At 42.0% G+C, this 144,179-nt stretch overlaps 4 protein-coding genes across 5 annotated transcripts in view; 1 reads left to right on the top strand and 3 right to left on the bottom strand.

Annotated features, from left to right (window-relative positions):
• Positions 1–12,831: 12,831 nt before the first annotated feature.
• On the bottom strand, positions 12,832–22,335 carry pwwp2b (PWWP domain containing 2B). Of its 2 annotated transcripts, none has more exons than XM_080482292.1 (3): positions 21,870–22,335; positions 17,072–18,803; positions 12,832–14,337 (listed from the first exon to the last, which is right to left on the bottom strand). In XM_080482292.1, the coding sequence occupies exons 1-2, from the start codon at positions 22,007–22,009 to the stop codon at positions 17,072–17,074; spliced, it is 1,872 nt and encodes a 623-aa protein (XP_080338418.1). In that variant the 5' UTR covers positions 22,010–22,335; the 3' UTR covers positions 12,832–14,337. The 2 variants fall into 2 exon arrangements, with proteins under 2 accessions (XP_080338418.1, XP_080338417.1); XM_080482291.1 differs by having other exon boundaries at positions 12,847–14,337; positions 17,076–18,803; positions 21,870–22,141.
• Positions 22,336–23,655: 1,320 nt separating this feature from the next.
• On the bottom strand, positions 23,656–34,195 carry LOC308120469 (leucine-rich repeat-containing protein 27-like; the record flags this gene model as incomplete). The annotated part of the gene is made up of 10 exons (XM_080481084.1): positions 23,656–23,796; positions 23,883–24,003; positions 24,543–24,604; positions 25,097–25,202; positions 26,706–26,846; positions 28,617–28,818; positions 29,706–29,858; positions 31,885–31,943; positions 33,136–33,266; positions 34,016–34,195. The coding sequence occupies 10 exons, from the start codon at positions 34,193–34,195 to the stop codon at positions 23,656–23,658; spliced, it is 1,296 nt and encodes a 431-aa protein (XP_080337210.1).
• Positions 34,196–38,589: 4,394 nt separating this feature from the next.
• stk32c (serine/threonine kinase 32C) lies at positions 38,590–139,592 on the top strand. Its single transcript, XM_080481058.1, has 12 exons — positions 38,590–38,734; positions 68,611–68,666; positions 99,212–99,363; positions 114,050–114,223; positions 121,229–121,266; positions 121,721–121,810; positions 122,991–123,094; positions 123,210–123,326; positions 127,780–127,905; positions 129,478–129,606; positions 134,422–134,489; positions 139,119–139,592. Exons 1-12 carry the CDS (start codon positions 38,653–38,655, stop codon positions 139,324–139,326), a joined length of 1,344 nt encoding a protein of 447 aa, XP_080337184.1. The 5' UTR covers positions 38,590–38,652; the 3' UTR covers positions 139,327–139,592.
• A 4,495-nt stretch (positions 139,593–144,087) lies between these two features.
• The window catches only part of LOC308121199 (placenta-specific protein 9-like), a 9,936-nt gene continuing 9,844 nt past the window's right edge, over positions 144,088–144,179 (bottom strand). The window contains exon 3 of the mRNA XM_080482312.1: positions 144,088–144,179. This exon is cut by the window's right edge and continues 721 nt beyond it. The gene's annotated coding sequence lies outside the window, so the exon portion shown is untranslated.

Genomic DNA, 144,179 nt, shown 5'->3' with positions numbered 1-144,179 from the left:
GCTGCCTGGATTAACCACAACCTGAACACAGATCTGGTTTCTCTTCCAACTGAGCTCAGATCATTTTTCACAGAGCTCGGAGCATTGGAGGTAAACGCATGGGCGCTTGTACCACATCCTATTATGTGATGTTTATCTCCATGAACTATTCATATCTTCTCCAAGACTGCAGTTCTAACACGAGCCCTGAGGGAACGCTGTTTATATCAATACTGATAGGAACTAACAGATGTAGTGGAGGATGGTGAACATGCAATAATAATGGCTTGACTGCACGCCTTTATCAAAAGCAGAACCTCAGACAGAAATCAGCTCATTTTATAAGAAGTCATGCCCATACAGAGCATAAAAGTAGGTGTTCAGGAAGGACAGAAACCTCCCGTAGAGCAGAAGGACAAAAGCTCTGTTGAATAGACTGTGAAAAGTGGGGCTTCACAATCCTTCTGACTTTGTAGGTTTCAAGCAGGAGGCGTCAGAAAAGTTACCACGGGGACAACTGGTTTGTGCTGGCCCTACCGACGTTGCTTTTTGATCCTTCGATGTGGGCTCTTCTTGTCACGCTGAAGCAGAATTCACCAAGCGTTGGATTATTCACCAAATATTAGAGAGTGTGAGCTGGTCCGACATTACTGTGACAAAGGCCATACTGATGATGTGTTGTTGCAGTAGTAATCCTGATGAGTATGAGAGGAACCACAGGTTTAGACATTTGGTTTATGTGCTTGGCTGAGAAGCGAATGGTGCAAATTTTGAACATCTCGATGTCACATTCCTGCCAATTAGAGCAATACTGTAACACAGCAGACGGATGGTCGCAAGTAAACGGGCCCCAATTGTGATGATGCTGCGGCACGGCCAGAAGATGATGGTCTCTCTCTCTCCTACGACGTTTCCTAGTTGTGGATGAACAATCGAATGCGCTGTAAAGTTTTATTCACACAGATAGGGACAGTTTAGGAATTGAAAAAAATGACGGCGAACCCTTGTCCTCCACAAACCAATCATCCATCTGGATGACACCTCCTGCTTCAAATCCCAACATTCTGAAGCACCTTGAGGCTCCCCTTTCACGGTCTGTATTCAGACTGAAAATCCAATTCAAGCCAGCATTTGCCTTTCTGCTCTACGGGAGGTTTCTGTCCTTCCTAGTACACCTGGCTTAATGTCTGACAGGTGTACCGGCCAAGTGAAACTCCCCATCTGCCACTGTCCTTGGAGCGGGTAAAGCCCAGTGCGAAGCCAGGCACTTGACACCAGAAGTGTCTTTACACCTCACTGAGTAAGTCAAACAACTACAAGAATGCTAATATATATTTGTTCTGTCTCTCAAGGAGCTCTTGAGTTGGTGCACGTTTTCCCAATAGGTTTATTTTTCATATAACGTCCAACAGCAGCCTGGGAAGTTGCATATACCTCTTTTATTCTCAACCGGTATTAGACCTAAATGATCAAAGAAGTGCGAGATACTGATAGACGCTAGATAATCCTAGACGTTCCATATGAAGGCAGAATTACAGATACGGACCAATAGAGCAGTACCACAGGTAACCATTGGGGGGGGGGGGGGGGGTCACTGACTGTGACACAAAGAAGAAACAAAATCGTCTTTGAGGTCAATTCTTATTGCCTGGCACACTTGAAGAACCCCAGTTTGAAACTTGCTGCCAAAGCTTTCTGACTTATTCCTGTAGCACAGAAGCTTCAGGGTGACAGCAAAGACCTTCATTGTCACTCACAGAGAACTGCGTGACTTGTCAGGCCTGATGTGGGGCAAAACTCAGCCAAGCAAGCCATCCAATGCCCTGGTGAACATTTTTTCTTCCCTTTTTCCATTAGACTGACTCCTCAGTATGCTTTATGTCGCACATGAAATAAACCAACATCCATCCTTCATTTCTTTTTAATGTGGTGCATTGCTATATTGTGTACAACTGACAATCAGTAATGAAAGTGACAGCTCAATTTCAATGAGTAATATAGGAAAAACCCAATTGTCGTCAATTTCTCCCATTGGTAATACCAAAGAAAAAAATTCTCCATCCTCCAAATGACCTCACTGACCACTGTCAGAGATGTTTCCATTTTATTCTCTTTCTCAAAAGGTGGAACGTCCCTGCCAAATGATGTATTGACGTAAAAGGGCAGCAATGAAAAACACTTGGAGCACAAATGAGCCTTAAGGTAGCATATTAGCAAAAATCCAGTAATCAGGTGGATCTCGTTAACCTTACTCTCATATACACACACACACACACACACCACGCCCATGTTAATTAGATTGCAGTATGTTCGGAGGAGAGAGTTTTGAGAGAAGCCATCGGGAGCTGCAGTAAGCGCTTGTTGTGGTGCTACAACGTTAATAGTCCTGGATTAGTGAGACAATGGAGGTGGTGCTGGGATCAAGCTGCGAGTAGACAGGGTTCACAGATGGGATCAGCATAGCTGCAGGGTTGGGCTGCGCACACACACACATACACACAGGACACAGAAAGTCAACTCAACTATGTGAAAAAAATCTGCATGAATAGTGTGTGTGATGAAGTACACGCACTGCGTAGATTTTTCACACATTCGCTCCACCGTTAAGGTTCACATTAACACGTTGCAGAAGTACAGATTCCTGCCTCACACACATACACACGTGTACGTGTTACCTAATCCATTTTTCACAGACTGCAGCTCCACTGTCAGGCGTCCTTATCACGTTGCACAATTGCAGACAGAAACACTTCCGATTAAGAATCCTTAAACCTGTCTGCAATCCTTAATCTGTATGCTTTGGTGTTCGAGATCTGTGTGTGTGCGTGTGTGTGTGTGTGTGTATGTGTGTTTCTGCCCTCTGGCTGCTCCAGTCCTTCTTTATCTGTCGATTATTTTCAACTTCAGCATGTTGCCAACATGAAAAGCATCTGACTCAATGGAAAAGGACATTCCAAGATCATCGACTCACATGCCACGAGTCAAAACACACACACACACACACACACACACACACACACACACACACACACACACACACACACACGCACACACACGCACACACACACACACTCGGATGTGATGATAACTCTTACCAGCCCAACCCAAAGACACGCTGGCACGTTATAAGCAAATATCAACCCATGTAAGAAGTGTATGCTTACATACAGAGAGAACAGGAGGAAAAAAAAAACAGATGACAGATAAGTTGCATGTGAACATATTCACACATCCTCATTGCAGTGTGTGCCAAGAAAGCCTCACCACCCCACCCCCGCCCACAAAGTACATCACATCTACCCCCACAGTTCGGGCTAAAACGTGTCAAACCTGTAACGATGTTGATATAGCTCTCCGGAGGATAAATTGATTGGCACGTAAGCTTTAAAACGCAGAATATGAGGCAAAATGAAATGTCATCCTGCTAATACAGCCAGAGACTACATAATCAAATGCAGACAGAGGTTAAAATGCATTTACAAATGAGCCTTGGGGGTTTTATTGGCTTGTGTTTCCAGCTGGGTGAGTTTTGGGTCAAAAAGCACAAATAAAGGAGCGTGGATCATTCAGAAAGAGAGATTTACCTTTTTTTTTTTTTTGTGGCAGCTTATGTGATATTCAAAGAAATGAGTCACAATGACTAATACAGACAAAGGCAGCAATAAGATAGATGGTAAATACACAAATACAAGAAGATTAATGCATTTTTGTTGACCTGCGTTGAGTTTAATATATAGTCTACAGTATTTGGGGGATTTTAGCATAAAATGGGTCTGAAGCCTGATTACCTAACATCCTGCACTAAATTGCTCCCTCATTCAATAGATTGTAGCTTTCAGTTTGTATTTTGTGAATGATTTACCAAGAATAACAACACGAGTGACGTCATGTTCAAACTGGAGCTCGTTCAAACCAGAACAATGGTCTGGAAATTGCATCGCTGTGGTGTTTGTTTGCTTGAGGTCACCCTAGAGTGATTTTATGGAGCTCTGAGAACTTACAAGCTCAAACGGTGATGTGATAACATGGAGTTGGACGTGTTGGTGGAGGAAGTTATTAAGTATATCAGAGTTTTTACAGGAAATCAATCTGGTTTCGGCAAAAAAAGGGGAGGAAAAACCCCAAAGTTAATTGAATGGTAAACCGCTCTTAATAATTACTGAGGTCTGGTTTTCAGTGAACACATTAAACTCTTGTTGCATGATGGTTATTTGTTGACATGACAAGCATTGCAAATATCCAAAAACACCACATTTGGAAGACTGATTCCAGAAAACAGCATTTTCAAAATGACCCTGTCTTCATCTGAACATAGAAAACACTGAGTACTTCCACTACAGTTGCAGTCAACAGCTCATTATTGTGAATTTAATGCTACTTTTCAAACAATGTATATATATACTAACATTTACTGCATCATCGTCTGCATATGAACTACAGCTCAGTGTTTTATTGTTTGTGGCAATTGCTGCCTTTCTAAAATATCATTTTCTTATAGACAGCAAATGAGAAATAAACAAGCAAAATTGTGAGAAGACTTCAAGAGCTGGACGGAAGACAGAGTGGGTACGACAGCAGCTCAATATTCAAAAAGTGACATGAGTAAAATTTTACATAGCACACTTTTGAACACAGAAAGTTTCAATAACATCAGTAGTTTTCTAGTTGCAGCTCGTCATCAATTAGCAAAGAATAACTCTGATTTAAGCAGTTTCCCTTTTCAGTGTTGCATCTCCTTGGTAAATGAGCGATGAGCTGCAATCGTTAGCCAACCTCGTTTAATTTGCACGGGCGACTTGCTGCTCGCCGTTCGGTTTGAAACCCCGGAGGATGCTCCGGCTCGCAGCTCTTTCAGCGGATAGCAGCAGTACAGTGTGAGTACAATGGAGGAGGTGGTGAAGAGGAGAAAGAAGAGAAAGTCTCTGCCAGATGGAAAGACACGACAGTGGGCGATCCACGTGGGAAACGCCTAATAAAATCAACACGACAGGTGTGATTCGGGATCGTTCTTTAAAGTCGGCCTCTTTAAAAGTGATGCTGTGGAGAGGTGCTCATGATTTCTCCATCTTTTTTATCTGTCTGTATGAGCGCCCATCCCCCCCTCCCAGTCCCTGCAGAGAGCAAGCGATGCAGGCTGGTGAAGTTGGGGGCAGGGTGGCTCTCTCTCTCTCTCTCTCTCTCTCTCTCTCTCTCTCTCTCTCTCTCTCTCTCTCTCTCTCTCTCTCTCTCTGCCTTCTCTGTGAGTCTCTGGAGCCCGCTGACAGCTGCTCGGGGAGGCCTGAGGGTTTGCTGCTTATGGCTGAGCAGAGCCGCATCCTGCAAAGACTCCACGGAGAAGTCATGCATGCTCGCGGCCGCAGACCGCAGCGAGCTGAAACAAAAGGATCCCCGGTGTTTACCCAGTCTTCCTACTTGTGTTAATATTTGAGCAAAAGCCCGCGTGTATGGCGAGGGTGAGAGACGAGATGCGGCACTGCGCCGCGTAACGCGCTCACTGTTTAAAAGAGGTTCAAAGTCCATCACGAGTGACGGCAGCTTCCTGCCACGGTCACCACTGTGATTACACAGGTCACAGGCCCGCGGTGTAAACAATCAACCGCACCCAGATCTTTAAGCACATAACTCATCTGTTCCTGGAATCGCATGAGGCAAGCTTGGGAAAGGCTGCGTATTTTTGGCAGAACGCAGAAATCCTGAAATTGCATAACGCTGCTATTGTTAAGAAACATCCAGTGAGAATCGCTCTCGCCGCCACACAAGTTTAACAGAGACGCCTGAGTGAGTTGCACAAACAGCTTCCTTTCTAAAGAGAAGCCGCTACTGAATGTAAATGAGGCACTGCAGCGATCAAAGCCCCAATGATTAGCTCAGATCAATGGAGACCACTCCTTTCAAAAAGCCTGGCCAGCAAACTTCATCTGTCAATACGGATGATGGCGCAGAGAAATGACTCCGAGGCATCAAGGACAAAGGAGTCGTCGGCTCCGCGCACACTGTTCAAGAGTTGACGCCGCCATGCAGGGTTCGCCAAGAACTCCACAGACGGGTGGAACGTAACAAGAGACTCCACGCATGATTTGAAAAAGAGGTGAAAATATACTAAAACTCCCATGTGAGGTATTCTTTGGATAACAGAGTCCAAGTGAGGACAGACTCCTTTCAGGGTCTGAAACCCATTCAGCCCGCCTTTACTGGCTCCACGTTGCTTTCACAGAAATGATGTCCCTCTGATTTGAGGTGACAAATGTCACTATTAAATAAAAGAATGGTTCAGCAGTTTTTTCACTAAAATATGAATTGCATCTAAAGATGCCACAAAACAATGAAAGGTAATTGTGAAAGTACTGAATGGGTAAAATGGCTATAGCAAGAAGCGCTATAATGAGTTAAACATGGAATGTTTGGCTAAACTGTTGAAAACAACAGATAAAAACAGATGAGATTACAAAAAGTGCTAAAATGGGTTAAAGAGCTAAAACACCGAAGATGACTAACAATGGCTGAAATAGTTCAACTGTTTTTAATAACCAAAACAGCTAAATAGGTCAAACTAGAGACCTGGCAGAGAAACTACAGTATAATTATGTTTCTTGTTGTCACATTTGTACACTGGTCGTTATTTTCGATTTGGTCTCACAAAGACTTGGTGGTGAAGTTTCATCACAGCGTCTCTGATTTGATCTCATTTTTAAACATGTGAATATTAATAAACTAGCGGTTTTTTTTGTTTTTTTTGGGTGGCTCGTGTTGGCCCCCATCTACAAGTCCGTGCTAACTTGCTGACCTCTGCCTCTTCACTTTAGGTGAAGACGTTTCTATTAACATGGGGATCATGTTACCGGTGATGAGGACCACCCAGAGCGCATAATGTGGGGGTCTGCAGACACCATGTCTGCTCTGCTTTCGGAGCCTTGGCTCTGCGTGCTGGCGCACCCCTCGCGCAAGCCGAGCTTCCTCCAAACTTAATTACGGCCGCAGCTTGCAGGGAGGCATGTCATTAGCAGTGATTGCACTCAGCGTCCCCGCGCCATGTGCCCAACGCCCCCACCGAAGGACGTGTTCACATCTGTGGCTTCGGGGTGGGAGATCGGGCTTCGGGTGCCGGTGGATGTAAAGATGGTGCGGCCCCAGGAAATACGCGGATTACCCAGAGGCAGTGGGTGTTTGTTGTGTCAGCACGCGCTTATGTAAAGGTGTGTGTGTGTTTTCATGTCAACACCGAACTGTTGTTGGTGGGGGAACTGGTTGGAACATGCCGACTTTCAGATTCAGACCCGATCAGATCGGTTCAGAGGAGCAGCTGGTCACGGCTCACTTTGACAGGTCTGCCTCAGAACGCCGCCACGCTCCACCTGTACGTTTGCGGCCTTACGTAATATCTGATTCAGTAGAACCATAAAACAGCATCAGGATATCTGCACATGAATAACCTGCATATTTAATGACTTTCAGGACCTTTGAAATGCCTAGAAAAGCCAAAATACTGCTGCTGCACAAGAAAATGAGAAACTGCACCACAGCTCGTACCATCTGGAATGTGGATGTTAGAGAAAACCAAAACATGGATCACATCCTAACATGTTGACAAGCGGTGATAATGAAAAGTGCTGAAATGGCCATAATAGCTGAAAGCTGAAGCTTCTTAAATGGGTAAGAGTGCTTTAATGACTGAAACCGCTAAAAGCTAAACTGGGTATAATAGCCAAAACAGGTAAAACAGCTGAAGAGACCTTTAAGAGCTAAAATTGCTGTAACAGACAAAAAAGCAAAAAACTTAAAACTGCTAAAATGTATCAAACAGCTAATCCATCGTTACCACATCGATCGTTATCACAACATTGATGTGTGTGTGTTTCTTTTACAAAAGCAAAAAAATTATACATTTCCAGCACATTGTTTTCATATAAAATCACCTTTGTTTTGATAGTTTAAACTTACTTCATTATGTTAGTTTTTTTTTTTTTTTATATATATATATACATCTTTTATCACTGTTTTGGGCAAGTTTCCAAAAGCTTTTGAGAGTTGTGGACTTAGTTCACATAAGCAATCTCAGATCAGATTTCTGTGTAATTTTTGCACTTTCTGAAAAAGGGTTTTGAAAAAATTCTTTTATTAGACGGGGTTCAGGTCGGTTTAACCTCAGCTGATAAAGTGCCTTCCCACTTCCCTTCTAACTCGTGTTTGAGCGACTCTCATTTTACCAGGCTTGAAGATGTTCTTCAGAGTGTTGGACGTTGTTCAGCTTGACTTCTGGCTGGTTTCCCGTCAATGTTTGGACCGGTCTGATAGTTTCAGAGATTTTGAGCTTTCTTTGAGCTATGTTTCCACTGGCTTGAGTCAACTGACGGATCTGTCTGCTAAATGAAGAAAACATGTCTCCCATAAATTGTGTCCACATGCACAACAGAAACGTGAAAACTGAAGACTACCTCCGAAAGTCGTAGATCTAACATTGTAGCAAAGCTGCTGTATCGAGACAAAGGTTTCTTTGTTGTTGCTGCTGTTGTTGTTGTTGGGAAGCAGCATAAGCAAGACCCTTTCCAAATCTGTGAAGTACAGCGGGAAACGTTGTTGTTATTGTCCCTCTACTAGAACGTGCAGAACTATTTTCGTGTTCGACAAGTTCCACCTTAGTCATTTTCAAAGAGTTGCGTCCTCAGGGGCTCCAAGCGCCGTTGTCGTGTCAACGGACGCCCATAATACAACAAGAGTTCCTTGTTTTCACGTTGAAAACGTTGTTGTGTAAATGTTGTGTACCGAGTCACTTTATTTACACATAATGTTGTCAACGCTGCAGGGAGCCACTTCTAAGCTGCTGAAGAGCCACATGCAGTCTTTTGAGCTTTTGAGCGTTGTGAAGAACATCGGGCTCCGAGTCAGATCGGAGCCACAAGATCATTTTCACGGTAATTGCTTGCATGCATGCACATCCACAATCTTCAGAATAAAAGACCGGAATCATATCTCGGAAGGATCTCCGATTTTATGAGAAAACGTATGCCAAAATGCCAGTCACGGGAGCAGACGTTTCCCCCGTCGCCGCCAAGAGACGGACAGCGGAAGGCGATTCTGGCTCCACATCAATAAAATCTGCCTCCGCCGTGACTAATCTCTCCACAGTGGTCACTCTGCGGCGCTCCGCCTGCAGGTCTCCCGCCAAACACTCCGGCTTTGTTCCGCACACCTCACCGTCCACAATACTTGTTTATTCGCCACAGTTCGCTTGCAGAAAATGCAGCGTCGGTCAACCCTCGGCCTCACCTGCACGCCTCCGATGGCGAGGAGCCGCCTCAAGGGAAGACGCGACACAAAGCGGGAAAGTCAACGCTGATGGCCGCAGTGGCTTCCTGTTACCTTCATCAAATACTGAACAAATAAACTTTTCATCTTCATTTGATTTGCTCTAAATAGAAACTCTGATCTCACTTCTTCAAGGTGACAAATGTTGAATCAAAATGGACGGATGGTTCAATAGTCAAATAAATGTCGCTTCTGCCTTTCAGTTCGCCTGGTAAATGTAACGTCTCCAAAGTCACCTCTTAGTCAATCTTAGTACACGAACCATGATTAAATCTAAATAGTAATAATACATTTTATTTGTATAGCGCTTTTAAAAACACTCTAAGACGCTTTATATCATCATAAAATCAGCAAGCATAAAATGGAGAAACATCTTAAAAAAACAGTCATAAAAACACATAATAAAAGAAACAGATTTATATTAAGCAATAAAAGCAGTTCTGAAGAGGTCAGGTTTGATGAGAGATTTGAAGACATTCCGTTCAGCATATAAGAGTCTCAGAGGGAAATAGTTTGATGAGACTAATTTGTTTTCGATGCTGGTTTACCTGTAGGTTTGATATCTCAGGAGAAACAATTAAAAAGGATAAACCCACGATTAAATCAGATAGATAAATATGCTAAAACAGCTACAACAGCTCAGTTTGATAGAGGACGGCCAAACAGCTGAAACTGCTAAAAAAAAAAACACTGATTAAAACCATGAAACAGCTGATATTGATTAGAATATTGTGGAAAGAAATGTAAAACAGCTCACACCAGATAAATCGAATAAATGTGTAAAAACAGAAAAATTGCTCAAACTGATCAAATTGCAAAAAATAGACAGTGAAACGGCCTACAATAGATAAAAATGGGAAAAGGAGCTAAATCCATTAAATCTGGCAAACATATAATAAAATGAATGAAATGGATACAAACAGCTTTAAAAAAAAAAAGGAAAAATCCCCCAAAACTGCTAGTAGACTAAACATGGTCAAAAAACTTTAACTGCTGAAAGCACCTAACTTGGTTAAAAATGGCTTAGAACAGAAAAGCACCACTAAGTTTTTTTCATCATACTAGCAGGAATCCTGCCTTTCAACAGTCAGATCAGTTTATGGAAGACGGTTTGTTAAAAGAAACCCTAGAAAGTAAAGCGAAAATTAGAAAACATGACCATAAATAATTGCAAACATGAAGGCTGAGGAGAAGCCTTCAGAGGCAAATGAATCGAACTGTAGGCTGTAAATAGAAGAGATGATTTTGAAATGTTTCACCAGGAGCGTTGTTATGAATCACATGTAAATTGTGACTCATTTTCTTTAAGACTTTGCTTTATTCAGAATTTATGGTTGTTTTTTTTAAACAAATGTTGGCTTTTGCACTGAACTAAAGGGGAATTGGGATCATCAAAAAGTTTCGGCCGATCCGGTCTTGGTGAATCGAAGTGGAAAGTTTTGAAATGTGAAAGCAGACCCATGCGGGTCAAAGGTAACAGAACCAGAGTTGAGTGTGGGAGATTTACTGCTGCGTGTCTATCGTAAATATATCTGATTGGGCGATAACCCACCATGTACTGGTCTTTCTGCTGACCTGCCCGCGCCTGTTACGCGACAGACACCCCCTGTTTGTGGCTAACAGCTCATGCCCATTAGCAGGCTATGCCAGTTAGCATTGTCAGTCATTGTCAACTTTATTAAATGTTGTAAAAACACATTTGTCTATTTCTTTTCAAATATAGTTGAGTAATTGATGTTTTTCAGATTGACTGGACTAGTATATCTTTTCGGTTAAACATCGAGGAGGAGAGCACATTTAACTTCAAACATTTTCAATACTAGCGAAGCTAACTAGCAACCAAGCACCTGTTAAAAAATAACAGTAAATGTCAAATATTAAATTAAAATACCCAATTTTTTATTGTCTGTTCACTTATATATTTTCAATGTTAAATACAGGAAGTTAGAGAAATTACCTGATTTAACTAACTCAGTCCCCGTTTGCTAAAAGCATCAATCCATGTCCTCTATGTTTCAAGCTTTGTTAATAGAGGAAAATAAGAAATATTTGCAAACGCAAACTGACCTTGTTAATAGTAGCACATCCATCCATCTTCTATGCCGCTTTATTCAAGTGGATCCGAGGTGAGTGCCGGTGGCAGCAGGTTACATCCTGATCGTTCACGTTAATATGGCCACTTTTCCCGCTTTTTAAATACATTTGTCCTACAGATGAGGAAAAAGTATGTCATTTGGTATAAAAGTTGTAATTATTTATATTTTGTAAAAAAACCAAAAACAAATATGACAAGCTATTGTATTTCTAACACACAGAACTGGCCAAATCCAAAGCTAGTTAGTATTCGCTCTTTTCCAAGAAGAGATAATGTTGAAATACTGAGATTAAATTCCCACGAGGAAAAGTGGGAATAGAAAGAACAAGCATGTTTTTATAGTGTAACCCTCTATTTGTGTGAATCTCTACAGCTGATGTGACATGCCGAAGCGAGCATGACCCACATACTTTCTGCTTTAATGGAGTACGCACAAGACTGAGATAAAGTGTCTGAAAAAGATCTCAAACTTTCATGTTGAGGCTGCAGAGTTACAGTCTTTACAGAGTTAGAGCATTTCAAGGAACTGTCCAGGACATTAGTTCAAAAGAGGCTTTCAAAGAAATCAGATCCAGATTTCCCAGCATGCATGGCTTGTCAGATAAAACGATTCTGTGATGTAATTTGGGAGAGCAAACAAAAAAAGAGGAAAAGCAGCTGTTTATCTTGAACACGGCAACAGATGCAGGCGAACAATGAGGATGATGAGTGGACCATTAAAGGCCCACATGCTAAATCTGTCCTGTTAACGCCGGGCGCTATAGCGGAGGACATGGAACACATGGAACCTGACAAGATCACCATAGTAACACAAAGGAAATGAAACCGACTCCAAGTCTTTGGTGGTGTTTTCATGAAGAACAAGTGTTTGAAGAACATGCATCCAAGAAGGAAATCCAGACTGGGTTATTTGGCAAGTAGTTTCAAATAGAGCAAATAGTTTTGTTTTTACAAAAAGGGTAGAAATCAACATGAACACTTTTTTAATCATTATATATATATATATATATATACACACACACTCACACACACAAAGAAAAACTGACTTTGACCCATTTAAAAGGTATTCATCGTTTGCCAGTATTGTGTACATTATTTGTGTTGCAGAAATTAAGTTTAATATGAAAGAGAACCAAAGATTAAAATTTTAATTTAAAATTAATTCAAGTTTTACTAACTTTAAATCTTTTCTAAAACATTTCCGCTCCGTAAAATGTATATTTGCCTGGTAGCTTTTTAACTTAGTAAAATTTTATGATGGCAGGTTAACAATGTTTTACATCAATACATAATTAAAATGCTAGTTTAGTCTAATTTTAACATGCCATTAAAAAAAATCTAAATGGCAACATTAGCATTCACATGATATCAAATTACATTATCTACAAAATCATTCACTCTATTGCCATCAATATTGTAAGAGTAAAGTGACGGCACAGACAACAAAAGCCCCTCAGATCATCAAGTATTGCTTGTATATTTTATTTTATGTACAGTACACGTAAAAAAGGAAAACAAAAAAGTAGCCAATAACATTGACCAACTGTCTGCAACAGTAGATAGCCAAGTTGCTCATACACTGAGAGCGAGGGAGGAAAGAGAGAGAAAAAAAAACCTGGCGCACTTGAACACACTTAAACGCATTTTCCACACTTTGTGTGTAAGAAATACAAAATAAAAATAAAACATAAAAGTGGGAGGAGTGCATCGACCTGCTCCTTTGGCTGGCAGAGCGTCATCTTCATTATTAAAAATAAAAAATATCCCCTCCCTCCTTCCACCTCCATCCAACAGCCTTTCACCACAAAGGTCACCAACGGTCGGAGTCGCTCGCGGAAGTGTGGCTGGACCTTTTCTTCCTCCCTCAGCAGTTGAATTCACAGTATTCGTACAGCGTATGTTTCCTGGTAAAGCTTTAACTGAAGATGCATAAGGGGCGCCGACACGTTTCCCGTTCCTCCAGTGGAAATGTTTGACGTGGTATGTGTGTGGATAGAAACGTGGGAGTTCAGCGTTAAACGCAGACGGTTGGTCGTCCGCTGTCCCCACTATCCAAGAAGAAAAATAAATTTAAATAAAGGATCCCCCCCCCCCCCCCTGCTGCCTGTCAGGGCTGCATCTCGCAAATAGTGTTTCAGACAAGTGAGCGTACAGCAGGCCACCAAGGTACAGATAAAGTGCTTCTTTTTTTCCTCCTAAATGATTTAAATAATTAAATGTAAAAGAAAATCCTTGTGGGTTTCGAAGAAAAATGAAAGGTTGGAGGTAGAGGAGGTGGGGGAGTACGTAGACTAGTGAAGACAAAATGAAAGGGAAAGACAAGATTCAGTATAAATACGAACACGAACTACACTCGCAAAGGATGGAACGATTTCAAAAAACAAAAACAAAAAAAAAACTGCGATCGCTTCGTGGAGAGTCTCTGGATGGAGCTGTTCACATTTTCAGAGGAGGATTGTGGGTAAGACTTTTGATAAGAGGAGGAGGAGCCTGTGTTAGCCCCACCCCCTCGACACCATGACGATGGACAGCAGCAGACGAGGGTTTCTTTTTCTTTTTTTTGCCAGCCTGTAGTCAGAAAGGTCGCAGGTAAGGTAATAAACAGATAATAAATACATTCTGGTCCTTGTAGTGTTGTTATGCGGCTCTATTCGAAATATGATTACATTTATAAGTAAAAACAAAAAAAACAGTTCAGTCAACCATGAGATGCCTGGCCTCTTTTTTTTTCTTTTTCCTTTTTGCTCCCTTATTCAGTCTCAGCAACACTCCACCTTGGCGGCCATTTTCCACCAGCCTTGTGAAAAAAAAGAGAGAAAAGAAAAAAAAAAAAAAAAAGCATATAAATAGTAGCTGTGGCAACCGCACGTACTCCCTCCTGGGCCTTGATGACGGAGTGAGAATCCAGGAAAAAAACAAAAACAAACCAAAACCTCGGAGATCTTTTCAATCGTCAGCTTCTGGAAGAGAGAGAGACAGAGCAGAGTGAGGATGGGGGGCAGAGGAGGGGGGCAGGTAGCGAGACCGGGGCAGCGAGCTGCTTTCTCAGCTACTTTCTGGGCCTTCCTTTATGAGGTCTGGAAAAAACACCAAATATAGGCTGGTATTAACCCCTGGCTGTTTACTCTCAGCTGCCACCGGCCTCTTCTTGCCCCGCGGGGCAAACACCGAGCCTGGAAACTGCCTGCTTCTTTCGCTGAAAAGACAATATTTAACATTTGCGTGGAGGGGCGGCGCAATGAGAGGTCAACACTCTCTGGGACAGAGGTCTGCAGAGACGAGGCAACGTAAAGACCGAACCCCCTTCAAAAAACGTTTTTCTTCCTGCAGGTCCATCACACAAGACATTTGGAAAAGCTCATACTTCAATCAATCTTCCTATTTGCTTTTTAGCATTGAGGCTTCACGTTTAGTCGCTACAGCTACAAAATATGGAAAGTTTTACCTCTGAGAGACGCATCGTTATTAGGCCTTTGATGTTTGATTTGTTGACGTAAACAATATCAAGTTCTCCGTCACGTGATCAAGTTTTACACCATGATCCACTTTGACATTCCTAGATTAGTTTTAGGTCAAGTACGATTGTTTGAAATTACGACGTGACGGCAGTGGATACAGTCGCACTCAGTCCAATGTTGCACTACCATGTGATCAACTCATGTCACAACAGGAGGTGCGTCAGTGCTGGCACCGTGATCAACTCGGGCCTCATTTACACGACAACGTTTAAGCGAAGGGGTTTTTGTGCTTTCGTTTCAGAAAAGTTGCAAGTTTTGAAAACGATGTTCATTTTACATGGCAAATTACAGAAAAGCTGAAAATGATTTACTTCGCGTGTCGGGCCACAAGTGGGCCGTTTGTCTTTGTCATGAAACCAAACAAAGTAAATGTTAACAATGGCAAGCACAGGGACATCCGTATGGACAGACGACCAAGCTGGATTGCCATTACAGGGGACTCAAATATTACACTGCGTTTTTCTCCATTTATACCGAGACGGAGTTGGGAGCGTTTCCAAAAAGCAGCATTTCAGTGGCTGAGCGCACAGTTAAAAGTAATGTTACATTCAGTTTGACGTCAGATCTCAGGATGTTCCTGGCGATTTCTCCTGAGATGTACCACTAGGTGCATCTAACATAGTTCCCAAAATATATTTTGTGCATTAAAAGCCATTTATTTACAATCTTCTACAACTGAATCAGCTTTTAAATGCTGCTGAGGTAGGAGGCCCTTTGTGTGGAGTTTAGCATTTAGCATCCAAGCTTGGCGTGAGAACCTTTCACCAAGTCCGTTATCGACTCAAGTCGATAACGGACTTGGTGAAGGTTAATGTACAAATGTGTTATGTGTTTATGCTTCACTCCAGAGTGATTTTCTACATGCTTCATTTCTATTTTTGAGATGATCCTTCGTTCATGTTTTAACTACCGGGAGTTTAGTTTCATGACATAACCTGAAAGCATTCACACAATGAGACATGAGAAGTTTCACATTCCAAAATGTATCTCAATGTAAAATAATCACTCTTCATGTTACGATCCAAATTAATCGTCTTGCCGCACTGCCCTGACCCGAGAGGTTTATCAGGGTTGTACAAACAGTTTGAACTTGTGATGGATGGATACAGACAAAACAGAGACACGGCTTTGTGGATGTGGGCTGTTTAAAGGGTCAAGTGTAATGAATAACCTTCAATATCTGCATGCATGGAGCGACATTAATAAGTAATTGTGTAAGAGACAGGTGGAAGAAAAAAAAAGTGCTTGCTCCTGAAGCCCTTATTTTCCAACAGCTTTTACATTATTGGATTTTCAGGCAGAAATCAGAACTGAACTCTTCTATCACGCCCTTATTCCTGCACACAGCTCAATCAAAGAATGATCACAGACATTAGTTGCAGAATTTGCTTAAAATAATGACTATTTACTCTGAATCTGCTGAACGTCATCTTAAATACGTTTCCTGTTATAAATCAGGGTAAATCAATGAATTAGCCTCTTCTAATTTCCCCAGTCTTCATCCAGCTTAGCTCATGCAGAAAAAGTGAAAAACATCTTGAATGTGTCAAATCTTACTTTCTGAATCACGAGCTAAAAAGACGCGATGAGCTGAAGAAGATAGAAGTGCTCATTTTGATTGGCTGTTACACTCTTCCAAGTGTCTAATCACTGCAGCCCTTAAGGATTCACATGACTGTCCTGGCATTTCTAACTTGTGCTAGCCTTACTCATCAACACTGCAGTTTTTCAACCCCCCCCCCCCCCCCCAATCCACTGACTCACACTGGCCAGTCAAGGTTAATCACACAGCTGAAAATCACAGCTGAGACATTGATGAGTCAACGTTTCGATATTTGAATGAACCCAGAGAAAAAGACAGGACGTGACTGACAAGGACATGCTGGGCTTCAGTTAACAGCAACATTGTAGGTATTTGGAAGTAAAAATGTACTAATGTGTCTGAATCCGATAAATGGATCATCATGCAGATCACACCTGCAGAGGCTTGATTATGACCAATTTATTTAAATCAGGAGTGTTGAAAATGGAAAACATTTTCTCTGTGACCTAGATTGGAAGATACTGTGCCAATTGTGCGGTTTTGAGCAATGCAGAGGATAGAGCTTTACCATAGAATCATCCTGTACTGCAATCAGACATGATACGGCAGCATGTGACTATACTGTGAACTAACCTACGTGTCGCAGTGGGAAAGCAGCGATGTGATCTCCGGGCCCATGTGACCGACAGCCTTGGCTGCCTCTAGGATGGCTCTCCGGTACATCCCTTTCTTCTTGCGGTTGAAACGAGACCTGAAGAACTCCCTGAATGGCGAAAGTTTGGCGACGGACAGCTGGGAGGTGGTGGGCGAGCCGAACCACGCCACCTTGGCTTGCGGCCACTGGGCCTCGCAGCTCGGCGTCTCCTGCTTGCGTGTACCACTAATGCTGAGGACTCGGGCGGGCCACCAAGGGAAGCCGTGGATCTTCCCCCACACGATGTCGCCCACTGCCACGGCGTGGCCCTCCTCAGTCACACACTTGGTCATGCTGCGGGTGTGCAGTCGCACCGTAAGCGGCGGCACCGTTTTGCAGTCGTCTCGCGAGGGCACGGAGGATGAGGTCACGGAGAGGTCCTCGCCGGGCGCTAGGTCACACAGCTCAGGGGAAGTTCCGTCGGAGCTAAAGGATTTGGACTCGTCCAGGCTGTCGCTGCTGCAAACGGACAGGCTGGAAGAATCCGCTTTGCGCTTACGGAAATTGATGAGAAGGGTGAGGTCGCTGTGGCTCCGCTCCGCCTCCTCCCCAGAACTCCCAGACCACAAATCCAGAGAGTTCTTGCCTTCTACTGAGTCCTCCGAGTGGGAGAGACACGGCCCAGATGCCCGGGGGCTTCGTCTCCTGGCATCTCCTACAAGTTCTGCCTCGTACTCCATCACGCTCTCCTCGCCCTCCCGCTGAGGAGGTTTCAAGCGGATCTTTGGAGAAGGCGAGTCCTGAGCCACATTTGCAAAAGGCCTGGTTAGTTTGAGTTTGGGAATGGACACAGTGAGGCCAGATCTTGTGGCGTCAAGTATGTGCCGCTGCTCCTTGGTGGGAGTAGAAGGCGCCTTTCCATTTTCTCCCACGCCGTTCTGCGCCAGCTGTTTGGGACAGAACGGCTTGACCGACCCATGGACACGTGAAGGGATCTTCATGACTTCCCCTTTGCCCTGTGGAGTGCTGTAGGAGATCTTGATAACAGGACTATGGGGGATAACATCTCCTACAGGGTACTTCTCTACATCAGTCTCAGCCCTTTTGTCCTTTCGTAGGCGTTTACTGTCGAGGCTGGTGCCATTTTCTCGTCTCTTAGTGTCCTTGCTTACACCCATGTCCTCTTTCCTCGACAGCTTATTAGAGGGCAGATCCTTGTCGTCGACGTCCTCATCGCTCTGTAGAGTGTTCTCTTTTCTAGAAGTCTTGGTGTTACTCATGCCATCTTTGCTGTCCTCGTCGCTGTTCAGTGTGTTCTTGCATTTTTCACACAGTACCTGCCTCGGCCGTAGACGTATAGTGCTCATGGTCATTCGGCCGGGTTCTCGCGTCCTCCTCTTCTTCCTCTTGATTGGTCGCGGCGGGGGTTGAGGTACCCATTGGCTGTATGTGTTACGCACCCACAAGGGTTGAGGGAAGGGGGCTCCTTCAAAATAAGGAGGATAAGGAGTCTGTCCAGCGGGCATCGGCGTGGGCACGGGGCCAGGCTGCGGGGCAGGGGGTATGCTGCCTTCAGGGAGAGTGTTTTCATCCTTTGGTCTGTGTGAAGCCTGGCTGGGAGATTTGGAAACCGGCTCCTCACTCAGAACTGCTGCGACTTCACAGGCAGGTTTAGGGATCGGACAGTCCCCGAGCTTTGCTGTGAAGTCCGGTAGACAAAAGAGCCCAGTCCTGAAATGCACAAACAAAAAAACACGAACACTAAATTATTAACTGGATTTGGTATACATAACAGTTGTTCAATGTGACAAGCATTTCCTACTTAAGCAATTTCCTCATCAACAATAACACCATGATGCTCCTACTTCTTCATATCAAATAACTTGTGGTCAGTTAGGAGCATGAAATGTGTCCTCAGGGGAATCTCAAAAAGATCAGTATCTCTACACCAACTCATTTCCTGAACTTATTATTTATTTGGGTGATTATATATAGACGCTTCGGGATCTGTGGATGCAGTTAAAAGATCATTTGAACTTGTTCTACAATCCTTTTTTGAATACAGAATTCATTAAGTATTCTAAATTCAACAAAAGTAAGTTAGAACTTTATGTCCTTCTCTGAATAGCCCTTTGTGTTGAATTACTCTAGTTAACAAGTGAGCCTCAACCTGAAGTGACCTATTTGGGATCAGATCACGTTTTCTTTGTTTCTAGTCATAACTGCAGTCTTTGTGCACTGAACTTCTCCAAAATGCAGTGGCCTACAACCCTTAAATGTCCTCTCCTGGTAATGTTACAATAAGTGACACAAAAACTTAATAGATGTAGCTTTTCTTTTACAGGCTGTGAAAAAAAAAACTCTTATTAAAAGGGAAAAACTGTAATTTCATCTACCTTTAGGGTACTTCTGTGACATTCCTTGTTGATTCCATTTCTACTTGCTGATCAAATTCTGCGGTTCTTCATGTTTTCTGCATTGTAGCACCCTGCCAGGCCCTGAACCTCACCTATCCCTGTTATAGAATGCATATTGAGTGACCTTACAATGATCAGATTGTGCTGTCCTGAACTGAAATACATGTGGAAATGCACGCTGGACACCCTGAGCATGTGTTTTGAATGCAAATAATGGAGAAAAAAAAAACCCTGAAGTATGCATTCAGAAAAAGGGCAATTGGAGCTTTTGGAGGTGCTTAAAGCCCTGCACACAACACTAAGCAAACAGAAGCAGATTAAATTGCCAAAGAATCTGCATTTGTTGTGGCTCAAGTCAAACTAATGACGATGTGATGCAAATTGGACGCAGCAAGTTGATGTAAATGTGCTGTGCTATCCTGTCTGGATATTTTAATGGCTGGTGAAAACGGGGTCATTCGGATAGCATAAAATCACATGTTGCCAATTCAGTGTGTGTGTGTGTGTGTGTGGGGTGGGGGGGGGGAAACAGCACACAGAGCTATTTAGTCAAGCAATATAAATGCGGCCAAATCTGGGCTACTTTGTGGACACACTGGAGCCACTCCCGCTGTCACCTGTGTGCTGAAAGTTCATAAAACTGTGAGGATGGGTGGGGGTATCTGCCTGAGGCCACAACAGTACCGCTGACTTTCCTCTGAGCTATTTTATTTGTTCTTTTTCCTGGGATCAGCAAACATGTCCAGTGAAGGCCTAGCTGCCAAGAAGTCTTAAAGAGAGGTGGCTGGCAGGCAACAGTAACATGGCTGTGCTGATTTTAGTCAGGAGACAGCAGACAAAGAGACTACGGGATGCCCAGGATCTCTCTCTCTCTCTTTTTTCTCCCTCTCCCTCCCTCCCTCCCTCCCCAACATCTGACTGAACAAAAACATTTCAATGAATCACTCGGGATTCAGAGGTGTGGGGAAGGAGCCAGGAGATTTCAGTTTGTTTTTGCATCCGTGCCTACTTGGTGCTTATGTGTAGTGAGATTATTAATTAGTGCACATTTGGGGAGCCCAATTTCCGCCCCAGGAGGAGTAGCTGGCAGGCATCTCCGAGTAATAGTCTCATGGCGAGGTTTGCTCCACTCACCTTTCGTGCATGTGCTACCCCCCCTCCGCCTCCCTAAAAACTGCCCAATATTAGCTGTCCCTGTGACTGACAGGGCAAGAGCAGATTAGCCAGTGACCGGGAACAGATAGTGCTAGTTAAGGCACAGTACAAGGACGCAGCCATGATTGACTGCACCGTTGCCATTTCACATTGTGTACAGTGTAACTACGAGGTGGAGATCTGCCTTGAGTGATAGGAGCAAATGATGACATTAAGAGAGGGAGAGAAAAAAAAAAAAGCTGTGGGAGACAAAGACAGGATATGCATTTCCATGTGCTGAAAAGGAAGAAGAAGTCAAATTTTGTCAGTGACAAAGCCTGAAATATAGGCCTATTTTAAGTGATTCCAAGGCCAGCCTTTTCCCATCAGGGTGGGTTATTTTCAGGACAGCTCAGGGTCTCGCATTGAAAAACCATCTAAGCATACTAAGGGGCAAAGCTGGTTCAGATTCTGATTCTGCTCGTCTAAAAATAGTCTTAAAGCCAGTAGCTTTTAAGGTGCACGAGCAACACAAGGCTTATACATGTGACACAAACAGCAAGAGGGCAAAGTTAAGACATGTCACTGATACATGTCAATGATACTATGATGCTATTGAAAAGGCTTGAGATTTCAGCCTAGAAAGAGAGGGTGAAACCCACTCAGCTCAAAGCAAAGCTAGGTTTGCAAATAAACCAATAAACAGTTGTGGATTAGATATATCCATTGGTGTCTTTTTCTATTGTTTCTACAGGTCAAAAGTGAGTGTTATCAGAGGGGCTGCTTCCTAACACACCACCAAGTAGCATCACTGTTTCATGAAATCATGACACTTCAAGACTAAAGCACATTCGTTAGAGTATATAGATATAATAGAATATATATAAATATGAAATATATTGTTCAGTGAAGGCCTGGTTGGATTGAGCTACTTGGATTAGGCTAACAATAAGCTAGAGATGAACTCACTGACAGGAGGTATTGTTTCGTATAACTCTTTAATAATCCCTGTAGACCGGGCTAAAACCTCCACACGCAGCCTTGCGAGACAGTGGAAATGTGTGTTTAGTGTTGTCGCTGTGATATAAAACGATACCGGCGGAGTTAGCATGTAGCCTCCCTGTCCAGCTCGGCCTGCTGTGCTTAGCGGCTAACCGCCAGCTAAGCTTAGCAACCGTTAGCACAATTCGGCAATTGCGTTTTTAAAACTAAATTCAGTCAAAGACGTAAAATAAACGACGCTCACTTTTTGCCGCAGTCGAGCAGGATCCCCGTGTAGCTCCGTTCTCGATAGGTCAGCGTCACCACCAGTGTGTCGTTCACCACTTGATCGATAGTGACAGGTACCCGCGAGCCGGCCCGCAGCTCCGCGGCCGCAGCCTCCATGTTTCCCGGGGTGAGTCGTCCGGCTCGGCGGTGCTCGATCCCGGCCAAGGGAGCCACGGTCGCTTCGGCCAGAGATCCGTCTCGCCCTCGCTATTAGGAGCAGGAGGCTACAGCAGGGCATAAAATGACGCCATCGCCCCCTCCGAGTCAATTACAACAGCCCTGCCACCGCTGACATCACGCTGTCTGTGCTACAGGAGCGAAGCATTCTCCCCGCAGACAAGGCCGACCCTTCCTCTGCCTCCACAGCCCGCGTTCAACACTCAACACCACCGACTTTTGCTCGGAAATGTCTTGTTTTCTCCGAGCTGCTCGCTCATGAAGACGCGAGACGTCTGACACATTCACTCACAAGAAACAAGACATGATGGCTTTCAGCCAGAGCCACACGTTTGTAAAGCAGAACGATAAAAACAGTATCGAAGAAGGAAATTACAATTTGATGAACAAAAATGGTGCCACAACATTACTGCTGAACTGGAAATGTGAGCTCAAACGTTCACATTTTGATGAAACTATTATGGCAAGCTAAAAATAATTGTCTTTATTTTTGATTATTTCAATCTGGTGTGACAAACATAAGGCCCGTGGGGTGAGAGTAACACACAAGAGGCTCAAATCCAGCTAAATAAAACATTAGATAGATAGATAGATAGATAGATAGATAGATAGATAGATAGATAGATAATCTTCATCATTTCAACAAGTACAACAAAATCTAAGTGTCATCCAATCTGTGCAACGTGCATAAAATCCACTAAAGGCACTTAACAAAAACTAGGAAAACACAAGCAGACACCCTTCACTCGGAGCCAAGCATTCAGCCATTGTGTCATTGCACAGATCCCTTATTAAACTTATTGCATATCAAATGTGTTTGACTAGAGACAACATGTACACATCGGAAAAGCACTGAGCCGCAGCAGCACTGTGCGCTGCCATTGTTTGCCCATTTGTCATTTTTTATGAACAAATTTCCTAAGAGTAGCGGACGTAACGCAATACTGAGAGCCGAGCTGAGATATTGGTGATGCGGCTTGGAAAGTTCGCCACCTAATTCCTATCAAACTAGCCGGAGAGCCATGCTGTAAGTTTGTAGAAACATGTATAATGCAACAGTATTTTTGGACATATCACTGTAATTTGCACCAGAAAGTTTCATTAAAATTGGCTTTGAGTTGAGATTGTAGTAAATCTCTGTAGTAGTGATTTGGTTTTGTGAAAATATAGACATTTTTATCATGTATACACAATTTTAAGGTTGTTATGGCACTATTTTACTCAGGTAAAAACCTAATTTTAACCCCTGATTTAAATGCTTGTAAGTAAGTAAATAATTTTATTTATCTTGTGTAACATCCATTAGGTTTTATAGCTGAGAGGAAATCCAAACATCTCTTAGTTAACACTGTAAATATGCAACCGTATCGGGTTTATTTTGTGCATACAGAGCCACTAAAAGTCAGTAAGTCTGGGTAAATGCCAGACATAAGTAGGTTGTGTGACGCGGAAAGGAGAAGCAGATTGAAAAAGGTCGAACCATACATGGGTAAACATTTATTTTTCAGATAAGAACATTGCAGAGGTCTTTCATGTGAAATATGCGTTTTCAGTCGATTCTGGATATGAGTCTAACGCCTTAGAACTCAAACAGCGTGCGTGCTGCTTCCAGTCACTTTATCAGTAACGTCTGGCCAGGTGTCTGCACTGAAGATAGAGAAGGTCTTTTCAAGCTCCTTCCCTAGATTTCGCCTCTTCTTCAGAACCAGCGCTTGTAGCCTCGTCATCTGTCAGTCAGAGGAGGGAAGAGGAGGATCAGTCCGATTCAGAGGGGAGTTGTAATGTGGGCTGAATGGATGGTGTTAATAAGGACCTGTTTGACATCCTCCTCTGCCGCTGCGACCTGCTCGGTGCTGGAGCCTTTAGGGTTCCTGCGGTTCTCCTGCATCTTCTCCATGTGTGCGCGGATCTGTCGCTGCAGCTCTGAGACTGACCTGCAAGGAGGTCGGACCAGCATATTAAAGGAGGGAAGATTCCCCCCATAACGGCCTGTGGCCTTGAGGCCGTTCAGGAAAAAAAAAGCCTGACAACAGATCACAAAACACTTCGCCTCTGACTGATGGGTTCCTCCTCACTTTATCCGTGAAAGCAGAAGGGGAAAACATGTGTAATGCAATCTGATTTGTGTGTTTTTCTAAATACAGAAGGTGACTTCAGAAGAACAAAGGAGATGTTTCTGTGTGGCATGCACAGCCTCTGTTTGTCCACTAGATGTCTTCACTCACGTTTACAAAGTAATTCTTAGTGGATACTTTCAAGTCAGGGAGGATGTATTGTATCATTATCATGACACTGATGAATACATTTTATGAATGATACAAAATTTCATATTCTAAATACTAAAGTATATTCTATCAAATGAGTCAAGCTGGCTGAATTCATTTCCTGTCATGCTTATTCATATATCTCAGGATCTGTGCTGCTTTTTAATGGACTATATTCAAATTTTTTGTCACTCAGACGTCCACCTCACCTGTCCTCTTCCACAGATGGAGCACCGTCATCATCCTCCAAACCAGCTATAAGGGTCTCCTCCTACAACAGAGCCAAGAAGGGAGGGGTGGGGTGGGGTGGGGGGTAGGGGGGGTTGTATCACTAACTCTGAGCTTTCGTCTCAATTTCAGAGTTTGTACACATGTAAAAGATTACACAGCTGCTGTGATGAGTCCTAAAAGCTACAGTCTACACACAGCTGCAGAATTCAAGAGGATGTATATTTGGGTTGTATACAAACACAATGGGCTCCATTTCTGCTGTGTGACTCCCTCCTGTCTGCATGTATGTGTGACCAGTAAGAGATTTGAATTGTTGCTGCCGCTCACTGATGCACCACAGCCACTAGAATGTGTGTTTACTTCAACCTGAAGGCTAAATCCACCTGGAAACCCAATTCACTTGGATCAAAAGTGACTGATCTCATTCAAATGCATCTCTATTGTTTAATTCCTCTTGGCTGTGCCAAAAAGGTAAAGTGATACTCTGCTGCCCCCTGGTGGCATGTGGGCTGAGAGGCGCTAACGCAAGTACCTCCTGCATCCTTTGTCTCTCCAGCTTCTTTTTCCTCAGCTCAGACATCTTCTCCTCCTGGGCCAGTTTGGCGTTTGTGCGCCACTGCAGCAGAGCCTCTTTGCTTCTGTGGGAGAGTCAGAAAGCACTGTTTCAGATCCACCTCAGAAAATCCACGGTTATTGTTTCTCAACGGTCACCAGGGGTCCAGTAAACATCGACTGATCCTTATACTTTTACATTACATTGATTTTTCAATGGCCCCGTTTGGCACGGCCGTTTATGAGTCAACATGCTGTCATAGCGGAGGTATTACAGTCAATCTCATCCAATCCAATGTTTAAAACACAGCGGCACAGACAGTAGAAAACATTATTTGTACCCCATGAAGTTTCAGGATTGACAACAGTGAACAGTTATCTTTAAAAAAGCATTCATCATTTTTTATTTGGACACAGTTTCCAGGGTCAACAATAACTGACCTTTTCACTGAGATATTGCAAAGACAAAGTGCTTTAACTTTAAAGCTAAAAGCTTGTAAAGTCCAGTTCAAACTGAGGGGTTATCTCCAACTTCACACACAGTGTGAAACAAGTTTGTAAAGGTAAGAGCTGTGACGTGAGAAAGTATTGACATGCTTGAAGCAGACTGATATGTGCTAAAGGACAATCTTGAGAACCTTGTGTTTTTTCAGTGAGACATAAAACTTAAACTCTTGGACAGGAGAGGCGCTCATCGGGGGAGACATGGTGGTGGGAGTTAAGCTGTGAGAATTTGCTTTGTCTTCCAACAAGAAAAACCTTCAAATAACCAAAGTCTCTATGAGTTGATATGAAACATCTGTGGAGTGAACTGAAGCGTAAAGTCCAACGTCAGATACTCAAATCTGCCGGAGGTTGAGAGATTCAAAGAAGATTGGTCTTGGTAATCTTGACCCTGGGATACTATTTCTGACATCGTGGGACATTATGAGGTTCTTTAACCCAAACTGCTCAGGTTCTCTCAGAAAGAGCATTCAGATCAAAACGTGTGCCAAACTGAACATGCAGATCACGTGTTTCCAACAGAGGAGAGCAGCCAAAACACACCAGAGTCCTGTTTCTGGGAGGTCCAGCGATGCAGTGGTTAGACCTCAGCTTGATTCCAGGCTTGGGGGGCCTTTCTGTGTGGCGCATGTTTTTCTTATTTCTCCTAATTTACTATAAGTACATAAACATTTCTTGATCTAATTTTGTTTACTTATTGTACATCCTTTTTTTTTTTTTTTTCACCAATCTTGCCCTGTATCTTTTACAGGCTCTTTTATCGTTGGCATTCTCTGTGCACAGCAGGGGAAACGTGTTTTCCGACGTGCGTATGGCAATAAACAGAAACTTAGAACTGTTCTCACAGCCCACAGACGTGCATATTATTCTACCCTGTGACTCAAGGTGGCTTGTAGTTCGCAGGGTGTGTCCTGCGTGCCTAAAGCCAGCTGGGAAAAACCAGATGGATGGATGAATGTAGAAAATAAAAAGAGGACGTCTGGTAATAACCTTCACAATAATACAATTTAAGGCGGGGCGCTGAATCATTATGTGGTAATCCGTATTAAACATACAAAAGTGAGGTGACGCTGAGGTCATCTTACTTTCTTCTTTGCTCCAGGACGGCCTGTTTCTCCTTCTCCGCCTTCACGGCTGCCTGCCTCCTCTGCTGCGGCCTCTTCCTCTGCTGAGCATCAAACAGCGGGAGTCTGGGGATTACACCCGTCTCAGCGGTTGTCTTTTTCCTGACGAATAAATCGAAACAAAATGATTTCTAATTCCCTCCTGAGCTCCGGAGTCTCAGCAAGAGACGGGCCAGGAGATCTTTCCCCCCGCTCTTTTATTTATTTTTTTCTGGTGTCTCGGCTGCCTCTGTGGAGAATGCCATTAAAAAGTGTTTGGCCATCATTTTCCCAGGCACCCTGCCACATATCTGTGCCCTCCGACACAAGTCCAGACCTCAGCAGTAAAGTTAGCTCCTGCAACAAAACACAATCATCTAATCTTCCCTGCTGCAGGAAGGCGAGTAACCTTTTCACTGCGCTGGTTACAGACGAGTGGGGAGATCTAGATGTGCTCTGCTGAGGCGAAGCTTTCTGCTGCTGTGAACTGAGTCCGCTCATCTCTCGGGAGCCAGATGAGCTGCGAATTAATACACAGTTGTTCTGCATCATCACCGATATTCTAAGAAGAAGCATGTCTGTACTGAGATCATTAAATCCACATGGAAATGAAGCGGAGCACAAGCTTTTCAATTATCGCAACAACTACAGGGGGCGTTGGTGTAAGATAGAGGTCTAAAAACACCATTATTAGAATATCAAATGAGTAAAAGTCCCCCTGAAGATTTCCATTGACCCCTTTGAAAAGAGCTCTCGAATCTCGAAGAGTCAACTCAACATCCTTTTTACTGGTTATATCTCATTTTTACTTTTTTACAAACAGGCAATTTCGCACCACTGTGAGCCTTTCCAACCTCAATAGAAGGAGCATGAGAAGACAAAAAAAGAAAATACATGTGACAAACAAAAGAAAGTATCCAGTATGGGAAGGACTCGTGGCCTGATGGGTTAAGATCAAACTGCACAGAGTACAATGAGGAGATTGTACTTGTTACGTCAGGAGCAAACATTGTGAAGTTGTCCTGAACTTTGTTGTCCTCATTGAAGGTAGTTGACTTTTTCTTTATGAACTACTTTCACATTTTTCTATTAGATATGAAGAAAAGTGTAGCTCAGAAGTCTGCAACCTTATCGATAAGCTTACAAAGTTTCATGTATATAGTTTATGAAATTGTTATTACAATTTATGATGGTAAACCTTTCATTCTTTTTTTTTTCTTAGCTGTTTTAACCATTTGGTTTTTTAAAAAAAAAAAAACAGGATTTCATGTTTTTTTCATTTCCTTTTAGACATTTTTTTTTTATCATTTTAGTTTTTTAAAGCTGTTTTAGCAGTTTTTCCACATTTCTTCTGGTTTTCGATATATTTCTTAGTTTAGTTATTGTGACTTTCTTTCCCCCCCCCCCCCCTTTTTAGCCAAGCGTTAGGAATCCTTTGAAAACTGAATTGATGTATGATTTTGAGAAAGCTTCAGGGAGCCGCAACAGAAGGGCTGATGAACCACAGGCTGCAGACCCCGGGTGGGGCACAAACTCTGACCAGGCCACGTGACGCTCAGACGAGAACTTTGCTGTTTCCGTCTCGTCATCAAAGACGACCTGTTCTTATATAGGACATAAAGTGTGACTGTCTCCAGGCAAAGCCCAGCTACAGTAAGACTGCAGGAAGTTACTCTTCCCAGCCAAGAGATAATACAGAATAAATAAGCAAGACAGAATTAATTAGTTAGCTTTAGACATTTCACGATCTCTCCCTCCCTCCTCCCTATTTCCTGTCTTAGTGCACAGTTAATCTGTCTCTTGGCTGCTCACATATGAGATTAATTTCCTCCTGTAACGCCTCAGAAAAGTAAGGCTCAATCGGACTCAATCTGAAGCATTTCAACGTCTCACCTTATGCACGCAGAAAGCATTTGTGACCCTGATTTGCGGTTGGCTTGTGTGGCCGAGCCCAGCTCAGTTCCGTCCAGCAGGATCAGCTTCTCCTTCAGCTCCCTGAACCTCCGCAGGTCGTCCTCGTCCGCCGAGTCCTCCTTCTCGTCCCCGCTGGGCCCCGTCAGCTCGGACAGCTGGAGCTTCTCCAACGCTGGAAACTCTGCAACAGTGATCGGGGCAATACCCACGTCTGTATGCGGCTCACGGAGGCACGGTGATTCCTGGATGACTGGTGGGAATAACTGATAAGAGTGAAGACCTGTTTTGAAAAGCACGGCCCAGATTTATCTCGACTTTGAAGGGAGTTTTAGTGCCAACGTTTTATAAGATTCTTATTTTAATGATTTATTTGGACTGCAGAGAAGAATATGTGATCAGCAAGATTTTATTGAATTAGTAGAATTAATGTCTTGGTAGAACTTTTACCCACTGTGGTATAATTAGACTCGCACAGGCCAAATATTCCATTTTTATCAGGGCTGGAAAAGGTTGATGACAGTGCGTTATGTAAATGAACACCCCATATTCTATTCGACCTACTCGACTTCCACTCCAATTAAATGAAAGGAGATTTCCCCTTCTGAGGACCGGAGCCCCGTCTTTGTTAATAACCTTGTAGGCAGGCAGATAAATGGCTTGATTGAGGGGGTCTGGCTGCACTCGCAGTGCTGCGCCGGCCTCTCTTCTCTTTGGCTCCTCCAGACAGTGCTTAGTGACAGACGGCTCCTGTTTAGAGCTCACAGGTTATCGATCATCTCCATCAACCGGCTAAAAATATTACAGAGCTGGAGATGGGCGGGAGTGAGGAGAGGGGTTTTTAAAAAAAAAAGTCATTTGAGTGGCACGCGGCGCCTCCGAGGGAACAGCAGTCACACCAGTGAAGCGATACCAGGGCAGGGAGCTATTTTTGTGTCCGGCCGTCCTATCTCTGACAAAAAGAGCAGATGGCTGCGATGCACGTGCTTATACTGCACTTGGCTGATGTGTGTGGGGTTTTTTTTTTTTCTTCTTTTCTTTATTTTCAAAGTTAAGGTGCCTTTCAGTCACCTGGAGGGGTTTTTCTGGTGAGAACCGGTTGCTGAGCCAGAGCAGTCCTCAGGTACTGGAGGATGATCTGCAGGCCCTGCTGCAGGATGTGTTGTGGGGGGAAACGGATGGGGCAGTCCCTCAGGTTCAGCCCACTCAGGGAAATCACATTTCCTGAAAAAACAAACAAAAAAAAAACAAAACAAAGGATGGTTGTTCATTACAGCTTAGCCTGTTGTCCTGATTAAATTAAACTGAAAAGAAAAGTCTGGGCTTTTGGGAGCACTGATACCAAACGGTGGGAGTATTTGTTTCATGGTGTTCTCTGTGAAGTTGATGTGGATATATGAAGTCCGGTGGACAAAATGGTAAATGGATTTCTATTATATTGCGTTATTCCACTGCCAAAGCACATTACAATGTTAATCACATTCACATGCCGCCCCAAGATGCTCAATCCATCCATTGGGAATGATTTGGGGTTCAGTGTCTTGATCAATGACACTTCGACATGTGGACAGATAGAGAATCAAACGTGCAACCTTCCGATTGAGAGATGACTTGCTCTACCGACCGAGCCACAGCCGCTAAGTGAAGTGAAGTTGGTTTATTTTAGCTCCCTGACACCTCAAGGCCTGGACTCCACAAGACCTCTGTAGGTGTGAATGAGATCATGCATCAATGAACCTTTTCCATCCATAACACCTTTTTGACACTTTTCCGCCCCTGGTCACTTTACAAGATCCCATATTATGCAGAATTCACTTTATCATGGTTTTTTAACAGTAATATGTGTCCCCATATACTATATGAGGCCCCAGAAGTGAAGACAGTCTCCCTCAACTTTTCAGTGAATGTGTCCTCATACAGCCCAATCAGAGATTTTCCCTTCGTGATGTCATGCAGGGAAATAACTACTCCCTCTGGTAGTGGATGAACTCTGACCTCTAATATTATGAGCGGGTGCCATAAGTTTCGCAAACGCTACCAGAAAACAGACACAGCTCATAAGTATTTAAAGGTACAGATACAGAAGCAGCCAGTTCTCAGTAGACCTCACTAGAGGGACTTTTATGGCGCGTTCACATTCCCCTGTTTGATCTGGACCAGAGTTCTCTTCAGGGAGTTTCTGGGAAGGACCGTTTCATTTGGTCGTCTTCGAACACTCCCCTGAACTCTGAACCGAATCTATGGAGCGAACTCTGGTCCCCTTGAAAACGTCGGCTTTGGATTTGGGGATATGAGCAACGATGACGCTCACAAAGCAGGATGGGCCCAGGTCAGGCCAGAGAGTCGCGTGAACTCATGAGAAACTGTCGTGTGGTTTTAAGTGGAAATTAATTTATGGCTTTGAGTCAAAACAATAGCAAAACAAAATGACAAGAACAGCATCTTTCCTGCTGCCATTGCTAATCCTGCAACTTTTTTGTTTGCACTTTGTGGAGGTTCTGTTGAAATACTCCACAGATTTTATTTGTCTTTTTTGTGTTTAAATAGCACAGAGACTTGTGGAGAAGCTGGATTTTGCCTCCGTGGACATGTGCATGTTTGAAATGAAAAATTGTAAGAAGTCATATCTGGTGTTATGTGGGAATCCTGTCTTAAAAAAAGACTCAAAATTGGAAACACATGGAAATATTGTTGCAAAATCGAGACAACAAAACAAATAGAATACCTTTCTTTAAGATATGAGAAACATTTACAAAAAAAATCTCAGATTTCAAGATATAAATGTAATTTTCCCTTCTTGCAGCTTTACTTTTTCTCATGTATTTCATTTCATCTCATAAGAAATCATTATCAAGTTTTGCTGTATTTTGCGTAATTTTCCAGGCATGAAAACTAGGTACAACAATTAACTTTAAATATCTTCAATAAGAAAATAAGTCATAAAATACAATTCCTATGGCCATTCATTTCTCTTGGAAGAATATAAAATGTGCTTTTTAAAAATGTCGGACACACTTCTTTTCTGTTAAACAAAGTGTTTTCCTCAACTATAGAAGAATTTCAAGACCGATCACCACAGAACAGCAGCATCAGTCCTTAGATCGTGTGTGCAATAATCCCAGTGAATGCAAAGGAATCTCAGAGAGAGGCATCTTCACATGCTCTTTATTATTCAAATCTACACGTATAGAAACTGCCCTGACAGTGATGTATCTGACGGCGTGAGTCTCATTGTCCGTACACAACTCACCCAGCTCTGGGGGAAGTTCTGAGATCGGGTTCCCTTCCAGAAGAAGTGTTTTCAGATATCTGCAGGAATAAAATCACCACTGTGAGATCTGAATTTTTGATAATGGCTGAAAGAGCCTCAAATAAACATTTGTAAGAGGTCCAAAGGTTTCCTGCATAAAACCCCCAAAACGCCTGACATTCAAGGGAATGTAAAAGGAAGCCTCGGGTTCTTTTGACAGGAGTCAACACAGCAAGTATTTGCAACTTGCACTGGAGACGAGTTTTTCTTTCATTATGTCAGATGACCTTCTGGATACAATCGGGATTCAAACCCGGATGACACACAACTGAAGGTCAAGACTGAACCAATGCGCCACCTGAGGGGACATCACAGAGTTTGGAAAACTGGATGTAACCACACATCTGCCAGATGAAAGACATCTGAGCTGCAAAAGAAATGCTTCAATCTAATCTAGTAAGTCAGTTTAAGCCAGGCTGCCACTTCACTGGAACCTCTGATAGAAATTCTTGCTGTACGTCCACCACTTGGCATTATCTGACATTATTTCCAAAAGTTCAAGAGAATATTTAGAAAAACAAATTATATATTTGTTATATATATATATATTTCTTTACTAATGCTTCTTCGTTAAGATGAGCTGGAGCTGTACGTGATCCCTGCAGTGCTTTCATATTAGATCCTGAGCTTCGTATACTTGTGCAACTCCTGGAATAAAGATGGAATGTATTGAAAGTTACTCCCTGAGCCTTCACTAGGAAGCTTAGTTGGGAATAACTACCAAAGGTTCAGACCACAGAGCCTTTTCCTCCCACTAACATGTATAACTTGTCCAACTAAATTAGTGAATCAGTCTTTAGGCTGGCCCTAGACAACATTACGATACAACTAAATGACACAGGTGAGACTAAAGTAATGCTAGAGCTACTTTTTTAGGGAACCAGTTACTTTTTATTCTTAGTAACTAATGTGAGCCAACTATGTATTCAACGCTTCTGAGAAAGAATGTATAAATGTGGCACTCAAACAAGATCACAGTGAAAATACAGGATTCATTTTCCCGCAGACATTTCTTTTTCTTTTTTTTTTTGAGGTTGACTATGTTTTTTATGTTCCATCGAACAATTGAACACCTCATCATATACCTGGGAAGAACATGGTGACTGTTCATGTTGTATATTTATTCTTTTTGCACAAGTCTCAACATGAAACTCCTTGAAAGAGTCTGGAATCGGTGGATCTTTCCTTTACCTGTGTGAGCCGATTTCAGCCGGGAGTGATGTGATCTGGTTGTGTCTCAGGTCCAGCCACAGCAGGTTGGGCAGGCTGCTGAACATGGATGGTGGGATGCTGGATATGTGGTTCCCTTCAAGACACAAATACTGAAGACAAAACAACGAGCTGGTAAGAATTTGATATAATACAGGAGAAGGACTTATGTCTTTAATGACGAGTCCAGAGGTCTGCAACCTGCAACTCTAAAGCAAGCTCAAGATGATTAATCTGACATTTAGATTAAAGAATGTTTAAATTGTACGCAAACCGAATAACGTGTCACTATCCCACTATCCCAAATTAATCTAAGAAAAGTAAAAAGGTTTACCGGTATGTTTGATATGTGGACAGAAACAACTGAATATTACTATGAGAGCCGTGAATCAACTAAAATGGCTAAAATGAATATTCTAAAAGAGTTAAAGAGTTTTTACAGATAGAAATGGTAAATTATGACTGGTTTTGATCCAGTTACTGGTTTTGATTAGTTCCATATCGCCTGTATATCAGAAATCCTTTATGTGTGCATATATTTAAACTATCCTGACAATCTGAGATTAGAATTACAACCAATTACAGAGTATTTTGACGTGTTCACATCTTATTGTAGCAGCTGAACACATTCCTGCATATTGCATGTTCACCTGATACTGTGCAGCAGTATCTCTTCTTTGTTTGTCCTATGATGGCCTGGAGCTCTGTCCAGATGGATGGATGGATTAATGGATGAGTTTCATCCAGTGAAAAGTGACACAAAAAGGGTATTTTTGTTCCTAAACGTTGCAGCCTCCTGCATTTGTTTACTGCATCATGACGATCTGCAGCTGACTGTAGGGAAGTGAATGTTGGAACTGACCGTCAGCGAGGAGTTCCTTAAAACACTGTCCGAGATCCGTTTGAGCTGAGATCTCCTCAGACTCCAGGTCTCCGCTGAGTGAAGCTGTGGCGGTGGGAGGGGGGCCTGCCGGGTGGCAGCACCGGCCCCAAACACGCTGCTGTCCCCGGGGAGCCCCTCGTCTCTGTCCGGGGAGCTCATGGCAGCAAGTGGCAACGGCAACGGCAAACTTTGTTTGTTTGTGACACGAGCAACAGCAACTTTTTAATCACCGTGTCACCGCCTGCTTACCGGCTGTTTTCACCAAACACGCGCATAAAAACCTCTAAAGGTTGAAAACGCGAAAGGCAAAAGATGTCATGCTACGCTACAACGCCGGGCATTGTTACCATGGCGACCTGACCCAAACAGACTACGTCACAGTCCACGTGTCAGCAAGGTATCTTTCTATTTTATTTAGTCTAAGAGGAAAATCTTTTTGGACATTGATTGGCCTAATACTATTCCGTATCACCACACACATTTTGTATTATTAATACAATTAATCAAGTACATATTAATGTTTTGCACAACATATATATAGATTTCTATATTTAGAAATTGAAAATAAATGTACCTTTTGTAACAGCGAAAATTAATCATTAAGTAATTTATTTATTTATTTTTACTGTTCTTATTCAACAACCCTATGGACTAAAATTGAGAATTATATACTGTGTAAAACAAAAAATGACGTTCAAATTGATTTTTAAAGTGTACTTGCATCGAATTTATAGTTAATTTAATAATTCCATTTGGAAAATTTCACATCCACAAGTGCAGATTAGCGAAGGTAAAGAACACATTAAAACACCAAGTAAGATAAACACAAAAAAGCAATAAAACTGTTGAGATGTTTGAAGAACTATTGCAAAAAGAACAATTCAACTTTTCAATTCAACTTTATTTTTATAGCAACAAATACAACACAGTCATTTATAGGTGCTCTTAACAGAAAGGAACCCAACAATCAAAATCCACACGAGCCAGCAGAGCGACTGTGGAAAGGAAAAACTCCCTCTAAGAGGAAGAAACCTTTTGCAGAAACCAGACTCAGAGGTGGCAGCTTTCTGCTAATAATGAGACTCTCTGCTTCCCTGGTCCCTTTTGTATTTTGTATTATACTATACCTGTACTGTTCTTGTTAAAAGGAAATGTCATTCTGATTTGTATTTGTGATATTTACAAACTTCATTAGTACCTACAATAAAGCTTAAGACTATATGAAGTTATTATTTGTGAGCACTGTCTGTTAAAGTGGTGTGTTTTTGTTATGTTTGGTGTTTGGTTGCACTGTTTGGATGTTCCCTATTTGTGCAATAAAGTTCTAAAAAACAACAACCAAAAAACCCCTTTCTCTTTTAATTTCAATTATTAAAAAAATCAAAAACGAGAAATTTCCAGAGGAAATTGTGTGCCTGCTTCTCACTGCCAACTTCTTTTTGACATCCTAAACTGTCAGAGCTCGGCTCTTGTCTGTCAGCTGCAGCGTCTCCATGGCAACATATGCTGATCTCCTTTGAGCCCCTCCATGAGGTACCTCTTACATCGACATTTTTTTGCCATTTATTCGGAAACGGGTATCTGAATTATCAACAAAAGTCATAGCGATCTATTTCCAAACTTTCTGCACATCCGGGTATGCTTTTTGTGTCCGTGCTACCAACTGTGCGACACAAGAATAAAATGAAATGGGATAGTAATCTTTGCGCCTTGCCACTGAGGCAGGCACAAAAATAAAAGTCAATTTTTTCATGGTTGAACTTACTATGGAAGAGGATTAAAACCAACTAAAAAAGTGTCTTAATCTTTTTTTTTTTTTTTTTTAGAATTTTGAGAATGAAGTCAGAGTTATGACATCCAAATCTGAATTCTGACTTCACTGTCAGAATAAAGTCAGAATTCTGACTTTAAAAAACACATTTCTTTTAATGCCATTTTAACTTTAATTTACCTACTTGAACTTTATTGTATATGAACACTTAATCTATTGTTTTTACTGCTTTTCATCCTGGTGTGTATCTGATTCTGTAAATTTAACCAAAACCACCGACTCCAACACCATGAAACCTGCCGCTTGATTCCGTGCAGAGCAGCACAGGAAGCTAAATGTGCATATTGTGGACAAAGTGTTAATCCCTCCCTGATCCGGCTCCACCCAGCCATCATCTGATGAGATTAGGGAATAATTCAAGGTTCATTTGGGCTCAGATGAAGGTGTGTGTGTGTGTGTGTGTGTGTGTGTGTGTGTGTGTGTGTGTGTGTGTGTGTGTGTGTGTGTGTGTGTGTGTGTGTGTGTGTGTGTGTGTGTGTGTGCGTGTGTGTGTGTGCCTGAGTGTGTGTACGTGTGTTTCACTGGAGAGGAACAGTCACACTCCTCTCACACACTCCTGTCCAGCTACTCGTGACACTGCAAGAGAACTTCCTTTCCCTCCTTTCAAAATAAAACTCCTACGTTCAAACAGGAACAAAAAAAAAGACGATATTTTTTTAATGATTATTTTTCCCCAATAAAACATTTCTTTCCACACTTGTCAGGCTATTGTAGGCGAAGCATCTATGGCACATTAAGTGACAACACAATTCAAAGAGTAAATAAGGGTAGAATATATACAAATACAACAAGAAAAGTATAGAAACAAGAAAAACACTGAAAAGTACAATTTAAATATAGAAAGAAAATAGATTTATGTAATTTAACTTCTGTGTGGAGTCTGTATGTTCTCACTGTGTGTGGGTTTTCTCCAGGCACACCGCTTTTCTTTCACAGTCCAAAACCACGAATGTGAGGTGTGATGTTATCTGTCTCTGTGTTTGTCTTAGGGTTAGATGAACTGGTGGGAATCAAGTAGAATTAGTTGGTCAGTGTGTCCTGCCTTCACCCATAAGTTAGCTGGGATTGGCTCCAGTGAAGTGGATAAAGCAATATAGAAGATGGCTGGTGTGATTAGTTAAAAGTGGAAATGTTGTGCTTCAGACCACTTTGGCAAGTCATTACATTGACATTGATAATTTTATAAATTGTTCATATTTAGTGTTTTCCAAAATATATTTTATTAATTAAATATTTATACAATGACAATCTGGCCTGGCTTTTCATTGTGGAGGTTGCACGTTGTCCCTATTCATGGAAGGGTTTTCTATGGGTACTTCAGTATCCTCCCTCAGTCCAAAAGCACCCATGTGACATTAATACGGGTCTCTGAATTGCCTCTAGGTATGAATGTGTGTGTGTTTGTTCTGTGATGGACAGAAGATCTGTTCAGATAAACTGCTATAGAAGATAGATGGATGGTTGAACGGATGGGAAGCAGAGTATCTCAAGAGTGAAACATGGTGGGCCGCTGAAATATGATGAATATGAAGGTTACAACTGATGTCTCCTTTTAATATTTTCCCTATGAAGTCAAAGTAAACTTGTTGAGTTTATGTATATATCATATTGGGAAAAGATTTGTTGGACAGGTGCAGGGTGGCGAGGACAGGATACACCCTGGACAGATCGCCAGTCCATCTCAGGAAAAACACACAGAGACGGACACCTGCGCACACTAACATTCACACCGAAGGGTAATTTCGATTAATCAATTAACCTCACATGCATGTTTTTGGACTGTGAGAGGAAACCAGAGTACCCGGAGGGAATCCGCGCACACATGGGGAGAACATGCAAAGTCCACACAGAAAGGCCTGGACAGTATTTTAACCCATGACCTTCTTGCTGACCACCTAAACAGTTGAAATGGTGTTAGAGATGATCCGTTTTATTGTTATTACACAGTGACAGTGTGAAAAACATTCACAAATATCCTCCAAATACAACCATTCTACATTATTGTCAGTGGAGTTTAATTACAGAGGCAACTTTACAGAATGACTAACATCGCTAAGATCCAATGACAATAGAGGCGTGGCATGACTTGGCCAATCAGATCACATCTGTCACATATTGGCCCCGCCTCTTGATTTTCTGTACTCATAATTTATTTAATTTTTTTAATTGAAGCGCTTTAAAAGTGTTTGTAACATTTACAACCACGCTGATAGAAGCACTTACCAAACAAACTTTGCAGTTAATCTCTCGCTCTGATTCGTTAGATTTTTTTTTCCCCCTGCCAGATAAATCGCCAGCTCCTTCCCGCCGCTCTTATTTCTCTGCGGCCGCCTTCTCTGACGTCCCGTTTGGTTTCATCCGAGCGCGTCCGGCTTGACGCAGCTCTGACTCGCAGCCCCGGACTAAACATAAGTCTGTCGGCGTGGCTGCGGAAGACGACTTGATAAGAGGATCCGCCGCCGCCGACCGACCGGATCGTTAACTTCACCGAGCCGCGTCCCGCGTGCACGGCCAGTCGCCGTGCGTCCGTCCGTCACGCGCACCCGACGCGCTCCTCGTCCGCAACACACTTCCAAGGCGCGCTGCCTGCTTCACGCTGATCGGTCCAGTTTTGAGGAAAAAAAAAAAAATAGGAAAAAAAAATAGGAAAACAAAACACAGAAATAACCGGGCACGTTTTTTTTTTTGGTCGGGAGGAGGGAGAAACGGTCTTTTTGTTGAGGATGGTGCCAAACGCAGAGCTGTAGTTTCTCTTCCAGAGGCGAGGAATGCGAGCTGAGCATCAATGTTTCACTGGGGCAAGTGGAAGAAGAGGATGGGAGCCAATAGTTCTTCAAAGAGACCAGTTTTCGACGAAAAAGAAGATGGTAAGTTGTGAACAAAAATAAATAAATAAAAGAACTCTTATTGACTTTGCGAGTTAGTGCTCGTTCCGGTTTGACAGCTGTCAAAGTTTCTGTGTCAAATGTCATGATCAGCTGAGAAGATGGAAACGTTATTGTGGGAATATTGTCCATCTCAGGAAGCTATACTATCACCCAGAGGCCACAATAAAAGAAGCAGAGCAACCTTGGACCTTTACTTTGCCCACATCCGAATGCGTCGCTTCTAGCACAGAAAGTTTCCACAGAGATGAAGTGAATATCTTTCTCACCAGAGTAAAGCAGTCGGGCACAGTGAAGCGGGGGCAATACTGTATATATGCATATCTGTGCTCATGCTGTGAGAAAACACTCCAATGAACTGCTTCTGAAATGTGGACTGGAGCCTGTTAATTGTATGATTAGGATCAGATTATTTCTAAGTAATAGTAATTCACAGAAACCGTGTCAAGTAGGGGGGGTTGGCGAATTCAACTGTCTTTGCAGAGTTTTCATGAAAAACGCACTGGCCAGGTTACAGGAAAGAATATTTGACTAAATGAGGTCATTTCACTGCAGGGACTCCGTCATATGAGCTGTGCTTATGTGTGTGTGTGTGTGTGTGTGTGTGTGTGTTTAGTACACCTTCCTCCATACAGGGGTAACCCAATTAAGTCTCCTGCTTTTTTGCCTTCAGGGAAAGTGTTCAGCTTGAGTTTTTTTTTAAAAAAAAAAAGAGAGAGATAAGAAGAAATTTGGATCAAAACCATCGTGGTCAGCAGCGTTTACACAATATTACAATGTAATGCACACAGATCTATGCATTTTCGACGAACTAATTTTGTTCTTGTGTGATATGAAAAAAGTTTTTATCATATCAAATTAATTAAATAAAGTGTGTGCAAAGTTAAAATCTAGTCAGATTTTAATGTTCTTGTAGAAAGCCTTTGGTTGCTATAGTGAGCCAAGAAATCTTACCTCCGGTTTTCTAAGAGGTTTTCTTTTATTATACCTGGACAGATTTGATGCTTCTCCACCAGAGAGAACTCACGATACGACGAGTACCTCGATACGGTTCCATGCTGGACAATACTGTATGATGCAACTCGATTCGTAAGAATTTATAGTCCCATAAAAAGCCTCTAAAGTTTAACTTAAAATCAGCAGGTACATCTAATGATATTGGTAGAAGAGTTGATTATACATTTATATTAATTCTGATGTTCCAGTTTCTAGGAAGGAAACTGTAAATGTAATTTGAATGTTCGCGTTCATACGTACGAGGTTAATGTAAAAACCTCAAAACTCAACATCAGAAAGAAATAACATGACGCAGACGAACATGCAAGTTGGTCTGAGTAACACATGACGGTTTGTGTTTTGTCCCTTTCATGACTCCCCATTTTTGTTTTGAAACCAAAATCCGTCTGCTTTCAATGATAAAGGTGCTGATATTATTTTCTCCCAGCATTAAATGCGACCACCCATTCCACATTGATATTGTATATATTGTATAGTTCTTTAAAAATATCGATATCTACCTAAGTATCAATATTGTTCCACAGCCTTATTCTGCATCAATTCTCACAGAGGAGATTGTGCTGACGTCTATCCAGAGAAATTTTCCACCTTTTACCGAAAACATTGACGATGGATGAGTAGACGGATATTTCGGGGCAGAACTCTGCAACACGGGTTCCAGGATGACGTACCTTCCCTTTAACGTTTTCGTACGTCCATGACTCAAGTTGACCAACGACACACGGCAGTCACATCTGGTTGTGATACTGCATGTCGGTTTTTAATCACACGGACTCTGAGCCTTCTTGTTTGCATGTTCTCCCTGTGTACGCATCGGTGCTTCGATTTCCTCCCACAGTCCATAAACATGTCTGTGAGTCTAATCGGTGACACTCGGGGCCCCTTTACACGGCAACAAGACTTTCGTTGGGGTTTTGTGTCTCTGTTTACATGACAGCGGTGCAGTAAATGTTTCTTCTGCTCGTAGCTGGACGATAACAACAATGGCGGAGCTCCAGAGTGTCTCCACTCTCAGTCTGTTGTCTCCTGGGACTGTCGGTCTTTGTTTTAGGTTTCAGGAGCCAGTTTTAGTTGTTGATGTTCATCTCTAATATGTTGTCAATACTTTTCTGAAGGAAATTCGTCATTACACTCATACAAACAGGTATTTGCAGCATTTAAATTTTTGCGGCGCATCCTGCTGTCACGGAACTCTATGTTAAAATTTGCTGTAAATGCACTGTGATTACTCGAGCTTTCCAATGGAATACGGAGACTTTGATGGCCCACCATTGCCTGATTAGTTTCTGCACGAGCATCTTTACAGTTTCATTCACTGCAAATGATCAGTGCCTTGAAATTTGAATCGATGTTTTTGCTCTTCAGAATCCCGTGGAAACAGGGTTATTTGATGGAAAGGAGTGCGTCCACTCCGCGCTTTATGAGCGGTCTGCTTTTCTTCCTTTAATGAAAACCTCGTTACGAGTCTTTGTGCTCCGGGTCTCCAGCGACGTCGTCGTCCAGGCCCGCGCAGATTGCCGTTGCTGTTGCTGCTCTTCGCGATTAAAGGAGCAACCTTGAGGCTCGGGGCTGAACCGCTCAAGGTTGAGGTCTCGCACTTCTCGTTTTGTCCGCGGTCAATGTGGAGAGCGTTGCAGAGAGGGAAGGAGAGGGAGAGTTCACCGTTTTCATTATAAGAAAGAATCCCGCTGCCTGTATCTTCTGATCACTGCTGGCCCTGCGCCACTTACACGTGACCCACAAAACTCTCACAACATCTGCTTTAATTTCAATTTCCGCCCGCTGCGGCAGGAGTCGGTGCGGTTGCATCATCAGCATCATCGCCGCCCTGATCGCCACCTTTGTCATAACTGTCATTGCGTGCATGGGTGCATAGATTGAGGTTGTTCTCTGGGGCAATAGAGGAGAGGAAAAAAAAAGAAAAAAGCTGCATTTGATGTGATTAAACAGGGGTGTTGCTGCATTGAAAGCTCCTCTGCTTAACACACTTTGAACAGTTTGCTTGGAGCAATGTGGGCACAGTAAAAGACAACCGTTAATGCAAAGACTGATCACCTTGAACACTTGTGAAGCACTTGATTTGTGTTTTTTAACTTCTCTTGAATCCCACTTCCTCTCTTCTTGCCGTGTTCATGGTGTCAAAATCCTCCGATAACGGTGGGATTGGAGGCACGCCGTGTTGTGGACGCTGACTCGGGCTCTGTACGCCCTCCTCCCCGCTGGCTGTCATGTCTCCTAGAAACTGTATCCCCCTGGCTTCTTGGAAAACAGCATATGGCCTACATTAGGCAGTAATATTAGAGCAGCGTTTGGCTGGAGAGGCGGCAAGCATAATCAGGCGGTCAGGTTGATGTCCAAGTGTGGATGCCAGGCCAGAGGAGGTTTTTCTTTTTTTTTTTTTTTTGGGGGGGGCGGATAGTTTGATTAGCAGAGGAAGGTTATGGAATTGATCGAGGTGCACATCCTGCTGTTTCACCGACTCTTTGACTACAGCATTCAAGGTGGGGAAGGAGTAAAGTCAATGGTTAGAGAGATCGTGATTATACATGTCTGGTCCATCAGTCGCTTAATAAAGTGTTGTATCACTGTGGGAGCGATGTCTCTTTCCCAGTCATCACTGGAGTTAACTTGTTACATTTCAAAAGCTGCCACATCCTGTATCGCTGATCCACAGCCTGCCTGTGAAGTTTGTGGATTTCTAATCGCACGGCCTGTGAAACCCAAACTCTTTGTTTTCTCTTTCGATCTGTACGGATGATGTGTTGTTGAGGCTTTTGTCAAGACAAAAAGTGTTCAATCTTGCATCGGATGAATCAATCTAAATGTTGTCTAAATGATTCAATGTTGAAGCATTTATATTTTTTAATAATGGTAGTTAATCTCCTGCTGAAGTTAGTTTGTGTTGGTTTTTATTTTAGTTACGCACCAAAAAACTTTTTTTTAAAGGACTTTTAACTCTTGGTTAGAACGGGCTTTAAAAATAGAGAACTAAAATCGCTAAAACGGAAAAACATTGCTAAAACCACAAGAAATGGGGAGATAAGACAGCTGAAAGAGCTTTAAAAAAAAACAAACCTGGAAGAAAAAGCTTAAAATGGTCAATGCAAAAATAAATAAATAAATAAATAAATAAGGTTGAACCCTATGAAATCAGGAACCAAATAGAAGCCCCAGAACAACATTTTAACGGGTACATACTTTTGCCCTGTGGTCTCAATTACAGTTGCAATGATTATATCAATGTGGGAAGGTGTGTTTTGGTAAATTATGGAACCGTTTTTAACTCCTCTTGTTTCTTTTTTCAGGATAATTCCCTCTTAAACCATTGATCCATGTTGGCCTGTAGAAAGATCCTTTCCTTAAAAGTGATTTTTTTCTTTTAAATATGACGTTAACTGAACATTAAAAGCAGATCAAACAAAAACCATTTGGTAGCAAATGATGCTGGAAAGTGGAAAACAGAGAGGGGCGTTAAGGCATGGTGCAATAGACCCTTCTGAGTGAATTAAAGCAGTTGATATTAATTTCTTGTTCCAGAGACTCGCAGTAAGAATTCAGTTCAATTAAAAACAAATGAAACTAGGTTTTGAACAATTCGCCTCACGGATATAAAAACGTTCAAAGCTGGATGAATAGGTGACGAGTGGAGTACAGTCTGAGGTCTGTCCTTTCATAATAAGCAATATTTTTCTTCGTCCTTCTTTTATGAAATGCTGGAAACCTTGCATCCCAGCTCTTTCCGAAAAGAACGCACATACCACAGTCTTGCCAAGCGAGACGAGTGACCCCGCCGACAGCCTTGAAGGACATTGCTTATCGATTTCAGCAAATCTTCAAATCTGAATAGAGGTGCGATGGATGGCATGTGATGTTTTTAGGTGGAAGTCTTGTAATTGTGGCTACGTACACAGACATTCATCTGGACCAGGGGTCTGCAACCTGTGACTTTGGAGCCACATGTGGCTCTTCAGCCCTTCTGTAGCGGCTCCTCGAAGCATTCACGAAATGATACATCAAAAAACATTTGATCATATTTGATTTTATTTACACAGCTCTTGCTTGTGCCTCTTTTAAGAGCCATTTTTATCCAAGATGTAATAGAAAAATGGCTCTTAAAAAAGGCACAATGACTACAAAAATGGCTGAAACCACAAGAAATTCGTAAGAAACTGCTAAAACACCTTAAGAAAATCTATTGGAATTTCTTAAAGAAAAATAATGAGAACATGGAATGGGAAAAAAAACAACAACATGCAAAACTGCTTAAAAAGTAGTAGCAGAACCCCCCCCCCCCCGCAGATTTGATCCACATTTTGGCAATTTCTAGTCTGTCATGGCAGCAAAAAAAAAAGAAAAGAAAAAAAAGATTGTGTCTCATCTTAAATCCTGGCAGTGGAAATAGAACCGTCCTCTTGGCCCTGAACCCAGCTGGTAAAATCTGCCCTACTGAAGCTCTCGAACGCTGAAGTGTAAAAGTGACAATTTGTGGTTTAGACTCCAGCATGTAACCCCTCGTGTCATTTATTATTATTATTTTTTTACACTCTTGTTTTTGTTGGGATGAAACAAACATGATAAAATGTGCCAATTAGTCAGAATCCAACTGCTACGATTGTGATTAGTCACAGAGCAGACGTCTTCAATGGAAGACTGTCTGTTCACAATCACTGAGCACGAGACAATATCACAATTTACACTAACCCCTTATTTTCCATACATTTTATGAGCCATATCATTACGAATGTCACTGGCAGAAAGAATGAATGAACGACTGAAAACATAGACTAATTGCCTCAATGGGTTGTTGACACAGTCGGAACAGACGACTGTGCAGAGCTGAACTGTTCGCTGTGCTTCAGACAAAGAGAGCACTTTGCTCTCTCCCAGTCCTCGCGTGAACTTGGATCAGCACGAGTGTGTGGGTTTCTTTTTTTTTTTTTTTTTTTAGTTATTTTTTAATTTGTTGGGAACGTTGTGACAAATGCCTCCTTCATCAAAGCATGGGCACAGATTTTAATGAACACATTCGCTTGTCTCATCCGAAAGTCCTGCAAAAGTATATATATATATATATATATATATAAAAAAGAGCAAGCGATCATGAAGATGGTGTTAATTACGTTGCCTGTTTACAACGTTAGTTTATTCGCTCTCTTTGATCATCCTTGTCCAGCCAAAGGCGGATTTCTACTTCTGTGGACAATCCACTTCTGTTCCCCCTGTGTGTGTGTGTGTGTGTGTGTGTGTGTGTGTGTGTGTGTGTGTGTGTGTGTGTGTGTGTGTGTGTGTGTGTGTGTGTGTGTGTGTGTGTGTGTGTGTGTGTGTGAGAGAATGTCTGTGTGCGCTCGTGACTGCTCTTCCCATCAAGGATAAATGTATGAGGCAGGGAAAGCAGATTTGGTGGAGGATAAAGATAGATGCAGCGGGAGCGAGATGGCTGATTACTCGCGCTGAATACCGAGGCACTCGCCTTCTTTCATCTCCGTTACAGACTCTCGATTTCTCCCCACTCGCTTTATTCAAACTCAACTTCACGGCTGCCTGCAGCGACCGGCCTCTTGTCATAGTGGCAGTCGGACTGTAATTGGCCTTAGCTGTGACTCGAGAGGTGGGAAGGCTGTCCTGCCTGTATCTCCATGTGGCCCTGACTCAGTGGAGCACTTCAACTTCATCCTTCTGATTGGCCATAATCACAGATTTACCAACAGTTGGGGAAAAAATTATTACACGTGCCGTTTTTAATTTGTGCTCATTTCCTTCATGTTCACTTATCCAAGATCACATGAAATGAGGAAATTACTTAATTTGATGTGCTTTACAAGTTGAACTGAAAGTAGTATTTAGAATCCAATTACTGTAAGATGTTGAAATGACAGCTTAGGTGTAAGCACTGAACTGAGAGAAGAATATCACTAAAAGGACTCTTTAGCCGTCTAAGTATGGAAAAGAACTGAAGCTGATGTCTCAGTCTAGAGATTATGTTGAGTTCTTAGCAGGATAGTATGTTGACTTTGTATTGTTTTGGGCTGGAAGTTGTGGAACTCAATGAATGTAGGCAAGGGGTGTCAAACATAAGGCCCAATCCGGCCAAATTGGAAATAAAAATCAAACCTGAGCCGAGAGCTATGTTGTCAGGGTGAGTTTGTAAAAACACCCACAATGCAACAGCCAGATTAAGTTATTTGGGGAAATTTCACGAGTAATTATTTGGTTTTGCAAAAATATCGATTTTTTTTATCTCATACACTCTGTCCCACAACAATTAAAAACATAAAAATTTATATCTAAATAGTATTATGAGGGGTGGGGGCAGGGCGTGGGCGGGGCCAGTAAAATGACAATTTTACAAATGATTAGAAGCTATAAACAACCAAAAGTCGTGTTTGATTCAAAATAAGAACAAATGTGTGAAAATTTTATTCCGCTTTTTTTTTTTTAAACCTAAAAAAGTAAAAAGAAAAAATGGTGAGAAAATAAAGTCCAATTTCAACATAATGCCGATTTTAATGATGCTTCTTGGTTCAAAGTACTGAAAACAGTCCAAATACTGTGATGTAGATTCGTGGCATGTATTTTCTCAAATTTTATTGTAACAAAAAATTTTAAAAACTTAATTTTGTCCCTTTTTGGATGTACAGACCTGCAAAAAATCTCTAATTCTCTTTGCATAGATTTTGCAAGTCTTTACAAGTTCACCCTCACTGTACTAATGCTACTTACAAGAAGGATTAACCCTGTTATTGCTCTTCAACTTTTAAAAATGACTTTTCCTCCAACAACATACTCATATTAACATTTTAAGATAAGTTTTCCTTGTAATCTTCCTCTTTTGCTTGGCCATTGGGCCGTATTGAACTCTCTGGTGGGCCTGGTTATGTATGTATATGTAAGGCTTTTCACTTAGCTCTGTGAAGAACCCACACAGAAGACATTAACTGAAGTTTACAAGTTAACAAGGTAGCCTTGTGTAATACCGCTCTTACCACAAGATGGTGTATTGAGTTTGTTCTCGGTTCATTGACAGGAGCAAACTCTCCCGACCGCCAATGTCTTGCAATCTAATGACCGCCCGGAGATGAAACTGCACAGAGTGACACACAGTGACCACCTCCACCTTCTCGTGGGGAGAAATCATTTAATTAACCGAAACACAACAAGATGGAGCAGCTGCAGCTCCAATGGAACATCTTGGTTTTTCATGAACTCGGTCTCCGAGGAAAAAGAGGTAACTTAGCTGGTTAATGTGAAGAGAAAATACCTTAGGTTTACTACCTGTGGTGGGTTTAATTGGACTGTAGCGTGCTGTGAAAGTCATCTCATTTATCTTTTATGTAATGAGAAACACTGTTAAATTTGCGAAGAGGCGTTCAATTCACTGGTTGGTGCATACGTTAAAAACCTTGCTGTGTGGACTCAACTACTGCCACCCAACGCCCAAAGTGGCATCGCAAGATGGGACCCGAATGTGAAAAACCGGAAAAGAAAGCGGTGAAAGTTTTCATCCTGGCTTGCTTTGGAAACTCCCGATTACCAGGCGACTGGCTGGGACGGCTCACAGCATCGATGACAGATTGCATGTAAGTCTCATTTAACCATGTTTTTACATCTGGCTGACTGTAGCTGCTGCTCCTCTTGACAGTGACGCGTCGGCCGTTCGTCACAGCCGACAGTTTGACTCGTCTATGTGGGGAAATCACAGGTGTTACTACTTGCATCAACAAATGGCTCTGTTCTATTTAGATGCGTAAGTGAGCCGTGACAGCGTGCGCAGCGAGCCGGCATGAACAATACCAGCAGCTAAATGGAATTCTGCCGTCACTCATTGTATTATTTACACCTCGTGCTCCCCCTGCCGTTGGAACTTCGCCCTCGATCATTCATAGTGTAAAGGGCAGATATCACTTTTTCCCAGTTGGCCGCTTTTTCATTATGGATTAAACCTCGTGCTCCGCGTAGGATGTAGTGTCTCATAAAAAGCCCCCATGTGTACATTTTGTCCATCTCAGCGGTCTTGTGTAATCTTGTTTGCCGCAGGTGATGTGTAGGTGATGACAGTTGCCGCAGCTCTGGAGCCTTCAAAGAGATGAGCTCAGCTTGGCGTTGAGGTGACAACAGAGGGAAGAAAGGTCGCTCTCGCTCGCTGAGGTGATGTGCGTCTGAGTCTGTATCGGAGCAGGGAGGAAGCGCCGGGACAAGGGGGGGAATGGATTTGATCTCGGCTTTGTGGGGTGGCGGACTGTCTTTCTCCTGGCGATTATTACGTCTTCGCTTTCTTGACCGTCACAGAGGAGAAAGAGTACACAGGGCTGAAGCATTGGCCATACTGTACATCCACCTGTCTTTGTCACTGAAACAACACAGTAGAATTGATAATGCCCGCTTCACACTGTGTGATTTTTAACAATCTCATAAGTTCACAGCTCGCCACACTGTACGACATGAATCTAATATATTTTGGGCATGACATGAAGTTTTCCGTGTGCAGATTGCACAATGAAAACGCATGCTGAATAGCCGCCTACGATGTACGAGAGTCGATGTGATTGCATAAGAATAAATCGTCATGAGCGTGCTCCATCCATTTACGAAAAAGAAAGTAGTGAAACGTGAACCGAGCCTTCGCCCCTGTAGCAGTTATGTGTTTGGAGGGAAATCCCCCAAAAGCATTTGTTTATATCCCTCTTACTTTAATATTTTAGGCCTTTTGCCATCGGAGCCACGAAGCATCTATTTGGGTTTAGTGGCAGTGTCGCGCTGATCAGTACGTCATTTCACGTCAGCCCAAATTTCTGACACTGTCATCGGCCATCTTTGAGCCCGTCCCACAGCGTGACGTAGGACCACCGATTTAGACCCGAGACCAAAGATATCGCTGCGATTCTCCCCCGATTATTATCTTTCATTTGGGATGGTTAAAAATCACAGTGTGCTGCCGGTATAAGAGCCACATCTAATAAAGCAAACACAAGCGTTACCGCCGGGCACCCTTGCCGTGTCGTTTTGTAGTGTTGCTCAATACTTGGCTTTGTTAGCACTCGGCTTTCATGGCGAGATGTATCGCTGCCTGCATTCAGCTCCGTTCCCTCTGTTTCGATTGCTGAACTAGATTCATGGCTCAGAGTAGAGCAGCAGCTCCCATCTCGCCAACTCCTGCGGGAAACCTGAATTAAACTGTAAGTACATCTTCGCCGGGTTCGTGCTCGGGCAGCCTCGCAGCAAATGAGAAAGGATCGGAGACGATAAAGACGTGAATCACAAATCGGAAAGTCAACAGGAGTTGGTTGACAGGCCGGCTGATGTGAACTCTCAGTAGTTTGTAATCCCATTCATTACTGAGGCGGGGCATGTCAGCGCGTCCACGTGCACTGTCTGAGCTGTGTGCACTGTGGTGAGACCAACTCCAGGCTCCAGTGTTTCATTTAGCAGCAAGCGCTGACATTATTGCCCAAGGAAACCAATTAAATCCAGTTTTCAGATCATCTCAGTATCCTTGTATTGTTTCGTCAAATACTGTATATGGTCACTTTTCTTTTTGGTATCCTGACTCGTTGGCTTCAAGCACAAAAGTGTCTCGTCTTCTCCTTATCGGTCTGGAGGCAAACATTGTTGTTATTGTCCATCTACTTGTGCATGTGCAGAAGAACTATTTACTTTGGCCGTGATGCACATGCGCAGTCGCACCATTTCAAAGAAGTTGCGTTTTCTCTCCTGCACACGGAAATGAAGTCGGCGCTTTTTTGAAAAGTTGTGCTTTCAGTGGCTCCGGGCACCATTATCCTGTAAAACAGGCTGGCAAAACACCACGGACGTTCGCTGTTTACACTTGAAAACATTGTGTAAGCAGGGCTTACACTTAAACAGGTCATTTGAAGGGGAAAAATATTAAACAAATACAAAATATCGCAAATACATTCTATGGAACGCTATCACAGTGAATATAATTAATGGGAAATGCCACACTGAGGATTAGTTTATTTATTTTTACCAGATATTTTGACCGTTTGTCTCTCTACTGTTACTAGGTTCCAAAGGTTATTTTGCTCCTCCAGTTTAGTTGTACACAAACATAATTTCCTGGAGACGGGGGTTGGTATTTCTGCCCCGCTGCAATTGGATTTTTTTGAGGGGGGCTGTTTGTAACTGAGAGAATTAGGTCAGAGGAAGGTGACTCTGTTCTTCGTACCTTCGCATCGGGACAGGACGGGACGACCGACCTTCCTTCCAGCCTCTGATGTCAGAAAACCACACCGCCCACCTTCTCTGTATTTCCTTGTTTGGCACTTTGAGCTCACTCATTGCCAGAGGGGTTTGTCACCCTTGCTGTGTTTATACACACACACACACACAAACACGCACACGCACAAGCACACAAGAAATGCAGCTAACAGGAGAAGGGCAGAAAACCAGAGGACATGTTTGAGTGTATAAAACTAAGGTTTACATGGAGTCCAGCAGTAATCAGATTCCCACTCCTGCTCGCAAGCCTTGTTTTTAACCAAGGGCTTTGGATTTAATTATTTTGGACACTTGGATGCTCCACTACACATAATAATCTTCACTTTCATCCAGTTGCACAAAGCAATACTTCCCCTGTCTTAAGTCCGTCACGCTAAGTGCTCTGGTGAAAGCTTGTGCCAAGACACCCAGTTATTTACATGATGTTTAAGAAAGCCGATTACACTGGGGTTATCTTATGCACATGGACTGACCTACTCACGAGAGAGAGAGAGAGAGAGAGAGAGAGAGAGCGACACGCACACACACACACACACACACACACACACACACACACACACACACACACACACACTTATATTCTGATTCTTGAAATACTCTGAATGGGCACTGAAATGTGACACTATTAAATGTGACAGGCTCCTCCCTTCCAGCTGCCCGTGATCCCCCCCGAGGGGAGTGTGTATGCAAACAAACCCGCTTCGCTCCATGAATCACGGCTCTATAAAAACAGAACAGGCTCGCTGCTGCTTACAGGTGTTCAAAGAAACGCACCTCAGTCAGGATAAGAGGCTTAACACTGTTAGGGGTTTTGGAAATTGGGTTTAGGTTGTTGCATTGCGAGCACACACCTGACTGAACTGAAAGCAAAGCTCTGTCCCACATACCTGTGGGGACTGAGAAGTCAGGTGTATCTGGGCCAGGACACGATGCGTCCTGCCCCCACCTCAAATCAGAGAGGTAAAAGGGTAAAAAGAAGTAGGGCACATTGTTCGTCTACTCTCACCTTAAGTGAAGCATCCTGTTGTGAATGTTCAGCATTTTCTGTAGTATTCAGCATTTGTAACTGTGGTGGTCCAATAGAGTCACCACAACGAAGAAAGTCATGACAAAAATATAAAACCGACAACAGGAATGTAAAAGCCATCAGACCAATGACAGCAATAAAACTGAGCCACAGCACCGAAGCGAAAGCTGCAGCACTGTTGGAAAAGCAGCAACACTGATGCGAAAGTCGTGAGTCCGATGAGAAAGCTGCAACGCTGATGGAAAAGATGCAACCCTGATGACACAGCCACAACAATAATGCTAACACCGATGCATCACCAAATATTGACGTAAAGGCAAATCCACAGCAACACTGAAAATGTGGCAACACCAATGCTGAAACCACCACATCCATTCCTCTTGCACTTATATTATTGTTTTGTTTTGGTTTTGTTTCGCATTGTGGTGACCCATCATATGTACGATCTTTAATTCATACTATACTTCAAGAATTAAGACACATTTTTATATTAAATGCTGTTTTTAACTGATGCACATATAACATTTGGGTTAATCGAGCTGCGTATTAAACAGCTCCTGCAATCAACACCCTCCCACAGAAGCACATGTGTTCATGTGAAGACAGCTGGTATCGGAGCAAAGATACATTATTCTGTCCTGTGTTGTTTTCACCTTCGTGGGTCTGAACTGTTGCTTTGCTTTTTCGTATCTCTCCACCTGAAGAGACACTGGACATTATACGACTATTTCCAATATACCATCACAATTGTTCTGTTCTCTTAGAGGCTCTTTGTGACTGCCGTTCCTCTTCCATCCCTGTGCCGCATTCCCTCCCACCACCTCCCACCACGCTCTAAATAGATCCCTAATGTTTCCGTCTGTGAACAGTTGAAAGGTTCGAATGGCTTTTTAACCCCGGAGCGTGGGCCATTTCTTCACTGCAGTGTGTCCCAGCCCAGCGGTTTGTGAAACCGGCTGCTATTCAAAAAGGCACGAGGACATTGGACAGCGGTTGTGGTGGCTGTTGGTAGCCGGCGGTGGCTGTTTGGATGCAGATCCTAATTGGAAGAACTTGGTTTGATATATACAGGAAGCATGAAGCAGGGACCCACTGAGCCGCTGTCAACAAAGCTGATTATGGAGGAGGTGGTGTCTGTGTGCACTGCTGAGAATACAAGGATATTGTGGCCGCTCTCTGAAAATGTTGTCAAACATGACCATTATCCTCTAGCATTGTGTAGTAAACTTTTACAAGCTGTAAAGTGTAAAGCTGCTATGGCCAATTCATTTGAAACTGATCCCGCATTAGTTCAATAGGACATTATTCTTGATTTACTGGATCAATAAAACACTTACTTCCCAGTTGTGTTTGTGGATCAGAGGAGTCAATTGGATGCAGCTCCGCTCTAAATTTGTCCGTTAGTTTCTAATTTGGTGGTCTAACGACCCATATATCCCAGCATCTGACCGGCTGGTTCAACTGGAAACTCCTACATGAGATCCAGCAAGTCGACGGTTTCCGTGTTCAAAGCAGTTTTTTTTATTCATGCCACTGTGCATTCAGCCTCTTCTTACTATCGTGAGTGCCTACTGCATAGATACGGACTGCTTGGCTTGCTAAATGATGCCAAACCATTATAGAAACTGCTCATTCAGCTTACGTGCTTTTCTTTTTTGTCCCGGAAAATGTGCAGTAATTACTAGGTTCCTGGTGTTGGATGCTGAAGTCTACTTATATTGAGTCACAGGTAGCCTTAATAACACAGATTATGTCCTTATCATTGCGACTGTCAGCGGGCGTGAGAACACTTTGTTCCTGAAGTGTTTGAACCAGTGGAAAACTGGTGACTTGTGGGCCGCATGCCAACCCATGTCTCCATACTTTGTGGCCGTGAAGCCAATTTCAAAACCCTGAATGATTAAAATAACTGAATAAATTGTTGGTTTCACCACTAATAGTAGGATGTTGATCATTTCAGGCACATGTCAACCAGAAACCACTTGAAATTATTTTAAGTCACTGTATTACTGAACTTAAAATATCAACTTCATTCATGATGATTTGAAATGGAGGCGGATCTAATTCTATTAACCATCGTGATGGATCTGCTCAGTGACAAATTGCAATGAAGATGTAAGTTTTGTCACCAACTAAATGATCAAAGATTTCCTTTTGTGAAAGTGTAAATATAGGAAAAATGTGTATCAGAGCATCTTCAAAACTGCGGCTCTGATGTGATGTTTTCGGTGTGGAGTGGTCAATATCTATCGAAAGTTGTGTAAAGAAGATAAAACTCAGAGGAATGATTGGTTGATTGGCAGCCAGGGCTTATTGATGCAGGATGGGGGTTGATGGCGGGCCCATTCACTCTGATCCAATAGGAGAGATCCCTGACTGCCACAATATGAAAGTTCAGACTGATACATTGATGCTAATGCTAAGCTAAGTGGCCTTAACTCATCCATGTACAATTCGGCACAACTTCGGAACAGTACATTTTAGGTAAAAAGCTTATAGTCGACTTACAAAAGCCAATTTCTGAAAAATTGACTGTGGTTTTGTAAAGCCTTCATTAAACATATGTAGGCATCTAAGCAAGCAAAACTGAGGCCAGTTAGCAGTGTCAATATTAAAGTCAGGATTTTCATGATTGATTTATCTTTTTGTCTGTTTAATAGTTCATAAAGCACAGAAGTGATTTAAGATCTTACACAAAAAATGAGACGTACAGAGATTCAATAAAATGCCGTAATGTTTGTGTGTGAACCAATGACTTGCCTTTCTGGTTTCTGACAGTAGACTAATTGTTTCAGCTTTGTAAAAGCAGTAATGGTGGCGCAGCTTCCGTGATCCCCTCACTTTAGCCAGTGTCTTCCTTGGTTTCATTGTGCTGATTTGGGTTGATGACCTTTGTGGAGCAAGGCGGCGCAGGCCAATAAATCCATTGCTTTTTCACAGCAGAAACCTGAAACCACGCTGCAGGAGAACCCTACACCAACGCTGACTGTCTGTAGACGATCTATACCTTCTGTCTCACCCCTAATATGGCTGCGGGTCGGACCTCGTCGGCTCGCTGCAGCGACTTCAACATGCTTTACTGGCAAACCAGTGACTGCAGGACGTGTAGAACGTGGCCCAGGACTCGTGAACCACAGGGAATTAATCATCCCAATGAGGGGATTGGATGATGTGGCGGCGCTGTGGCGTAACACACAAAGAGAAGCACACGCCAAATGCTGTTGCACACACGCACAAAGGGAGGCATCGCCATGGCAACCTCCGAAGTTTTCACGCGGTCCAGATGATGTTTCTTTGTGACAGTGCCGTGCATGCGAGAGTCCCCGTGCCGCAGAGCAGAATTATCCTCTGAAGTGCTCTCGTCTTGCTCCCTGTTGGTCTTGACAGGCTTTAGATGTACGACGCAGCCTCAAGTAGTGATTTCTCAGTGCAGGGGCCCAGTTTCACATCTCGTCTCTTCGCTCTCTGCTTGTTTGTCAGGATCTGCTTGGCGTCTGTACAGCTGTTTTGTCTCTCATTCAACTTTATCGACAGTGTGAGTACAGACAGTATTCTGAGCTGGGAAGTTAACAGCTAGAGAGTTGGAATAAACTCAACTATTGTATTGCCACTGTGGCTGTTTGTCCAGGAATGCACAGGACATGCTGGCCAAACAGTAACACGTCGTCCTTCTCACTAATTGGGATTGGTTAGTGTTTTATCTACATGCAAGATGACGCTATACTGTTGTGCACCCGCCCGCTACTAATAGGTCTTAGTGCGCCGTCGGACAGCAAGAGATTGCAATGATAATCATTCCACTGGAGACATGCACAATCACATCAACCCAAGTATTTGCATAATAACCTGCACCGAACGATGGCTGCTGCTACCACTGCTAGCTACGCTCATTTTGAAGTCCTTATCCTGCCACATCTGAGATGATAACTCAACTTATCATGACAATCATCCCACTGAATAAATTTCTATGTAACTTAGGTCCTGTTTACGACCACGTTTCACGTAAAAATGCATTGTTTTTGCGTTTTCATTTCAGAAGACTTGCGTTTACATAGATACATCGGAAATGCTGAAAAAGATGTTGTTTTTGTGTTGAGCCACTAGTAGGTGCTGTGTTTTTCTTAAATAAAACTACACACACGTATACGCTCTAAACATTATCAATGGTGAGTAGACGGACATTTGTGGACAGTTGATGAAGTTGGATTGTTATTACAGGTGACTCTCAACTAGAAAACTATCAAGTCCCAGAAGAATATGGACTGAGAGTCATGATACTCTGGAGGTCTCCATTGTTGTTATTGTCCATCTACTCACGCATGTGCAGAAGGACTATTTACTAAGGCAAAGGCCGTTCTTCGAAGTGCCAACTCATGGCCTGGCATGCGAAATACATAATTTCCCGTGTTGCCAGGGATCGCGAAATGCCCAAATTTTTTTACCGGACACTGGTCCAGTAATCATGCAATTTTTACTGGAATGAAGTGAAGGTTGATGAAAATATTGAACTACTCCACAAGTTATTATTTATTTGCAGAACTATGAAAAATAAGACAGGTTTATAGTAATATCAAGTTTTTTGAGCCTAGATTTGTCACCCTGTGTGATTGGTAGGACCCAAGACCATTGGGGATGTTAGATTCTCAACGGTAATTCACAAAAGAGTAAAAGGTAAATTAGAGCAAGTAAACCAACACTTGCACTTAATTTGTCACAAAAAAAGACAAATAAAGAAATTTCAACTTTTAGAGGTAGACGAGATCATGGTTCAGTCTTTCAGTGCAAAGCAGCTAAATAATCACTGTAAGACTGACTGAACTACAATAAATTGTTTCCATACTTTGCAAATTCAAAATGAGAGAATTTCAAATAAGCACTTGTGGTTAATCACAAGTCAGAAGAACCGAAATCAAAGACAAATTAACACAAACAATGAAGTCAACAACCCAGTGGACAAAAAAAAAAAGATATAGACAAATAAATTAAAATCTATTGTCCAGTCTTCGCTGGTGTAAATTGGGGCAAGAGAAAGAGCACCGTTATATGCTAAATCTCAATGACTAAAGACATCAACATCATCTACGAAGTGGTTTTTCTTTTTTTCTTTTTTATCACATTGTTGGCAAAATACTCAACAACATGTGCTTGTTGTATGTTTCCCCGATGCTGTACATCAGTACTCCAGGGTCCATATAAACGAGGGGCGGAGGTGGGAGTGATGGACGTACGCAGAAGGAGAAAAACAACATCCTCCGCTACAACTTTGGCAGTTAATGCGAGCATTCCCGATCCGTGTCCTCTATTGATTTCTTTTTTTTCCCCTTCAGTCATCAGCCTGCCGATCAGGCTCATTTTAATTTGATGAGTAACCCTAGCAACAAGGTACGGTGTATAAATCTCACGCCCCGCTGCTTGTTTTCGAAAGGAGCCTCATCACATTAGTGAGGCTCACAAACGTGGCCTGAGGCGGGGGGGAGGCTTAATGGCTGTTTTCATTTTCCAGCAGTGTGAGTCTTTTGTGTTGATATAAAAGCTGTCCAGCAGATGATTTCAAAAAAAAAGAGAAACAGACCGTCTTGAGGAAATTAATGCACATGTGTGGAGACTCAAGGATCGCACGACGTTCCACCCTCACGGGGTGTTGACCTTCCGCTGGAATTCATCCTGGTGTTGCACCGGCACACCCTCTGTATGAAGCCCCCTCCACCCGTCCAATTACCAGATGAGATCCAGAGCTGGAATTGTCACGGATGCAAAGACAATGAGCTCTGTAGTGCTGGTGAATATTTATGAGGTGCTCTGTTTAGAGAGCCTCCAATTAGACTGTATTAGCATTCAAGTGTACAAGGAGCAAATGATGATGATGGCTGCTCGGTGATGATAGTGATTTAGGTAAACAGATTCATGAAACGCGGCCTTTGGCGTGCCACAGAGGAGCTCTCCTATCCTGACAGAGTGAGATTTTGTACGGCAAGTCATTTGATAAACTTTTGATGCAACCGAGGCTTCAAAGTTTTTAATGGCTTTGGCACTGTGCTGAAAACGGGCATTTTTAACCTCTGTCTGTTTAACCCCTGGATTCTACTGGGTTGGTGTTTTTATCTGCCTTCGCCATGGTTCCCAACCTTTTTCTTGAGGGACCCCACTTTTAATTTGTAAACTTAGGCGACTCCACAAAAGATGCATTCAGCTGTAAGTTTGTCCGTTGCTTCCTTGAAGTCCCTTGAAGCTTTTGTTTTTGATGGATTCCTACTTTTCAGCCTGACGCGTCTCCGTTTCTTTCTCCTCGATACAGCAGACAGGATGTTCATATTCAAAATGCCAGTGTCCTGGCTAATGAAGGTGTTTTGATGAACACTGAAACATCTTGCTTGTGCGTTTTAGTCCCCTGTTTTAAATAAACTCTTCTCGGAACCTTTTGAGTGTACCTTGACTTCACCCAAACTATTCTCCTCGAGTTACAGTAAGACCATACATCCAAAACACAAACTATATTAATGCTTTTGCAATGTTGAAAAAAATCAAGACATGCATTTTATGAATAAAATGTAAAAAATTTCCGAGATTAAAAAATGCCTGTGAAAAACCCCCCGAATACAATGAACAGGCAATAAAACCATAAACTACAAAGGACTACAGAAATGCCACACTCCAGTTGGTTTAAAGGTATTGATATATTGACGAAATCCATAGTTGGTAACATTGTTGAAAACAGTCATTTTCTTACTGTTTTGAGAAAAGACAAAGTGAGGAAGCAGAAGATCTGAGGGTCTGTGCAGGTTCATAAAATACAAAGAACTAAATGGAAGGTAGCAGGTGTAAAAAAAAACCAAAAAGACTTGTGACTCACACTGACTGCAGCTGATGGATTGAAATTGTCGTGTGTATGTGTGTGTGTGTGTGTGTGTGTGTGTGTGTGTGTGTGTGTGTGTGTGTGTGTGTGTGTGTGTTATGTTATCGTAGTTATTCCAGCAGCCTGGTTTCTTCCTGTATTGCCACATGCAGCCGTCCCCGTGCTGCATGATCAAAAGAACATGAGCCTCTTCAGCCCGCTGTCATAATGAGAGCGCCATCAATACAGATCAAAGAAGATCAGCGCAAGGTCAAGATCAGGATGGCCTGTAACCAGAAGATACCAGCCAAATGGGCTGGATTGTACAGTGTCTCTTCCTGCCGCTGCCTCTCGACGCATTCAATTTAGATGTTCGCTATCAAAGACTTCAGCGTGTCCCAGTAGCGTCTCGACTACTACAGCCCATGAAATATGGCTTACTACTACCATAAAATATTCAGTAATCACATGGGAGGAGATGCAGCTGTAACGCAAACAGTCTTTTTTTTTTTTCCTTTTTTTCCCCGAGCAGGTCTCACTGTGAAGCGAGTTGCACTCTGTAGTGACGCACACACCACCACTCTGATCCTCCTGCCAGCGTCTGCGCCGAGATGCTAAACTGCCGCCGTGAGAACTTCGGCAAAGCGCGGAGCTGTAAAGCACAACTCTGCAAGGCCCGCCCGGCGCGCGACTGCGCACGCCGCAATATCCAAATAGAAACTTGTCAGCAAAAATGAGAGGGCTGATCTCGGAGGTGCGCGGAAGGAGCCTGCATGGGATTGGATTAGAAGCAGAGGCGTATTTTCCAAAGACAGAACAGGAAGGGATCGATGCTAGGAGGTTTTTTGATCCCAGTCCAACGGCCCCAAACATTCACTCAGTGTGATTTGATGGCTGGGGCGGATTGTAAATGTGCTCGGCATTAACATTTCAGAGTTCACTCTCTGTGCTCAGTGTCAAACTACTTTACATTTTAAAAGGAGGAAGCCTCACGGTAATATTTGTTCATTACACTTGACTGGTATTCTGATGGTCATTCTGCCATCATTAGGCTGAATGATTAGTGCAGCGTGAGTCGTATGGTTTGGATGATTACTGGAAGCGGTTTCTATTAGTGAATCATGCCCATCGCTGATGCAGCGATACATGAAGGTCAGGATTTACGGTTTGACCATCCGACTTTAAATACATAATGTCATCAATGTCTTTACATTTTTACTGTAAAGAACATTTTCCTGCAAGTGGACCACAAATTTTTAAATGCTTTTTTTATCAAGGATACACAGAGTAAGAGTCCATGTCGTATTAAACCTGATACTGCCTGTCTAATATGCTCTTGTTATATCTGGTGTTGTGATGCAGCTCGTTAACCCTTCATAGGTCAACTGAACAAACTATTACAAAAAAAAAAAATCTCTCCTGAAAAATGTACACCATATATGTATATAGAATAGAACATCACTGATCCTTTGCAGGACATTACTTTGTTTTAGCAGCACTCAGTCGGATTGTGAGTGTTTTTCAGGACAACCAGTGATAATCTTAACTGACTTGAACTTTTGTTCGAAGTTTTGAAATCACAGAACAAAGTTTTCACGGTGAACTTTAACAACAACACAAGGTGAGCAATGTCCTCCGCCTCAGACATTCTTCAAGAAGAGTTCAATCTAAAATGGAAATTTAGTCTCTTTCTCCAAGAGAACAGTCATTCTTTTGTTTCACTCAGAAAGTTTCCCCACCACTTCTTGGAATTCATCAGCTGGATTTGACATTTTCTCTCGGCCGTTGGAGGAAACCATGATGCTTTGATGTGTTTGAGGAGGCACTGACAGTAAAGTCTGGACACCGTCATCAACCTGTGTGATATCATCCACACTGGCATTCCAGGTTTCAGTCGAGACTTGTGCTCAGTGCTCTTCCTGCATGGGCTGCCCGATAGGTCCCCGCCCTGTTTATACGTCTGTTCTTGATTTGGTTGAAACATATCAGACAGTAGAGGAAAGATGGGATCAATTACCGTTCATAACATGTCAATAACTCCCAGTGAGTTTCCCCTGTCCCCACTTTTTTCAGGGTGTGGCGCTTCCATGCTTCCACGTTTAAGGCAGAAAATGAATGGATGCCATGTTTTTGGACATGGGAAACAGGGAAACAGGGAAAACATGCAAACTCCAAACATAAAGGCCCCAAAGCTCAGGATCAAACAGTTGAACATCTCATGGTCATAATACTGTTGTGATGCAAGTTTACTAACCACTACTCCACCGTGTATTTCGCTGCCATCACATTCGAAATAATCTAAAGTTTGCCATGAAAATGTAAAATTTTGACTTTAAATAGGGAGGCGCCGATACCCGTATTGGGTCTGATACTACGCAGGCTCGTACTCGGATAAAGAGTACAATACCAGTGAGTGTTATGTGACGCAAAAGAGTGCCCATGGCAGTAAAACAATATGATTTGTTCAACTAATGGGGTTGTAAGTCAGTGCATCCTATTTTTAATTTACATATTGATCAAACTTTCTTTGGCATGTGTTTATAATTACTGTTCAGGCAAGACTGTAATCGTCCAAGGAGGCCATCAATAACCCAAACAAGGAGCACCTCTGCGTAGTCGGGGTCGTTCTGCAGCTTCATCACAAGCTTTTAGATGGAAGCACATTTGGAGCGAGGCAGTAAATAAGAGAAGTCACTGGACAAAGTGGAATCCACTGTCTGTGTGTAATTAAAGGACCGTGGTAAATCAAAGCCTCGATGAGGCCTATTGACATTTGTATCTATAGCAAAGAATAGAAATCCAGCTTTGGAACAGAGCTTTTCTGTGTGTTCGATGGGACATTTCCCATAAGCAGAGATGAGAATGGAGTTCAAGTGTTTACTCTTCGAGAGTTTAAGAATCGGTACTTGGCTATTTATAGCTTTAAAGCGTACAGTTTTTGAATGGGCTCCGACAACAGAAAAGGAGCTTCATGAAAGGCCAAAACCTTCATTTTGTACGAGTAAAACTCGAGAGCCTGTAGTTTTGAGTTTAATTTGCATCCCTTCGTCTTGAGCAAAAAATATGTTTCCGTTCCTTTCAGAGGTGTTTGTGGGTTATACTTTAGAGAACACCTTGTAAAAACAGGTAAAGCTTCTCAAACGAGAAAAACAACCAGACAAAACACAACATGGGATTTTAATTTGCATTTGTGTGATCGCCAATGTTGTGGACAATCTGTCAATGCTGAGCAGTAACCTGTGATGAACCCATTACGTTTATGAAACTCATTGTGCAGAAACAATCACAGAAGTTTCAGTGGTCTTGTCACTTATGATGATAAGCGTTCATGCCAATATCGTTACCTGCAATTGTTGTCATGACCGTCGCCTGCCTACACCTCAAAGCCATTGCTGCTACGAGCCTCTGCTGGAAAATTCACCAGAAAATAGTGTGACTGATAAAAGTGCTGCAACAAAAGACGAGTTTCAAGATGTACAATGTTATATTCTCCTACCTATTAAAATACGTTATAGAGGTGGATTTGAGAGAGACATTGTGCAGTCGGACTCGCTGTCGTGCTGAGTTTACGAAGTCCGGTGTGGCAGCTAATAAACACGAGACCACTTTATTCTTCTTCTGTGTCCTGCCTAACAAACTCCATACTCTCTTCAGCATTTTCAGGAGCGTTGTTACTATTTACAAGCGAAATGCCTCATTTATCAGGCACCAACTCCATCGTCCTGATTAAAATGAGTAACATTATTCAAACAGAGATTGGATTTTCTTTGTACGTAGGGCAGCACAATATTGGGTTTACATACAATAATGTTGTTAGCGATTGCAAGGACATTATCAATTCTTAATTTGCCCTTTTTTTTACGAGACTTTTGTGCTGCGACTGTAATCAGTACCTTTGGTGATATTTTCCAGGAGGTTGCATAACGCTGTGTGAAAACCAACGCTCTTGCTCTCCCCCCTTGACAGATGACACCACGGTGTGACACCACGTGATGCAGAGCAGCAGAAACTGTCAGTAGTGGAAATCAACCAAGTGAGAGATGCCAGTGAACGACGGCGTGACAGAAAGCCTGTCGCTGAAAGCTTGTAGAGGGAAAACCCCGAGGGCCAACTTCTGTGTACCAGCCCCAGTCTGCTATATTTTTGCGGCGCTAACGTAGCAGCTCATTTTGGAGATCCTATGTAGTGTAAATCAGTCCGAGAGCGTGGACATGAAGCACAAAAGGGATCCCGACCTCGCGCGCATACGTGTGAAATTCATTGGACACGCGTGTTGGCAGGACTTCACTCTCAGCACAACACCGTGAGGCTCGAGCAACGCCGATCCACCGAGGCACCACGTGAAACGGCGTTTCAGAGATCAATGTGTTGATGCTCCCCTGACATCAAAGGTATGCGGTTGCCTCCCCATTAGGACGGTGCTCTGCCTCCTTCCACTGCCATCGGTTGGTGCTCTTGCTCTGGATCCATTTCAGGCGACAGCATCATCGGTTCGGTTTATTGATCCTCAGGCAGTCATATACACCCTTTTCAGTCGAACCCACAGTGAAATTGGATGCCATCTAGTAGAAAGAGAGGTGTTGTGGATGGTGTTTTGATTCATTGAGGACTGTATCAGTGCTTGATCTTCCTCCCTCTCAGTGGTTTTCCATTTAATCCAAATGACGTTTGGCCGTTTTCCCAAACGAATAATCACTCTTGTTGCACTTGTGGGAAAATGGAAGAATTGTTTGAAAATTGCACTACATAATTCCCGCTCTAGTTTTTTCCCATTTAAAAAAAAAAACAACCCTGAATAAAACTCTGGCTGAATGAGCCAGCTGGGATTTGCATTTCTGTCGATGTTGCTGCGGCCACGATAACGGGCTGACATTTCCAAAGCAGTTGACATTGCATAAATAACATCAACTCACAGTGTTTACTGCCAAGCATCTGCTTGTAGGGAATCACAACATAACTCTCCAAGCTGTAGGTATGGATGTACGAGTCCAACACATAATTCATGGCTGTTGATCGATTGCCACCCCTCCTCTTTGTGCCAGGAGCAGTGACTGCCATGGTGATTAATTCAGAACGTCTCATGAAATATATATTGTGCTAGGATTCATAATTAATGTCAAAATAAGATGATGGACACTCACAATAAATCAATGCTTTTTAATAAAAATATTGGCACATAATGTAATTGTTTGTAGACTTGGTGATAAAAATTGCTCTTAAAAATTACCCAGTTGAAAAAAAAACAGCTTTGAAAGGTTGTTTTTCAAGACCCCAAAACTCTTTAATCCGGTATTTCCCAAGGTATAATTAGCAAGGTTAATGATCTCATTGTTTTGTGGTCTTGAAGGTGTCCTACACATGTTCACCTCATCTGGCCCTCCCTGTTTTCCCTTTAGTACTCCCCTCGATAACGATTGATTCTATTACCTGCAATTGTCATTGAGACAAGCTCAGCTTTTGATGAATCTATGTGAAGATCTCTTTTAAAATACCAAGGTTGTTGAACAGAAGTTATTCTGCACAATGATGATCTCCATCAGTATGAAGATTGAATCAGTTCACTAATTATTGTGATGGGAAGTCCATGAAAACCAACCAAGAGAGGACCATTCACATTTGATTTGCAATAAGACAAACTCCTTTAATCTTTCTCCTCTAAACAATATAGGCTCCATTTATACAATAATGTTTTCGAGTGAAAATGGCAAACGGTGCTTGGAGCCACTGAAAAAAAACTACTTTTTGAAAATGGCTCCCAGGCTAGAACTTTTCGAAAATGCTCCTCCGACTCCGTCTCCATGTAGATGAACGAAAATGCAACTTTTCTGAAACACTGCCACTGTGCATGTGCACCACGGTCGTAGTTAATGGTTGTTCTGCACATGCTCGAGTAGCTGCACAGTAACAACAATGGCGGCCTCCAGAGTGTCATGACTCCCGGTTCATATTCACCTGAGACTTGTTATAGTTGTAGTTGACAGTCACTAATAATAATCCAATATCAATCCAACTTGGTTGTCTGTCAATATGAATGTCTGTGAATGTTTATAGGGTATTGTTCTCTGCACGCATGTGTGTGTGTGATTTCATTGCAAAAACAACAGCAACAACAGCACTAGTGGCCCAACAAGAGAACTTCATATTTGTAATTCTTTTCAAAACGTTGACATTTAAACGTGAAACATTCTTAAAATGATAATGCAAAAAAACATGAAATTTCAACTGAAACTTTGTGTGAACGGGACCCGAGTAGGAAAAATGTGAATAGTTGCATTTTCCCCTGTTTCCATGGAGACGGAGTCAGAGCATTTTCAGAAAGCTGTGTTTTCCGCCAGTTTCCATGGAGACGATTAGTCGCAAAGTTCCACTTTGGGTTGCCATTTTTTTAAATGTTGCAATTTCAGCGACTCCGAGCGCGCCTAAAACACGACAAAAGGTTTCTGTTTTCTCTTGAAAACATTGTCGCGTAACATCAAATGCCTTAACCTCTCCATTCTGAGGTGATTTAACTGTCCCGAACCATTTTGACCTCTTTGATTAAGATGAAAACGAAGTCATTAGCAACTTTATAAAAAAAAAAGAAAGTCATTACGGAGATCTGATGGTACCTTTTGTGTACAGTAAAAGACCCACAGGCTGCATATGGGTAAGAAACATCCATTAACTGAGGTTAAACGTACATCAGCTGCAGCGCGTAACGGCGGGTGAAGTTTATGTTGTGAGAACAACAATTAAAGTAAAATAGTCTGCAGCTAGCATCAATTCACTCTGGTATTCTGGGCGAGTGTGGAATGAATTCATTAAATATGACCTTGCGTTTTACTCTCAGCTGCAACACAGATGTATTTACTACATCTGGCTTCCAAAACAATAGTGAGGATTTTTCAGAAACATAAAATTGATATAAAAATTGTGTCCTCATTACATAAACCTAGTGTCTGCTTTATGTATCCCAGTCAAATTGTTTGGGAGACATCTGTGTCTCTTTTAAAGCAGCACAGTCGATGCCACTGGAAAGAAAATGGCAATGGCATCACAGGACTGGTCAGACTATTTCTTATTCCCACCTTGCAGACCTGTCTTTTTTAATACTATGTCTTCAAGTGAAATCCTCGACATGACTTGTGTGTTCATGTACCTGAAAAGACAGTAAGTCACTCTTGGACCATCAGAAACTTTTCCATGGCCACTTGACATGGGCTTCCTGCCAAGACCAGCCCCTCCGCAGGAGCCAAACACCCATTGAGGACCCCCTGTGGAGCCGGATCAGCATTATCATCCTGGTGTGTCAGCAGCTCGCTGCCCCTACGGAGGAAAACATGTTGTCATTCTCCCACTGCCTTCATTCTCAATCCAATTCACTCGCTTCCGTCTACCGTTGCCTGCAGCATTCGGATGTTGTCATTTGTGCAGCATCCAGTGAAACTTGAGATACCTGCTACCTCCAACCAATGTCTACTCTGACATGGTCCTGTTCATCTGACTGATTGCTTCGGAGTACGAATTGACACAAGGCAATAAGAAACACTGCCAGCCACGCCGCATTGATTTCAACATAATCTTTGTCGTAACAAGTGCAAATTAAGGTAATTGACACCTTTCTTACTGTGCATGGATGTAGCGTGAAGAGTTCCCTTTGCTCTGTAAAAAAATCAATGCCCTGTGTCCTTTCATCATCTGGTTCACCACCTGTTGTAGAGGCCGTGCAGAAATCAAGCACTTTAAGCCAAGAAAGAGAAGCTGAAACGTCTGCAGGAGATTATTCTTTGAAAATGCGTCTGAATAGACAGTCGTATGGGATTTGTTAAGTGTTTGTCGCTACCTGTCAAATACATTAAGCTCAGGTGAAGTTTGTCAAGGCCGCAATTGTACAATAGAGCATTTGAACCCGGCTACTGAGTGAAGTGTGAACACTTCACCTCCGGTGTTTGATTCCACCGCTCAGCTGGCACGGAGACAGTCCATGCTTTGTTGAGATTTTTAAGTCGGTGTAGAGCCTGTCTGACATAAAAGACCTGCACTGCCTCCCACATAAATAATTCTCGCTCCCAGCATGTGGATGCCAGTGTGGTGCATGGAGGACTGCTTACAGGAAACCGTATGTTTGCACTAATCATCCCCTGAGCATGGAACAAGGCCTGGATCTGTGTTGAGGAGCAGCTCCTTTCACCACACTCGTTCAAAGAGGAGTATCAAGAGCAGTGATTTTGTGTGTGGAGTGGGTCTTCCTTGGGTACGCCAGAGAGCAACAGAGTGGATGGAGAAATGTGTGAGGGTCAGGGGAATGCTGTTTTCCACCAGAAAAAAAAAAGTTTTGGGGAGATATGATGTCAAATATGGCATATCGAGAGCAGCGATTGTCAAGTTGTGAAGCTGTTTTCAGTGCGTCACTGGATTTTCCCCTGAGAAAAATCAATTTCGCCCCCGTTTACACAAGGTTCTCAGTGAAAACGTAACATGTTTATTCTACTTGTACACGACAATGATGCTCGGAGCCACTGAAAACACAACTTTATGAATACACTTCGAGGCCGTCTCCATGGAAACTGGGGATAACTAAACTTTTGGAAAATACTGCTATGGTGGCCTTCAGAGTGACATAACTTCCAGTTCATATTTTTTTGCGACTTAGTAGTCTTATAGTTGACCATCCATAATAGCAATCCAATTTTGTTGTATGTCCGTATGAATGTCTGTTTATTTATCATTAATGTTTATAGTGTATCACTGTCTCCTTGCATGTGTTTTTTTTTTTTTACAAAAACAACCAACAGCAACCACTAGTGGTCCTACATGAAAACGACACCATTTTCAAATCTTTGTCAATTAAAAGTGAAACTTTTCTGAAACAATAACTTTCACTTAAATCATTAGATGTAAATGAGGCCCGAGACTGTCTCTTTGTTAAAGGAGAAAGCGTTTTAGCCCCCTTAGAATCTGATGCTGGAAACCTGTTTGAAAAGGGACTAGAACAACCTGACAACCATCATTCTCATCTTAAAATGGATCGCTTGAACTTTAGGAGGGACCGCACTGTATTTTTTCCATGTATTCACTTTATCCCTCCTAATACCACTCGGAAAGTTGTGTTGGTGGCACAGCCTCTGTGTGCGTCAAGACGGCGGTGCAGTCGGAGCCCTGCCATATGAGGGGATTAGCCGTGTACAGAAGCCCGAGACGGGAGAATCCTGGCTGGATTAGGTTACCGCCGTCCAGACCAAACACAGAAAGCGCACCTTTCCTTTGTCAGGGAGCAGATATAATTGTGCGCTTTTTCTTCCTCCTGCCAGTGGGTCGGCTGTCTGATTTCTTTCTTCTCTCCTTATTGCTCCTTTTGCTTCTACACTGATGGGGGGGGGGGGGGGGGGGGGGGGGGGGGGTCAGGATGTGAGCTTCAGAACCTGACTGACTTTTTAAAAGAGGAGCTGCATGAGTTAGCATCATGCCTGCTCTGCCCACATCTGCCTGGGGCACTGCTACACACACACACACACACACACACACGCACACTCGCACGCACACAGCCCAGATGACCAGCCTGAGGTCACTCAGAGGAAGTCTTCATCAGCCCACATTTTCCTCGTTGTTGTACGTGCAGTACTTAGTAATGACATGTTGGAATCAATAAGACCTGTAAGCGCTAAGCTTTCACATCCATCAGCTGAAAACGATATTAAACCGACCTGAATGTTTGTATTTTAACCTAATTAAGCAGCCTTAAGCTGGAGCAAGTCAAGGTTACCTGTTGGTTTTATGGGCTGTAATATCAAGTGTAGCTGAAGCTAATTACAGTGATTTATGGAAGTTGCTTTTTGGTTAATAGGCTCTCTGAATAATATACATCATCTCAAGGAGAAACAACTCGTCTAAATGTTATTTGTTTTGGAATATAAAAATTAATCAATGTCATATTCTTGTTTGTGAAACATCAAGAGTAGCGGCACTGCCAGTAAACAGATGTAGCTAATTAGCTTTATAGTACTATTTATCATATGAAGGCGGAGGGCAGAGTTGTTAGATTCTCCCATTTTCAACCTTCACAAAGTTTATATATTGTCTCATAACCTTTACTTCAAACTTGCGACCTGAGTTAGCTTCGCTACCTAAAGTGCTATGAGGCAAAAGACTCAGACGTCACCCTGTTTGGATAGCCGTTACAATGTCAACCATAGGATTGCTCACATGGGATTTAAGACCCAGCGATTTGCTGTTTGCATGTTCACCAGAGTGCAATTTGTCTTTTGCCAGCAGTTATTAGCAGTTTTAAGTCCCAACGTAGTTAAATATGTCTACGCCCTGCTCGTCCCATATCTATATCATGGTACTGACAGGACCTGAGAAGAGCCGTTCAGCTTGGCTCAAACTACTTGAACAGTGCTTACAGACAATTGACTACTCGGAGGAATCATCCAGAAATGGCTTGATGTTGGAATATGACTTTTATTTTCTTTAAAATTCGAAACATGTATCATAACTCTTTCAAAGGGGAAGTTTAGCATTGTTCAAATATTTGTATTTCAGTTATTATGCAACAAATTTACTGATCTCGTCCTCTTGAGAACAAGTGTGGTTCCCGTAACTCCTTATCTGCTGTCGGTAGTCAAATAAAGGCTCATCGTCAGAATTTAATCTTAACGCATTGTTTTCGTCTGAATGAAATGTTTCAGCAGACACTTTTGTAATAATCTTTAATTATATCATGTTTGATTTTCATTGCTTACTCTCTGTTTTTCTTTTCCTTCACAGTAAACTTTGACCACTTCCAGATATTGCGTGCCATTGGGAAGGGGAGCTTTGGAAAGGTAAGGCGGCTTTCATTTTGACAGTTTGGACATGATCAGCCAAAACATAAAGACCACTGACAGACTATGTAAATAGCATCACAAATGTGTAACTGACCTGCGATGGCTACGAGACAGGATCAAATCATCTGCAAAACTGCAGCTCTTGTGGGCTGTTCCTGGTCTCCAGTGGTCAGTGGTCTATCAAAAGTAGTCCAATAAAGTATAAATGCGTTAACTGAAGACATAGTCATGGGCGGGCAGGTCAGGATTTCCACACCAAGAGAACAAATAACGAGGACATTAGAAGACCTGGTCTCGTGAATCTAATGAAGCACACAACAACCAGTCGGAGGTGTTGTCTTGGCCTCGCACACCAGCGTAATGGCGTCCGTGACTGCGGGTTCAGACAATGGAGGCGAAGGAACAAACATGGCTGATAGAAAGCACTCAAAAGTACGGCTCCACTTTTCAAAATGAGATGCAGAGTTAGCTCGGTGCAATATTTGCGACGTTGCAAGACCAGTGGCGAGAATACTCCTAATCTGAGGAAGCTCCTGGTTAAGCACAAGATTTTTCTCAAGGCTGAAGAGTACACAATTTTCGACAGTCTCAGTAGATCCATGATGGCAGATCTATCACAATGTTTCCAGAGGGGAAAAGAAAGGAATAGGAGGACCTGGAGCTGGGTTTTAATTTGTGCATTAATAAGTAAATACACTGCTCGTTGTAGTTCAGAGTTTTCATGTTGAAAATAATTGTCAAACAACTGCAATGTTATGATACAAAAATATGGATGTTGTTTTGAGATATTTGTTAAAGATCACATATGGACAAATAAATACGTTAAATTATAAAACGTTGTGCATTTACTACCACATAAACACACATAATAATACCGAAAACCAGTACACCGTCACCCAACAGTGGATGACGGTGCTGATTCCCAGGTACCAGGTACCAGTTCAAATGTGAAAGGTACCCATCTCTAGTAGGATGTCATATTCAAAATGCCTTAAAGGATCCGTTTCTGACATCTTGGAGGCAAATTCAACAACACACCTTTAGAGGTCTCGTGAAGTTCATGTCTCGAAGGGTCAGAGCTGTTTTTAAAAAAAAGGAGACTCATGTGATCATATTGCTGTGGCTTACAAGGGTATGTGTTCCCCACTCGGGATATAATTTGTGAAAGAATCAGTGAGCGTCAGGTTGAACGGTCCAGGAGAAATTACCATCCAATTACTCATATGATGTGTTCACGAGTTATTTTTCCATTTTAGTAGCTGTTATAAACTCAGGTTATGTAATTCTTTGCATAAAGTCAATTGGAGGAGAGCCAGTTTACTTCTCCTGGAGTGCCAGCTGACCTGTTGGCAGTTTCAGACCCCACGTCTCCACTTGACAATGCTGCGCCTGCATTTGTCATCACGCTCACTGGCTCGGACGCAGCGGGGAGGGACAGCAGAAATTGGCACATTGCACTGCGCGCCTCCATATTGCGAAAACCAAATTACCGCAGTTCTTTTCAGCCACGTCTCAGGTGCCAATATCACCATTGGCGGCCATTGTTGATAAAACAGACATTTTGGATTAACTTGTAGGCTGTTTGTTTCCGAGCGAATTCCTTTGTGCTCGCGTTGAATGCCTGGATGAGACTTCAAGTAATGAATTCCGAGCGTTTGTGTGTGTTTTTGTCAACACACGCGCAAATGAGACTCGAGAGATTGGAAGAGTTTATCTTCATTTTGAATCCCAAATATCTCCACTAATATTTGTTCATTACACTTGTGTCTCTGCACGCCTCTGCAAGTTTGCTCTGCTCTGCTCTTCTCAAAACAACCTTTTTTTTTTTTTTTGTTAAAAACATGTCCCTCTGTTACAGGGAAGTCGTTGCCCGATGCTGAATATATTACCATGTGAATTTATGTAAATTTTTACTTATTGCTTTGTTCCCTCAAGCTGCTGTCACTTCCCTTATGATACTGAGGGGAGTCTGCAGAAAGCTAAGACGCAGGGTAACCAGTGTATTCTGAATCGTCTAAATGAGCATCCATTCATGTTTTTTTGGGTGTGAGTTTCATATACAAACTGGGTTTTTGGCTCAGACGGACGCCTGAAGAAGAAAATTACATGGGTATGACACAAATGGTGTCTCTTCTTTTGGCTGAGGAGCGAGGGAAAAAACGAGCCAACTGCTTCATCCAGGAGGCTGGGAACACAAACGGGGGGCCTCGTCTGCGAGCTGGCTTCTGGATGTGTTATATCTCTGCTCAGTCATGTTCACAGCCATTTCCTGTGGACAGACACGCACACATACACACCGAGCAGTTAGACAGATGCTCACAGAGAAATCTAGATAAAGTTTGTCCTTGTCCGAGGTCGGCTCGTCTCGTGATTTTTTTATTTATTTTTTTGTTTTTTGGCCTCAATCTGTTTTCCTGCTGCTTCTGAACACTTAACTGTGCCAGTCTTTAGCCTCCCAGAGAGCATGCTGAAACTACGGGAGATGTAGTTGGGGATTAATGAGGCGTCTGGACCGTGACAAGCACTCAGTATTCATTACAAGACAAAGCCTACTCCAATGTTGAAAAATTGTATCCGAAGACTCCCTTCAATTCTTGTATTTGCTCCTTTTTATTTTTTACGTCAACCTGTATGCAATCACGTTGCAAAAATGAAGTCAGTGTCATAATGTTTCAAATTTACCATTTTTAATATGCTCAGCTTTACAATAATCAGTATAATGTGAGAAAACAAGGACTTGAATGATTTCTCAGTTTATCAGCAGGCGTTGGCAAAAGTAGCCCTGCTTTTAATACCACGTTCTACCACATGGTGGTACAGTGAGTCATTCTAGCATCCAGTTACAAGCAGCAGGAGGATTTTTAGAGTCACTACTTTGTTCATTCCTACATTATCTGCGGTCACTGCTTCTAATCAGTCGGATGTTTCGTGACAAGGTGACACGCAAAACATGAGTTACTGCTGCTGCTCATTCAATGTTTCATGACACCAGAACAGTCAAAAACGTACTCTCATCGACCACTTTATGAGGTACACCTTGCTCGTTCGAGGTTGAACCCCCCCCCCCCCCCCCCCCCCCCTTCCCTTTTACTTACAGAACTGCCTGAATTCTTCTTGGTTTCACATACAGTACGTAGATGTTTCAAACATCCAAGATTTTGGTCCATGTTGACATGTAGCACCACACAGTTGCTGCAGATTTGTCAGCAACACATCTGTGATGCAAATGTCCTCTTAGCTATTGACAGACATGGTCTTGTACAGGCCTTGTTTGTAACAAGTTGTTACTGTTGCCTTCCTATGATCTTGAACCAGCCTCGTCTGACCTCTGGCATCAACAACACGTCTTAAGTACATCAAGTGTGATTGGCTGATTAACCATTTGCATAAACTATCGCTGTTTGTCTTCAATCAAGCATGTGTGAAAACCAATCAGTACTCTACTGTGGACCAAATTGCAAACACCCTGATTTCTATTGTTTCAGATGCCGAGCTGCTCAAACTGTGTGGCTAACATTCTACTAAATGATACCTAAACTTGTTCATTAATGTTTCCTGATTTCATCGATGCAGTTAAATTCAATAATATTCATTGTTTTTGGATGTAGTCTTACCCTTACATCCCCATGGTATGTATAAAGCCTGTATGAGGATGTTGTAAAGAACAAAAGTCTAAAGTGTAAGTTTAAAGGGATTAGCTGTATTGTTATGAAATATGTGTATGTTGCAGCGTGCGTAGGAGACAGCAGGTTCATTGGCATGCAGTAGTGTCAATGCTGTATGTGTGTGTGTGTGTGTGTTGCAGGGCTTGCTGTTGTTCAGCGGGGAGCAGTAAGGTGGGCTGAGGGAGCCGGGGGGGTGGGGGAGGGATAAGCTAGAGCTGAGGAAAACCACCTCCGAAAGCCATATGCAAACACTACTTTGACTTCGCACTTCATCTCCGGGTTCTTCGTCCTCTCCGGGGATCTGCAACGTGAGGATCCTCCAGCACCATCTCCTCGGTCTCTCTGCTTCATCACAGGAGCTTCTATTTGTCGTTTCTTCCCTCCGCTTTTATGCTTGTGAAAAAAAACAACAAAAAAAAAAACCGCACACAAGCTCACGTTTTCTGGACTGCTCACAGTACAAAATGTTTTCTGATATTTTGAAAGCTGAGCAACGTGCAAAACCATTTATCACGCTGCGTGAGTTAAGCTGTACCGGATTGACACTCGACAGTTGCATTGGAGACTTGGTGAAACCTTAAGTCGTTTGCTTGAACGACATTTCCAGACACGTCCCCTGGCAGCCAATTAAGAGTATTGGCAGCCAAGGTCTCTGCGTCAAAACTCTCCTAATGTAACTGCTGCTACACCTGCTGCTTCCTAATGTAGACTGATGCTCCAGCGGCTGGCACAATGGCTGTGCAGGTAGGACCTGTGGAGGCTGTACACCAGAAGGCTAATTTCTGCCTCCGCCTATCGGGAGTCCAGCTCTTGCGTATCCTAACAAAGAAACACACAGTGTAAAGTGGGCACTTTGTTTGAAATGCAGATTTTCAAGTTCCCCAAAAAGCTTCTAATGTGTTGTGAAAATATCTTTTGTTTCCATGCAAATTTGCAGGCTAATCCAAGCACACTCACAGTTTCCCCTTCTAACATCCATCGATTTAGGGGCGACGATGCCTTGGTGCACTCAAATTCTTTAAAACTGTTAGCTGGATTAGACTTATTTTTCTTTCCTTCCTTCTTCTTGTTCTCCTTTTCAGTTAGATAGTTTAGAGTAGTCTTCCAGCCTTGAGAAAACAATTCATAATTCTCCTTCTTCTTCTTCTTCTTCTACGCCTTCTTCTACTTCTTTTCTTTTCATCCTGAGATATGTATTTATCAGTCTCAGGGTATGTGGTAATGATTTAATGACATCTATCAAAAGAATAGTCTGTTATCTTGGTAGCAAAAGAGCATTTACATTCATTCAAAAGGAAATTATAAAATGCAGAGATTATCATTGACAAATTTATGCACTACTTTTCATTTTCATGACTCATTCTTCTCATCTCATTTGTCAGTTTACTCTACGTTAAAGAAAAAAGAAAGTTGTTTCTTTTTGGAGTAAGCTGTTCCCAGATCTCTTCTGTCATGAATGGCAGGTGATACCACGCCCTTTTCTTACCTCAGATAAAATAACCCCCCTCCACCCCCCATTGATACTTTTGATGAATCGGTGCAGGTACCTTTCTCCCTCCCACTTCCTGACATAATAGGGCTACTTTTTTGCCTCCGCCTTTCTTCGCTCTGCTCACAGTTTGAGTCAAGAGTGTTTCAGGGGCATACCAGTGAGGATTCAGTACATTATTATTAAAGATAAAATATGGCATTGATATTGTGTGAATTCCCACCTCAAACGCTGTCTGTCTTCACCTCTGCCTCTGATGTTTGGGAGCATCTGTCCTCCAGCAGATGGAGATTGGAGTGAATGGAGCTGGTGTGATTATTTCCACAGCGGTGGAGGATATAGCTCATTTGTAACATGACTGCTGCAGTGCTTGGAAGGCCATAGACAACCTCAGAGTGAGGATAATTGCCTTCTCCCTCGTTTTTTTCCACTCTTACCTTTCCCCCACCAGCCCATCCTCTTTGTCAATCCGTCTTCTGCAGAGGAAACCGCTGTTTCCACCGCAGGGCTCATTAAAGCCTGATCCTGGAGGGAGATGGAGGGGGGGGGGGTACATGACAGCCATTGGCACCGACAGCAGTTTAGTGACAGCTCCGCTACCGCCAGCAGTCACACGGACAGGTAAAACCTCCAAATAAAGAGAGCGGAGGTGATGAAGGTAGGGACGGGAGGGACGGGAGGGGAGGGGTTAAAGGTAGCCGGCGTGCTCAGCTGGTGGTCTCGACATCTTCATTCCCTTACACGCTCCCCCGGGATAAACTCTCATTAGGACAGGTGAGTGAAGACGAGAGAAACCGAGACAGGCTCTGGAAATAAAGTGGGTGTGGGGAAGAGATGAGTTGGAAAAGGACACTTAGAGAGTAGGAGCTCATCATATCGGGGGGAAAAAGGTGCGTGGAAGGTCAGGAGAAGATGAAGCCATTGCTGACTGTTTTCTCTGCAGGTCGTCCGGGCAGTACTCACAGCGTTCACAGTACTCAAAGAAAAGCTCGAAGTTACTTATTAGTGTTTTCTTCGTCTTTCACTGCGGAGCTCCAGGTGTGAGGACGGGAGCTGGTTTTGCCGAGCGCAGCGCTGCAGCGTGAGCCTCGCCGCAGCATAGCCCACGGCAACCTATTAGCCTAGAAATGTATGCTCTTCCATTACTCCGCACCTCTAAAGGTTTCAAGGAACAAAGCGGCACTGCAGAGATGCTAAAAAGCAGCACAAGCCACGTGGTTTAAATTGCTTCAGGATCCTGAAAACCATCACCCTAAAAGCTTGTTTTCACTCTGATCATGTACTTCTTTTAACGTTTTTACCTCACATTTTTTTAACGGATAAAATTTCAGGGATTATTTTCAATTCTGCGATGAAGCCTTGGTCATGCAGGGAAGGTAATATTTAACATTCTTGAGCTGGAAAGCTGTCAGATATGTTTGGCGTGTTTTCACAAACATACACATTAATGCATCCTGGGCATTGTAATGTTTCCATTAATAACAGGGCTAAATTCTTGCTTGTATTCATTACCATTCCAACCGGTCGCCCCCTGAGAGTACCACAAATATCAGCATTCGCATGTACGCCATCATTATTCAGCTTTGCCGCCTGCGTGAGCCAGAAACGGGAGGGAAAGTTTTGCTCCACCTCCACATTGTTTGATATCTGTACAGCTCCATGGAGAATGAATTGCAGAGACTGTGACAGTAGCTGGCATTTTTGTTCGGATAAGGTTACGTTTTCTGAGTAAAATCAGATGTGTCTTTGTGATAAAATGACTCTCATTTGGCTTTAAAAGTTCAGATAAGAATTCCATCAACCCACAAGTCGGTGTCCTTTCATCACCAGTGCTGCTGCCCTAGGCTGGACTTCAGGATAGATGAAAGACTTTGAGATATTAATATCTTTATAGCCTTTGAAGATACTATAAATTGACATTATTTTAGGTGCGCGGGCCTGCGATTGGCAGGGACTGAAAAACATTTTGACGATAGCACGGTGTACTGGTGGGAATCAGGGTGTGTGTTACACATCTGAGGGGTTACTAGAAGAATCACACAACAGTGTATTGCAATAGACAAGTCGGTAGACCTTGTTGTCTTTGCAATGTTTCAGGTACAATTCTCCATCTACAAAGTGTCTTTGAGCAACACGTTGTACGGCAACCGTCACCATTATTGTGTCTTTGAATGGGTGATTGCCACTAATAATGTTCAAGGAGTTAAAAGTGCTAAAGTGCAATCTTTTGAGCTGAATTATTGATTTTCTGCTACATCATTTCAAAGGTTGAGTTCATTTCTTTTGATATAGTCCATGCAACTTTCCTATGACAAGAAACAGCCAAGATATCATCTCTAAAGTTCTGCAGGTAAATGGTAAATTACGTGGTCATGGACTTCTGGTCATCAGCAAGTCCCCAAAAATATTGATACATCACCATTTTGATTTGAACTAGGATGATTTTTGTTTACTACAGAAGAAAAAAAACGTTTTTTCTTATGTAAATGTAAAAATGCCACATTTTTGATCTTCCTGTAGCACTTTGACGCTTACTACTTTCCCAGTTGGATGTGCCCAGTTTGAAGGATTCGGTGCTGTTTTTTCCCACTTGGAAGTGGTATCATTCCCACTTCACCGTTACTCATGATTACACGTCTACTGACTTCATCCTCAGATCTGGTCAATTCTTGGTTGTGAAAATACTCTGGAAGACCTTGGAGAATGTCTTTGGCACAGATGTTGGATTGTGTTCAAGAGAGGACTGATTAGATCACCAATGTCAAATTTATTTAGGGTCACAAACAGGCCAGTCTTATCCCAAGAGCACTGGAGCACAAAGAATAAATCATGTTGACCTTTAAATAATGAGAGGAATTCAGTTAGATTATATTTAATGATGTTCTAGTAGTTGTTTTTTTTCCCCCAAAAATGTTTTTTTCTCCAGATTGTTGGCCAAAGCCTGTTGGTTGTTTTCACAGGCTGGAGTACGTTTATGTCTGTTCAGTTGTGGGTCTCACTGAACACATAAGGAAGAGCAGTTACTTTTCATGGAAAAAATTATAGTCAGTAGGTTCTTGGGCATGAACATCTGCTGTACGTTGATTGAACAGCAGAGTAATGAAATCACACACACACCCAAACACACACAACAACAACAACAACAACAACAACAAAAAAACATTGTTTTAAACACCTGTATGAACCTGAGGCAGAAAGTCCTTCTGACCTCTTCTTTGTAAACTGCATTTGGACAGAATGGCAGCAGGACTCAAAGAAACCAATCGATCAACTGTGTGAAAGCTAAAGTGCTGGCCCATCAGCGCCGTTTCCGGTCCCTCAAGGATGGTAACGGTGAACTGAGGGACATTTCCTTTAACAGCGAGCGCTATAAACCAAGGCCCCGAGCTGTGAACCGCCTGACACGTGCGCTGACAGACGGTGTCACAGTGTTGTAGCGAACAAGACGAGAATCAAGGTAACAAGCGAGGCGTCCATCAGCGCAGTGTACCTCCTCGCCGACTGACGGGCTTCAATTTGAATAGAGGCGATGCTATATTGAAGTGTTGAGATCTCATTCAACATCTATTTCTATCACGATGTAGGAGCAAATTGTGTCAGGTTGATGAATATGGATGACATGTTGGATTGTTAACGAAACTCTGTGTCTTCAGTGATCCTAAAGAGAATACACTCCAGATGAGCCTCCGAGGCCCTTGCATGCGTCTCTAGTTTCCTTTGCATTCTTTGATGCATGTAATCCTCATTATGCTGTGTGTATATTTTCCCCCACCTTCACACACGAGTGGCTTCAAAGTCTTTCAGTGTATTTAGTATAAATTGGAGGTAAGTACAGACTCCAGGCAGGCTTGTTTGTACATTTGCGCTTTGAGAGCAATTTTCTGCCATTTGGTGGCTTTTCCCAGGAGGTGTTTTGGGAATTTTTTTATTTAATTTTTTTCATGTGAGTTGAATCATGTTTATTTAAAGTTTTTCTTCAGTTCTACGCATGCAGCACAGGAAGCTTTTGTTTTACCTCTTTACTGTTTTGTTTCTTGGTCCCTCACCATTTCTGACGCCAGATTGGACCACATGAATGGTTTGGGAAACAACCATGGCTCTTTGTCAGCACTTCTCTATTTCCAATCCTACCTTTTATCAGTCTCTCATTTTAAGCTCTAGCAACCCACTGATTTATTTAGACAATTAGTGTGTTTGGAAGATCGAAAAATCATTCGACAATAAGTTGGTCTACCAAGAAGCTACACTTGTAAAAGTAAATGTGGTTATATTATTTTCTATTGTGAAAGGTGAAACAATAAACTGTCCAAGCCAGAAGGCCATAAAAGCTGGAAAACCAGTAATAAAATGATATAAAACAATGATAAAAAAAAGGACGTGCATGTTGTGAGAGAAATGCCGATTTGATTAATTGACTCTTGAATTGCTTTTTAATCGGCCCCAGTAGAGTCCACAGGTCATAAATCAAGGAGGAGTGTTCCACTGTATAAGAGCCACTGGTTTAAAAGCAGGAGTAAAAAGTGCTTAGAAATACGTGCTGTTTTTTTTAATGGTGGAGCAGTTGCAGACTACACTGGAGCTTGTTCTTTTTTTTGAAATGGAAACTACAACTGAAAGAGAAACTGGATGTGAAGTATAACATGTAGTCCTGGTCGCAGTGGCCTCTCCTGGCATGTTTCTTTGTTGATACCCGAGGTTGATTGTGTGGCCTCTCATGTGTTCTCACAAAACCAGTAGATATATTCGCTTTCACTGACTGGAAAAGTGTATCTACTGCACCATTTTAGCTTTCTGCTGACAAAAAGTTAACTTCCGACGAATTCAAACCAGAAATCTGTGTTGCAGCTGTACTCACCGTAGGCTTTGGCTTCATTTTACCATAAACAGCTCCGATGAGATCCACCTTGTGACATTTATAGATTCTATGTGAGAGGAAACAGAACATTGGAATCAAATCAGCACTGGCAGATGCACATAGAATCTGAAATAGTATGAAGAGAGAAAAGACATTGATTCACCATTTACAGTAACTTTTTTTGTAAATGTTATTCTGAACTAGGAACAACAGCTTAAACTGTTTTAATTTCTCCCCCAATGATGAAAAATCCCAGTATAACTTCCAGTGAATGCAGTCGGCAGTAGAATGAATGTTTCTCTATGAAAGTGTCCTTTAGGGCCCTGATTTCCTCATGCTGCTCGTCTAAACAGAAATAATGTTACTTTATGTGCTTATCTGTAGATGAGATTATGAGCTGAAAGCACCAGCTTACTTCCTTTTGCACCACGAACCTTCATTTTGCCGAGCTCAGTTTCAGACGTCCAACCCATGACCGTGCTTATTAACGGCCCTGCCTACTGTAATAGTGCATCCTGGAGCTCAGCAAATGGATGGCAAAGCTCAGTAAACACTTTCATTTCCTGCAGGCTGACGGCAGCCGCTGTGGAGCGGGGAGACATCCAGCGGAATGAACCAAATGAAAGTGCAAATTATTCCTCCTTCTCCCTGGATGACATGTTTATCAGACCCTGAAAGTGTGTTTGCCTCCCTCGCCTCTCTCAAAGCAACTCCTTTCTGAAATGAAGCCCTGGCGAGAGAGAGCGGCGCGTGTGTGTAGCAGCGTGTCATGTGTTCACGTGTTTTGAGGTTACCCGGCGCCCGTACGACACTTTATCAACTGGGACTCGCTAAGGACGAGCGCTCAGGAAGTTAACCTGAGGGGACTGATGGATGTCTTTGCTTAATGTATAGTATATTTCTAGTGAACCTAAGTGGAAAGACATAAGGTGCACTCTTTCTCCCTCCCCTCCCCCCCAAGGCTGCGGTCTTGTATCCGTACTTGTTTTCGCCGAATGTGCCTCAGTCGGAGGCTTCTGGCCGAGTTGGCACTTACCTGACCTAGAAAAACAGAAAATGCGCTGCCTCCTGACTGCGTCCACTGAATTTACCAACCAACCTTTTTCTCCTTGCTGCAAGCCCAGCCGTCCCCGGAGCTTTAGACCTTCTGACAACAAGCGATAGGACAGCAAACTGTAACAGAAACACTGAATTTGAAAGAGGAGAAGGGATGTGGGCGGGTAATCTATAGCAGCCGTCCTCTGGAATCAACAGTGATGCTCGACTTAGATACTCAACAATGAGCTTTTTGTGATGTTCCAATAATAAGCACTGAATAACAGCAGTTTGTTTTTCAAGAAACATTCACATTAAGACCAAGTAGAGGAAGATTTATATGGTAAGAAAAGAGTTGGAGGTTGAACTAAAACATATAAAAGTTTCAAAGTTATGAAAAGAGAAATAACTTTTTCCTCGAGGTTGAGATTCCTGCCTGAAGGTTGGGCAGACAAGGACACAGACAGTAGTTATAGGTCAGTTTGCTCTGAAACCTTATCGGACCACGACTCCCAAAGATAACTTTCTACCTGATACTTCGTGAAGGTTGAACATTGGTAATAGAGTCTGTCCCGAGACTTTGACCTTATAGCTGCATAATCAGCATTTAAACCGATTTTCTCTGGACATTGTTCGTGAGAGAAACTCTTGAGTTGTTACTAGAACAAGTGGCTCCTCGTGTTTGATGCCTGTTGATATTTCAATACAGTCGACCGATTCAGGAATGCATGTAAGAGGGAGTAAGAAATTTAGAGAAGCATGTCAAATAAATCTCTAGATACATAAAATCCACAAATCTAGATTCACTCATCAACTCGACTATTGAACTGCTGAACCAGAATCAAAGGATTTGCAGTGAATGACCCAAAACAGAAAAGCGTGGTCACAGTCCAGAGCTACAGTTTCACGCATTAGTCAAACAGAAGATTTTGTTTGAGACAAATTCCACCAGTGTTAGACAAAGAGAAGTTAAGATGGAATGAAGAAACCTGACTACCACAGATGGTTACTGCATCATTTGGACAATAACATCCAATCTCGTTCCCTGTACAAAGCACCTCTTGAGACAGTTATTGGGACTTCCTCAACTCCATGGTAACCAAAGTGCCACATGCATTTCCATAGAGGATATTTTTCTCACTCCTATATTTAGTTTATTTCTCAGCACAATTCCTTCTCCTCCAGCATTGCTTGCTGCTGTAGTTTGCAGGCTAATCTGCATTTTGTATTCCTCTGATTGATAAAAACCCATTATCCAGCGTGTAAAGTCACTTTTCAGACTCTAATGTCTCCATGTGGATTTAAGTAGAAACTGCATGAATGCAGCAAAAAAGAAAATGAAAAATGATATTAACAGAGCGTATAAATACTGCAGAATTACGAAGAGTGATTTATTTAATTTTTGACATGACTTCAGACATGGCTGTACCTTCATTTGTTAAACCGGTCACAGTATCTTAAAGTCATACATGAGAGCAGACCCAGCAACCTACCCTACAAACACATATCTGTAACATTGTACTCCCTTTATCCACATACAGAGATCAAGTATGATGTTTATGTAAACACTGCATTGAAATGAGCGTCTGTCTACCAAAAGTATCATACTGCCCAAACACCAAAAAGAAGTGTGGAGTCCTTTCATAGGCCCTGTTTAAGTGACGTTTAACTGAAAACGCATCAGGTTTTTTTGCATTTTACTTTCATCAAAGTTTAGCGTTTATACAGCAACGTTTTGATAATGATGTCCGTTTACACGGAGATGGGAGTATAGCTCAAAACTACGTAATTAGCATGCCAAGATACGATTGCATTTTCCTCCGTTCACACAGAGACAAAGTCAGGGTGTTTTTGAAAAATTCCACCTTGGGAGTGGTTTTAAAATAGTTGCAAGTACCTTTGTCATGCAAATGGGCATCAAAAAATGCAATGAAGCTTTTCCATTTTCACTTAAAAACCTTGTGTAAAACAGGACCTCAGAAAGATGAAAGAAGAAGTGATTAAAATCTGTTGTAGGAACAGCAGGAGGTCATATTCATGTTGGTTGAGAACGAAGCCCCTTATGATGCAGCAGTCATCCATATTGCTCTCTTCTAATCTCAACACTGTCCTCAGACAACCAGTGCTACTGATCCTTTGGACCCTGTCTATAAACCTCCTTCAGAATCACATGCAACTTGTGCTTGTGCAATAGAAAGGTCATCGTCATGAGCGCCCACTCTGTTAGCACATGAGCCCTCGGTCAGAGAGTGTAGTGACATTCTCCCAGATTAAGATGTCTCCTTGTTCCAAGTGAAAGAAAGTGGCTGTGATGACGGTTTAGATGAACTGGAACTGTGGGTTATCATCATTGTACCGAAGGAGTCAACATGGAAACGGAAAGTTGATGTCCGGTCAGAGTGGCTCACATTTTTCCACATTGAGGTGAAATTGAGATAAGGTTTGAACCGGTAAAAGCACTTCATGGTCTCTTTGCTGGTTTGGAACAGTTTTTTTTCCCCGACTTGTATGTGTCCCCATTTCATTATTCGTTTTGGAGTTATCTCAATATTTTTTGGACATAGAGGCACTGACTCCCCCGGATGATGCAACCGCTTTGAATTCGGACACCAGGATTATTTGTTTCATGTACCCATTTAAAGTTACAAAGGGCGATTCATTTATTTCTGTTTTACAAAAATATTATTTCCCACTTTTCGCAAGTCAGAAGATATTGTGTGCAAGTGAGCTGGGGACGTACGTGACGTTTTAAGATCCCTGGACGGAATTCTGAAAAGTTGCCATTGGTCTGTTTTACCTTTGTTGACACCTTGTACACCAAATTGCAATACAAATAACAGAGACATCAATGATGCAAACTGTAGTTAATTGCAGTGTTGGAGCCAATGCTTCAGAAGCGGAAGTTTTGAGTGTGTGCATGTGGTGTCTGTTGGTTTGTACAGTAACTTTACAGCAAGAATGTTCCAGTTTGCAACCTGCAGGCGGACGGAGGAGGGTTTTTTTGGGGGGGGGGGGGTTACATGTTTTTTCTTCCACAATCCAAAGATATGCTTATGAGCTGAATTGGCATGAGTGACTGATCTTATAGATGAAGATTCTATGTGCACCTTCTTTTAATTTGTCTATAACTAAATATTTTAAGTCGAGTGTCGTTGAGGGATTCGCCAAGCTACATGGACGATAGACTGATGACCTTGATTTGCCTCATGCCTCACCCAACGTCATGGATGTGCATGGCTATAAATGGCTTCACTACAACTTCCAGTGTAACAATTGAATTATTGCATGAGTGAGATGTAAATATATATCATTCACCTACTGACGTGTTCTTTTTTTTGGAAACACATCTCTACATTTCTGTATTGGATAGTTTCTAGCAATCTGTCTTTTTATTGATTCTGTTTGCACCCTGAGCATCTCTCAGTTTACTGTGCAGAGTTTAACACTGACCACACACACACACACACACACACACACACACACACACACACACACACACACACACACACACACACACACACACACACACACACACACACACACACACACACACACACACACACACACACACACACACACACACACACACACACACACACACACACGTTATATTATAATGGCAGAGAGCCAGAAAGTAAAAACTTAATCTGCTAAATGGTATTCAGCCATCATTCTGTGTATACTCCTACTTACTATTATTTACTTTGTTGCTCGCCTTTCTTTCATTCCGACTGCGTTTGCCTACGTTCTCCCAACACTAATGAGGACACTGTCCTTTGAATTTTCAACTGAGTTTAGTGCAGATTCTTCGCACATTGTTAATTTGTACCTCTCACTGAGGGAGACTAGAAAATCTGCATTTTGCTGTGTCATCTATACCATCAGCTTTAAAAAGCACTGAAAAAATGACTTCTCTACAGTTTGTTTTGAAGTCCATGAGTCTGTTATATTTACATAATGTATGTATAGAATGGAGAAAATAATCGCCAGTGCTAAGATGATAAGGGAAATAGGTAAGACACAGACTGACTTTATCAAACTATACAAGCAGGATGTCTCTGATCACTCACCGCGATGAACCTTGGAGCTGCTGGTCTACAGCAGCAGAAGATCACCCCGGGTGTCACTCTTGTCAGGTAAGAAGAGAAAACTGAAGCTCGAGTTCTCACAAGCTCATCGAAACCAAACAATAGGGGTCTCGGTGTCTGCTGTCACATTCAGGACCTGATTACACCGCAACGCGCCAAGTAAAAAAGCATCGTTTTTGTGTTTTTGTTTCAGAAAGGTTTTGCGTCTACACGGTCAGTTTCCCTGGAAATGGCAGAAATGCTGGAATTGATGGCGCTGTTGGTTTTTTTTTGTAATGAAACCACACACACACACATACAATTTTGTTTTTAGTGGTTACGAGCACCGTTGTCATGTAAACTGAAAACCAAAACTCAATGAAAGTTTTCTTTTCCCACTTGAAAACCTCAGACTGTAGGGTGACAGTCTGGATGGAACGACGTGAAACCAAGGATCCATGTGGATGAGATTTTTCTTAAAAACGCTGCAGCCTCCTTAAGTATTGTTGCTGAGCATGTCCATCGCCACAGTGTATCGCCTTTTGATGGATACTTCCAGCACATGAACGCACCACGTCAGAAAGCTCAACTTGTCCCTGACATCTGTTGTACAGCATGACGATGAGTTCACTTGTCTCAGAAAGCTTCCATAGCCACTGGATTTCAGTCCAGGAGAACACCTGCGGTGTGCTGTAGGAGAAGATTCACATCATGGATGATCAACTGAATAATCTACACTAAATGTGCAATGCTGGCACTGTGGAGAGTTGTTGCTCCATTTCTTTTATTCCATATTCAGAGTGCTGGATAGAGAAGCCTGATCGGTCACTCTTCTCCAAAGTCCTGTGGCGGCATGTTTCACGCCACTGCATCCTGCCACTGCATCCTGCTCCGGGAATTAAGATATTAGCTTTGCATGCAGCTGCTCAGCCATGTGGGCTCACGCCGTGAAGCTCCCGGCTCAAACTTTTAGTGTTTACATAAATGCCAGAGTAGTTTTCAAACGGCATTTATTGAATCAGTGGAGCATTGGTAGCTTTTACCTCAGTGCTGGGTGACCTCGCTCCGGCGCTTTGTGTTGCTTCGGCTTCTAAACGCTTCCACTCGCCAACATGCAGGAGGAAAGAAATTAATTTGTGCGTCTTGTTGCTGACCTATGGTGAATTTCAATGAGCCCTTCACGCTAATGTTTGTATGGGCAGCCTGCACGGGGCGCAACTTGACCTCATTCTGACAGAATGAAACACCTAATTTCCATGATTAACAGCTGAAGACCGACACTTTAGTTGATATAGCGTGCCTCATAGTGACAACCCACAACCTTTACATACTCTATTCTCATATAATATAATCTTACATAGTCCAGCTGTGTTATTACATACCATTAATCATTTCTTAATGCCTCTGAAAACATAATTCACTCCGCAGAGTGCTGGTGCCAAGGTTTACTCCCACTGCCATTAGATTCAATTGCTACTGTACGCCAGGTGTCCTTCAGAGGGACTCGACGCTCTGGCCCGTTGGTTTCTCATACGAAGCACTGCCTTACTGGTTTCATGAATGTCTGAGGCATATGCTGTGAAGGGCCTGACTAAGAGAGTGTTACTCTGTAGGGCATAATCTCTCCTCAGTGACGGATGAAGCACAATATTAAAGGGTAGTAATGAACTCTCCATTGCCTATTTTGAGCCTAGTTCCAGGCGCTCCCCTACAGGCCTGTCAGTCTCACCCTGCTCCACTAGTTTCTCTCCAGAGGTGAATTTATAACTCTGGATTCAGGTAAAAGGTTCCGGCCTCAAAGCGCTGTTCATCTTGAAGTTGCCTCACATGGAGCTTATTATTGTGTTCTGACCTCTGGGCACCCCGAGTCCAGGTGAAGTTTTAATGAATCTGAAACAGAAAGCGCCCCTTGGGTTTAATTAAACCAAGCAAAAAGAATTACCTGCATGAAAATACAGACGCCGGACTCATGCTGGTGACATTCAGAAACATTTTCCTCTCTCCCCGCCCAAATCGAATGCTTTCTGGTCGAGATAATGAATCTTTTTTTTTTTTAATTGCGAATTCTCCAGTGCCCCGTGAAATCATTATCCAGTGACCCTCTGAATTAACATCCTCCACTCATGCAGCGACGACTGGGTAGAAAAGGTAGGAGTTATCGCCGCCTGCATCATCTCAGTGGAATATATAATTATTCTCCGCAGTAGAGGGGTCACACCAGCACACGGGCCACATCGAGTTTCAGGGGATTGTTTGCGTCTTGTTGCTTCATGGTTTCACGAACGAGTCCGGGCTGCACACGGTTTGCATCTTCTCCCTTGATAGTTCATCACAAAGCAAACGCAGAGAGAGACAGACAAGCACCATCGGAGTGTCAACAATTAACCTCTAAGAAGTGTTTTTTTATTTTACTGTTTGCGGGAGAAAAACATACTCGGGAACAACATTCACCTTGAAATACTGTCCTCAAAAGGGCGAGCACTACCCACCATCATGTGGGTCAACAAACAAGCAAAAACACTCATCTGCAACCATCCAAACTGTTTACACATTCAGAGATGTGAATTTGTGGGACAAAAGATAAACCTTTGGGATTTATTTTGCAAAGAAGGGAATGGAAAAGAGCTGAAACTCCAGAATGAGTGGGTCCAAGCATATCAAAGCATGTCCACCATTGTTGTTGTGTAAACATAGCATCAGATTGCTCCAAAAATAAATTAAAAATGCATTTAGGAAGTTATAGAGTATTGCATATTGTCACAGAAATAACTTTTAGTTCACGCGCAAATGCATTCGCTCTTATAACTGCAATCACAATCCATATATTAAAATGGCTGCTTATTTACTATGTGCTTCAGTTGGTAAGTCTCTCTCAGTCTGTGTGTGAATTTGGCTGCTTCTATTTATGGATTTCCGAGAGTCCTCTGGCGACTTGATCCACAAACGCAACTTGGAGTCTGGGGCCAATTAAATGGTATTTAAACCATTTATGGCAAGCATATAGATATTTTGGTTTACTAAAGGGAATGTAAAGGTTGAACAATTTACATTTATGCTGTATTCTTTAAAAGTACCCATACAAAAGTCTAAAATTTAGCTGTATTGTCAAAATTGGAGTGGATTTATTTTTTTTAATTGAAAAAACTAAAAATATCCATATCTTAAGATTTCAGGGGACGTACATACAAAAACTAGCCTGAAAGAAATCCACAATGTGATCAAATTAAGATGAATTTTCTTCAAACATTCTTTTCAAAAAAACTGTATTTTGTTGAAGTGTGTTGCCCACTTAGTACATGCAAGGTGTAGTTTTACGGTCATCGGGGAACTAACGTCAAGGAAGAAAAAGGCATCATTTATGTTATATACAGAATAAGATAAGTATTTTTTTAAAGAACTTTTCAATTGAAATATTCATTGGTAAATTATTTCTGAGTTATTCCAAACTCACTTCCAAAATAAGAGAACTTTTTGTGAGCTAATTTGAATGCATCTCTCTCACAGTCCACTGCTAGTACATTCAGGGGCCAACAGTGTGCCGCAGCCCACACTTTGGAAATCACTTCACTACACAAGCCCACAATGAAGAAGAAATTGAATGAACTCGTGAGAAAACAGAACAAATTTGCTTTCATTGTCTCGCATGTCTGTGAAATCTGACCAGTTTTCACCGCCAGTGCCCGATGATCCCATGAGTACAAATCATTGAATTATTAATCAGTTGCCGTTGAGTTATTGCTAGTTTTGCTGCCTGCATTGCCTCATTAGGGAGACTTAAAAACCTTTGAGAAGATTTCAGGGAGTAACTGAAGACTGCTTTAGAGTGGCGGGGGTGTGTCAGTGTGTTGTTCATTGGTGGATCGTGTCTGTGTGGCTGCTCGGCTCCTGGTCGACCCTGTAGACGTTGTTACCTCCAGGAAACAACAAACTTATAAGCTACTCTGCTTTTTTAACACGGATAAAAGATTTTATCTGATTCATGCTTTGGAGTTCAAAACTATTAACGATGACTGTAGCAGCCAGTAATGTCAGAAATACAATAAAGTCAATAACTTGTCAATAATGTTCTAGAGCAGTTTAAAAAAAATGTAACCGCAATCTATTGAGTGCTGATCTGTATCCATAATAAATGAATATGTCCACTATTCCCTTTTATTTCCAAATGAATTGGTCCTAATTATAGCCTATTTGTTTCAGTTATGACATTTAAGTCTCTTTTAATGAAGATTTCCCATGTCAAAATATGTTTCTCTAATGTCTTTCCTATTTGTCACTGTTGCAGAATGATACTCAACCATGTATCTGGATTTTCAGTATAAAAATACCCCCAAAAAACAATGCATCTGTACATAGACAAGATCTTTACCTACCCAGTAGTACTCGAGACCAGTTTTTAGAGCACATTTTTTAAGGCCTCAGCCCCTTAAAGTCTTGGTATTGATTTGGTCTGGGGATCCCCTTGTCTTGGTCTTGGGATGCTCTGGTCCTGTTAGGTGGTCTTGATTACAACACACATTTACCCAACTGTTGTATTCTGTCATTTGTGTTGATTACACTTTAATAATGTAGTTTAATAAAGTTACTTTGTCTACAATGGGCAATTTTAGTTCGCCATTGGCCGATCCATTGTATCCATTGTTCATGGATAAATAGTTTCCACAGTGAGTATCGGTGAGGTGAGGTGGTCTTTCTGGCGCCCCTCTGTCGACAGGTGCTCTCATCTGTGGCTTCAGGTGCCTTCGTCTTTGCCTTTAAACACATCTGTACTTCCAACACCGCCTCCCCACGAATCAATAGCTCCCACCTTCATGTTTAATGTGCATGTGTGTCTGACCACCTCAGAAAAGCTCTCTTCTGGAGAGATAAACAGGTGCAGCGCGCAGCTGGTGGTCGGAGATTACAGCCAAACGCTGTGACAGCATCTCGCCCCCGAGCCAAGCGCTGTCGTCCGGAGACGTGCGATCCAGAGGCGGAGCGTCAACTCTGGACCCGGCTCGTTGTTTTTCCCCTCCGATTGTGTTTGCTCATTAACCGCAACGCCATTCAAGTTCTGTGGTGCATGAGAAAAGAGCCGACTGTTAGCCGCGGCGCTGAATTCATTGCCACCTGGACTGGAACAGCCAGCATCACTCACGCTCTGTATGTAAATACAGGGGCTGGAAAACACAGCGGCACACTCGGAGCTGTGGTTAAACAAGTTTCTCTAAAGTTACACATCTCCAATATGAGAGAAATCTGTGGAAATGAAGGGAAATGCTGGAACATCTACAAATTGTAGGCGATGCTTTCATGTAATATCCCACGTGAAAAGTATCTTCAGAATATTTTGACTGCCTGACAGTCAAAATAAGACATAATGAAAATTGTGTTTACTAACTCTTATTGTCCAGTGCCACCAAAAGCTATTCTAACAGTTAGCATTTACCATATAAATAGGAAAAAAAATAAATGAAACAAAAAAAGTCTTACTAATCAAAATCACAAGTTAAAAAATCAAATATACCACAGTTTAATTAAAAAATAAAATAAAATTTGCCAGAGCAGTAACAACACATCATAATTACCTTGAAAAATACTTGTTTTGTTGAAAATGTTCACGGTTGTTCCACTCTTAACTGAACCTAATACAAATTACCTGAAATGTCCTTTAAAAAAAAAAAAAAAAGCTAATGTTTTGCCAAAGTGAGTCTCTTCAGACTTCCCGTATAAAAATAAAGTACATAAACATCAAAGAAATAACAATATATAGCATCATTTTCTCAAGCGTTGCAAAGCGCTAACATCATTCTTGAAACAATAAATGTGAGTGATGATATGAAAAATTATGAATTTCTAACAGAAAAGACAATTAAAAATCTATAAAAACGAATGTCAAATATTTCAGGAGTGAGAGCTGCTTTTAATGGACATTTATTTTATTTTTTTCTATTCCTACTCTTTCAAAGCTCATCGTTCGAGGTGGATTAAATCCTTAAGAAATGTAATTCATTTTTATAAAACTTCAAGAGACCTTTAAACTGTTAGCAGCATTTTCACTATAAGCCCTTCACTAAGGTCCTGTAAATGCACCGTTCCAAGAAAAGCTTCATTTTTGCATTTTTATTTCAGAAAAGTTTCACGTTTACATGACAACGTTCTGAAAACGATGTCCATTTACATGGACATGGCAGAAACACTGAAAACAATGTAGTTTCCATGTAGGGCCATGAGTCGGCGCCCTTTGTTTTTGTAATGAAACCACATAGAGAACAATACGTTATTAACTTTAACGTTTACTGTGATTGAAGACCATACAAAGTACTTCAAATGAATGTTAATTAAAATGACCAATTACTATAGTGGCGATTATGAAGCTTTTTCTGAGGCTGGAACTTGTTTATTAATCAGTATCTTTTTTTTTTTTTGGTCCGGCTGGATGAGTCATGCTGTCTTCAGGCTGGTGAATCCAGAGTGTGATCTGGTCAGCGTGCCAGAGTATCAGCCAGCTCTTTCGCCAGATGCACAGACCGTCAGCTGGACCGACGACTTGGCACCGTCATCAGACTCGCCTTTCAGCTCCCACCCTGCCAGTTAGAAAACAAAATGACCTTTATCTCTGACAAATATCCAAAGACGATCTGAATAGCAGGTGTTCCTAAATTAGAATTTAACAGCAAAAGCCTCGCGTGTGTGTGTGTGTGTGTGTGTGGACTGGGCTGGGCTGACTCGGGCTGACCATTAGCATTTTGGAGATAATGTTACAGAATTAATTAGTGACACTTTAGCGTGCATTACAGCTCTTAGAGAAACGCTCTCCGAAGGTATCGCTTTCTGCGTGTGTCTGCGGCGTGGCCTAAATCTTCCATCTCCGCCGATTTCAATCTGGGTGAAAATGTCTCCATTCACATGCAAATAGCTCACAAAACATTCGGCCTCACACCTCTCGCACCCAAAATTGTTACTTTCTTTTTTCCCCGCCTTGTACTAAACTGCTCTAATACATTGAATTGCTAATATACTCTATGAATAAATGAATAAATCCTTTTTAAAAAGTCATAATTTCACTGTGGTGACGGGCTCCTGAGGATTCCAGATAAAGTTGGTGATAAAGGGGAAGACGGCCGACAATGTGAGATCTGATTGTCTGGGAGATGCAGTGTTTTAAAATATGGAATACCTGTTTATGCTGCTGCAAAAAAGTCAGAGCAGTATTGACAGGTAAAAGTGAATCAATGCAAAATGAGTTTCTTATAGTTACAATGGCCACTTCTTACACAGCATACTTGTCTAATATTGTAAATTTTTGGGACTTATGTTGGTTTTCCTCTTCATGACACATTCTTTGACATATAGTCCAGTGCAACTTATGGTCCGATAAACACAATACTTGAGTATTTGATGTCAATGTGTTTGTTATTTGGTGGGATGAATCCCAAGCACAAAGCTCCCGAGCATTCAAGCAACATTTCCCCGGCAGAGAGTTGTTAACTTTATTTGGTCTTTTTTTTGGGGGGGGTTGTGTTTTGGGCATTTTGAATTCTACTCCATCATTTTTGACACAAAATACTGAAGAGAAATGTGATCCTACTGATGGCACAAGAAGTTTTATTTTAAGTGTAGATAAAATATGAAACAACAATCTGGACTGACTTGTACAGAAGCAAAACCCTGAAAAACGACTGGGCTGCACGACCAACGTGCGAATCCAACAGATTACAGAACTTTTCTTGTTCCCACTGATATAGGTCTGTTTATTAGCTGTTTGTATATGTATGTGTGATGTACAAATTTTGTCTCGGTTATTCATGTTTTACTGCTGGCTGCGTCACGAACTGCCTCTCAGAGAAACTAAAGTTCATCTGGACCTGGGAATCTGGAAATAGTTTGATCTTTTTACCATTTTTGTGCAGGTCTTGACTCTAATGTGTTCAGCTTTGTTTCTGTGTTGGAACTTGGTTTTTATCAAACTGAAAATAAAGGATGAAAAGTCATTTTTTATTTTTTTTGCCAAGCAGTAGTGAAGGTTACAGCTGTAGGTGACGAATGAGGACAGGTGCAGAATAAACAGGCTTTAGCTGCTTTTAGACAAGTGAGTTTTCACACTGAGACCGTTTGTATTTATCCTTGCGTTGGAGCAAATAGTGTGACCGCTGCTCAGATCTCTTCAGATCTTACTTGTAAGTATTCATGAAAAATGCAGATATGTCGTTTCAAGCAGCATGGAGGCAATGCCAGCCAACACGAGCTGCATAAGTCCGGTATTAAAACCATGAAAAATAACATCACTGAGTGAAAATGACCCAGATTCTCAACACGATTTGCAGCATTTTGAAATTGTGTTTGACAGGCGATTAGAGCTGATTAATGAGCACAAATTAAAAACTTGCTTCACACAAGCTCCATTATTGAAGGACATCAAAGGAACAACGGGTGGCAATAAAAGTGAGGACTTACGGAGTGGGATGTTGTTAGACCGTATGACGAGACTTACGATAGATATTTATATTTAGAATGAGGACAGCATGAAATGAGTGCTACTTTATTCCAATATCACCATCTCCACCCCGAGATTTCTTTTTACATATTTTAACATCATTTTCGTCATTCGAGTAATTAGATTTCATCCATTTATCATTCTGTTGTGTGAATCCTGCTTTTAATACAAAGTATCATCCACTTCAGTGAACATTTTGCATTTGATAAAAAAAAAAAAGTCATTATAGCGGCGTGGTGATGGAGGCGAGCGCAGGAACCGTTTCTCTGAAACACTCCTGTCAGCGGAGCAGGTCACATCTCCTGGAAAATTGTGTTTGATGTCATTAATAGAAAACAAATGTAATGGTGTTTCGCCACCAGTGAATTCCACTCATCAGGATACGATGGTTGTCTTCATCTGTCGCTCATTTATCTGGAACTGACACTTGATTCGTCAGGTGAATGGAGAGCGTGGCGGCTTTAAGCTTTCTGGAGAGATTTACTCTACTTCTATACACCGTCCATCCATCTATTATACAGCTCTAATGCTTTATCTGGCTATTTCATAACTTCCTGATATATTTTTTTCCAAACTAACCATAACACAGGAGTGAGAAGAAAATTATTTGTCCATAAGGGTTGAGTGTTTCATTGAGTGTCACCTAAAGTTTTAGGGTCATTTTAAAGCTCTGGCGCCGATCCCAGCTGACTGTGGCTGACGGCAGAGTCCCTCCAGCGTCTCCTCAACAACTCTGCAAAGAGAGCTGAAAGCTACTGTCTCTAAATTCAAACCTCTTTTCTCATTTTCTATTTTTTTCCTTTTTTTTTAACTCCAGCAGAAAGATGAGACTCATTTGTCTTAATAGCAGAAGAATTGTTTGGAAAAGTCTCTTTACAGGGTGTATTTACCTTCCAGCGCTGTGCAGATGGCACAGGCTGGCCTGGCTGAGAGAAAGTGGGTCTGTTCAGAGCTCAGTGCGAGCGATGGAAAAAGGGAGGGCCTGGAGCTGCACGGCAGCCTGCCCAAGGCTCATAAAAAGGGGCAGAAAGGGAGATATGAGGTTTGTTTGAAGTGATAGTGAGACTCGAAATACGATAACAGGACGCGTGGATCTAACCTGGTAAAAGGCAATTTAGTTTTTTTTTCTCCGTCTGAAATTCAGGCTTTTTTAAAAAATGTTTGTATTGAACACCTAGTTTGGGTTTTATCTCCTCGGCGGTGTCATAGTGGGAGTTTTTATTATGTGGCATGAATACCAATGGACAGCAGTGAGTGATGGCGACAATAATGTGGAGAATATCACACACAGCCGGGCTGCACAATTATAGACAAAAGCATAGTCGTGATCATTTTAAGTAGTGTTGACATCACAACCATTAGACATACATTAACACATGGGAAACATTATTTATCATCTATTTGTGAAGTAAGAAGCTGCATACATTACCAGGGTGAAATACATTTTTCTAACTATTAATCACAAGGTGGTACAAGAGTGCAGTTCTCAACTGGTCCAATTCATTAAATTCAAAAAAGACGCAGCTTAAATCCAATTGCATATCACAGGAAGCCAAAACAAAAAGACAAAATGACCACCAAATTAGGCCGGAGAGGGAAATATCCCCTTTTATGCTCAATTGTCTGGATTTTGAATTAAGAAAAAAAAAGAGTATTAAACAAGACAATGTTTTCAAGTAAAAATGCTAAATTGTTTAGGGTTTCCGTTTCCATGACAACAAAACTTTTTGTAAAGGCCCCGACTCCGTCTCCATGGAAACGGGAGAAATACAACTTTTCTGAAACACTGCTTCTGCACATACGCATCACGGTCATAGTAAATAATTCTTCTGCACATAGGCGAGTAGATGGACAATAACAACAACATTTGCCTCCAGAGAGTCATGACTCAGAGTCTATAGTCTCCTGGAACTGGGTGGTTTTATAGTTGAGAGTCACCCGGAAAAAACCATTCAACTTCATCGTCCGTCCAGATTTTTGTCCATGGACTCTCCATTGTTAATGTTTATAGCAAATTGTTGTCTGTGCACGTGTGTGTGTGTTTCCATTACAAAAACAAACATCACCAACTTGTGGCCCAACATGAAAACTACATCGTTTTCAGTGTTTCAGCCGTTTCTGTGTCAACAGACATCATATTCAAAACATTATGTAAACATGAAACCTTTCTATAGAAAACCTGAAAACGATGTATTTTTACTTAAACGTAAACGAGGCCTAAGCTTAACCTCTACTTTGATTTAATTTCAGTTTTTATGGCTTCATCTTTTCACCATCCTCTCACTTCACATCTAATCTTCAGTTTTGTTGTAAATCGTTGTTCTGGTAGAAATCCACAATGTGAAGAATACCCAAAGCTTCGTTTTGATGCTTTTTAACATTTCATTATCGAGTCGTCTTTTCCCTCCACATCCTGTCAAATGTGCCAACTCCTGTTGTCAAGTCCACCAACAGTCAGTTTGAAGAAAGTCACAGTTATCACCACGTGCAGCTTTGAAAACCCTGAAGCTGATAAGAAAAGGTCAGCGGCGCTGGGAGGACGGTCGGTGTGGCCGGCCTCGGCCTCCGTCAGTATCGTCTGACACTCGGCGAGGCAGAAGGAGCCGGTCTGATGAGCTTCACTTGTGATGAGCTGATGGAAGTGACAGAAGTAGAGGGAATCTGAACTTGGAATAGATCCAGGCGGTAGAACTAAGAGAAGCCGGCGAGTCACTGCTGGCAGACATTGCAGCTCTGTGCTGGAGGGGAAACCGTGAGCACAATGAAGTAGCTGGTGTTTTGCACGGTAATGGCTTTCCTCCTGTCACTACTCACGTAATGTGTATTTTAACACCTCATTTGACTTGGTGTTTCTTCAAACCTTTCTTTCCTTCCCTTTAAATCAAGTGCGGGGGGGGGGGGGGGGGGGGGGGGGGGATGACTTGCTGCAAAGAAATCCGCCATAGAAACTCTTTTCCATCCGTATTTGTAATTTAAACTTTCGTTTCAGAGGCTCATTTTGTTGAAAAATGTCAAAGCTTGCATCTGCACAGCTGCACAAACATCCATCTGGAGGGAAGTGATGGAGAAATACTCGTCCTATTGGCAATTTTGTAGAAATTAAAGAGTCAACAAATGAGAAAATGACGATCGGAGAGGGTTGTTTTGGGGTTGGTTTCTTTTTGGTTTTTTTGCTGTGCACTGGAGTGCTGCGTAAACCAGCCATCTGTCTGGCTGTAATGACCAAACCTGCGAGAAGAGCTTCTGTGGATGCTTCAATTTAGCAAAAACCAATATGCAATTTGCAAAAGATTATACACAAAGGTCTTCACCACACAGAAGGTGGAATATACAGTATAGTGTTTTCTCTTGTGTATTAGAGCGAGCAGTGTCAAAGTTGGTTCATTATGCTCTATTGTCGAGTCTCAAAATGATCAATCGCTTATATGTTATTATATTTATAATCTATATTTGTAGTATCTCATGTGGGGTCTTTTATATCCTGGGTGGCTGTGAGAGATGGCATTTTCTCTGCTGCTGTCAAAATTACATTTTCACATTTCATAGGAAACTCAGCTGATGTGACTTGTGATCGTAGAGTTCTATTTACAGGCAAGAATCACTTACAGCCTATGAAATGTACAAGAGTCAAAACTGCAGCAGGATTTCCTCCATTGTGCACATCAGGTACAAACTTCACCGAGGACATGGTGCTTCTTCAGTCTGTCACTGAACTGCACCAAAGTTGTCCTGCAAACGAACTGAGGCGTTGTTTTCTTCCACCAGTTTAGTTTGCGCCACGGTGAGTTTGGACACTGTGTTGGTAGGTTATTCAGTAACTGTGTAATGAGCAACCAGTCCCTCCATCCATCTTCTCTACAGCTTCATCCAGTTCAGGCCTGCAGGAGTCGCTGCCAGCGAACTGGAGGTGACGGCAGGATTCATCTCGGACAGAGCAAAAACACACACACACGCACGCACGCACGCGCGCACACACACACTCGGACAAGGTAGAGACATCAGAAAGGCCCCGAACTCCAACCTGCAACCCTCTATGCATCGAGTCCAGAATATTAACCACGACACATCCGTGCAGCCCCGAGCATTAATGTTCGCTGAAACTGCCGTTACTAAACTCCTGTTAACCAGAAACGGAATTCCAATGACAAATTCAGAGCTACTTTACAGACTAACAAGTATCTTTTTAGAAATGAGAGCCAGCATATGAGAGCCAATGTTCCTATTTTCTGTTTTTTACTGCCTTCCTCGAAGTTTGCTGCTCCAATGCCAAACTCACTTCAGCCTACGAGCCTCATGCAGCCCGACACAAACACGCTACGACAAACACGTTTCGTTATTTCCTTCAGTGTTCATTCTGAAGAAAAATAAGTCCACTTTCAGGTGCAAAACACATTGAAAAAGCACACACACACACACACACACACACACACACACACACACACACACACACACACACACACACACACACACACACACACACACACACACACACACACACACACACACACACACACACACACACACACACACACACACACACACACACACACACACACACACACACACACACACACACACACGGAGAACCCTTTTTCCTCACATTGCCACACATTTACCAGCACTACGAGGCTTTGATGTTAATGCTCCTCTGTGGGGTCGTTAGCTTTCGCCCTCTGCATCGCTGACCCATCAGTCAGTGTTTCGTTGTGTCTGCTCCACTGTCTTTCCCAGTAAAAGAAATCACAGACACATAATATCTTTTCTCTTTCCATTTGGATCCTCTGATGTTTTGATGCTGTTCTCCATGACAACTGCAGGCGTTCAGCTTGCTGCAGTACAACCAACTCCAACTTCTAACAAGCAGACGTGCAGGGCCAGCTGGAGGGCCGGGCCGGAGTCATAAGCACAGCTTTTAGCCCTGATGCAGCTCGACATTGAGTGATCGTGCAATTTCTGTCTTCTGGTGAGGGTTTCAGAGCAGTTATGTTTACACGCGCTCTGGAAGTCGGGTTATTGGGGTGGGAGGCTGGGGGGACCAAATTAAATTAAGATAGAAAAAAAAAAAAAAAAAGCAACGCACGCTTGTAAATGCAGGTGGTCTGTAATCAGATTCCACCCTGACCCCCCACCGGAGCTCCCAACCACAGCAGGCGCAGTTTAAATGTATTACAAGGATGAGTAATGATGTTCCTGCTGGCCCTGCGCTGCACTTCCTGTCTCAAAAAGAAAATCAACACAAACTTCCAGCAGACAAACAAAGCAGCAAACCATTAGAAATCCAGACGAGGCTCCACATTTCTCTTAATCCCAGGTTACTAAAGCCAGGCTCGTTGTTTACGTGAAATATTATTGTACAGTATATGTTTGTGTCGATGTTTTTCCTCCCACTCCTCAGTCCTGCAGACCAAACCCTGCCATCTTCCGGAGTCTGTGACGACGTGTTAAAGCAGAGATTCGTGGCTATTTTAAAAATGCACGTGCCATGTGTGGTATTGATTGGCACATCTATACCCTGAAGCGATCCCTGTTGTGGGGAGATTTAATACTGAGATATGACAGCGATAAAGCCTGATATCAGTGCAGCAGAATATACGGTAACTAAATGAATGAATGAACCCCCCTCAAAGACAGATAAAAACTAAACTAAACACATTTACACTGATCAGCCATAACATTAGGAACACCTACGATCATGCAGCATTTCCTCAAACTGCAAGATGATCTTTTATTTTGATGTGGATATCACATTTTTAACAAAATATCTGTCTGTTCCAGGTTATAGTTGGAACTGAAAACAGTGAATAACATCTTTGTAGCCATACTTTTTCTTTGTTTTTTTTCCGGATTGGTATTTCTTCTCAATCAGAAAACAGGATGACAAACATGTTTCTCCCTCTTTTGTTTTCGCCCAAAAAACTGAAACGACATTTTAGCTCTCGTTATGATTCGTCTACCAGGTAAACCTGTTTAAGAGTGATACAGGATAAGATATACAGTATACAGTAATCCGGGTTTTATGAAATTGTAGCTGGACAGCTTCTGGTGACTTCAACTTTCCTTATCTTGCAGTTTTTAGAGTTAATGTGTTCTTTTATTTTTGTCATTGTGCATGTTGTAAATGTCCATGCCCATGAAGCTGATCTTGCTCTACAGAAGTACTGTGATAATATGATGGAGACGATAATGACAAACTCGAGACTCTATTTTTCTGATTTCTGGTCGTTTTTCAAACACACACACACACACACACACACACACACACACACACACACACACACACACACACACACACACACACACACAATATCCAAACTTCACAAAGAAAGGTTCTCAAAACCAATTGGGAATACTCTACATGAGAGAGCAAAACACAAAACAATCTGACCTTTTCGAGACTATCTTGAGTTTTTGCCTGGAAATTAGGCACATATTCTTATTTTTGCTCTTTAGTGAACCTGACGACTGCAAACAGCCTCCCAGGCTCCTGACCTTTGTCAGCCACTTCCTGGCCAGAAAAAAAAACTAAACCCACAAACCGTGTTACTCAATAAATAATGAGGTGATTTGCTCGCCACAAACTTCTGTGTTGGAGACCAAAGTTCATTAGCGCTGCAGGGCGCGTCAGCACTTTACACGTCGGTAAAGGCGATCCGTCCCGGCGGCGGCATTAAATCAACAGCTGAGGGATGCTGAGGGCTATTTTGAAAACATGTTTTTATTCGCTCGCCAGCGTGGCCGCGTTTCTGAAGCCTGAAACTTGGCTCAGACGCCTGAGCAGTGATGCAACGCTCCTGTCCCTCGCCTCCATGTAGCCCTGTTTATTTTCTGACAAATTCGCGTCCAAATCGGATGTGCAAAGTGTCTAAATATGTATTTTTTTCTTTTCCTTGTACTAATGTGTTTACTCTGTCCCCCTCCCTCTCTCTCTCTCTCTCTGTTCTGTAATTGTTTCCTGCAGGTATGCATCGTGCAAAAGAGGGACACAGAGAAGATGTACGCCATGAAGTACATGAACAAACAGCAGTGCATAGAGAGAGATGAGGTCCGAAACGTCTTTAGAGAGCTTGAGATCCTTCAGGAAATTGAACATGTTTTTTTAGTTAATCTCTGGTGACTATCCGATGTTTTTACACTTTCTGTGTGGTCTGATGTGCGTCGTCCTGCTTTATGTGTGTGTGTGTGTGTGTGTGTGTGTGTGTGTGTGTGTGTGTGTGTGTGTGTGTGTGTGTGTGTGTGTGTGTGTGTGTGTGTGTGTGTGTGTGTGTGTGTGTGTGTGTGTGCGTACGATCACCTTTTAGGAAATCCCCGATAGACGGGTGCATGCTTCCCTCCCGGCCTGATTCATGTGCTTGGTGTTAATATCCTGCTTGTTGTTGTGCATGCGCTTCATTCATCATGTGCAATACAAAGAGATAAAAAAAAAAAAAAAACTTTTACATTGCAAATTAATAGTTATCGCCATATCAGACATGCGTATCGCCAAAAAACTGACAGATTACGTTAATTGTGTTTCCATGCACTGTGCATTCATGCTCTGCAAGAGAGCAAAAGTATTTTGAACAAGAAGAAACGTGTTAATATTCACAATTCACTGACTTAACATTGTGCAATTAACTCATTGTTAAACATAGTCATCGATTGATTAAATTATTTGATTACATTCCAGAAATCAAGTTGACTTTGGTCGGAGGTACAGAGGCACGCTGGGAAAATCTTTATAAATATTAGGCTTAGTTTTAAGAATCACAAGCTTTATCAATATTACAGTTTTTTTTTGTCCCTATTGTGTGTTATAAAAGAAATACTGTAAGAGAAGCAGTTTTAGTTGGTATACCTTGTATTCAGAGAGCATTTTAAAACAAAACGATTGTGAGTGCTGTCCCAATTAGACTCCCTCTCTGTCGGGGAACGAATATAAAAAGGTCTGAGACGATTTTGAATGAAATATTTATGGGAGAAATTTCCGGCAGCGCATGTGTGGATTGTTGTTAGCGCTGTCAAATAAGAAGTTTTGGTCCAGATTAAGTTTGAAGGTAAGTTGTATGTGGAGTTTGAATGTTCTTCTGATAATGAAGTACTTCACTTTCCACTTACTTTTGCATTTTTGTTTCACTTTCACTTTCAAAAAGCAACGTTTTAAAAATAAGTCGGATTTCTATTTTATTTTTTTAAATGAATGAATGAATGAATGAACACTCTGGAGGCCGCTAATGTTGTGACTATCCATCTACTCACGCATATGCAGAAGAACTATTCATCACAGGCGTGGCGCGCAGTCGCAGTGGCAGCGTTTCAGAAAAGTCACGTTTTGCCTTCAGTAAAACACAGGGACAAATAAATGAAAACTGATTCTTGTTATTTGATACCGTACCAGGCTTTTCTTAAAACTGATTAGCAAAACTATCAAAAACTGTCTCACGTAAAGATGCCAGAGTGACTCACTGTTGCCATCTGTCGCACAAAAGCAGTACTGCATTAATTTATAATCTCGTGCCTTTCACACTTGAAACAAATTCCCCTGCAGAAACAAACCGCTATTACCTTAAGAAACAATTTGCACAGGAGAGCTATTTCTGGATATTAATTTAGACTGGGAGCCCACAAAGCACATATTTGATAATTACTGCGTTTTGAAATGACCTGAGTCCTCCCTCGAGTCTGATATGTGGAAATGGAGGCTGCGTTCATTATTCAACACTCATCTCCAGGCGGGACACATTTCTAAATGTAATTGGGGACCTGGCACGCCATTCACGGCATATTACACAAAGCACTTTACCCCCCCCTCCTGTAATTGGTGGAAGGATAGCGCGTGTGCCTATCTGCTCAGAGCGATCATCGCCAGAATTTAGTTATTCACAGTTTCTGTGGCGAATTGATTAAGTGTGGAGGGCGTGCAGATGAGCCGAGACAAAGTCGGGTCCCGGGGTTCCTGAATGGTTCAGGTTCAGTCTGCAGGATGTTTTCTCCTCGTGAAGAAGACACTCCACTAGAACAAACTGAGGGCTTTTTAATGAGCGTACAGTAGTAGCTGTGTGTATTTTTTATAATTCCCCGCAGGAGCGCGGCGCTGCCAAAGCCTTCTGTGTTCTAGTTTTCCATGTGGTGTGCCGCTCCGCTCTCTTCCTCTCACACTCTGGACCCAGCACTTTTTTTTTCTCCGATGCCCATTAGTGACAAATGCGCTCATTGGCGGCTAAATGGGAAACAGACTTTTCACACCTCCTCTTTTTGTTTTAAGAAGCTCCAGAGTGCCTGTCGATCTCACTGCGGGGACATAGCAACCGTATACCCAACCAGCTTTCAACTTTTTAAGCTTATGTCAGTCCCACACAGCATTTTGTGTGTATTGACTTTTTCATAGCCTCACGCGTGCAAACAGTCGTGATCTCAAGGCTAAACAATTCACCATTGCTGATTCACCTTAGTCAAGTCGTTTTGGTGAGTTTTGCTTTCAGAACTGGTTCACAGGCGTCAATAAAATGTACTATTGTGCGATCACAGCTCGACTTTCTTATTTTCTGTCAATGTGACTGACGGAGTCCCTTCGAAACATCTGCCCTCACTAATCTAATCTATCAGATTGAAGGACAGCTTCACACTTTTTCTGTCATTAAAAAAAAAAAGTTGGTCAACCATGGAAAACATTTGGCTAACAAATGCACAATGAAGTTGTGACTGGCCACATTTAAATACAAATAAAAATGCATTGAGGCTGGATTGTGATTGATCGAACTGCTCTGGAGGTGGTCAAATATTTGTTGCAACCACATTTACTACTAATGCTCCGCCATCGCTTGCACAATAAAAGTCACTGCAACTGACTCAGTTGGATGGTTGTAGTCTTCTGCAAAAAAAACCCCCAAAATGCATATTTGATGATGCCTGAGTAAGTTTTGCACCCAGTATCAGTTTATAAAGCTCAATTGAAAGCTTCACATCATGAGCAGTACATTGTGCAGAACAATCCCGGTGTGTCTGCATGAGATTTGTTCAGGGACAGAATAGCTCACCTTTGTTTTGGAAGTGTTTAAGCAGGGATGTCAAACTCGCGTTAGTTCAGGGGCCCAAATTGATCTGATCTCACGCGAGATGCACCAGAAACTTTACATTTGATTCATTATATCACTACCAAAACCTGAACATGTTGATATTTTCTCAAAAATGATAAAAAATAAACACAATTTGAAGACTATGTCGATTATGAATTTTTTGTCGCATTCAAAATTGCAGTAACCAATTAGACTTGGAAGCATCTGAAAATCTCACCGAGAAGAATTAAAATGATGAAATAAGTCTCAGTAGAAAACAAGGCCATGGTGGACTGTATATAAATACCAAATATTTCCAGTCTCTAATTAACTTATGATGTGAGAAACATTAGAAAGTCAGGGCTGCACTCCGTGGCTTATATTACTTGGGTCTACACAGTATACAAACAGTCCACATGGGGCAGTGTGTAGCCTATGCTGTTCCTTCCCCCTGGAAGTTCTGCGTCGAGGTTGTATGTGCCGTAAAGTAGTCCCTCCAGTTGTTTGGATAGTAGCTAACCGTCTAACCATCCTTGAAAACTTGCCACAGTTCTTCGGTAGTCTTCCATCTTCATAAGGTTGACGCTGTACCGTCTGGTGCAGAACCCCTCCTTCATTGCCTTTGGAATGAATTTGGTAGCAATCTTGACACTTTCTCTTCAGTTTCGTTTCTGCTCGTGGGCGTTTAAGCCGTGCAAACAAATGTGTTGATTAAACCTCCACCTAAAAACTAAGAACACTGCAGCCTTATTCAGCAGTGCTCTTGGCTGGCAGCTCTTGCTTCATTCTGAATTGCGTGGGGTGCTTGGACCTGCTTTCCATCTTGTATGTCTTGTTTTTTCTGTGACTGGGAAGGAACTGGACCTTTAAGGACAGAAATATATCTGCGTCTGCTTTACATCAGCGGATCCAATAGAATCTAACTTGAAAATCTAACTTGCCTCAGTGCTTTAGTGGTAGTGAATCCGAACCAAACCTCAGTGCTTTGTAGTTTCTGTATAAGCTATCGTTGCAGGAATCAGGTATCGTAGCTTTTCGAAACAGCAGTGTCTCATTCAGATCTCTCCCCCTTCTGGCTGGGAAGCTTTTTTAAAAAGTACAGGCTGATAGCTGTCAAATCTGTAGAAAAAAATAAAGCCTCACGGTGAGGGGAGCAGGAGGCGTTATCAACAGGCTGTTGCCGCCTGCCGTCAAGCTGTGTGACAAGTGTGATATGCCAGGTAAAGCCAGCTGTGTTATCAGGGCCGGATGCAGCTGCAATGGTGTGAGACCTTGAACTCAGGTGTGTGTGTGTGTGTGTGTGTGTGTCAGATTATTTCCCTCACCAGATGTGTCTCAACCCACCAGAGACAGGTTACCAAAATCTCACAAATACTTTTTTTTTTTTTGTCTCTTGCTTCTTGTTATTTGTGGCATTTAAATTCTTTCTTTTTTTTTTTAAGCAAAGCACAACACAGAAAGGTCACTAGTTGATCACGAGTTAAATACAAATTGCCAAAGACACACTTTAAGATCACATTTATTGTGGAGTTAGCAAATTTGCCAACAAGCATTTTGAAAAATACCAAGTTAATCCATGTCTGGTATCACCGGCACTTTGTCGAAAAGCCTGATGTGTGAGTTTAACCCTTAAATTGAAGCATATGTAAACTTGAGCATATGTTTCACAAGGAGCATAAACAGTATTGTTTCTTGTCGACATCAGCTCTAAACTGCACAGGGTCAGCCTTCATCTGAGCACAACTCAGCCCCTGATGTGATCATCCAGAGAGCTCCGTCATGTGTGGTGCATTTATACCGCCATGTCCGTGTCGCATGAAAAAACGGTGCATTTGGGACCCTCATCGAAATCAAACCGTTCAATAAAAAGTTAAACTATAAAGAGGAATAGCTTGTGCATTGGCTTTTTGTCAGGGAAACTGAAAAACCAAAGCAGCTGATGATGATGGGAATCTGTGAAAGTTCATTTATATCTGGACTGGAGGAAAGAATGTACCACAGATTCATGATGTTCTGGACACTTTGAGTAAATATGATCTGTAAGAAGAATGGATAAACTATTCATCTTGTGTTTTCGTCAAGCATTGATATTTCAGTGATTTAGTGGATGCCTGTGTAGGAGACTGAGCTTTCCTTGTGGAGTTTGCATGTTTTCTCTGTGCTGGCAGGGGTTTTCAGCACGCCATCCATTTTCCTCCAGAAACTTTCTCCTTGAGGAGGTGGTGACTATATTTAGTGTCATTGTGTGTGTTAATACTGAAAGAGTGTGTGTTCCGTGTTTGTCCTGTAAATTGTCTCATGGTCTATTCCTGGTGTACTCTGCTTTAGCTAAGAAAAACCCAACTAGATGAAACAGACGGCTGGACGCCACAGTAATTGTCCCATCTTTGGCTCATTTCACTGCATTTGCACAGTTCGTGGACTACAAATGAAGTTTTAACTTGAATTCATACTCCATACACAGAGGGTATGCGTTGAGACGAACCACCTCTGCTCGACACGCACCTCCTAAATTGTCTAAATATGCACGAAGATCTTACGTGCATTTGGGTGAAGTGAGGGTTTTATTGGTAATTCTAGGGTTTATAATACTAATACAGAAACCTAAAACAAGTACAACAAAGGGAGGGCCAAACAGATACTGCCAAACAAAAGGGGAAAACAAGGTGGCAGTACCGAATGGCTACCTATATAAAGACTGATTAACTAAAACAAACAGGCAGCTTCTACTCTAGAAGGCCATTAACTATGGTTTCAAACAAAACAGGTTTGCTCAACAACACAAACAAAAATGTCTAAGTGACTCAAAAACAAAGCAGCTAGTACCTTCACTAAGCTGCTTGACCAAGTTGAATTTATCTAAGACTTAACGAGAAATCAAAACACGAAGACCAGAGTGGAGCACAGTTCACACACACACCAAAGTTTCCTGAGGCAGACTGAGCAGACACATCCCACAACAGCCAACCTGAGGAGTCTGCTGGAGCGGTTTAAATGGTATCCAGCTGGTGGGCGGAACCCAGGCAATCAGCCGACATCCTCCAATCCGAACGCTCCACATCAGAACAAGGAGGAGGAGGAAGTCTGTGAGGGCACCTCCTGTCTGTTTTTCACAGCAAAAGCAACACATTAACACAGAGGTGGAGGTGAGACAGTACGGCCTGCGGGCTGTAACAGTACACCATGAGGGCTGTGATTTGATTGATCCACTCTATCATGTCATTGGGGCATGTGATCCAGGTGACTTTATTGGAGAAGCACTGTTAGATTCAAGAGTGAACATCACACATAGGTCCAGGGGCAGGGCAGCATATTCTGGCTGGTCATAATTACTTATTATGACCGGAAAACAAACACTACCAACAAGTTACATGCAGTTTTACAACCGAGCCTTCTACCTCCCCCTAGTGTTATGGCGGTGAACTACTTAACCTGCACGTGCAACCTCTACACCAGACTTCCAGGGCTGAAGGAAATGCGTAGAAGCTACGTACTACCCGATGCATTCTGAAGACACAGTGGTATTTATTAGCCTTTAGTCTCCAGGTCACATCAGTGACGCCTCCCTTGCAGTCAATCCGTGTCCACAGACCTACTACCTACTTATCCACCATGTTTGTGAGCAGTTTCACTTACGATTACGAACCAAAGTGCCAGAAGGTACAGCTGCACTCAGATGTATCGACTTGCCAATAAAACAAGGGCCAACATATGTTTGCTAGAATACTGTATTTCTGCTCAATAAAGCAGATGTGCTGTCAAAATATGACCAGATATATAGTTTAAATTACTCGCATCCTCATTAAGTAAGCTCTGGGTATCATCTTCGGGGACTAAAGTCTGGCTGTGATGAGTGCGCTTTCTGTACAAAAAAAATGCTTCAGAAGGAAAGATTTTTTTTCCTCCCTCTTAAAGCTGTAGAGAGTAGAACACTGAGCCATAAAGAAAATTGATTTCTTGCTGAATTCTATAGTAAGTTCTCTTATTTCTGCCCCAGTTTCTGAAATACTGTGTGAGCATCTGTGCGTGACAGCAGCAGCGCAGGTTATTTGTTGCCCATACCTGTGTGCATCTCATAAGCCGCATGCTTCATTTGTCGGCTCCTTGAGACATCTCAGCCAGGCCGCTAATGAGATAGGACTGATGAGAACGCTTGCTTCATCTTGCCTTTGCAGCTCATATAACCACTCAGAAAATAATTGGTTCACTGCATGGGAACGATGTTTAACCAGTACACCCCCAGATCCCACAGTTGGGATTCCCAGCACTTGACCTTTGACTACTTTGGGTACGTTATTAATGGATGTGTAGTGGACCAAATGGGATTGTTGGGAACTACCTATTTTCAGATACAAATGAAAAAAGAAGGGAAAGAAAACTACCCATGAGACGTAGCAGCTTTGATGAAGCTTCACAGGAGTGATTTTATTGATATAGTGCCAGAAAGGAGCTGAAAGTGAGGCAGCCGCAGACGAGAGAGAAGGCAGGAGAATCCACCAAACAGCTGTCAAAGGAAGCAATGATTGCCACTATCGCACGGAGAGAGGAGGATCCATCCAGTCGAGAGGAGGGGTGCACAAGACAGCACCAAGAAAGTATTTGGCATTGATTTATTTTGTCAAGAAAGAGATATGCAGACTAAGGGGATTTGTAAGGTTTCCTTCAGTTCGTACCTACACACGTCTAAGCACTGGGGGGGGGGGGGGGCTTCATTGAGAGACGTGTCGAGTCCCTGCACTGATTTCGAACAGGTCCCTCTGCGTTGTGAGAAAAATTTCATTAGACGCCACACCGTAAAAGCCCACACCGAATCCCATCGGCTCGGAGGGAGGGGGAAAAAAAAAAAAAACTGTATTAAGCTGGGCGAATGTCAAGCTTGCAGCCCACGACGGTAAATTTGCTGCGACCATTTCCTTGCCACACGAGTGATGCGTACAAGTGGAGGGTTGACTGAATGGATTACCCCAAGATGAAGGAAAAATTAACTATCATCTGCTGTGCACACCAAATCCACATAAATCCTCGTAAGGATTTGTGACACACGAGAAGACACAGACTTCTTTTTTCCTCTCGGGATGTTTGGAACCCCTGAAGCACAGGGGTCACCTCGGCCCACCCAGAAAGCCGGGCATAGCGGCGAATCTGATCTCTTGCTCTATAGAGTATATTACGTCATTATGAGGGCATGTTTTTGCCTTGAAGCGTTACATCACAACAGATCACTCTCAAATAGCATCAGTCGTTCTCTCCAAGGGCCCCGAGGCGCACCAGTAAATCACCACCAAATAGACGCCGCCGCAGCGCTGTTGAAGAATGGCAGCGATGGCCGGAGTGGTTGTTGTTGTTTCAACTGTCATCAAAGACTTACAGCCTTCCCAGTGCCCCTTGGGATCATCTTAAAGGATTTCAAAGGTTGCAAAACCAAAATGGGTGAGTCATCCGGAAGAAGAACATAGTGCCTGCATAGCGTTGTCCATTCTTTCATCACAAAGCGAGCCAGTAGAGTGGCGAGGATGGATGAGCCCCATCCTGTTCTGCCTCCATTAGGGATATTGATTTTGGGCCTGAATGGAACAACGCCTTGGGAGACTGTGGAACAAATTAGCCTCCATACCCCGAGTCAGCAGTTATAACAAGCTCTGCGAGGAGGGCTTGCCCTTAAATCATCCTCATAAAAGGTGAAATATGGAATTATTAACAGAGCAGGAGTCAGTTTCTCCAGTAAATAATTGAGCTTCGTGGGATTATTTTACCTTCGACTTGCAACCTTGAAGGAGTTTCAGTAAACTGACCCACAAACTACTTTTAAAGAGGAACTTTTTTATTTTATAGGACATGGCTTTCAGAGTGTACCTTGTGAAAGCAGGCCAGCGGAGGTGTCCTAAGGCGAGCGGTTGGATGCCGCCGAGAGGAGAGGCAGCGCTCAATCACACGGTTGTTGTTGGAATCCTCAGAGGAGGAGCACGCGACTTTGTCTTGTGATTGAGTCACGCAGCCGACTCCAGCCAGTCATCTACTTTATATAGGCCAATGAAACTTTGCAGACCGGCTCAGGCCAACACGATCACAAGCTCCTCTCCTCTTTACTTTTTTTTTTCTCTCACACTGTCCCTCGATTTCCTTCTTTCCTCCCGGCCTCCCCGCGCTCATTTGTCACTGTGGCCCGATTACTTCAGCCCACACCTTGTTCTCCTTTACAGCCTGCTCACCTTCCTTTTTCTCAGCTGTGGGTGACTGCTGCAGAGTGGTCCTTTCTTGGACATCTCCATGTGCCCTCCTCATGGTTTCTGACAGTACCGACTCTCACTTGACCTTAAAAAAACTGCCAGGCATTTTTCCGACCATCTGTTTCTTTGTGCTCATTATTTATCTCAAAGTGTAGCTGAGGTGCTCATAGAATCAGACTATACGCTAAACTATATTTGTGTCCACAGCTTTACCACAGATGAAACATTTTTGAATTGTCAGTTTTACATATAATTTTAGTCTCTTTCAGGTTTTTTTTGTTGTTGTTTATTTGGTATTTGAGGACTTCGGTTGATTAAATCTGCAAAAAGCACCGGGCAGTTCTGCAAGAACCACTTTCTCCAATGGGTAAAGTTGAAAAAGTCTCCAACACTGTTGGTTTAAATGAGAAAAATATACCACGAGTTGCTAATCTAAATACCAAAATGTGTTAAATAGTTTGACTATTCAAACTCAGAACTTTTTGTTGACCATTCAAGACCTGCTAGCACAGTAAATCCTGTGTTGTGGTCACTGTCTTGAATCAGGTTTTGTATTAATATGGTTTGCCCTAATGACAACTCAAAGAAGAAAAAAAAAAAGAGTCAGTTTTATGGATTGTCAATCCTTTGTTGGGGGTCCTTTGCAGCCCTTTACAGGATCCCTGTGACAAAAACTTGAGGAGTTGAATGGAGCCTTGACTCTGGCTTTGTTTGATAGTTGATGACACATTAGTATTGTCTAAACTATGTGCTATACTGCTCATAACAAACAGTTGCTGTACCTTCATGCACTTTCATCTAAATGATCCATCAATTGCAGTTTAAAGGGGACATATCATGCTAAATCCACTTTTTTAGCCCTTAAATGCATTTTGGTGTATATTTAGAGTGTTTAGAAGTACAGAAAAGTTCAAAGTAGTCTCTTCAGGTGCTCCGTTGATATCTTTATATTCTGTTTTGGTCATATTTTGCGATCGGTTTCGATTTTTCTATTCTCTATTACGTTTTTTGAACAATGACGTCACAGTATTCTCAGCGGAACTGCCAAATTAGGACATCGACGTTTCGAGCAATCCGCCATTTTTGTTTCTCGCTGCGTTTTTGAAGTCCAACCGAAGTTACGAGAGGATAAGTCGAAATGTTCGGTTGTTGGATGTAGTAACCCACAAGCTTCGTTACACCGTCTCCCAGCATCAGAACCTTTTCGAAGTGCCTGGTTGAGTTTTATTTTTCACAGAAATGTACCCACATCTGTGGGTAAGGTCATTTTTGTGTGCGCGAATCACTTTAAGGACGACTGCTTCAGCAACCTCCGCCAGTATAAAGAAGGATTTGCCGAAAGACTTCGTCTGATTGAGCGGTCGGTTCCTTCTATCTATGGAGACGACGAACAGAGCACTTCGGTAAGCTGTATATAACGCTAAAAAGTGTGATGATAAGACGTCCCTGTCATTGTTTTGTTAGCATTAGCAGTTGCACCGTCTTCATATGTTAGCGCTGTGTGCTCGTTTTAGATTATAATGTAACTTCTGTGTTAAATAGTCGTTGTAATACAGGCAGTATTGTAGTAGTGGGCATGGATGGAGAAGTTAGTGTAAATATAGTAACACACCATTGCGTTACATCCATATGAAGACGTTGTTCTGAAGGTGCATCATCGTCATTTTCATCTCGCTCCGCCGGGTCCGACTCTGGCTCCAACATGTATGGCTGGATGGACAAATCTTCCGTTGTTGACATTTTGTAAATAATGTGTGAATATAAAGTTTCTGCGCCGCTAGATAATTGTATCTGTTCTATCAAACTACAAAGATGGCCGAACAGGGTGACGTTGAACCGAGTGTGACCTCTGCAACCTGGAGAGGAGGAGGGGTATGAAGTGTGTCATTTGCATTTGAAGAGACCGCCCCAAAACGAGTTGCTCTCAGAAGCGCATCAGAAAAGGGGTTGAAAAGGGGCCTGTGGAGCTATAATAATGAGGAATTCAGACCCAAGCATTGCAGTTTCGCGTTGTATAGACCACAACTGTATGATTTATATGTAAAAAGGAAGGATTTAAAAGCATGATATGTCTCCTTTAAAGTTAACAAAGCTGCCTTTTGATAGTGGACCGCTTCATTTCCAGGCACATTTCTCATGTCTCAGTGTTGCTTTTTTCCATTGTTCCTACTAAATGCTGAAAAAAAAAAAAAACATCAGCCTTTCAGTATAGATCACAAACTGAAACGTTTCAGCTGTCTTTCTCTAAACCCAGCCCTTGTGTGTATTCTGTCCCTCACAAAGCAGCACTGCCCTTGAATACGAGCTATTGTTTTTGGATGTTGTTGAAAATCCTCAGCCACAAAGTCATTCAGAAAGAGACAGTATTCTAGGCAGTCAGGATGGGACTCAAGGGAAGACCCAATGCGTGCTGGATAAATTGTACATAGTTGAGGTAAGGAGTACCTTGGGGTGTTTGAGGAAAACACTTTAGGAAATGGCCAGAAGGTGGAGGTGGGCTTGTACTTCTTCACTTGAAACTAAAAGCGTGTATGACCTGTTTTTGAGCATGCAGTGAGGTAAAAGGGTTAACGTAGTCCAGATACAGGACTGGCTCTTGATATCTCACATATAAGAAATACGGTAATTGTCTTGAAGAGGGAAAAAAATAAATAAAATGTATCTCGAGAGTAACTTCTGTACCCCAGTAAACTCACAAAGTGGATTTTTGCTTTTGGAAAAGCTGCAATCACTGTCGAACAGTCGTTATTTGGCTGAAGCACTCTGCCTCCATGACCTGCTGCTACTGTACTTGAGACTGAAGTAAGAGCCAGAAAACAAAAGGAGGGACGAATGTCTTCAAATAATATTTCTGAACAAGTACCTTTCAACAAATACACCTGGCTTGTTTCTCCACTCTCCCTCCACCGGTATCCCTTCCCCCTCCCGAATAGTGAAAATCTTTTCAATGATGTTTTGGACTGTCAAACCTGTGGTCTTCACATTTGGATGGTTTGGGACAAAGTGTTCCTGAAAATAAAAGGAATAAAGTAGTTTGTGTTCCTCCCCAATACTGCACTTTGGCAAGAGTCTCAAAGGTGACATGGCTTGTCAGCACTGAAGCTCTCATATGCTGCAGTTGTCGACCCGTATCTGACATCTCCTTGTCACCTCAGTGAAAGCGGGGAAGGAAGTGACAACCGGACCGAGCCGAAGCCGCTCTCTCTCTTGCCTCCTTTTCTTTAAGCACTCAAGCTGTGGAGACCGTTTTGTGGAACGCTGAGATAGCCAGGGCGGCCTCAGAGGAAGCTCATCTGTCAACTAGATAGCAGGTATCAGACTGTGACAATGAGGTGATAAAAGGGTGGCGTAGTGGAATCCCTGCCAAAGGGAGACAGCGTCCCGTGGCTGGCCATCTGCTCAGGCCGCCCTGTTTTAATAGCGAGGCTGATCTTTAACGGGTCGTAGCAGGTTAGTTTGCAGTCTGATGAAGGTGGACTCTGTTGTCACTTTCTATTGAGTGCAAGCAGCACGGTGAGGCAAGAGCGACTGATTCAAGATTGAGCTTATCGCTTTAGAATCAGGGCAAAAGCTTGTGGGATATTTAATGTATAATTAAAGGCTTTTAATGCATCTGACCTCTATGGTATGATTTTATGATGTCAGACAATGCTGCTCTTGTTAACTCAAAATTTTCCAAATGGTTTGTAGAAGTTTCTATAAAATTTAGCTCAGATAATCACTGTTGTTTAACTGTTAATATTTATATCTAATACGACGCAGCACTGAGATTGGGTTTAGCTTTTCAGATATTCAATGCAGATACCAAATAAGCCAACCACTCAATGTATTTAGACAAGTAGACATGGTCAAGATGAGATGCTGAATTTCAAACCTAACATAAGAATGGGGAAGAAAGGTGATTCAAGACATCTTGATTCTGGAATGGTTGTTGGTGTCAGAGAGTATTTCACAAACTGGGATTTTCACACAAAACCATTTCTAGGGTTTACAGAAGAAAAAATAAACAATTTTTTTTTTTTAGATATCCTGTTATTTGTGATGTATGTAAAGGGTAATGTAATGGGAATCAATTGCAAGCTTGGTATCTGAAGGATATCTGTGGAATCTCAAGGATAACCCTAACCCAAACCCACATTTAGTGATTTGACATGTGTCATCAACACACACCAGATCATGCTTCAGTAGGTTATCCAGGATTGCTCTAGAAAGATGTCAATGTCAACTGTTCTGGTTGATAAAGGCATACAACCATGGCTGTGGACATTGTAGTTTTATTCCCCAACTTGGTGGTAGGCTCCGTAATCCATTGCATTTTTTGAAAAAGCTTTGCTATTTTTGTGTTGACTGAATGACGATATGCTTCCCCACCCAGTATCTCTCCTGTCACCTGAAAGGCCAGGCCATTTCATCAATTAACCTACCCTACATTTCAGAAGAACAAAAGTCCTCAACATTTCAGTAAATGGTTTTTTTTCTTCTCAGGCAGAACCTCCATTCTGTGGATGAGATGTGAACGATTTTCCCTTCGTGGCAAACACAAGGGCCCCTGTTCTCACGTATAGAGTGGCAGGAAATTGCACCTGAATGAGACCAATCACAAACTCCCCCCTGAGTGTTCATGGCCAAGCTTGGAGACACAGAAGGAACCTGCCGCTATAAAAAGAAGTAATACCAGGACAGTATCAGGGACAGTAATGGGGAAAACAAAGAATTGGCTCAGTAGCTGCTACACTAAGCCGGGTTTGATAGAAGATATAGCCAAGGCCTTGTTTGTTTCACCTCCTTCGCAGCAACTCGACATGTGGGGGCTATTAAGATATCATTCTGCCTTTATTTCTCTTGAATGAAAAAGTGCATATGCTCTTTCAAAAACTGTTTGCTCATTTGTGCAGCTTCTTGTGTTTTTGCTCAGCGTCTGGGACAAAATTGTTGAGTGGAGTGTTACAAATCTCCACCCCGATCACCGAGAGGCTATGTTTTAATTTGATGTGCATGATTAGTAAGCCTGATTGACAAAAATGCCTAATGGACCACAATCAGCCTTCAATTAAGTCACGTCAAGCGAAGAGGAGCTGTTGGCGGGCCTCAATTTGGCAATCTCGTCTTCTCATTTTGCATCCTTTCAAAAAACCTGCATGCCATTGGTTAATAGTGCATGTTACTCTATGAAATGTGCGCGTTCATACACAAGCCAGCTCAAGCATGCGTTGACATGGATAGATATGCATTATGCATCAATAGTAACTCAACCATGTGTTTGTTTTGGTAAGAGGCTTGGAAAAAAAAAAAAAGACATGCCTTCTCCAGATTCTGCGCACATATTACTTACTGCCCTGTTTGTCCATGTTTGGCTTCTTCTACACATGCATGCATTAGTTAAACGTGTGCATCGCACCATGTGTGTGCAGGCAAGTGCATGTTCTGTGTGTGTTCGCGACTTGTGTGCAAAGTCTTTGCATTTGTTGTTGCAGCGTGTGTTTCCTCCCTGTCCTGCGACTCGACTGAGCATCTTTGTGTTGCCCCTGCTGGCCCCAGGTACTCCTTCCAGGATGAGGAGGACATGTTCATGGTGGTGGACCTCCTGCTGGGAGGAGACCTGCGCTACCACCTGCAGCAGAACGTCCAGTTCAGCGAGGACGCTGTCAAACTGTACCTCTGTGAGATGACGCTGGCGCTGGACTACCTGCGGAGCCAGCACATCATCCACAGGTATGGCTTTATCAATTCAGTTGAAGCTGCCGACTAAACAGAGAAAAACAACGTCTAACAAGGAGGGTTGCATGATTTGTCTATTTTTATTTGAAGTTTTACTATTTTCGTATCAGGTATTTAAAAAAAAAAAAAAATGTCTTTACACCACATACCACTATAAGCTAGAGCTCCAGTACCACTGGTTGGACACAAAGCGCAGTTTGAAGTCATTACAACGGATGGCATAACAGAGTTCTTAACAGAAATTTAAAAATTACAAGACTGCAGCAACAATTTAGCAGTGATTTTCCATCCAAGTATCAATCTGAAGAACACGTATGTGTTTTGTGATAGCTTTTTCAAATTTGTCATTGCAAAAAATAAAAAATAAAAGCGATAAGGTGCTCTCCATGTATCTCAAATGCAGGATTACGAGCTTATTTCAGAGTTGTGAAGTCAGATCCCAACACATGTATGAATTTACAGTGTTCTTGTGAAATAAATACGGTCACACAACAACAGGCTTAGACACATCAATAGTGTTTAATGACTTTTCTGATCAATTGGAACATTAACTCAGGGTGTCTCCGAGCAAGTCACCTCATTTGAAGTTACCTCAATGATTTGAGTCTTGTACTGAATGAATGTTTTCGTCTGCTCCCTTCAGGAGTCTCCACAGCAGATGATCTGCTTCTCTCCCATCCCCTCTCCATGTTTTCACTGCTTACATCAATCGTTTTGAAGGCCTTCCTGTTTTCCTCTCCAACATTCCTTGTCACATCTAACCTCTATCTCTCTTCAGCACAAGTCCAAAACATCTAATCCTGGATTATAAACTGTTCAATCTCAACTGCCTCTCTCATCTTGTATCTCTGTCCTTAATGCTCACGAAGCATCTTCATCTCAGCCTCCTCTGTATTAGACACTTCCACTGTCTCCAAGCCAAACATCACAGCTCGTCTCACTGCTGTATTGTAAGCCTCCCCTTTCACTCTTGATCGTATCAGTCTGTCACACATTAATGTTAACTCTTCTTTCCACCCACTCCAATAAGACCACCACCTCTCCAGGTTTGTTTGTAGAACAGAGTGTCATCTGCAAACATGGTAATCCAACCGCCTTACCTCACCTGTTATCTGGTCTATACCTATTGCAAACAAGAAAAGGTCTGAAGGGCTTCTTGTGTCACCTTACCTTGAATGTGAAGCTACAAAATGTTGCAGAATAGGATCAAGTGTTCTCCTTTGTGTGTTCATAAATTCCTATTATATTGATCACAGACATACATCGTGCAGTAGAGACAGTAAATCCCCAAATAGATCCATTAAAATGGTTATCTTCCTCAGTAATCACTCATGAAATACACCAGCGTCATCCCATTGCATCATTTACTTAAATCAGAAACTCTGAGCTACACTTCAAAGCTCACATTTTTTGTCGTTAATGGAAAAAGAATACTGAAGATCAGCTCAAGGTCTACAACTCTTTCCAAAAAGTTGTGCTTTTCTCTGCTCTGTCTCTCCAATTCTGCAATTCTCATTGGTTGTTTGTGAACACTTGTGATAAGCACTTCAGGGTAGAATTCCACCGCCAGGACGAATTTAAGTGTTTCCTTACTTCCAGATTTGCGCAAGTACATTACCTCTGCTTGGTACCACAGGGAATACTGCAGTAATCTGGTGTTTTCTTGTTGTGTAAGCACTCTTTTCATATCACAAAGTCACTGTATCTTTCTAACTGACATTACATGCAGTTCTCCAGGCCAGAAACATGAGTCAAGTGTCTGAGTTTGGCCTTTTTCTTATGCCCCCACCTCCGTCATGTCCTGTTAACTAATCTCACCTGCTTCCGCTTTGACCTCTGGGTTTAGTCCTGTCAGCTGACACCACATTATTCTCTCAGAGGTGCACATTGTGTCCTACAGCTCCTTGGAGAGGACAGTGGCAATCGTTTTCCTGAAGAGCAAATTCTGCTCTTTACATGAATCAACCATAACATTAATACCAGATATTGTGTTGTTGACACCGAGAGGTTGGCAGCAGATCTTCAACTTCAAGTCTTTACCACCATCAACAGTTCATATTCTTTCTGCCTAATGCCTCCCACTCACTAACAGGTGCCATGAAAAAGAAATAATCAGTGTTAATCAGTTCACCTTTCTCGACTTTAAATAGTTAGAAAGTGAACAGAAACAACTGAGCTTGATTTCTGGAGTTCATGTGTCAAATCTTTTTTAGTTATTGACAAATCTGGATGTCACACAAGTCAGGTTTGGTACATGAACCCTTTTTGGAATTGGCCTGCAGATATAAACAAGAAGCATAGTCTGGATAGATGCACATATTACCTCAATTACCTTTTTTGAATGTATCGTTCGCAGTCAATAATGCTAGGCGCAGCATGCTGGGTTTTTAAATTACATATGAAAACAAGCTGCATGGTTTATCTTCGTTACAGATAATTCATGCATCAATTCCCCAAAAATATTTTAATTTGATTTTATCGGACTGCGGGACAATTTTTTTTTAGTTCATCTATTTCAAATGTGCCTTTTTCTTTTTCTTTTTTTAAGGAGGGCATCTTGTTGAGAAGGGAATGTTGTTGTATTATCTTTGCAAAAGTTGAGTTTCAACATATATTTGTGAGTGCAGTGCTGAACTATACTCAGACAATGGTGAAGTCCAATTCAATCAAAGCAGTGCTGCATGTGGACCTTTGAAGGTTACAAGTCAAGATTGGTTTTTTTTGTTTCTTTTTTTTGTACCTTGCTCTCCAAGGTCTCTCCAGAGATATTCTCTTATCGTGATATTCTGCAGTCACCATGAGGAAATTCTTGACAATTCTATTGTATTAAATCATTGCTTCATTTCACAAAATAGCAAACGCATATGATTGGTTTTGCCAATCGCCACATAATCTAAAGCTTTACTTATGTCGCTCCTGTTTATCAAGATCTCAACGTCACATTGGTGTTCCTTCAGTGTCTCCGCGGACCAATTTCACAGCCTTGTTTTCATTGACAATTACTTTACATATCTAATACAGAAGACACACACACACACACACACACACACACACACACACACACACACACACACACACACACACACACACACAGGTTTTTTCCATTATTGTTCCCATCCATCATCTTGCAGCAGGGTGGACTCGCTGTCCGCGGCTCTTTGTCCAAATCTGCTGAGCGCAGCAGGAAGTGTGTGTGCAGTCCAGAGTAAAGTGAAAGAGCTGGGTCTCTGCAGACTGCAGATTTAGTGCCACAGATGGCTGAAAAACTGTTTGAACCTCATTCAGAAACCTTATTTGGGTTACCTTCCAGCCTTCAAACATCAGTGTGTGTTTGCGTTTGTTTTGTGTATCTTGCAAGGACCATACCGTTGTTTGCCGACAGCCTGTGAGGACCTGCTCGGGAAACAGGTCATCACCGTAGATAACTTTACATTTTGATACAGACATTTGGATAAGGCTGGGGTGATGTGCTATTGAATGGGTCTGATGTGGTGGAAACACAATAGTCTTTCATTTGTACTGTCTTGGGATAGAAAATGACAAACAACATGATGATAAACAACATGTTTTCCCACAAGCTGGTTCCCCGAAATAATAAATCAATAGTTTCACACGTAATGGCAGAATGAAGGTTTTTCCAAGTATATCTGAGTAAGCCATCAAATAAAATGACTCAAAATTAATGCATTTCTGTTTTTAAGATAAAACTATTTATTGTATGTAAGCTAATAAGTCTTTGAGACATTAAATTAGTAAAGGTTTCGAAGAAAAATTCAAATGAATAAGTTGTGCATTTTGAAATGATTCTTTTTTAAATGTAATCAAATTAGATAAGAATATTATTAAGACAATGGCACAACTATCCAATTACACTATTGGTAACTTTATTACATTTGAAATGGCAAAAGTTATTACATTACATGTTGTTACACTGAAACAACAAAGCTGCAAGGTTGCATACACTTTCATGCATTATGTTCACACATTTTCTTTTACGATTATGATGTCCTAATCTCAATCCAAACTGTGTCCTGAATTGCAGAAGGTAGGCATAATTAGAACTTTAGTTGAGTCACCACCATTCAAATGTTATATCAGCCAAACAAAGTCTGGTTTTTTTAAAGACCTCTCACCACCTTCCAGCGGAGCTGATCTGTTCAGACTGCAAGTAATACACTCTACAAATAAGAACCTCATGTTGAAGGAGCAGTCTGACTCTGTCAGAAATATGCTGACTTTCATTTTTACAAAGACTTAAACATCCGCTCTCATGTTTCGATAAGGTAACTTTTACACAGGGATTCAGTTACTCTGGCTCCCTCCCGAGCTTAAACCTCCACCTTGCCAGCACCTCCATCCTTGAAACATCCTAATCTTCTCAAAACCATGGGATTAAAAACATGCACAAGTAGCATTCTTGCAGCTTGCTTTTCTTCTTAGCTGCACAGAGATGGCATGAAAGACTGGAAGATGATGACCGCGGCCGTACTGATGTATATCTGCTGCTAATTTTAGGTGCATAGACATTTGGTTTATGTGGGTAATCTGCATATAAGCACCACAACACCTCAGATTGGAGCCTGACAGTAACAACACAGAGCCCATGAAAGGTTAAAAAAAATAAATTAAGCATCTTACACATTTCTATGAAAAGAATCTGCTTCTATTCAACATATACACACACAGAGAGAATTGCATTTGCTGGTGTTGCTCTGCAGATTTACAGATTCTCCTGACGGGTAATCTCAATATGTCACTCCTTCGTTTTACAGCATGACAGGTAGCTTCTTCCCTCCCCTCCTCTAGATGACAGAGATGTCCACATTTCCAAACCGCTGTTAGAAACAGGTGACAGATGCCCCCTCCTCTTGACTCTGGGTGTTGTTTTTTTTTTTTTTTTTTTCTCTGACGTGTCTGTCTGCGCCCTGAGTAATAATCCAATCCCCGGGTATCCACAGCCTCCCCCCAATTTTTTTTCTCCCCACCCTATAAGTTTTTGACAGGAGAATACTATACAATTATTTTGTTGCACCAACTGAAGGAAGAAGGGTCTCCGGTCTCCTAGCAACAGTCAGCTGCCACCGTGCCCGAGGAGGTAAAATTAGTCCTGTGAGGAGGAGAAGACGAAGCAGGGGAAGTATAACCAAAGAGTCCCTTTATTTCCCCTCTTTTCTTTCCTCTTCCTCCTCATTTCCTCCTCCTCCTCTCACCAGGCTGCTTCATTTATCTTCTTGTGTTAAAGACTCTGCTTGTCGGATCACCCCACGCCACAATGGAGGCTTGTTCCTGTGCAGAATAAGACTCTACGTTACATGCCGTTTTCATGTCGGACTGCTGGTTCTGCGCTTCCCGCAAAACAAATTAAGTGAATTCTTCCCTTCAAACGACACCGCTGTGTGGCGGCCAGATTCTCCTCCTGTGAACATCCATGTGTGCTTTGTACTACTGGATAAATCCTCACCGCCTCCTCCTCCTTCCTCCTTCCTCCCTCCTCCACGACCCACCAACAGTTTTGGCAGATGATATTAGCATCAACTTAACATTGCATAGCCGCAGCGAGCTCACGCGTCCTTTGGGGCGTGTAGACGCTCTCTGCGGGCCGCGTGTATTCTCCACGCCAGTGTGATGTGCAGCATAATTAAATAAGCTGTGTGCGCTCTGTTAATTGCCTGTGGAGCGCTGGAACTGTTATTGTGTGTGTGTGTGCGCGCGCGCGTGTGTGGTGTGTGTGTGTGTGTGTGTGAGATGAGAGTGTGCAGACAAACCCCTTCTGGTGGACTTCAGGGACGAACCTGCAGAAGCCCCCTGGGGAGGCCTCCGCTGATGGCTGGCCTCTGGAACAGCATTTGAAATGCAGCGGAGACGGGAGGAATCTCCCTCTTGTTCTCTCCAGCACACACACACAGACACACATGTTGCACCGAACAAGCAATTCACACAAGCCCCAGCATTCAAACACCACCTACAGGTTTTCACATTTACACACACTGTCTTCCTCGTCCTACAGGGTTTACCCATTTGACCACAATAGATTCAACCAGAAATGACTAGAGCAATTTAGATATAATAAGTTCTGTTTTTATTAATCCACTTTTATGTTTTCCAGTTTGAATTTGACCTTGTTCATAATATCTCCTGGGAAACAGGTGAAAAAACAGGCTGACCTGCTTTAAATGCGACATGTCGTGAAACGAGACATTTTTGTCTGCGGAGACAAAAAAAAACATGCATAGAAAAACGTTAGATCAATGTGTGAAGTTTTTGGAGTGTAAGGGGATGAATCAGAACTACATTTGTCCTCCCATCTCTTACTATCTATAGAAATTAGCGATGTTTGGTTGAATGCCAGATTTGCCTCAAGGTAATGGATGTTTTGATTAACATCTGGTGAGTCTTTATAGACACTTTGCAACCGCCTGGATCATTTTTAAAATTTATTTGACGCCATAAAAATGTGTTTTAATGTAGTAATTATCTGTTTTCCCTTCACTTTCAATTTTTTTCCCTTAATTATATTTTTCAAAAATAAGATAAATAATCATGCTGGGAAAAGACATCGCCCTGACCTCCAGATTTCTCCTACTGCTGCCACTTCCCTCTGCAGCAGTGGTTTGACTGCACAGACGTGGATGTGGAGGTGTGACTGGCATTCTCACCTCACATCAAGAAGTCCATGGTTCAATTCCTATGTCTTTCTTATTGGGTTCTCAAACAGTCCCTCATCCGTCACACTGGTTAAAGTAACTGGTGCCTCTAAATTTGTTCGTAGGAGTGTGTGTGTAATTCTAATCATCTGTATGTTTGTCCTGTGGTGGGCTGGTGACTTGTCCAGGGTTTATGCTTCCAATCACCCATAGATGGCTGGGATACGCTACTTTGTGTTTCAACAGACAACCGACCCAAAAAAGCAACCATGAAAATTCACCAAATTAAGATTAAGTATGAGATCCTTCTTTCTGATTAATGTCTCTTTTTATGTCTTTTTTTTTTTTTTTTTAGAGATGTCAAGCCTGACAATATCTTATTGGATGAACAAGGTGAGGAGATGACTCATTATGTATCTCAATGTACAGTTATGAATTACATGAAATGACCCAGCAAAGCTTCGCATGTCTTATCCTTTTTTGTTCAGTCAAACAAGTCATCTTAATGTAGAAATGATTTCACGCTGGAACCGTAATGAGGCTGGTTTCACAGACTCGGAACTAATACGATAAAACTGTGTGAAAAGTGAGAACGACATAGTGGCTAAAGCCTCACAAACAAAGTCAACATTGTGACAAGGGTAACACACAGAAATGACCCTTTGGGCGACTAATAAGTCACAGCAGGAGCCAGGTCAGTGGACACGGGAATGTTTGACTGACACATGAAGTAATGAGAGCACATTGATTCAGTGTACCGAAACGCCTCCTCTCAAGTCAACCAGAGACGTGTGCTTGAAAAGTTTGATGGATTTCCTTGTCTGAAAGTTCATTTTGTGTTTCTTAGGTCACGCTCACCTGACGGACTTCAACATAGCAACAATAATAAAGGACGAGGAACGAGCCACAGCCTTGGCCGGAACCAAGCCCTACATGGGTATCTTTGATTTGACGCTTGACTTCATTTGAATTTATGCTGTAAACCTGAGATTAGTAAGGTTTTGGGTAAATTTTTTGGTGTAGCTGAAACAATGGTACCCAAGAAATTGCAAAAGAAATTCATGTGTAGCTTTTCCAAATAAGTCCAATCTATGGTTTACTACAATGTACTGGATTTGAACACTTGTGGTATATAGTGGGCCAAAATTCTATACAAATTGATGTTGGTGAAAACTAATTTATGAGTCGAATCATCTAATGATTGTGTTTTCTTTCTCCTTGGATTGTCAGTCGTCCATGATCCAGCTAAGACAAAGGCTAATTTCATAAAAAACATTTCATGTCGTCCCTGGATTTCCTGCTCTTTGTTGGATTTCAAAAATTAATAGGCTAAGATGTCCTTCTTTTGTGACACTAAATACACTAAATTCATTGTGTAGCTCTGTCCCCTGAGTCCACTTCACTCCAGAATTTGAGTGTTTTCTTCCACAGACCAAACCTTTCCATTGAGACGAATCAAAACTAGTCACAGTTGCAACTTTTGGGCTTCACTGACATCTACTGAATTTTCAGTTATATGACATTTATCAAGTCAAATACCCTTTTTTGAAGTATTATTGAAAGTGAAAACTAATTTGTAAACCCTCCTCCAAATTCTAAAAAGAAACAAGCTTGTCTGTATTTTTTCATCCAGCTGACAAACAACATAATCTTCACTGTGAAGATTAAGAATCTAAATTCTTTTGGCTGTTTGCTTTGTTATCTTAAATGTTTAAATGTGCTGGAGTTTAGTTGATTTGAGCGAGCGGTTTCTGGCATTGTTGTAGAAAACAACCTCAGCAAGATGTAACAAAGCGCCCAGAATTAATTGTAAGCTTGTGAAAACCTTCAAGTAGGGAAGTGATCCAAATTAGATGCTAAAGGTGCCAGACTCGGATATGTGAGAATGAAATCGTGGAAATGACAGATGTTGTGTTTATTTGTGAAAATGTGAGGCGAATGTCCCTTTGTGTTTTGTAATTAGGAAGTGAAAACAAGCAGTTTTTGCTGACATTCAGCAAAGGAAGGCTTTTTTATTTATTTATTTTTTGCCTCTCTCACTCAGCATCCAGAAGCTGCAGTTAGAAAAGCTTTTTATGCTCCACAAAGTGAGTGTGTGTGTCTTGCTGTGCTTTCAGCCCCAGAGATCTTCCAGTCTTTTGTAAGTGGAGGGACGGGCTACGCCTTTGAAGTAGACTGGTGGTCACTTGGGGTGACGGTCTTCGAAGTGCTGCGCGGCTGGGTAAGGCAGGACGGGAGGTTTCTCTTCTTTATTTCATTCTCGTCTTTCTCTCATTCAAATGATGCTGCTCTTCTTCTTTTTTTTTTTTTCTGTTGTTGCGCCGTCTCCACTCCAGAGGCCCTATGACATCCATGCCAGTAACTCAGTAGAGTCCTTGATTCAACTCTTCAGTACAGTCAGCGTCCAGTACAGTCCCGCCTGGCCCAAGGACCTGGTCTCCCTCATGAGGAAGGTGAGCAAGACACAACGGCACCTTTTCACCTTCAGCTCAATCTTACTGAAACATCTTGATGTGAGTTCACAGAATATATTGATAATTTATTCATGTTGCGATATCAACATGTGTAATATACATATTGCAAAAGGTTGTAATCATTTATGTTTGAATGCACTTTGCATTCATGCATGTCGGCGTATTTGGACGGAGCCCGACCGCACCAGACACCCGGGTAGTTGTGAGTGTCTGAGGCCAAAGGGACGGAGACAAGTGAAGTGTAAATTAGAGGCGAAGACGTCAACATCATCTACATAAGTGTTCATGTTTATCACCAATCATGTAGTTATAGCGATACTTAAAATTAGATTTTTTTCTTTTTCTTATGAAAATTGCTGGCGATATGAAGTAAAAATACAGGCAGGCCCATAAGGTAAAACAAGTGAAAACGCATTCAGAACTAAATTTGGTTCTCGTAATTCAAAATGCAAAAAAAAGAAAATATTTGGTTCTTCTTTCTTTTTTGTCTGGTTTGGTTTACAGTTTCTTTTTATGATAAATTACAAACATTCAGGACAAAAACAAAAATAAAAAGACCCCACATTTTGATAACGACAGACATACAGAGAAACACACCTTTTAGCAGTTTTCATCAATGAAAAGACATTCGTGAATTATTTTAAATGGGTCTTTCATGGACGTTCCTTCGATGGATTACCTCGACAAAATCAGGCCTCAGACATTTAATAAATTACTCCAGTTCTTTCAAACGTTGCACAAAAATTCCTTAGTTAAGCCAAACAGAGAAAGGTTGTTTTTTTTCATTCCCACATGTATCCAATCATTTACAGGGAATGTCGTTTGTCGTCATCCATCTTTTTGTCAACGATTTATTACTCCTTCGAGAAATGTATATTTACCTTTCAGTTCTGGAGAAATAATTCCCGAGTAATAAAAGTTTGTATCTGTTGGAAATGTCTTTTATGAGTTTTTATGCTTTCTGTATTTCCTTTCAATCATTTTATGTGCTTAGGCATTCGGCCTCAGAAGCTTCAACTGTATTCATTCACTGTTTTTATATCCAGTGTCTCTTTTTGTTATGATTCATTACATTTCTTTGGTTTGTACAGTGTTTGCAAGATGGCTAAATTAGCTGTAATAAAATTGAAATTCTGTACTTTTTAAGTGCAAATGATTAGCTGTTTTGTTGATTACATATGGACAGAAAACTTTTCATAAGTCCCAAACAAAATGTAATAAAAAGAAAAAAAAATCATGTACTTAGCAGACCATGGAAAACTTCTACTTTTGTATCTTGGAAAACGTGGGCGTAAAAGTAGATGTGTAAATCAGCATTTGGCTTCCCTTTAATATTTTAATGAATGAGGGATTGGAGAGGACTTCAGAGCGTTTCTCGGAGGGAATCTGGGGTGCTTAGAGAAAAGAGGTTGGAAACACATTATGCAGTAATGTTGTCTATTATTGCGATAGTTTTAGAATGCCATGATTCCCAGGGTATGGTTGTGTTGAACGTGAACATTTCGTCTCCAATATGCACAAAAGTGAGCTTGCAAAGTGGAAAAAAAAAAAAATAAGGTAGCGTCAGGCTAATGAGAAAGATCAATCCATCAAAAAGAAAAAAAAAGAGTGTACCAAGAGAGTTACATAGTTTAAGGCTTTATAGATGCAAATGGACAAAATTTGCACTGAAAAACTGGAGAATCAAAATTTATAAATGCAAACTGAAGAGGCACCAGTCTCCTAAATACCCAGAGCTTATCCTCAGAGTAAAAGAACTCATCATTACAGAATATAACGAAGAAACTACATTGCACATATAGTGTGTCATAAGGTTCCTTACACATTTCCTTTGTGATTGTACAGAGTGTGGTGGGGGCGGAGTTACCTGCGTTTACAACAGTAAATATTTGGCTCCCTCATGTGATAAAGATCAGCACTTATGTAGACGATGCTGATGTCTTTGTGCTTTTATATGAATGCGTATGCAGTTCCCATCAGCAGCAGCAGAATTAGAGCAGTTTGTTGACTTTGATCCTTTTCCTCCCTCAATTCATTTTTTTTTTTTTTAATCTGCTTCTGATTTCAGGCTTTGGTTTGAAATATGTTATAATAATGATAATAATATAACAATATAAGTACTGAATGAAGTACAAGCCGTTTTCAAAATGACCGGATGAACAATTCATTGTGTGTGTCAACTTCCTGTCTGGCTCGATGTTGTCTGTACAACTTGACAGAGCTTCTGTCAATAACAGACATGTTGTCGGTGGTCCAGAGCTGAACCGATGGAAAGATGATCATTGTCTCAAATCAATGAATCGAATCTGAAAATAAATGACTCTGATTCCCCAAAGCGCCATCTGAGGGGACTTTGAAGTTAACTATGAGATCTTTATTGATTTTCCTGCTTGTCTCTGTTATCAGTAAAACACTCACTAAGCTCTATCTATGCACTTTGGGACCTTAAGCATTAATATCTGCCTCAGTGGCGGCCGAAGCGTTAGGGTGAGGGCTCCATAGGTTTGGTTAAGTATGTTGACTTTTGAAGCATGAATGCACATGTTGATATCTCACTTGATAAAAAAGAAAAAAAAGAAAAAGAAAGTGCATCCCCAGAGGGAACAACTTATCTCAGTAAGTGTTTTTTGTTGGGGAATTATTTAATTCAGATTCAAATTGGAGAAAATTATACTTCCTTTGGATTCATGTTCATTTTGAATTTTGGCTTGAAGTTTATTGAACTGCAGATGATCTTTCAGGTGAAGTCAATCTCAAGATCTGTTTTGAGGTAAACAGTAAGTAAAGCCGCATGATTCTGCAGCTAAAGGGAGGGATGGTGGCTTAGAACCCTTGGGCATCGGGAGGAGAATACATGACAGATGGGAATCTGAGGGATGGGAGCACAGAGGCAGAGCAAGTGGGTGCGAGCAGAGAGGTTTTGTAGGTATGTGTCTGTGTTGGTGTTTATAATAACCCTATCAAGCAATTTAACCGACTGTGGAGACTTTTTTTCTTCCAAATGAAAATGTTGCCAGTTGGATGAGACAATTACCTTCAAATAGAAATAAATCTGCAGGGCGTTTTTCTTGAATCAGGTTCATTTCGCCTGCAATACCGACTCCGTGCCATCACGTCGTCGTCAGAACAAGTCAAACTGTGCTGGAAACAAGTAATCTCGTCCCTGCTGGCAGTATTTCTTCAGTCACTGGAAGACGAGCGTTTCGAGTGAGTGCAAAGAAAACAGAAGCTGCAGCTCGTTCGGCAGGATATTTTTTTGAGGAGGGGGGGGGGGGGGCAGACTGGAAGTCTGAGCGTGAGTGCGTGCATGTGCTCAGTGTCTGAGTGACTGAGCACTCTGGACGCAGCGATGGTCTATTCCGCTCCGCTGCTGATCGATTACCGTGTCTGGACTCCGCCGAGGCAGACCGAGCCAGCCCTGCAGGAGAAAACTGAATCAGCCTGTTACCGAGATATGAAAAGAAAAATCGCAGGAACAGAGCGAACATGGCGACAAAGGCCACATCTTGTTATCCTCTCTAACGTCAAGTGAAAAATGGAGCAGATTGTAATCCATTAAAACTATCAGAACCAGCATTCATATATCTTCCTCTAAAATAAATGACACTTTTCAGTCAAACTTCCCGAGTGACCAGTTTGATTAAGAGCGCCCCCTGTTGGGCGCTGTACTAAAAAGTGTTTCAGATTTTCTTCTGCCTTACTCTTGACATTGACCCTTTTAATAAGGAGCAGGGTAATTTATATAGGGATATAGGAGTTTCTGAGGGGTGGGAGTAAATACGTTTTTTACTTCTTACTGCTCCTTTTCAATCATGCAAATGTAGATTGTGATTTTTTGTTTGTTTTCTTTGTGCCACTCGTGGGTGCTGTTATTTGTTTTTGTAATGACACCACACACACAGGCGCAGGCCTAATCAGACTTCTGCAGAACTTGTTAACAACCCATTCATGTGATACCTGTGAGTTCATTTGATTTATTTTGTGAATTCAGTCATTGGTTGGAGTCATGCTCAGCGTTGAATCTACACAAAACATTTCAAATGTGACAGTTTGGAAGTAGGATTGATGCATTTTAATCCATAACTTGAATTTAGCCTGGCTACACACACACACACAGTGGCCAGGCATTACTCATTGTTGAAGAATTATTTGAAATTGAATAGTGGAACGGAAAGAAGCTGTCACATCGAATTTCATTTTTCCACCTACAATTTGTCGAGTTTACTTCACCTCCCAGGAAGCAGAGAGAGTAGAGTGCAGCGCTGGGCTGTGAGTGACGAGTTGTGAAGGTGATGTCAAGTGTGTGTGTGTGTGTGTGTGTGTGTGTGTGTGTGTGTGTGTGTGTGTGTGTGTGTGTGTGTGTGTGTGGGTGTGGGTGTGTGTGTGTGTGTGTGTGTGTGTGTGCGCGTGCGTGCACGCGTCATCCTTCCAGCTACTGACAGTGAACCCAGAGCACCGATTCTCCGGCCTGTCTGACATGCAGACGTCTCCCTACCTCGCTGACGTCAACTGGGACGCCGTGTATGAAAAGAAGACCGAGGCTGGATTTGTTCCTAATGTAAGTATGAAGCCATCAGATCCACACACACACACACACACGCACACACACACATGCATACACACACATTTTATGATGCCCATAATGTCAGTGGGTGTCAGGAGATATCGGTCCTCACTATGTAGATCAAGCAAGCTGTTTTCTTGGTTACATACAGTAGAATCTGGGTATATGGCATTAATATTAATTTACACTTATTTCCTGCAGATCTATTCACCTAACTCTTCATTCATCATTTTAGATGACTTAATGATTTACATTAAGATCTTAACTTTACCAACTAATAATATAACCATCAGCTAATGTAACTTCAAGATATTCTAATCCTTACAACATGTGTCCACCCAAAAATGCGATGATCCTCCTTATGTAGACTTAGGTCCCGTTTACGTGACAGCATTTCAATTGAAAACGCAACGTTTTTAGTATTTTTGTTACAGAAAAGTTTTGAAAAACATGTCCGTTTGCAGAGAAATGGCAGAAACACTAAGAACGATGTCGTTGGCATGCCAGCCCACGAGTTGAAGCTGTTTTTGTGATGAAAACACACACACACATGCGTGCAGAGAACACTACGCTATAAACATTAACAATGGCGAGTACACGGACATTCGTAAGGACAAAGCAGGATTGCTATTACAGGTGACTCTCAAAGATAAAACTCCCAAGTCCCGGGGGATTATGGACTGGGAGTGTCCATCGACTCGCATAAGTGCCAAAGAACTATTTAATATAGTCTTTGTGCGTATGTGCAGTGGTCGCATTTCAAAAAAGTTGCTCTTTCCCCTGTGTAGACACAGACAGATTCAGAGCATTTTCAAAATGTTTCACATTGAGAGCCGTTTTCCAAAAATTGCATTTTCAGTGGCTCCAAGCCCCAGTGTCATGCAAAAGGACAGTCAAAATGCAACAAAATGTTTGTGTTTTCACTTGAAAACGTTGACGTGTAAACAGCTTATGAGACACGTCCTCAGGATGTGCTGTAACTGATTATGGTCCTCACAAAGTAGACAAAACAAACACACCCACACATTTAATGACACAAGAACAAAAGTCCCCACAATGTCGAAGTGTGTCAACAGACGTTGATCCTCTCAATATAGGTAAAAAAAAAATAAAAAAAATTATGGTTTCATCAATTCTGGGAACATTGCATTAACTTCCTGCTGACTTATTCTACTTACCACTCCTAAGATCTCACACTAATCTCCTGACTACTGTGACTACTTGAGCGAGCTTATCGTAAACAGTTTATAGTCTTTTTAACCAAAAGTGTGATGATTTTCTACATGTTGTCTTGATTTTTATCCACATTTGAGAAACCATGATGTGTTTTACCTGATTTGGATCCTCACAAAGTATATAAAATACACACACATTTAACACATCTATGCCCACCCAATGAACATTTAAAAGCACACACAAGCTCTCCCTCATGTTTGCAGATCGTAATGATCATGTGTGGCTACCTAATCAACTGAATACAGCTGCTTTCCTCCACCTCACTGCAGCGTGTGTGTGTGTGTGTGTGTTTGTCCTTCTAATTATCTCAGACGTTTCTCCCTCCTGCAGAAAGGTCGGCTCCATTGCGACCCCACCTTTGAGCTGGAGGAGATGATCCTGGAGTCACGTCCTCTCCACAAGAAGAAGAAGAGGCTGGCCAAGAACCGCTCTCGAGACAACAGCAAGGATTCACAGTCGGTGAGCGACTTCGACTGGCGCACAGTCCAACAAATCCTCCCTCTCACACTGTGGACAGACTCAGCTTTTAGAGTTGTTAGCTGTTCCATCAGAAGCCCGTTTTGATTCCTGTTTGAGTAGGAGATATTCAACAAGGCTAAAATGCAAAAGACTCATCTCACATTAATGATATTAACACCCCTGAGACCCTAATATTATTCCTTTACGCATGTAAATGAGTAAGTTTCAAATGTTGTGTATCCCTATGCATACTCCCATGCATCTTTTACATTGATGCGACTGTTAAGCCATTCATCCAATTTATTTTAAGATATTGTTATAGAGAAGAACGGTCCTACCAACTGTTTTTTGTAGCTTCTTTGTATTCTCATTGTATTCACGCACACATACAAACAGCCTTGAAGAGATCGGACATTTCTTTAGTCTTATTTGGTTTCTTTTGCTGGTTGCACATGAGCTCTGCTGTTCAACACTGCCTCCACAGGTCATGACTGGTACTAGTCTGTTTGCTATTACACGATAATGAAGACCGAACCTGAACAGAAGGTTTTGTCCATAACAGGTGGCGGTGTCAAGCCAGTCCAGTGCCAGATTATCCTTTGTTTTGCTGTCAGAGTTTTAAAATGTTGTGTACATTAATGAAGTCCTAAGGTCTGTCCAGATTGTTTTTAGAATATCACTGGAACTAAAGACTGAACTCATGTGACTGACTCATTATGTGAAAGCTGTTGTTGAGAAAAGAAATACAGAAAGTGTTCCGCAAGGGCCGATTGTTGCACGCAGGCAAATTTCTAACATAATCTCTGAGAAAATGGAGCCACGATGACAGCTGCGGTTCCGGATGACGACATGAGTGACTGCTAACATGCAGATATTCATCTTGACTGAGCAGGAACATTCATATAACTTGATTGAAAACCCTTGTTCATAGTAGATTGATGTCTTGTGACTGCAATAAGCCCTTTGGGGATTCTGACATAATAAATGCATTACATGCATGTATTGTGTTTAGAGACCTACTGGTATGTCGCTCACATGTTTGAATGCTAATTTCCCACTATGCATTGGTTTCTCTTGATTCAGCATAGTGGCAGTGAAAAAAATGACTATTTTGGAATTTCTTTGGGAGTCTACTACTTTCCACACATTTTTCCCCATTGCATACAATTTCATTTATTTCAATTAAATGTTTTTAAAGCCATACAATATATTTAAGCTTTAAAATGTTGAGAACCATATATATATATATATATATATATAGTATGCAGTATTATTAAATTTATGAAATATTGAAATTTCATAGTAATCTGAGCTGCTTCACCTTTTTACACATAGACACATGACATTTGCTGTAATCAGGTACTATAAAGGTGAACATCCAATAACTTTGTAGCTTCACGAGCTTCAAATACAATTTTATCTAAAGTGTAAAACTATCTGACAAAACCATGGACTTTGCGATAATAATCCTAATTTTCTGAGATGTGTCTGTACCTATGTTAAGACTCCTGTCCACATGAGTCAAAACTATCTTTTTTCTCCCCGTTGTTCTTTAAAAAAAAATCCATCCACACGTCACCACGGCTCAAAATGTAGTTTAGGTGGCGCTGCAACTCTGCCACAGAAATACACCAAAAAGGCAGAAGAAGACACAGAGACCACTCCTGCTCATCCTCGCATTCAAGAAATCCAACATATCGTCTTATTAACTTCCCTTTCTTAACAATACACAGTGAAATCAAGCAGGGGCTCCTTTAGGGGATTATGTTGTCATTGCTGCAGTGATTCCAATGCAACTTCGCTGATGTTGACCCCTGTCTGCCCACTCTGGAGGCCTCTTCCAGCCCGCGGCCCGGGGAAGATGCCTGTCCTATTGTGATGTGTCTGACCACTGTGAACTGTAAAACATGAAGGAACTGATAAGGAAAAGATGAGCTACCACCCCTCTTACAAACTAAAGAATGCCTCACCTCTCATAATTCCATAGGACAGATAAAAAGCTTCCTCTCCTCAGCATTAAAAGTTTGGATATGAAGGTGCAATTCAAGATGCATCTGTTAAAAAGCCTTTTTTCACTTTGATGCATTGAACAACCCAACTTCGGGCTATTCTCCCCCCCTCATGATGAAATGCCACAGTTAGCAAATTATCCAGCAGATTAGTGTGATTCTCAGTATGAATGCGCTAAAAGCAGGAGTGATGGTGTGTATAGTAAAGAGCTGTGGCTGGTGGGGGGATAACAATGCAGCTCAGGTTTACCTTGGTCTCTGCTCTGTCAGCTCCTGTCAAAACTGCATATTTTTAGATTGGCTTGGAGCCAAATCCCACAATCCCTTTTTTTTTTCTCCTCTCCCCTCAGCTGTTGAGAATTACCTCTATTCTCGGCTCGGCAGACAAAATGAATAACTCTGTGGTCTGCTGCTGACAAAAATCAGACTCTTACTGTACAAGCGTGCTAGCTGCAGGCATCTTGCATATGATTTGCTTACTTTATGTTTTGTTTAGTTTTTTTATCATAAGAATTCCCTTATCGGCAATAATCGCTCCCCCGGTTGAGTATATCACACATTCTGCAACTGCTCAGTACAATTGACTGCACTGCCTAAACTGGTTTCCATAGGTTAATAAGTACTAAGTGGAAACAGAAGTATGAATAAAAAATTTACAGTCGCACATATTAATGCCAAACAATGTATTTTTAAGTGTCATTACCTTATATTTCTCAAAGTGGATTTATCCAGAGACATGTTCGAACCAGCAGCTAACAGTATAGCTGCACAACTGTCAGCTGTGCTCTGCGATTGTGATGAACATTAACACTTACGCAGATGACGGTATTGTTTTTGTGCCTTTAGATCTGGTCTTCCAATAACAGCACGCTCTTTTTTCGTCAATAATGAGTCCCACTTTTCTGTCATAGCCAAAATTTGAATTAGCAGAGCATGAACACCAGCCAGCCAATGGACACATAAATTCATTACATCTCTGTCACTCTTTGGTGTCGGATGATGACAATGAATTTAAAACATATCGAGCAGTTCTGCCTGGTGGTGAATTCATAAGTTGAAATGTTGCGACTTTAGAGTAGGCTTGATATGCCTTAACACAGACCATCCCTCAGGGTCATTTTTAGGAAGTTCCTGAGAAATCGGAGCACAAGTGACTCAACACGGTTCGTAAACGCTCGTCTGTAGCAGTCACCACAAACTATCTTGCTTTCATTCGCCGAGGTAGTTTGCTCGCTCCAGAACAATTTGGTGGATTGCAATGTTGCTTGAATCATTCCAGAGCTCATTTGGAAGCAGAATACGGAGCTGGTTGATCTCGTAAAGCAAGTGGGACTTTACGAACGGGTAATTTTCAAGTTTTCCAATCTACATGAAATCATTTTTAAGAAGCTCCTAAAACACTGGTTTCCCATTACTGAGCGTCAGCTTGGCCTACCGTTTCCATTATTGTTCCTAAGCTGAGCTAAGTATCAAAAGCAGCTATAGGATGGATGACTACTTTATACTTTAGTACTTTATTATTATCAAAACGGCTAAAAAATTCAATGGTGTAAAAAAATAGCAACTTTAATGCTTCTATGGATATATGGATGGGTGGATGGATGGATGGATGGATGGATGGATTATCCAAATGTCTAAAACAGTGACATGGTGTAAAAAGGTAGCAGTTAAAAACTTCCTCTTTATCTGCCTGTCCGTTGAGGTTGATACCTCATGACTACATTATCATCCACCGCAAACTACAACCTCACAACTTTCAGATCGTACAAGCGTACCCGAATAAGTGACCGGAGGGAGTGTGCAAATTGGGCTTTTAAGAAGGATTAGCGGCGGCTGGTTGAGGAGATTACTCGTCGGTTTTTGCTTCATAACTCTGTGTTCGCGATCCTCATTAGGATTTTTAGGAAGTGGATGGGCTATTTGTCTCAAGGATTAATTATTTAATCAAGATAATGATTAACAGATTAGGCAATTATTAGAATATCAGTGCTGATAATTTTGCTTCAGTGAGAAGAATTGATTATGTTATCATTATTGTTGGCTTAGAGCAGATAAAATGATTAAGGTAAAACAAGGGTTTCGGAGGCACGGTTGAGTAGCAACATGAAATATCCCCTTTGTTTGATAATGTAATTAATGCACGATAAAGGCTGAGCTCCTGATCCATTTGAGAAGACATCAGACTGTCTGCAGGAGTGGAGTCTCTTTGTCTCATCTGCCTCGGCCTCACGTTTGATTGAGACATTATTTACCGCAGACGGGAGATTTCCTCTCTGATGGGAACAGGCCGGCTCTCATAAATACAGACAGTCATCATGACATCAGTGTTATTAACGTCAGCCGGTGTGTGTGTGCGCGTGTCACGTGTCGCCGCGGCTTATCAGCGCGTGCAAAACGCCACACACCTCCAACAATAGCCAGGTTTGACACGTTTGTGTGTGTGTGTGTGTTTGTGTGTGCTTGGCTTGTGTGTGCTCGTACTGCGTTATTACAGAGATTATTAAATTATGAAGCCTCCAGTGCTGTTGTCATGCCCCCGAGTGCTTTCGGAAATATGAGCTTCTATTTTTGTCTCGGGCCAAACATCCAATTTGAGGAGGGCTCACAAACAATTCATGACTTGTTTAAAAAGAGCAGCGAAGAGGAAGAAAGGAAAAGAAACAGCCATTTCCACCTCGGAGGTCACGGGCTGACTGATCGAAGCTGACGTTGCGTATTTTCTGAGGTTCCTGATGATGATGACGAGGCTGATGTGTGGCATGGTGATGATGACGATGACGATGTTTTGTGTGCTGATTGCCTGCAGGAGAATGACTACCTACAGGAGTGCCTTGAAGTGGTGCAGCAGGAGTTCATGATCTTCAACCGGGAGAGGTAAGACGGCACGGGAGCAGCAGACCAGCTATAACGTGGGCTAAAAGCAGAGTTTCCTCTTCCCTCATCCTCCGGTTGCTCTGCAACGCAGCCGGGAACCCTCGTCCCTTTTAGCACAAAAATATGATTATTTTTGTGCTTCACCTCATTTAACCTAAAAGAAATGGACTCAGTGTAACGTCTCTTTTCCCTGAGCCGACTGAGGCTCCATTCACACTGCAGGCTCAAATCAACTATTTATTATAATGAAAAATAGTGAAAACAAACTTAACAACTTCTATCTGATATATTTTACAATTCAGCCTCAGTTTGAAAATGAATGCCACATTTCATCCAGCTATTACATATATGAAGCGAGACAGTGTCACAATTCTGCACCACAAGACATAGAGCTATATAAAAGACAGTGTCAAACGGAAACGCTGTGGGACAAAATAAGCCTGCAAGAGGCTCCAAACCACCAAGCAAATCGTAAAAATCTCAAAGACTGATTTTTTTTAAATTTTTAGCAAATTTCTTAAGAGTAGTGGACATCACACAACACAACGAAAATGACAAAGAAAAACTTTAAAGTTTACACTGAAAAGTTCTTATGGCATTATTTGACCGGTCCAGCCTTCTCAAGATGAACTTGGGTTGTATGTGGCTCCTGAAATAAAATGTGTTTGACACCCCGGTGCTAAACATATACATAGACATATATAAATAGACAATCCTTCCATTCATCGTCTTTCCTAGTATGAGTATGTATAGATTTCAAGCTGAATCTTAAAAGGTGTTTTCAAGGGTTCAAAGGTTGAGAAGCTGTTATGTTACTCTGAATTAGTGGGAAGTAAGAATCTTGAGAATTCACACGCAGTGGTATTTGGTTTAATCACCAATCAAGTACTATTTGTCTCGGTTACTTTTTGGAAAAAGCGTTGACTACCCCGTGGGGTTTGTTTGAAACCCGTCTGATCACCTGCCTCTGCCTGTTACGATCACTGTCACGCGCCATCGCAGAGCTATCGCTGTTTTTCTCCCAGCTGTCGAAAAACAAACTGGGAACTCCACTTTTCATCCCAGCAAGCACAAGACTTAATGGGACGATGGCACGAAAATAAATCTCCGTCTCTTTTAGAATAAACAAAACGCACTTCAAAGGCTGCTTGAAGAAAGCCCTCGCTGTCACCTGAGCTTAAGCCGTGAAGCTGACGCCGGAAAGACCCCCGAAGCGCCGCCGCCGCCGCCGAGCAATGAACACTGAGGGAACACCGTCAAGAGATGAGCGAAGCTAAAAACTCTCCGGGTGAAGAGGCAACAGCAAATACTAATGTCAGCCCGCCGTAATACAGAAGCAGAGAGCGTGCAGTGTACTTTCGCTGATGGAGGAAAGCATCGGTCTAACGGCTCTTTCTAGCACTTCATATTTCTAACCTGTGACAGTCGGGCCTCTTCAATGAAATGGCTTGTTTATGCAAATCAGACATGACAGAAGGCTTTTTAAGACCCTACAGAGCCCCGGCTAAATGAGATGCATCTAATCTTTTGCGTTTGTCAGTGGAATATGCACGGCTCATCACAAGTATCGGCTATGAAGCTGTAAATCAGAGCGGGTCTTCTCTGCAATGCAAAGGGAGGGACATCGGCTCAGTGCTGCTCTAAATTATTGCCTCATTTATTATTGACCAGGTCCTGCCATTGCAGTGTTACTGAAATCCTTCTCCATGGCAAATGTCTTATTATGTCCCATTGCTTTAATTAATGACAATCGACTTCTATTTATAAAGGACATGATGTGTGGAGTTATGCACAGCGGGGACGAACGCTGTTTAATACAGTGAAAGCCTCGCTTTACCTTCAAATACTGCATTCAATATGGTGCACGGAGGTTGACTTTATTGTATTAGAGTTTAGATGGCCAAATGTGCTCGTAAAGATGGAAAAAGCGAATGAAACTGGCACCGTGTCTACAAGGAGCTTGAATTGTCAGCCATGTTTCAAAATGGTTGGGACACTGAGTAAAATTTATAGGCGATAATGCTATGATTTTTATATTACGTAAGCCTTGTTCCTATTTCATATCTGTAAAGAAATATAACATCAATTAGTCTTCTGTAGCCACTTTAAAGAGATGCAACCAGTCAACAGGGTTGAAACATTAACTATTTGTTAAATGTGGCTTCAGAGATGTTGGACAAAATTTCAGGGGCGATAATAGAGAAAGATGATAATTGATGATTTACTTAATCAGAATTGTGGATAAGGTGCAGATTTTAACCGAACATCTTATCTTACCTCTTTACAAAGGAAGATGTCAACAATTATCACCTTCCTTTCTTGGACTGTGATGTACACGTTGGAAAAACAAGAGTCTTCACATTGATGTGAACAGGAAACTCACACATATGGAACAACACCTGCTCTTTTACGTTTATGTTGCAGCCGTTGCAACATAAACGGGAAGTTATGAGAAACATAGAGCTGATGGCTTGCAAAAATCTGAGGGAAGGACTAGAAACTTCCTGGTTCCCGAGCTGGATTTGATGAGAATAGCATGCTGCAGGAGGAGAAACAACACGGTGGGTGAGGAGGGACGTGAAAACAAATGTAACAACATGGTAATTCCCTGTGGGCCGGCTGGATCTGGAAAAGCTAATCTTATATTTAACAAACATCACATCTTGATGTCTTTCAACTCCAGCAACACCCACAGACAGAATATGGCTCATCTTATTGCATGCTCTAATAAGCTTTATATCATGAGCTTTATATCAGCTGTCTATTTAGACCTCAAACAACATTTGCCCCTTTGAAGACAGCAATGTTCGCATTTTGGACAAAAACAGATTGTTTGAGAGAGAGATAGAAGAAGTCACCTCCTCTTAACACAGGAGCAAGTTTTTCACCACAATCTCTCCCCCGTGTACAACATTGTTCCTTCTTCTCTGCCAAAGAAATGATCCAATTATCCACTTTGAAGGGTCACAGTCGACCACAGCTGATCTCCTTTGAATCCCACGTGACTCATTTGATTCCACTGAAAATGATTAAATCACAATAGAATGTCAGCGAGCGACCTCAACATAGGAAGAAACCCCAGGCCATTTGCTTTTGAAAACTTGGGTGACAAACCCTAAGACTTTGAATATCCGAACGCCCCACCACTCAGTCTGACAAACCAGCTTAGTCAAGGGAACATCATGAACCGATGAATCCGCTTGGAGAAGAACGAGACATACGACCAAGTCCAGTTGAACCAATTGAGCTGCTGTGAGATCCGTCGTACCTGCAGGAATGAGAATATGGATAGAGTTAGCATCATTACTTTAATCTGATGGAACTACAGATTATGATTGAAGTGTTCTTTTGCATCTCACTCCAAAGCAAAGAAAGAAGACAGACTGGTTAAATGATGAGAGGAGAAAGGTGAATGAAAGGCTGGGAAGTCATGATCCGCAGTTAAATCACTCTTCTAATAAATGAAAGAAATTATAGAATGAAGAAACAGTGTGTACTTTCATTTACATGGAGTCTGTTCTCACATTTCTTGCAAAAAAAAGGGTTTAAAATAAAAAAAAGTTCACAAACTGACCAGCATGTTCTTGGATTGTGAGAAAAGACTCAAAAAAGAAAGGCCAATCTGACCTGGAACTTTATTTCTGCAAGTTACTGGATATTCAAAATGTAAATAATCAGCCTTTGTTGCCATTTATAAATTATATAATCTGGTAAAAAAAAATTATTAAACTGACCAAAATCACCCGTATTTCATCATGTCCACATACCAAATTCTTTAAAATGGACTAATCAATTACTGACTTGCCATAAAACAATTGCCTATACTCTATTGACGACCACTATCACCTAACAAATGTACTGTTTGCCCAAATCATTTCGTTTAAAAGGAACAGAAAAGAATTCACAAGCTACCAAGTGTGGCGTTTAATAAAGTTCATTATGACTTTAGTTTGTTCAAAAGTACTTTGTTGTAGAAACCTACTTGCCTGAAAAGAAGAAAACTAACCTTTGACATGCTTCCACGGTGATTATCTGAATCGTCGTCTGGTGGTGGTTGATGGCGTGACCTTTTACCAGCTGGTGTTACGGAAGCGTGGCTGATCTGTCACGTTTGACCGATTGGCCACGCCCCCTGCTGTCCGTCCGCTCCGTCAGGACGCTGCTCCAGGTGAAGAGGACCGCCACAACAGCTGATTATGGAGATGGTAGATATAAAAAAAAAAAAAGTGATGCTCGTAGATGATGAACAGGTATGAGGGAGCATACATGCTGTCCTACATCTGGAGCAGCATCCTGACGGAGCGGACGGACAGCAGGGGGCGTGGCCAATCGGTCAAGAACACGTCATACACCACCACCAGGTGACATTTCAGATGAAGACGGAAAAACACAGTTGATCAACAGGTAGGTTTGCAAAAACCTACTTGCATGAAAAGAAGAAAGGTAAATACCTTTAAACCTTTTATTTTGCATTTTTATTGTTATTTAATTGATTATTATTGCACTTTGTCTTCGCTCCAATTCATGCAACATCCCAACTTTTCTGAAACGGGATATCGTGTGATTAAAAGTCGTAGATTTGACAAACACTGTGTCTGTGTTGTAAGGATGTTTGTCCATCTGTCTCAGGTTGAAAAGGCGTCAGGACGAGGGTCAGTCGGAGGCCGGCGGCGACGACGCCAGCGGAGACGGAGACGGCGAAGCGGAAACGGGAGCCACCGACGAAGAAGCGACTGTGGCGGCACCAGAGCCGGATCCAGAGCCGGACCCGGAGCCAGAGTCCTCCTCCAAACTGAGCATGTGCGGATCGGTCTGCTCCTCCCCCGGAAGCTGCTAGCGACACCATCGCCCTCACAGTGATGATGGCAGGTCTCTCTCTCTCTCTCTCTCTCTCCTTCTCTCTCTCTCTCTCTCCTTCTCTCTCTCTCTCTCTCTCTGACCCGCTGCAGTGTTTGTGCCATGCCAATAAGATACGTTCACACCTCCGTCCTCCGTCGTCGCCTGCAGCGGAGGAAACGCACAGCAGAGCGACTTAAGACGCACAGCACGACCCAAAAACAGCTCCCACCAATCCCCGCCTCGTTTTTTTTCTTCCCTCGTTTCCTGTAGCATCCTTCTGGTAAGGCATGAATGAAGCAGAGAGTCCCTGCCTACTGTACCCCTCCACCCTAGAGTAAGCTCTAACTTCTATGCAATGTTACAGTATAGCATGAAATTTAAGGTATCCCTGACTAGGAGCCGTCGTCGGTACGCAGGAGAAAAAGAAAAAGCTCCACGAGCATGATGACATCCCCGGTAATAGCAGTACACAGTGTTGCGGGGGATAGTGGGGTTTTTTTTGGCGGAGGCGCCTCCCTTTTCTCCCTCGTTTCCAAATCTGACGGGGGACAGCTGAATTATTCAACGTGCTGCGAAGGCACTCAGTTTGTGTTATTGCCTGTATCTTCGGTTCACTCTTCCGTTCAGCCTTTCTCATCTACCGCGTACCCCATCTCAGAAGAATAGCTCTCCATCCTGCTCCAACACCTTTCCTGAGCATATTTTACAGTCAGTGTTGAGGTTTTCCGCTTCTGACCGGCCATGATTGGTTTCGTATCTGCGTTAAAAGACGTGCCTGTCGATGATAATCAGTATTCGTCAATCACATAGTTGCCATGGATGCATTATAGGTCTCAACATCGGTCTTTAAATGTTAGCCACTTCCTCTTTTACCCAGTCGTTTTTTCTCCTTCTTGGGGAAGATAAGGTACTGTAATTTATGGAAAATCACTACGGCAATCAGAGAGAAAGGTTACACTTGTCACTGTGGGTAATGGCGACAAAGACGTAGTGTTTTTGCTCCGACTCAAAGAGCAATCCCAACCTGAGCTGCGGGGGATTAATACCAATCACATTTAAGAATCTATTAGAAATCTCTATTTGTTTCATCACCTGGATAAGTGCTTGTTTAGTACGAAGACCATTCCTCCCGTAGAGCTCGTTTTTGGGGGGGTGGGGGGGGCATTAATGTGACTGTGGCCGTGATAGCGGCACGCTTGAGGTGGCAGAATGAACTCTCAGTTCTGAACTCCCGGGAATATGTAGCAAAAGACCACCTTTAAAAAAAACCCTAAGGCCTAACACAAGGACAAACAGTGTAAATAACATACGGTGTAGGTAATTAAACTCACCACAGTTTTATGTGGAACTGCGAAGTCGACGCGTAAACTTCAGGAAGAGCCGCGTGAAGCCGCCCGCCGCTTCATTCGCCTCTTCTTCCCAAGTGTGCGGGCACAACTTGTAGGCAAAATATGCCAAAGCTTTTCTACCATTTGCATAACCATTTCTAAGAAACCTGTGAGTGTATGAATGTATGTCTCTTTTTCCTGTATAAATTAGTCAAGCCCCACCCCCACCCCCACCCCTTGCCCCCCACCAGCACCCCCCCCCCCCCCCCCCACCCCCCACCCAACCCCCTGCAAATGTAATTTGTACAACCATTATGTGATTATGTAAACTATCTATTTCAGGTAATGGGGGAACCCCAAAGTAAGCAAAGTCTTGGGAAATACACCTACTTGCTGTTTTAGGAAGAGTCGAACAAAAACTGCTGCGCTAAAGCTAGAAGGTGATTAGCAATAGCATTGAAGCTAAGACAACATTGTTGACATCTCAATATAAGCCAGTTGTGTTCAGCTCGATTATAAATAAAGATTTGCTGTAAAACCACCTCAGTTATTATTAGATATAGTTAGTGGTTTTTCTAGCTTACTGTATGTTGCCCTGCAGTTAAAATAACAAACATGTTTGTAGTCTAAATGCTAATCGGAGCTTCTGTCCTCAAACAACACTCCGCTATGGTGAGGCAGCAGGAAGCATTCAATCACTTGACCGACTGACATTCATTCAGAAGTTATCAAATCTTTTCTTTCAGTCTCACAAAAGGCACAAAACCTGTTTAAAAGACAATATTGTGAGTATAACTGGTGTATTTTTTGTGTGCCAACATACACAAACTGTACCTCATTATACTTCTTTCTTTTTTTTTTCTCCCACAATGAAAACAGCGCGGGTCAATGTCTACATATTATTGGCTATTATTCGACACTATTTACACAGGCGCTCCATCTTGATTCAAATCTTTTTTTCTCTAAGGAGATTAATGAAGCCACAGGTACTTAACTGTTTTCTACTAGTTTCCCCTCTTGTAGGAAAACTGTCTGAGAGCGATTAGACTCAATCTGAAATCTGAAGGTTGTCTCGTACCAGAGGCGATGATGAAAATGAATTACTGTGTGATGAAAAGGGTGTTGCTTTAACAAAATCATCCAGAAAATACACAAAAGATGAAATTCTCCTCCTGCGCTGTCATAATGATTGGACTTTGGGCTTCATGGTGGTCACTATCCATTTGTACTCTGACAGCTCAGCTGATAGATTATTATTCAGCTCAGCACATAACCTGATGGTGCAGTGAGGCTGGTTTGTACAGCAAACTGGTTTTACGTTCTAACAACTTCATCCAATTAAGTCAAAATGATGGTTTCAGAACATCTTCATTGCTCTTCCAACTGCAAATGATATCACGTTTTCCAGTCGGCCGTGTGTGAGGATTCTCATTACACTCATCATTTTTCCCAGTCGGAGCTGTAACTGAGGACATCTGAAGTTACCCCATTAGACATATATTCCACTTTCTGATGTTACTGACTGGAACTCAAGTGTGATAATTTATGTTTCTTCTCACACTTTGCAAACCTTTTTTTTTTAATGAGTCAGATTGATGGGAGCTTTTAGAAAACTATATTTTTTTCCAGCTGATGTCGTAGGTATTGAAACAAATATATAAACAGACAAGTTATTATGGAAGCTCTGTAATTATGTCAACATGGCCTTTTTCAATATTTGCTGCTCAATTTAATGGCGCTCATGAAGCTTTTTAATTTTCATATTTAGGAATCCTACACAAGCTTTGCCTTCAGTAAGGTTTTGAGTTATCTTGTTGTTTGACACCAGCCTCATTGGCTGCTAATGTGCCTGAGCAAAAAAAGAAAGAATATATATGCATTGTGAAATCTTGGCCATTGACTTGTAGTAATTTCGTAAATATGTGGTTAATCTTATTTTATTCGCATTCCAAATATTGTATTTAAAACTTCAGTATTTAAAGTTTTTGAACTGGTAAAATAAAGCTCGACTAACTGCCTGTCTGCTCTACCTGCAGATTTGCTATCATCTCTTCCTAAAAAAAAAAAAAAAAGCAAATATATGTATTTCCCAGAAAGTGTTACTATTTTTTGAACTGTATACATAATGATTAGATTAAGACGCTTAAGTTAAAGCCAAATCTGCCAACATATCCAATGAATTTCTAGTTTTTGGTTTTATTTCCTGCATGTACATTTCCAGTATAAGCCTGTTTTTTGCCAAAGCCTGGAGCTTGAGCCTTACCGGCTGATTCGTGCATGCACAAGCTTTCCGGTGATTGCATACCTCGACTCTCACCTGATGATCCACGCAGTCCAAAGTCAGAGTACGATCGACCTGCGCGACTCTTCCCGGACAATTTTTATTTTGTGAACTTTGAAATTGTACAAACGGTATAATCCCAGTGTTAAATGGACGGCATGGTATCGCTTTATTTTTTGGTGATATGCAGTACCTTCTCTGCATCCTGTAGGTTGTCTTAAAAAACGCTTCGTTCTAAGTGTACCAGGCTCGTACCGTGGTGAATGAGTGGAATAAGTCTTGCATTATTGTTTAGCAGCAGAGGAAGGATATTTGGATCTGGGGCAAGTTCTGCCCTTAATGGAAAACGCTGCGTTATTTAAAAATAAAGTATGATTATTAGTAACGATACAAACAATAAAATCGAATGTGTTTGTGAAAAAGAAAGCATTGGTTACTTCTCAACCTCATTGAAGCAGTTGTCACAGCATCGGAGGAGTGTGTAATTACATGTTAATCACTTGTAATTGGATGATAATTGAGTTAGTTTAAGTGTAGCTTCTCTTACAGTGCTAATCTGCGACTTTGGTGATCATTCCTGATTGGACCGTGCTTTGCACAACCTTCCCGACATGTTTCTCTATGTGTTTTAATGTTCTGGAGGCTGTTAGATGTTTTTCAAAAAAATAAATAAAAGCTATAACGAAAAAAAAAAAAAAAAGGGATTGTGCTTGTGTTTGACCAGCAACCAGCATGTCTTCTACTCAGTCGTTTTCTGAGCAACGCTCTTCGTTATTCTCCTCGGAAAACAAACGATCCATCGCCACTTTGTTTTTTTTCTTTCCTCGTGATCCCACTTCACTCGTGCTGCCGGATTTTTACAGGGAATTGGTGAAAAAAAAGCCTTGTTACTGTACCAACTGGAAACCGCTCTGTGTGTTGAAAAGAAAAAGAAACAAACATGCTGCTTTAACTGCTTTGATAAAGAAATAAATCTCCTTCCAGTAAATTTCTCATCTGTGTGTGTCTTTCTTCAGTGGAGGGCAGTCTTCCTGTTTCCTCCCAACCTGACTGCGGAAAAAATATTGACATTACCAAAATAAAACGTTATGCGAAACCTTGCGATGGTAGTTTTTTCTTTCAGGATTTCCAAGAATCAGGCTTTAAACTTAGTGTACATGACAGGATGCCCGTGTTTATTCTTTTGTCTAATTAATCTCTTCTGTCATATTTAAGTTTTTTTATTATTATCTTTAAACAACG

Source organism: Lipophrys pholis, assembly GCF_963383615.2.
Source record: "Lipophrys pholis genome assembly, chromosome: 15".
NCBI lineage: Eukaryota > Metazoa > Chordata > Actinopteri > Blenniiformes > Blenniidae > Lipophrys > Lipophrys pholis.
This window is presented reverse-complemented; position numbering and strand designations above follow the sequence as displayed.

Bases quoted from the DNA above. Each gene is read 5' to 3' on its own strand.
- pwwp2b (XM_080482291.1), bottom strand. From the start codon at position 22,009: ATGGAGGCTGCGGCCGCGGAGCTGCGGGCCGGCTCGCGGGTACCTGTC. The intron at 18,804-21,869 runs GTGAGCGTCGTT...TGTGCATTTCAG, and splicing joins CTGCTCGACTGCGGCAAAAA to GACTGGGCTCTTTTGTCTAC.
- stk32c (XM_080481058.1), top strand. From the start codon at position 38,653: ATGTTTCACTGGGGCAAGTGGAAGAAGAGGATGGGAGCCAATAGTTCT. The intron at 99,364-114,049 runs GTGACTATCCGA...TGCTGGCCCCAG, and splicing joins GTTTTTTTAGTTAATCTCTG to GTACTCCTTCCAGGATGAGG. The intron at 121,811-122,990 runs GTATCTTTGATT...CTGTGCTTTCAG, and splicing joins CGGAACCAAGCCCTACATGG to CCCCAGAGATCTTCCAGTCT.